The sequence below is a fragment of the Pan paniscus genome, chromosome 10 (genome assembly GCF_029289425.2).
Source record: "Pan paniscus chromosome 10, NHGRI_mPanPan1-v2.0_pri, whole genome shotgun sequence".
In the NCBI taxonomy this organism is placed as follows: domain Eukaryota; kingdom Metazoa; phylum Chordata; class Mammalia; order Primates; family Hominidae; genus Pan; species Pan paniscus.
The window spans coordinates 18,462,577-18,606,755 of record NC_073259.2 but is presented as its reverse complement, the minus strand read 5'-3'; the positions used below and the strand labels follow the sequence as shown (position 1 = coordinate 18,606,755).

General features: G+C 42.5%; 2 protein-coding genes and 1 pseudogene across 6 annotated transcripts; 2 read left to right on the top strand and 1 right to left on the bottom strand.

The window, feature by feature from the left end:
- The first annotated feature begins 40,517 nt into the window (after nt 1-40,517).
- Nucleotides 40,518-67,486, top strand: GSG1 (germ cell associated 1). 3 transcript variants are annotated; one of them, XM_034935406.3, is made up of 7 exons: nt 40,518-47,295; nt 59,913-60,228; nt 61,457-61,525; nt 61,824-61,991; nt 62,678-62,830; nt 63,473-63,584; nt 65,490-67,486. In XM_034935406.3, exons 1-7 carry the CDS (start codon nt 47,248-47,250, stop codon nt 65,830-65,832), a joined length of 1,209 nt encoding a protein of 402 aa, XP_034791297.1. In that variant the 5' UTR covers nt 40,518-47,247; the 3' UTR covers nt 65,833-67,486. The 3 variants fall into 3 exon arrangements, with proteins under 3 accessions (XP_034791297.1, XP_003816547.1, XP_003816544.1); XM_003816499.5 differs by having other exon boundaries at nt 61,824-61,995; XM_003816496.5 differs by having other exon boundaries at nt 40,520-47,295; nt 61,824-61,871.
- FAM234B (family with sequence similarity 234 member B) lies at nt 67,279-106,364 on the bottom strand. Of its 3 annotated transcripts, none has more exons than XM_003816495.5 (13): nt 106,046-106,364; nt 94,702-95,097; nt 92,099-92,197; nt 88,887-89,075; nt 87,675-87,805; nt 83,865-84,012; nt 83,356-83,497; nt 82,205-82,348; nt 81,941-82,022; nt 79,307-79,462; nt 74,587-74,704; nt 70,727-70,947; nt 67,279-70,111 (listed from the first exon to the last, which is right to left on the bottom strand). In XM_003816495.5, exons 1-13 carry the CDS (start codon nt 106,080-106,082, stop codon nt 70,106-70,108), a joined length of 1,869 nt encoding a protein of 622 aa, XP_003816543.1. In that variant the 5' UTR covers nt 106,083-106,364; the 3' UTR covers nt 67,279-70,105. The 3 variants fall into 3 exon arrangements, with proteins under 3 accessions (XP_003816543.1, XP_057155366.1, XP_057155367.1); XM_057299383.2 differs by lacking the exon at nt 106,046-106,364 and adding an exon at nt 105,569-105,984; XM_057299384.2 differs by lacking the exon at nt 106,046-106,364 and adding an exon at nt 105,578-105,984.
- A 22,385-nt stretch (nt 106,365-128,749) lies between these two features.
- Nucleotides 128,750-130,373, top strand: LOC117975287 (small ribosomal subunit protein eS26-like; annotated as a pseudogene).
- The last annotated feature ends 13,806 nt before the right edge of the window (nt 130,374-144,179 follow it).

Below are 144,179 nucleotides of genomic sequence, written 5' to 3'. Positions count from 1 at the left end.
TGTAGATGAGTTTGGAGAATATTGCCATTTTAACAACATTAAGTCTTCTGATCCATGAACATGGAATATCCATTTATTTAGATCTTGTTTAATTTCTTTCAACAATATTTTGTAGTTTTCAGAGTATAAGTTTTCCACTTTTTAAATTTCATTTCTATGTATTTTATTCATTTTGATACTACTGTAAAGGGAATTGATTTGATTGGATTTTCAGATTGTACATTGCAAGTATTTAGAAATACAATGGATTTTTGTATATTGATCTTGTATCCTGCAACCTTGTTGAGCTTATTTATTAGTTCTAATAGTTTTCTTTAGTGGATTCCTTAGGATTTTCTATATACAAGATCATTTCATCTGTGAACAGAGATGGTTTTATTTCTTTTCTTCCAATCTGGATGGCTTTTATTTCTTTCTCTTGCCCAATTGCCCTGGCTAGATCCCCTAATATGATGCTGAATAGAAGTGACAAAAGCAACATCCTTGTCTTATTTCTGAAATTCAGGGGAAAGCATCTAGTCTCACCATTAATACGATATTAGCTGTAGGCTTTTCACAGATACTCTTTGCCAGACTGAGGAAGCTCCCTTCTGTTCCTAGTTTGTTGAGTGTTTTTATCAGGGAAGTGTTTTGGATTTGTCAGATATTTTTTCTGCATCTACTGATATGACCGTGGGCTTTTGGTTTTCATTCTGTTGCTGTGCTGTATTATGTTCATTGACCCACCAACACCTTGACCATGACCTTATGGGACACACTGAGCCAGACCAAACAGCTAATCTGCTCCTGCATTCTCAATGCACAGAAACTGTGTGAGATAATAAATGCTGTTTCTTTCTTAATCTGATAAATTTTAAGGTAATTTTTATAAAGAATAGATTACAAAGATAGCATCATTATCATTGTTTTATACATGAAGCAACTGGCATTTGGAGTATTTACTTATCTCACAAACATGCTCTGGGTTAGAGTTGGTACTGGAAGTGGTTTGAACCAGATCTTCTGACTTAAATCATGAATTTTCCTCCACAAATTTCTATCTTTAGTGACTCAGCCAAGTTTACACAAATTTGATCTCTTTGATTGGCAGGCCCATCTCATATGTTGGACAGGTAGTTCACTGCACAGGGCAAGTGGCTGATGGGGCAAATGGTGACTGATACTGGCCCGTGCTACCTTTTCACATGTGCACAAAGGCATTGCATAAAGCCGGTTGGGTTGTTCCAATAAAATAACTAGAAAAAGTTTTGTATTTCTCTAGTTTCTAGTTTTACATGCCATCAACCAATATTAGTCAATGAGACTTGTCCCACCCAGAACAATTTTTAAATCCGTGACAAGATTCGTTCTCATTACCCTCTGTTCTTACCATCATCACCCACCCAAACCATGCCACCCACAGCCTCTTCCTCAGGATCTGGCTCTTAGGAAGGAGAAAAGTAGGGAAAATACTTCATGTGATTTGAGGGTCTTCTGTGTGCCAATACATAGCTGGACACCTTACACACTCAACTGTAATGTACAATTGTAACTATGTAATTTATCTCCATGAGTTTGACAGGCAAGTATTATTATCCCCATTTTACAGAAAGTAAACCCACTGAGAGCGGTCAAATAACTATCCAAGTCACACAGATGGTTAATGGTGGAAACAGCGTTAGAACACAGGTCCATTTGATTCCAAAAACAATCCTCTGCTCACCATATCTTGCTGTTTCATCTGACTAACAAATCCAAAGATGATGTCCCATGAGGAACATTGACGTTCCCATAGAGAACTACTGCCGAACAAACAACGCTTAAGACCAAAATAAATTTATCTCAAACGCTGGACTGTCAAGCCTTAAAATATGGGATGATTTTGGATGTTAAGAACTCTCAATACCCTTCAAAACATATCACATGAATGACCTCTTTGATTTAAGGGTAGCCCCACTGACCAGTCCCTATGGATACAAACCGACAGTCCACTTAAGTCCATGTCCTGGGTCTCAGAGAATGGTTTACTTTCTAACTCTGCAATGGAAGGAAAGACCTATTAATATAGTAAGGCAGATGTTCACTCATTCCTTCAGCCAATATTTATTTGAAGCTCACAAAAGCAACATCCTTGTCTTGTTTGTATCTGGTATGTGATAAGCCCAGAGGATAGAGGACACAGCACTAAACATGGCAGACATGTTCCCTGACCTCATGGAGCTCAGAAGATAATGAGCTCCTTAACTTGCCCTTACCCTCCTACACACCACACACACAGACACACACACACACACACACACACACACATACACACACACACACACATACACATGGCTACCCGAAGTGGGAAAGAAACTACTTACATAGCTATCATTAAAACCGCTATAGTAGAAGACTGAATTGATGGGGCACAGCTTGGGGGTTTAAAAGTATGAAGTAACTAAGAAAGTTAAAGCAATGCTTCCAGAAACTTCTCTCACCTTCTCAGGTGAACAACGAGTGCGCATTCACACAGATGCCTCTAAGCAGCTGCGCAGGGGCCAGAAGAAGAGGCTCAGACCATTGTTCTCCCCTCACCTCCAGGTCAAGAGACATACATGGCTAGGAGAAAGAGCACTGAGAAGAGCTGACCCTTAGGAAAACTTGGCTTTAAAATCAGGAATGTCCGCTTGTTATTGCCACAGTCTGACTAGGGAATCTCAGGAGGTGGCAGGGTTTGGGTTCATTTTAGAACAACATGTAGAAAGAATTGACGGGCCACCCACAACCTTATCTGAACCTGTAATGTCTACAAAATTGGGCAACAAAGTTTAAAGAAAGAGCTTTTTCCTTACAGGTTTTTGGTGCCAAGACCCCTTCTGGTCCAATTGTAACTAAGTAAATATAGAAGCCAAGAAAAATTAAATGGAATTTTTGGAACTTGATCCTGGGTGTGCTGCAAGCTGAGGACAGAAATATTTGGACTGTTGAAAGTGGGGTGTCGGCTTGTTTACTTTAGGGTCCTTCCCATCCTACAGAACTCTGGCCAGTGTTAGAGTCAGACTGGCTTCCAGGCTCCTTGGAAAGATCAAAGTTCAGAGTGATCTGTCCAAATACTTCTCCTTTTACAATGTATCATATGGAGAAAATTAGGTGACAGCCCCCTTTTAAGACAGAACCGCTTCAAAAACTCCATGTACCAGAAAAACTGGTTAGAAAAGTGGAATTTGAAACCATGTCAAAGAAACAGACGCACAAGTACTGATAAGGTAAGAGTGTGGGCAGTCTCGAGGGCTGCCGCAGAGGGCAAAAGAAAAGCAGTAAGCAGGGAGCTGGGCCTGCTTCTGCCTGCGGCCCGAGCAGCTCAGCTTTCACGCCTCATAAACTGGGATCTGAAAAAGCTTCAGTTTAGACAAAAAGGTCCTGATAGATGAGCTGGCTTAAATAGGTGATAGATAGATAGATAGATAGATAGATAGATAGATAGATAGATAGATAGATAGAATAGAGATCGATGATAGATTAAATAGATGATTGATAGATAACAGAATAGATATAGATCGACGATAGATTAAATAGATAATAGATAGATGATGATAGATCGATAGAAGATAGATAGATAGATAGATAGATAGATAGATAGATAGATAGATAGAAAGAAAGAAAGAATGAAGGTTGGAAGGTAAACCAAGACAGAGAGAGATAGGCAAAACATATACAACATGAGAAATCCTGGTGGGGTAGAAAGAATGCTGCCTTGGGAGTTAGGAGAAATGACTTCTGGCCTAGGCTGCCACTAGTTCTGATGTGATCATAACCTGTAAGTCTCTCTCTTTTTTTTTAAGTGCTCTCTAAGGACCTTTAATTCCAACATTAGTTGGCTCTCTGATTGCAAGGAAGCTCTACAAGATGCCTACAGTTGCCTTTAATGATCTTGGAACTTACTCTATAGTCTCCTCTTCATGGGAAAATGGAGTTTTATGGAGAGATCAACCTGGGAAGTGTTAGATCCTCTCTATGCTTGGAAGATCCTTGTAACCCATCACAGTGAGCAATTCAGAGAAGAAAATTTGCACACTCTACTCCAAAGAGGACTATCCTGTGCCCTGGGTCATTATAATCACCCCTAAAATGAGAATAATAAAAGCATGTTGTTATTGAGAACTCACAATGGGTCAGATATGGAGCCCAGCATTTTATACATATTAACCCGTTTAATTTCCACAACAGTCCTATGAAATTGGAACTAATATCAATCTCATTTTACAGGTTAGGAAACTAAGGCTCAAAGAGGTTAAGGGACTTGTCCAAAATCATGTTGCTGCTAATAGCAGAAGCCGACTTCAACATCAGTGCTTTTAACCACTATGCTGTTAAAAATGGAGACCAATATGAAGACCCTGTTGAGATGTGAAGACCCATCAGAGTAAAAGTAGTGAACTGCATTGTCTAGCACACAGTAGCTACTCAATAAAAACAGGAATCTAGAGGGATGCCTCAGAGAGAATTCAGAATAGGCTGGCCACACACTGAGTTATTAAGGAGCAGTGGCTTTTAGGGACAGAGGAGGAACATACTGAATAGCTCTCCAAAGCAATGATGAAACCAGGTCAATGACTACTGGCAGAGTGAGAGAAAGATAAACAAGCAGGTCCCAATAGACAGGCTGAGGGGCGCATGTCACAAGGGGAACTGCCAGAAATCCATACCACGTTCCAAGAGTCTGTCTGCATTGCTTAATGGTTCTAGGACTATGTGAATGGATCTTATATACTGCTGAATTCCTGGTATAAAGCTTTAAAAGGGTCAGTTCTGGGTCAAGTGAGCTGAGAGAAAGCTCTGCCTCCAACTTCTGAGGTCAGTTCTCCTTCATATTTGTGCCTGTTCCTCATGGAAGGGAAGAAGGAAAGAGATACCCGCTGACATTTCAATATTTTCCCCTAGAACATTTGACTAAGTCTCCCCCAGATTCCTCTTCCCTATGGACCTGTAGCCTTTGTATTCTAGCCCAGTATCTCCAGAATCCTAACCTTTCCTTCCACTCCTTTGTCCACATGGCTTGTTTCTTTTGAAAAACCTTCACATCTCCCTAAACAAGAATGGTTGCCCGCCAGCAACAAGGAAGCATTGCTGTCCCTCAAAAAGGGTCTGGAAAGGCTGGTCTATGGGACAGAAAGAAAATCTGTCCTGTGATGAAGACATGTGAGGGCAGACACCAACCAAGAGCCAAGGGCAGGCACACTGCCTCCCATGAGGAGGGAGGGGAGGGAGGAAAAAGGGAAGGAAGGGAGGGAGGGAGGGAGGGAGAAAGGGCAGGAAAGGAAGGAGGAAGGGAGGAAAGACACAGGGAGAGAGGAAAGGAGGGAGGGAGGTAGGGAAGGAAGGAACTTCCCTTCCCTGGGGAGGATTACCTTGATGGATAGTTACATCTGATATGAGGATTTGGAGACCTCAGACCATACTCAGGGCCTGCCAGTAGCCTTTGAAAAGTTTTTCTATAAAATGAGTCAATAATACATTCTATTAATGACCTTGATGGACATTCTGTGCTGTTTTGTTTTTTCAGCCCTAAGTCCCTTAAAAATGTTCTGCTGAGTGGTCCTGATATCCATCCCACTTTATCTCTCTCCACTCCCAAGGGGGATCCTCTACCTCAGTGAAGTCACCTTGTCTGATCTTATTACTGTCTTATCTCACTGTCTTTTGTTAGAATTATGTATCAGTCTGTCTCTCAAACTACAATATAAACCTAAAGACTAATGTACTAGATTTCCTATTTGTCCCTCCAGGTCCACTTTCCACCTTCTCCATCCTGCCCTTGGGAGGATGAACTCTTCCGTTCCCCACCAACCCACCTTGGGTCCCTTGCACCTGTGGCTGCTGGTGGGTGTGACCAATGGGAGGTGCAGATGAAAGACTGGAGGATAAGAAGAGAGTCCAGGTATTTATTCCCTCCTGCCAGGCTGTGCTTTAAGCAGTGGTTGTGTTCTTCTACTAAATGCCATAGCTCCTATCCCATGTCCCCTCTCCAACAGCCACAGTGCAGATCTGGTAGCCACTCCTTCCCTGTGCCCGTTCAGGCTGAGAGATGTAAGGATTTCCACGTTGTTAATCCCTGCATACTGCACCATCCCTTCCTGGTTCTCAGACTTAACCCACAGCTTTGTAAAGTGTCCACTCATTAAATCCCCTGTCATGTATTTATTCATTATGGATTATTCACTTAGTGTGAAGCTGACACCGTGCTAGGCACACGCCAGTTTCATGGTGGACATGAGCCCTGTGTCACTTCTCCCTCCTTCCTGCTAGGGCCCTGGAACCCCAGTCCCAGCCCTAGAGAGGCGCCTCCTACCCAATTCTTTTCCCTTTGCTAATTCTACTGAAGGTGATTGATATATCTTTGGGTTTAGGCTTAGAAATCTCTCTTACAATGTAAATATGGCTTGTAGAAGAAGTACATTCTTATTTTGCTCATTATGGAAGTGAATGAGCTTATCAAACTTGTTGGAAAGAGCGGGTAAATATAGCATATTTTGAGAGCCTGCCATTTACTTGCCATTATTGAAGTGTTACTGCTTCTGTGAATCCCTCAAGACAGTGCAGTAGATGTTGCTTTAGGTTCTGAAGAGGGAGGGGAAGCTTGGTCATGGCAGTACTAAGGAGGGCGCTGAGGGTGGTGAGTGCAAGGCTGTGCAGACAGGAGAGTAAGTGGAGGGGATTGTGCCCAAAGATAGGGAAAGACCCTGAAAGGAAACTGGATTCATTCACATATTTGTGCAGGGCTGGTCTGGCCCACCCACTTCCTTCCTCCTCCTCCTCCCTGCCTGCCATTACTTCTCTACATGAACCACTACTACTTCCTCCTCTTCTTTTCCTGCTGTTTTTACTCATATATGTACGGTTCAGGTTACACAGGAAGCCCATGCTCACTATTGCCTAAAAAAAGATGCCAGGTACCTCTTATGTAACATCCAAACACCAGAGGCTCTGGGAAAAAATTAAGGAATCTGAGAAAGTAATTCCATAAGAGCCCTGATATTTCTAGCTCTGCCTGGAATGAGTGAATGTCATGTGGATGGAACCCTAAGAGGTAGGATATCTCCATGTTATGTGCTCATGGAGGGCTACTGTGATCACAAATTGGGACAGCCTCTCCTTTCTCCAGTGTTTAGATTAGAGCCAGTAAGAATCAGATCGCAGAGATCATGCCTATGAGTATGGAGTATGGGGCTTAAGGACTCTAGAGGAGCCCCTGCCACCATGACATGATTCTCTGAGGCCCCTGGGCCTCATTGCCACCAGGGATGGGGGATAAGCAAGGGTATGTCAGTTCGCTGATCACAGGTACAGTGCTGTACTCTTGATAGTGGGATTTGTGGCAGAGGCTGCTAGTTGCCTACTGCAGTTTCTCTCTATTCTCATCATGGCAGCTGGAGAAATCACAATATTTCCCAGCCTCCACTAAGCTCTGGCCAATGTGCTATAAGCAGAAGCAACATGTGGTGCTTCCAGGAAATCTCTTTATAAGTCAGTTGTCAGATGCCATTTTTCCCCTCCTTCATTGTTCCTTCCTTCTTTCTCCTGCTTAGAATGTGGATGTGATGGCTGGAGTTTGAGCAGCCACCTCAGACTATTAGGTAGAAGCCACATGCAGAGGGTAAGGGTGTTAAGACTGAAATCTGAATCCCTGACAGTTTGTATGATCATATCAGCCCTGGACTGCTTATCTCTAGACCTCTTCTATTTAAAAAGAAAATAAATTTCTACTTTGTCTATAACACTATTATTTTGATTTCTTTGTTATATGTGACCTGATCTGATTCTAATTGATAAAAAAAATCTCTCCAGGCTTTAGGTAGGACACGTAAGTTATCTTAAATAAATTCTTGCTCAGAAATTCCACTGTCATTTCCTTAATTTTTTCCAGAGGTGTCTCAATATGGAAGTCACTTTCTCTTTCTTTCTAGGGTAGCGGAGGCAATATTTCCATGGTCCTTGAAGATGTGTATTTCATGGTCTAAATGACAAAGGAGAAAATGGAATATCATTCAAGTCCCTATCCTGGTTCAAGGGTTCCCTGGGGGCAGCTGTGCCACAGTGTAACTATTAAACAGAAACATAAGACCCACCTACATTTAGAACCAACCTAGAGATTAATAGTAATTTGATGTCTCCAGATTACTGGGTGATCCTTAGATAAAAGACGCTCAGGAAACAGAAACACATCCGTGTCTTCAGCTAGAAAACAACACTCAGCGAGTCAGAGCCCACACAACACAATTGCGTTGGAGAATGATAGATCTGGCCATTTCGGGAAGTAGTTGGCAGTGGAGGGAAGTGGCAAAGGAAGAGGAGAGAGGCTGGAGGGTGGGGCTGGCAGGGAGTGGACACAGTGTTCCTGACCACCCTTTCCTCCAGCTGTGCCCATCATGGGGTGTGCTTTTGGTCCCTGCATGGTCTCCAATGCCATCATCACTGCCCCCATCACTGCCCCAAACGTAAACTTCAGTTTATTCTCTGAACCAGCCATATTCTTCCAGAGCAACAAGCCTTCGTTCATGCTGTTCCCCATGTTTAGGAAGCTCTTAAACCTCCACCAGTGCAAATAATACCTCCCCTGCCTTCCAAAATTTCCTCAGGCAGAGTTAGACCACTTCTCCTCTACACTTCCAAAGCACTTTGTCTTCAAGTAAATTTCAATCTTTAGGGACAGCCAAGGGGCTGCATCATATGCATGCTTGAGTTGCATTAATTTAACTGTGCATGCTCAGTAAACAGAAAAGAAAAGAAAGAGATCTCTTTATTCCCCATCCTCTAAAAAATCAACCTTATACATCATTTTTATAAAAAACTTTTTAAAAGGAGGTTCTAGCTAAAAACAAAGGAAGCTATTTAGAATCGATTTACGGGATTTTTGAGGGAGGAGTTTTCTGGGCTGTTTGTCATCTCCTTTTCTGTGCTGACTTTGGACTAAGTCTGAACACGACGTGACTCCTCTGCACAGCATCCGGGGATGGCTTTTTGGAGTGCCTCCCTTTTCTCAGCTGTGAGCTTCGGAAGGGCAGGAACTGGTGATATTTACCTGGGGATCTTCTGGGCCTAGCACAGTGCCAAGCTCGCAATTAGTGTTCAAGAAATGTTTGTTGGAAGAAAAGTTGAATGATTCCAGTGTTTCCCACTGGCTGTACCATAGTCAGAATCTGAAGGAAGCTGTTTCACCCAGCGTACCTCTACCACAGCCTTTGCAAACTGTCATCCAACCCCATCTCTGAAGACACCTAACCCAAGCTACTCACTTTCCAAAGCGGCCCACGCCACTGCAGATATGTGCCATTGTCAGCAGACAGGAGCATGCAAGATGCCCATCACGGCGCCATGAGCACAAGAAGCTTAAGTGACTTCTGCTGCTGCTGCCACTACTGATGATGAGTCAGTAATGGAATCAGAAGCCTTATGTTCTGAATTAATTACACTGGCTTTGTGTCATCAGGGCTTGGGAAACTGTCAGGTATTAAGGGCCCATTCCATTCTCAGCCATGCTCCTGAGAAGTCAATCTTTCCAACCCCTCAGTTCTCCAGAGATCAGCCTTCTGAAATCCTCAGAATGGCTATGAACCTGGCAGTAATAATGCAGTGGAAGGGGAAAAAAACTGGCATCTGACAACTGTCTTATAAAGAGATTTCCTGGAAGTGCTACACATTACTTCTGCTTACAGCACATCGGCCAGAACTTAGTGGAGGCATCACCCATAATGGGAGACCAAGGAGAGATGAGGTCCTGCAGGTGGCATTCAAGAATGGCTAAGAAATTCGGCCTTTAACCTGAAAAAGACAAGAAACCATTAAGGGTCAGGTCTGCCTTTTAGAAAGGTCACTCTAGCTATAGTGGAGATAGTGGATTCATTGGGTTCAAACTACAGGCAAGAAGCCCAGAGAGAAGAGAGTTGTTATGGTCATGCACCAGAGGGCTGCCAGTCACTGAACCAAGTAACGGCAATGGGGGAAGCGAAGTAGGCCTGAAGGCCTATGATGAGAAGACTGGATGAGGGATTAGATGTGGGACCGGATGAGGGATTGATGTAGGAACAGATGAGGGATTAGATGTGGGACCGGATGAGGGATTGATGTAGGACCAGATGAGGGATTAGATGTGGGACCGGATGAGGGATTGGATGTAGGACGGGATGAGGGATTGGATGTAGAAGCAGATGAGGGATTGGATGTAGGACCAGATGAGGGATTGGATGTAGGGCCAGATGAGCGATTGGATGTAGGGCGGGATGAGGGATTAGATGTGGGACTGAATGAGGGATTGGATGTAGGACCAGAAGAGGGATTGGATGTAGAACAGGATGAGGGATTGGATATAGGACTGGATGAGGGATTGGATGTGGGACCGGATGAGAGATTGGATAAAGGACCAGATGAGAGATTGGATATAGGACCAGATGAGGGATTGGATGTAGGAGCAGATGAGGGATTGGATGTAGGAGCAGATGAGGGATTAGATGTGGGATCAGATTAGGAATTGGATGTAGGGCCGGATGAGGGATTGGATGTAGGGTTGGATGAGGGATTGAATGTAGGATCGGATGAGGGATTTGATGTAGGACGGGATGAGGGACTGGATGAGGGATTGGATGTAGGACCGGATGAGGGATTAGATGTAGGATCAGGGGAGGGATTGGATGTAGGATGGGATGAAGGATTGGATGTAGGATGGGATAAGGGATTGGATGTAGGACGGGATGAGGGATTGGACGTAGGACGGGATGAGGGATTGGATGTAGGACGGGATGAGGGACTGAATGTAGGACGGCACAGGGGCTGGGTGTAGGATGGGATGAGGGATTGGATGTAGGACGGGATGAGGGGTTGGGTGTAGGACGGGATGAGGGATTGGATGTGGGACCAGATGAGGGATTGGATGTAGGGTCGGATGAGGGATTGGATGCTGGACAGGATGAGGGATTGGATGTGGGACCGGGTGAGGGATTGGATGTAGGACTGGATGAGGGTTGGATGCAGGGTCAGATGAGGGGTTGGATGTAGGACTGGATAAGGGATTGGATGTAGGACGGGATAAGGGATTGGATGTGGGACAGGATGAGGGATTGGATGCTGGACAGGATGAGGAATTGGATGTAGGGTCGGATGAGGGATTGGATGTGGGACGGGATGAGGAATTGGATGCAGGATCGGATGAGGGATTAGATTTAGGACGGGATGAGGGATTGGATGCTAGACGGAATGAGGGATTGGATGTGGGACAGGATGAGGGATTAGATGTGGGACCGGATGAGGGATTGGATGCAGGACCAGATGAGGGATTGGATGTAGGACAGGATGAGGGATTCAATATAGGACCAGATGAAGGATTGGATATGAGCAGGTGAGGAGAAGGGGCCATCTAAGGGGACATCTGGGTTTCTGGCTTGGGTGACAAATGAGTGGTGGTGCCAATCACTGACAAGCAGCTCCATGGAGATGTTAATGCCCCATCCAGAGTATCCACCATTGGGATGAGAAGGGAAGAAGTCAGAGCCTTCCTTCCCTCCAGATCCAATTCTCCACCACAATCAGTTACATGAAGCCATTCTACTGCTGTCTGCAATCTAGCCCTTAGGCATCCTCAAAGTCCTGCAAGGGCCAAGGGTGACCCCAAAGAAGACAGGGCAAATATTGGGACAATCAAGGAGAAGCCCGGTTAGAGACAGAAGACAGAACTTGCCTGGAGTCCAACTGGCCAAGGGCCACACAACTCTGCAGCACTACTACTGCCTGTCTGAGAGTTTCTTTGTCCATTTACAAGAAATCATGGAGCTAAGGATGGATCCGTACAGTCCTCAGCCTAATGAATTTATAAAATACACACCAGGTGCCAGGTACTAGCTAGATAATAAGGGTTCCATGTTTAAAAAGCCCTGTCAATCCAGTGGGGGAGGTTGGCTCCTGCAAAAATCTATGGTTCAGCGTGCTGACTATGAGAGTACAAACCAACAGAAAGGCTCAGTGTCAAAGACCCTGAATGGAACAAGAAAGATAGAGACAGGAAGGATCAACCTACTAACTTTTCAGACTGAGAAAACATTGGTGCTTCTTGATAGCAACCCAGAAGAGAGGACCAAGAGGCCAGGGACAGCAACTTAGGAAACTAGGTAGAAATGGAAAGAAGGACTCAGCAATGGGAAACATAGCATGGAAACCTACTCCTGGCAAAGGCAGGGCTGTCTTTAAGAACCAGGGCCCAGAGGAGTCAGAGGCAGGAGATCTGAATATCACAGAACTTCAGAGAGAGGATGTGGACACCTAAACAGAAAGAAAGATGACAAAAGTAGCCAGCCATGGTGGTTCTCCTCTGCAATCCCAAAACTTTGGGAACCCGAGGCAAGAGGATCGCTTGAGGCCAGGAGTTCGAGACTAGCCTGGGCAACATAGTGAGACTCCATCTCATCTCTAAAAAAAAAGAAGAAGAAGAAGAAGAAAGAAAGATGAAAAAATACATGCCCCTGGCCATTTTGTGACTACAAGTGGGAAAAAGAGCATCTTCCTTGGGTGATATGGGTGATATTGGTAGAAGCAGACACCGTGAATGGTAGAAAGTGGGAAGCTGGAGTGATTGCAAAAAACTAAGTTAACCAGAACAGAGAAATAGAAGTGAGAAAAGACAAGAAGGTAGGTGGTGGTGAAGAAGAGGACTGAGAAGAAGACAGGTCAAGGAAACTGTCTGGTGGGCATTTACTAAATGAAGCTATGAGGCTGGCAATGATGATAACACCATTGGTGAGTTTGAGAGGAAAGCCAATATAGCCAGGGGTAGGTAAATGCTTACTCGTGTAAAAACATTTTCCATGGTGTGGTGGTTCATGCCTGTAATCTCAGCACTTTGGGAGGCCCAGGCAAAAGGATCACTTGAGGCCAGGAGTTCAAGACCAGGCCTGGCAACATAGTGAAACCATGTCTCTACCAAAAATTTAAAAAGTTAGCTGGGCATGGTGACCTGCACCTGTAGTCCCTGATCCTTGAGCCCAGGAGGTTGAGGCTGCAGTGAGCTATGATTGCATCATTGCACTCCAGCCTGGGTGACAGAGCAAGACCTCATCTCATTAAAAAAAAAAAAAAAAAAAAAAATCCATGGAGAAAAACTATGGTCCTCCTCATAGTATTTGCATTGGTGGTCTCACCAGCCACAGCTGGGAGGGCCTTGGGACCCTGTCTGGTGTGGCTCCTCCTAAGTTGTCCAGTCCAGTGGTGTTCAGGGGGTGTCTATTCCATAACAAGGAGCTTGAGCCAGAATGTAATCAATTAATAGCTTCCTTCATCTAGAACAGAAGTCAGCAAACTATACAGTCCCTTGTCCCCACCAGCAAAGCCCATCCAACCCACTAGGTATCTCCAACCTGTGCCAGTTTTTATTTTTATAAAAAGTTCCCAGGCATGGTGGCTCATGCCTGTAATCCCAGCACTTTGGGAGGCCAAGGTGGGTGGATCACCTGAGGTCAGGAGTTCGAGACCAGACTGGCCAACATAGTGAAACCCCATCTCTACTAAAAATATAAAAAATTAGCTGGGCGTGGTGGCACGCGCCTGTAATCCCAGCTACTTGAGAGGCTGAGGCAGAAGAATCACTTGAACCCGGGAGGCGGAGGTTGTAGTGAGCCGAGATCATGCCATTGCACTCCATCCTGGGCAAAAAAGAGCAATACTCCATCTAAAAAAAAAAAAAAAAGTTATATTGGCACACGGCCACACCTATTCGCTTATGCATTGTCTCTGGCAGCTTTGGCACCCCTAGAGAGCAACGTTGAGTCATTGTGACAGAGACTGTCCTGCAAAGCCTAAAATACTCACTCTCTGGCATTTTATGGAAAAAAATGCACCAATCTTTGGTCTAGAAAGCCTTATTCTAAAAAATCAATAGAATCTGAAAGTGTGCTTCCTGACATCATTGGTTTACATTTTGGTGCAAGCACCTTAACTGGTTGTAACTGGTAGCAGTTTGTGGCCCGGCTTCTGTGATGGACTTTGAGCAGTGCTGTCCATAGAGCAGTGGGGAAGGACAGCTACAGCTTACCTGTGGGTTCAAAGGTCAGGCTCCAAGGAGGCGAAGCCACCGTCCTTCCCTCCATAACAGACTGACGTCCTGGACACCATACTTAAAAGGTACTCAGAAGCTATAGAACGGAGGCCCTGCCTGCAGGTTATTTTGATGAGAGAAGCATGTATGTGTGTTATGCTTGTTTGTGTTCATTATAATTAGACTGCTCACTCCTCAGCGCAAAATTTGTTTAACCATCAACTTCTGAGTATACATTTCGTCACTAAAGGAAAATAAAATTATAACAGGAAACCACCAAACTCTTTACTACGAAAGGAAAAAACTATTTATTTTCATTCTACGGAAATTTTTGTGAAGTAGTGGATAATAATAATTTGGAGGTAATTTGTCCAATTTCTCCCAATTTTAGCATCTGATTAATTTCCTTGAGCTTTGCAAAATGTCCTAGGTCAGGATGGTGTTGTTTGCTTTATTTCTTGGGAGGTGTGTGTTTTAAATCAGGAATGGCAAGTCGTTTCAGAAATGCAGTTGGTTACATTATAAGAGGATAACAAAGAACTTACTTGATCTATCCATCCACCCATCCATCTGTCCATCCATCCATCCATCCATCCATCCATTCATTAGTGAACACTTACCTCATACCAGGAGCTGTGCTAGGTACTAAGGGTAAGTGATGAGAAAAATACACAGAAAAGGTTGTAGTGTGAGTAGGCTAGTGAGGAGAGGCCTCCTGCATGGCTGAACACTGGCTTGGGTCCTGATTCTGCTCTAAACTAGTTGTTCAACTCAGTCGTCTTTGGCCTGCTGGGCACACAGTGTTCCATGACACGGAGATGACCCTGCCAGAATGTGGTCACATTCGGACCGGATCCCTGGGCTGGCTCCGACTCATCTCACTGCCCTGACACCCCTGTGGTACTTGAGTCACTCCTCAGCCAGTCCGCAGGGAGGCGTGGGTGCCCGGAGGAGCTCTCCCACAGCCACACCTCCCCCAGCCTTCCAGAAAGTCCTCTCAAGGACTCTCCTGCATTCCAGCAACCAGCCCTTCCAGTTGGGCAGAAATTTCCTGCCCTGGCAATCAAGAGGCATTTTGTTTTGTTTTACTTTAAATGCACAGCACATCCCCAGGCAGCTCCACCCTCGGATCTAAGCCCATTAAATCTATTCCTTTTGGACCTTTATTTCTATGCATGAGAAAGGGAAACCGGGACAGAGGGCGGCGAGAGAACATAATGTAATAAGGGTCTCCCATAAACAGAGGAAAAGAAATTGGAAGGCCCCTTGCACCCCTTGTTCCGTGTCTTTGCTTTCTTCTCCCTTGAATATGTCACCTCCAATCACCAAAGGCTCTTGAGCTTGTGCCCAGCCTCCTCACCCCAGGGGCACTGGGCTGCATTAATTGAGCTGAAATATGTAAGGTCACAGGAGCTGGTAATAATTAAATACAGCAGACATCTGTGTCTTCAGACTAGAACATATATGTCTACTGCTCTTCATTTAAAACTAATAACAATGTCATGCTAATATAATTAATGCCTCATTTATTAGGTCTAGTGGGAAATAAGCTGTTCTACATAATTGATTCAGATTCTTGGAGCTTACAATTTGGGGAGTGAAGTCATTTAAACATTTTTAATTGTTATGGAAATCTTTCTAAATATATTATTCTCCGTTTTTCTAAAGTTTACTCAACATAATTTATTACCTTCTATTAGGGCAGGACCATGTCTGTCATTACATACCCAGTGCCAGGTACAGTATCCAGGCTTCCAATATATGTTTGTAAAAGAAATAATTACAACCTCTAATATTTAACTTCGATGAAGAAAAATAATGAACTCTTGGACTCATGAGTTCTGGAGAGCTGTTTGCCCTTACCTCAAATCATTACATTTTCTGCATTCTTATTTGTGCTTTTATAATTCTCCTGTCTCCTCCCTCATCATAAAACTGCTAACTTCTAGCTTCTGTTTCTAAAGTTTCCCCCTGCCCCATTAATGTGCTGGTTCTAATCCGCTGTAGATCATAATTAAGCTTACTAGGTCATGCCTGAAATAAAAGTGAATAGTGTTGAAGAGATACAGAATAGTTCGAAGATTTTTTGATGTCCATGTTGGCCACCCAAAGGCCTTTTTTGCATCCTGCTGGTTTCAGCTGTGTTTCAGATGGCTGTGTCTGCCATGTATGAATAATTGCCAAATAAGTCAAATATTACTGTAAGAACTGCAGAATAAATGCATAATAGACACCTTCTACATTGGTAGAACATCTCACCATATGTCATCCAGGAAAAAGATTGCCTCTAATTATAGAATCCAACATCTAAATTAACCAGTTCCTCCACCCTCGGGAGTCAAAGCCAACCAGGAATCCCAGTCCAGACAAGGGGGAGCCCCTGACACATCTAAAGGCTACAGTATTCCTCAAAAGTCCAGGGTAAACTTCTCCCAGTATTTGGTAAATCTTCCATTTGCTGTTGCTTTGGATCTGACAGTAATTCCCTCCCAGGTTCCAGGAGTCTCCAAATTTATCACCATAATCAATCTAGTAGGATTGAGTGTCCCACAGTCCAATGAAATTGTAAGAATCTCTCCTTTATGCAAAAAGGATGCAATAATATATTCTGTCAAGCCACAAAGAGTTCAACGAAGACAGCAATGGACTGGTCCAAAGTAGGGAGGGAAAAAGTAGAGAAATGAGATGGATTTAGAATTCGACCCACTGGTTCCCACCCTTGGTGTGGCCTCTAACACCACATTGGTTCCAATGCAAACTGGTTAAACCATGAATTTTCTTCCCCCTACTTGGTCTGGTTTAGGGTCAGAGAGTTCTTTGTTGGTTGGAGTCAGGCAGGGCAGGGCCAGAAGGCAGAACTCTTAAGCTTCACCCCGAGTCAGGAGCTGCCTCGCCAGATGACCTCAGACAGGTTGTCTGAGCTCTTGGGGGTTCCAATTCAATATCTGTTAAATAGCAATGAGTGTACCCCTCTGCTCATACCATGGTACAAGATTTTGTTAATTGGTATCTGGAAAAGCTTGTATCTTTGGATGAAAGGGTTTATAAGTTTTGAGCTCTGTTCTTAGCTGAGGTCTTTGTACACAGTTGGGTTTTATGGCAATGAGGCTTCTATAATTTCCCTTTGGAGAGTTAATTCTATGAGCCTAAGAGTGTCGTGGCAAATAGATGCATTTACAAACCTCTTCTATTTCCTTCTGACTGATTTTCCTTCTCATAGATGACCAACATAGACTCATTCAACTCTAAGAAAAATTCTTTGAATAATTTTAATTCTAAAAATATTTGGGGGCTGGGTGCAATGGCACATGCCTATAATCCTGACACTTTGGGAAGCTGAGACAGGTGGATTGCCTGAGCTCAGGAGTTTGAGACCAGTCTGGGCAACATGGTGAAACCCCGTCTCTACCAAAATACAAAAAATAAGCCAGGCATGGTGGCATGTACCTGTAGTTCCAGCTACTCGGGAGGCTGAGGCAGGAGAATTGTTTGAACCCAAGAGGCGGAGGTTGCAGTGAGCCAAGCTCGTGCCACTGCACTCCAGCCTGGGTGACAGAGAAAGACTTCATCTTAAAAAAAAAATGGATTAACTAAATTTTTCTAAATAAAATTGTGGATTAAACATAGTGGTAAATCTTGCTGGCTTAAAACATTTAATTTTGAATCATTTAGAAAAGATCATGTTTTTTAAAGTGAATAGATACCTTTTGACATTATCTTTTTTAACAACTTAATTGGGATATAATTGACATACAATAATATACACTGTTTAAATTATACAATTTGAACAATTCTGACATACGTAGACATCCATGCAACCATCAACATAGTCAAGATAATGAACATATCCACTACACCTAAAACTGTTGGTGCACTTTTGTTAGGGCTCACTGTCTCCCTTCCTCCATGGTTTGTATTTTCTAGAATTCTAGGGAAATAGAATCATGAAGCATGTGCTCTCTTTTGTCTGGCTTCCTTCTTTATTTTTTGGGGGGGGACAGAGTCTCTGTCACCCAGGCTGGAGTGCAGTGGCATGATCTCGGCTCACTGCAACTTCTCCCTCCCAAATTCAAGTGATTCTCCTGTCTCAGCCTCCCGCGAGTAGCTGGAATTACAAGCATGCACCACCATGCCCGGCTAATTTTTGTATTTTTAGTAGAGACAGGGTTTCACCATGTTGGCCAGGCTGGTCTCGAATTCCTGACCTCAAGTGATCCGCCCACCTCTGCCTCCCAAAGTGCTGGCATTACAATCATGAGCCACCGCGCCCGGCCAGGCTTCCTTCACTCAGTATAATTATTTTGAGATTCACTCATGTTGTTGGGTGTATCATAGTTCCTTCCTTTTTATTGCTGACCAAGATTCCATTATGCAGATATTCCACAATGGTATATCTATTCCCTTGTTGACGGACATTTAGGCTATTTCAGACACAGCTACTACACACACACAGCTGCTATGGACATTCATGTACTAGGCTCTATATGGATTTATCCTTTCATTTCTCTCAGGTAAATACTTAGAAGTGGAATGGCTGGGTCATATAGTACAGGAAGTCCTTGTTTAACGTCATTGATAGCTTCTTGGAAATTGTGACTTTAAGCAAAACAACATATAACAAAATCAGTTTGAACATAGGCTAATTGATATACACCAGAGTCAAATTCCTACAGCATATTTCTGATCACGAAAACATCACCAAACTTTTAAATAAAGACAAAAGCAATTACAATATTAAACACTCAAATAAAAGTGGACCTGGCATGGTGGCTCATGCCTGTAATCCCAACACTTTGGGAGGCCAAGGTGGACAGATGGCTTGAGTCCAGGAATTCGAGAACAGCCTGGGCAACATGGCAAAACACTGTCTCTACAAAAAATACAAAACAATTAGCTGGGTGTCGTGGCGCGTGCCTGTGGTCCCAGCTACTTGGGAGACTGAGGTGAGACAATCACTTGAGCTCGGGGAGTCGAGGTTGCAGTGAGCCACAATCATGCCACTGCACTGCAGCCTGAGCGACAGAGCAAGACCCTGTCTCAAAAAAATAAAATAAAATAAAAATGAGTTATGCATACATTTATGAAAGATTAACAAAAACAAGTAAGATAGTTATTTACCCAATTATTCCAGTTCAGTGTCATGGGTGGTCAGAGCCTCTCCCAGCCTCTCAGGGCACAAGGCAGGCAACCATCCTGGACAGGAGGCCATTGCATCACAGGGCACACTCACTCACACACACTCACACACACAATCAGAATGGACAAACTAGACACGCCAATTCACCTAACATGCACAGCTCCGGGGTGTGGAAGGAAACTGGAATACCTGGAGAAAATCCACACAGACAAGGGGAGAAGGAGTAAACTCCACACAGACAACAGCCCCAGCCAGGAAGCGATTATTTTTCCTCATCAGTATTATTACAAAACTACATTGAACGAAATGACATTATTCAAGGACCTGCTGTACAATATTCACTTTTTATTAGATCCTGAATAAATAGCGTATTGTAGAAAGCATGACACGTGTGAACCCTTATTTATAGTTCTTTGAACCCCTGCAAGTATTTATCATGGTAGTAAAACATTGACACTTTCTTCTTCTTTCCTTATGTTGTGTTAATAATAGAAAGAATTTGCTTTTGTGCTGTGCAGTGCGATTGACAAAAATTCTTTTGCATTCCTTTTAACACGTCATTATAAGTAATTTTTTCTTCTCTTTCTCTGGTTCACTCCAACTGATTGTCTGCTAAACAACACTAACATTTCCAAGACTGGATGAGATCATCTAGATGTGTTCTTGAAAGAACTATATATCCATATTTCTTTTGTTCCCTTGTTTCTCAAATGGCAACACTGACCCTAGACCATGCTCCCTTGCCAAAGGCTGCCTTGTCCCCTACCTCAAAAGTGAAACTGCAAAGTGTAGCCAGACCCTCCCTCTGACTGCTGTGCTCTTGGCTGCTGCTTTCTCTCTCTCTCCTTTCACATGTCCCCAGACTGATCAATCACTAATGCTGCAGTTGATATCTGACAAATTGCACACCTTGACTCCGACGCTTTCGCAGATAAGTCTTCACTAAAAAGATACAGAAACTGGTTTTTATATAATTCCCAAGCTCTGAATCACCTTATTATTCTGTCAAATAAAATTATGTGGGAGATATTGTTGAAGACAAAACTTGCGTTTTCACAGTTTTATGCAAAAAATAACTTCGTTCAATTGTTGCAGAAAAATTTAGTGAGACTTTTAGAATCTTCACGCCAAAATCTCATTTTCTCTCCATCCCCTCTGCACTGCTTTCTCCTACTTTCTTGCTGACTTTTCTTCCTCCACTCTTCCAACTTCTTCTAAATTTTGGAGAAAATCATCCATCAAAGACTACAGCAGATAAATCTAAAAAGAGTCTTTGGCTTTGGGACAACTGGTTTGTTATTGCAAAAGTTAGGTTTTATCACTCCCTACACAAAAATATAATTTAATATGGATTTTTAAAATTAAAAATATAACTACCAGAACACTGAAAAATTGAATTTTTAAAATAATATTGGGACGGGAGAAGTCATCCTAAGGGTGATGCAAGCTCTAGAATCCATAAAGAAAATTATTGACAGATTGACTATGTAAATTTTGCAGTTCTGTATGTGAAGGATATGATAACAAAGTTAAAAGGTAAGTGCCAGATTTGAAGAAAATACTTGCAATATAAATAAAAAGGGACAATTACTACCCTTAACATATATATATAAAGCCCCCTACATTGAATTAAACTTTAAGATTTGTGCATTTTACTGTATGTAAACATTACCATAAAAAATAAAAAGGACTGTAAACAAATATTGAATTATGTTATTGATAAGAATCTGAAATAGTATACTGATACCTGCAACTTATTCTGAAATGCATAAAAAGAAGGTGGATTGATAAATGAATAAAAGGATGGATAGGTGAAAAGCTATGTGATAAAAGTCAAACCAGCAAAATGTTATTTATAAATTCTTGGTGGTGGATACACGGGTGTTTACTATATATGCAATTCTTTTAATTTTTCTGTATGCTTAAAAATCATCATAAAGTCTTAGAAAAGAACCCCAAAAAATTAATAAGAAAATATGTACAATTCCTAAGAACAGTAAAAAAAAGCAAATGAACAGGCAATTTGAAATTAAAAAAAAAAAATAGACAGAAAGCAAGAGGCTCAATGTCACCTGGAATCAGCAAAAATATGTAAAGTTTTATAATATCCACAAAAATATATATGAGAAAAAATATATGTGTAAGGATATTTATTGCTTTACGGTTCGAAATAGAAAAAGGAAAGAGAGAATAGGAACGATGTCACCCCAACAACCCTCCCTGGGAGAATGGTTAGGTAAAGGTTATTATGCCCATGTTCCAGAACCCTCCACAGCAGCTAAAGAGGGAGATTATTCTGTATGTACTAACATGAAAGATCTCCAAGGTCTATTATTCAATGAAAAAATGAACATCACAGAATAAATTGTACACAATGACCATTTATGTGAAAGTAATAATAGAACCGAGTGTGTGTGCACAGGAAAAGAAAATGTCCCAAAGCGCACATATTCAATCCTTGAATTTGTCTCAGAAAAGAGTGAAATGGAGGGAGAGGAAGGAAGGCAGAAGGGACATTTAAGCTTCTGCTCTGTAGATTTCTATATTATTTGGACTTTTTACAGCAATCTTGCAATAGTTTGCTAACTTTTTTAATTATCTAAACTGACTCGAGATGCTAATAATGACTATTACCTAAATATCCCTAAAACACCCTGTGAAAATTGCAAAGTTCAGTCAAGAATCCACATTTTTCCTGCCTAACTTTGAAAGTCTCAAGCCTTGCAGACAAAACATCTGCTGATCTTTTACTGGATTTTTCTTTACTTTTCATTTGAATGTCTCAGCAGTCATGTCTATAAGTCAAATGGTCACAAGCCTATAAATCATGTGAAAATTCTTTCTTCTCCCAACTTCATTCCCTTAGGGCTTAAACCAACTCTGGATGCAAGGTCTGGTCTTAATAGAAGCCCCATTGAGAGAAAAGTGTTCTTAGATATAATGGAATGCATTCTGAGCTAGATGCCAGGGATTATATGGGGTCAAGAAGGGGAGAATTTTACAAAAACACTGCAAGCCAAAGGAAAGAGGGAGGCAGAGATGAGAAGAAAAAAACAGAAGGAAGGTCGCAGTAGAGGGAGGAGAAGAGAGCAAGGAAAGGGTTTTGACTTAAGTTTGCAAGATTCTGACCCGTGGAAGAATTCAGAAGGTATTTCACCACCTGAGCACACACATGCACACGCTCTTACAGCTCCATTCAGGAGATGAGACTTTGTGGGGGCAGACAGAATGGTAATTGTTCCTTCACAGTGAAGATTCTAGCTAAATGATAAGCAGAAATGGAAAAAGGAGTGGGAAGAGCTGAGTCGGGACACACTTTAGAAAATTATATGCAGGCGACAGACACGCTTCTTGCCCACGAAGACCCCCAGAGCAATTTATAAATGTATTTGCCCTGACTGGGGAGGAATTCGGCCTCTAATCACCCACCCCTTTTCTGGTGGGGAGGGATGGCTTACATCTGGGATCTATTAAAAACACCTGTGTCCAGGCCGGGCGTGGTGGCTCACGCCTGTAATCCCAGCACTTTGGGAGGCCAAGGTGGGTGGATCACCTGAGGTCAGCAGTTAGAGATCAGCCTGACCAACATGGTAAAACCCAGTCTCTACTAAAAATACAAAAATTAGCCAGGCATGGTGGCGCATGCCTGTAATCCCAGCTACTCAGGAGGCTGAGGCAGGAGAATCACTTAAACCTGGGAGGCAGAGGTTGCAGTGAGCCAAGATCGCACCACTGCACTCCAGCCTGGGTGACAGAGCAAGACTCCATAAGAAAAAAAAAAAAAAAAAGGCTGTGTCCAGGTAAGGATGTAATGGAAACAAGACCAGAAGACAGAGCACATTTCTCACTACTTCTGCTGAAGGAAAACTCACCCAGTGCTTTTCAGGGAAGCAGGGGTGCCCTGCTCACTTGGGTCCTCATTGTACACCTTTAGCTCACTCGACACACGTATACTACGACACACATTAGCTAGTGCCAGATACTATGCTTTGCTCTGGAAATGCAAAAATGAGTGGCATGTCCCTCCCTCTTCCCGAGAATGTTACAGTCTGATGGGTAAATATTTACAATATGATGGATATTTGTAAAAGGCACAGTAATGGCACAGAGTCAATAGTGATCAACTTCTGGAGACAGAAAGAGACAGTTCCAGTATCACAGAAGTTGAGTCCCAAGCTGTGCTTTAAAAATGAGTAGGAGCTCTTCCAATCTGGGGAGTAGAAAAAAATAAATTAAAAAAAGAAAGAAAGAAAAATGAGTAGGAGCTCAAGAGAATGAGAAAACAAGCCACAGACTGAAAGAAAATGTTTGCAAAAGACATATCTTATAAAGGACTGTCATCCAAAATGCAGGCCAGGCGTGGTGGTTCATGCGTGTAATCCCAGCACTTTGGGAGGCCGAGGCAGGTGGATCACCTGAGGTCAAGAGTTCAAGACCAGCCTGGCCAACAAGGTGAACCCTCATCTCCACTAAAAATACAAAAATTAGCTGGGCATGGTGGCAGGTGCCTACAATCCCAGCTACTCGAGAGGCTGAGGCAGGAGAATCACTTGAACCCAGGAGGCAGAGGTTGCAGTGAGCAGAGATTGTGCCATTGCACTCCAGCCTGGGTGACAGAGTGTATATACATATATATATATATATCTGTATATATATATGTATATATACAACTCTTCAAACTCAACCATTAAGAAAACAATTTGATTTTAAGATGGAGAAAAGATTTGAACAGACACCTCACCAAAGAAGATAGACAGATGGCAAATAAGCATATGACAAGGTGCTCAACATCATATGTCACTAGAGAATTGCAAATTAAAATAAGATACTACCATGCACTTATTATTTAATAGAATTGTCAAAATCCAGAACAGTGATGACATCGAGTGCTGACAAGAATGTGGAGCTAAAGAAACTCTCATTCATGGCTGGTGGAAATGCAAAACAGGACAACCACTTTGAAAGGCAGTTCAACGGTTTCTCAAAAAACAAAACATGCTCCTATCAAATGACTCAGCAACCACGTTCCTTGGTTGGTTTCAACCAAATGAGTTGAAAACTTATGTCCATGCCAAAACCTGCACACAGATGTTACGGCAGTTTTATTCATAATTGCGAAAACTTGGAAGCAACCAAAATGTCCTTCAGTTTTGTCCTTCAAAAACTGTTTTGCATTCAGACAATGGAATATTATTCAGGACTAAACAACAGTGAGCTATTAAGCCATGAAAATACATGGAGGAAACATAAATGCATGTTACTAAGTGAAAGAGGCTGCTCTGAAAAGGCTATGTACTATATGATTGCAACTACATGACATTTCAGAAAAGGCAAAACTATGGAGATAATAAAAAGATCAGTGGTTGCCAGGGGTTTGAGGGAGGGATGAAGAGATGAAGCACAGAGGATTTGTAGCACAGGGAAAGTACTCTGTCTCACTATAATAGTGGATACATGTCATTACACGTGTGCCTAAACCCATAGAATGTACTACACCAAGAGGGAGCCCTAATGTAAACTAGGGACTTGGGGTGATACTCATGTGTTAATGTATCAATCATAACAAATGTATCACTCTGGCTTGGGATGCTGATAATGAGGCTGGGGCAAGGGCTCAGAGGATATATCGGAACTCTGTGCTTTCTGCTCAATTTTGCTGTGAACCTAAAACTGCTCTAAAAACCAAAGTCTATTTTTTAAAATGAGTAGGAGGGCATCACTGACTACCACACATGCCAACGTGGGCTCAAATAAGGGCCCAGTAAAGTCAAGCCCTCTGTATTCCAGGTGAAGCACTCCCATAAACCAACACAACGATATATTTCTAAATATCATAATTCTATGGCAAGGCGCAGTGGCTCACGCCTGTAATACCAGCACTTTGGGAGGCCGAGGCGGGCTGATGATGAGGTCAGGAGTCCGAGACCAGCCTGAACAATATGGTGAAACCCCATCTCTACTAAAATTACAAAAATTAGCTCGGTGGGGTGGCACACGCCTCAGGAGGCTGAGGCAGGAGAATTGCTTGAACCTGGGAGGCGGAGGTTGCAGTGAGCCAAGATCGCACCACTGCACTCCAGCCTGGGTGACAGAGCAAGATTCCATCTCAAAAAAGAAAAATCATAATTCTATTTGAGGAGTTCACCAGGTAACCAAGGTTGGGGAAAGACAGATTATGAATGCAAAGCACTGAGCACAGAAAACGGTTATTGTTGTAAATCGCCAATGCATGGCAGCTGTTACTGTTACTCTCAGCCTCTTCCTCTTCATCATCATCATCAACAGCATTCCTAGAAAGTGGAACAACATGTCTAAGGCACAGAGACAGGAAATGCCATGAAGCTGTTGAAAGTGCACCGAGAATGCCCTGTTGATGGACACAGGAATTGTGATAGCAGCAGTAAGGAGACAGGCTAGGTCTTTCAAAACCATGATTAATCCCAAAGAAATGCAGGCTTTATCCTGTAGATAAAGAGGGCACCAGTGGATAGTCTTAAGCAAGGAAGCAATCAGCTCAGATTTGCATTTCTGAACAACTGGGGCAGGGGCCAGTCTGAGGGTGCTGCCATTGTCCAAAATAGGAATGAGGCTGCTCTGGACCAAGTAGCTGGGCTAAGGTCGGGGGAAGGAGGGTGAGCTGGTAGAACTCATAGACTTTAGAGACTGCTTAGATGTTGAAGTGAGGGAGGAGGAGAGAGAGATGTCTAGGGTGATGTCTTGGTTTCTGGTTTTAGTAAATGAGATGGTGGGGACATGAAGGGAGTCACCTGTTCGGACAGGGCAATAAGGTGAGGAGGAGGAAACAGGAAACAGCGGGTGAGTTCTCTGTCCATAAGACATTCCAGGGCTTCCTGGAACCATCAATGATCAACACAGGCAGCATTTATGAAGCCCTGCCACTCTGCTGAGCCTTCTGCTGCATTAGCTCATTTAATCCTTCCAACAACCATATAAAACAGATCTTGTTGTTGCTGTTGTTTTTATTCTTGTTTTACAGATAAGAAAACTGAGGCTTACAAACTTGCCAAAAGTCACACGGATAGTGGTGGGGGCAAAGATCGAAACCTATGCATATCTTCCTGCAAAGCCCACATGCTCCAAATTAATCCACTCTATTGACTCCTTGGACGGCCATCACCTCCTGCCCTTTCTCCTTTGTGTGAACTAGAAACATGTGGCCTTGTCTCCCTAACAGACCCAGACCCCACTTGGGTACACAGTTTGGTGAGGGAGCCCACTCTTCCCTCAGCTGGGGACACTTGGCAGGGTGCAACCTGCACCACTGTACACTGGACAGTGTGAACTGACCTGGGAACTAAATAAGCCACCATGACAAGGTAAGATTTTCATTTAAAAAATAAAAAGTAGAGCTAGGGTAAAAATTGAGCCATGAAGATATAAAAGAAGGTTGTATATTTGGTAAATTTGTCATGGAAACCTTTGGGACTCAGAAATTTGCTTTCCTTAGTAATGTAGAGCAATGGCAATTGCTACAGCTAATTAATGGCTGTGACTTTTAGGAGAGCAGTTTCCAAATACCAGTCCTTGGACCAAGTGGTCCATGATGAAGTGTCACTGCAAGATAAACTGAGAAGCATAAGGGCAATGCAATGCCTGTTTCTGTGCCGGTAGGTAGAATACATATTACATAAATATGTACCTATCAGTATAACCTTCCTCATTGCCTTTTTTGGGAAGAAATACTCTAAGAACTACTCCATTTTTAGTGTATTTTTTACATCCCAAGCAGCAACTCCAAAATTCTGGAACAACGAATTAAGGTTTGCAGTTAGCAAACCTTAATCAGTCATTTAACCAACATTCACTAAGCATCTACTCTCTGCCAGGCCCTGGGGGTGTCCCAGTGAACAACACCAACCAATTTCCACTCTTATAGAGATTCCCTAGTGGAAAAGGTGGGTACTGATGATGTCAGGAGAAGCGCAGTGAAGGAGGAGACCCAGGCATTAAGGGGGCAGATGACAGGCAACCTCACCTCACTGCTGGCATTTGGGAAGGCTTTTCTGGAAAAACAGCACTTACGCTGAGACCTTAAAAAATGACTGGGAATTGGCTGAGTGAAGTGGCCCTAAGTGGCAGCAAAGAGTAGAGCAGTTTTGAGGAACTGAAGGAAGGCGGTGAGGCTGAAGGGCTGGTAGGCTGGCTACATCCAGATAGTCCATAGCTAAGAGAGGACAGTGCCCCCACTACAGGGTAAGCCATAACCAAACACATCACCTGTGTCTCCAGAGGATGCTGCTGTCTGTCTGCTGGCAGCGAGTCAGCAACCAATAAATGTCTGACTGCACACGATCAAGCCCTTGATAAGTAATCAGTGTTCAGTGAGTAAGTTTCTGTCACCCCTGGCAAGGTTGAGCAAACAGGTCACTTAGCTGACTGCTCTGAGCTTCATTTCTTCTCATGTCTAAAATAAACAGGTTAGATTAAATATGCCGTAAGGGTCCTTCCAGGGCTAGCATTCCATCAGGATCAATCTATAACAGCTACCATTTATCGAGCATTTATAATTCGAAGTCACCATGCTAGATGTATCTGTTTTATGGACAATCTTCATAACAGCCCCATGGGGTAGGTATCATTACCACAGTTTTCTGCATGAGAAACTCTGAGACATAGAGTAAAAGTTCCAAGGTCACACCTCATAGGTAGCAGATCCAGGATTCAAACCCATCTCTACCCGATGCCCAAGCCACACTCTATCCACCAGTCCACACCACCATGAAGTCTCTTGTGATGTTCAATGATTCAGTCACTGAGTTCTATTTACATTCTTCACCCTGGCATTGGAAGTCTCTATTCTCCCATTCTTTACCCTGGGTCAGATCAGACTGGCTTCTTGGTTGGCCCAATACACTCATTTCTCTGCAGCACTTTGCTTTGCTGTCCACCCTTGAAGCACCCATCACCACCTCCCTCCCCTCATTGCAATGAAACCACATAAACAACTGGACAAATGACTGCTGGAAACTGAATGTTTGTGTCCCTCTAAAATCAATATGCTGAAATCCTAACCCCCAATATGATGGCAGTAGCAGGTCAGACCTTTAATAGGTGATTAGATCTTGAATGGGATTAGTGCCCTTACAAAAAAAAAAAAAACAGAGAGCTCCCTCACCCCTTCCACCATGTGGTGACACAGTGAGAAGACAGCTGTCTTTGAACCAGAAAGTAAGCTCTCCCCAGACACAAAATCTTCTAGCTCCTTGATCTTGGACTTCCCATCCTCCAGAACTGTGAGAAATAAATTTCTGCTGTTTATAAGCCACCCAGGCTATGGTATTCTTTTATTGCTGCCTGAGTGCATCAAGACAATGATCCAGCAACAAAATACATGGTACAGGGTGAGACAAGCACATGGGAGTAGATGTTATAGAAGAAGATACTTGAAATCCAACAGAACCTGTGGAGCAGTCTCAGGTCAGCAGAGGAAGTGACAGGATAAAGGTCTCGGTGGGTAGGTCAACATGGAGGAGCTCCTGCAAGCGTGACAAGTGGCCCACATACAGCAGCACATCTGGGATAGAAGACACAATGATCCAGGCATCATGCTGGCCAAGAGTGTCCTGGAACATGGCAGCTGAATTCTTGGGATTGTGGGACTAGGTCAAGGACAAGGCAGGCACTTCATCCTGGGGAACTAGGAAAGAAACACCGCAAAAGTGGAGTCCAGGATCAGGGCGTGGCCCCAAGGGACAAAGAAGGAACATAATCACTGACACGGGGCTACCCCACACGAGCCAGGCTAGCAACATAAAGGCCGTGTTGCTCAAATGCCAAAATTGCCCAAACAGGAAGAGAGGTGGTCCCAGAAATTGGGATAGATTGGAGTCTGATGATCTTGGACAGGGAGTCAGTGAGGTCATTAAATTTTCCTCGGCCTGCTTGGTTTCTAATCCTAACCCAGATGCTTGCTGCTAGCTTGGGAACATTGAGCAAGTTGTTAGGAGGGAATTCTCCATGGGTCTCTCACATTTTTCCATGTTTTGTGAGAAACGCATGGACTATCTTTTGTTCCAGATTACTTTTTCAAGGATGTTTGTATAGTAAGCAGCCTTGTAAGACAGAGTAGAATTTTCCTTTGGAACAGAAGTCAAGCAGACTTACTGTCCATTATAAAAGAGTTGGGAAGCCAGGCATGGTGGCTAACACCTATAATCCTAGCATTTTGGGAGGCCAAGGCAAGAGGATCACTTGAGGTCAGGAGTTACAGACCAGCCTAGGCAACATAGCAAAACCCCATCTCTACAATAATAAAAATAAGAAAGTTACAGGCATAGGGGTGCACACCTGTAGTCTTTGCTACTCAGGAGGCTGAGGTGGGAGGATTGCTTGAGCCTGGGAGGTAGAGGCTGCTGAGATCACACCACTGCACTCCAGCCTGGGCAATGGAGCAAGACCCCATCTCAAAAAAAAAAAAGAAAGAAAGAGAGAGAGAGAAAAGAAAGAAAGAAAGAAAGAAAGAAAGAAAGAAAGAAAGAAAGAAAGAAAGAAAGAAAGAAAGAAAGAAAGAAAAGAAAAGAAAAGAAAAGAAAAGAAAAGAAAAGAAAAGAAAAGAAAGGAAGGGCAAAAGAAAACAAGAGTTGGGTTCTGTAAGTTCTTAGAATGAACCCTATTTCCTGAGCAGTTGTCATCTGGTCAACTTTGCACAGTTACTCAACAAATTGTCTTCCCTCCTTCTGTCACCTTTCTCAGAGGGATTATAAAAAGAGCTCACTGTAAATGCTAATGTACTCCATTATAAGTAATTATTATTAATAATCCAAACCTTCTTCAAGGCCCTGCTCATCCCTTTGTCTTCATGGTGACCTTTTCAAATACCCCAGGACAGAGGTTAGTCACATCACTTATACATATTGTCAAAAAATTTTATGCTTGCTTCTTGAGTGTTATTTTTAGCTCTCTGACTTGATTATTCCTGCACGAGGGAGGCAGGGATCATATCTTTCACCTCTTCTGGATCAAGCATCTATGCTTAGCTTTATGGTGGGAACACACGAGATGGCAGTAAACACTTGTGTATGGACTGAGTCTCACACATCACCATTCTACATACTTATTTCCAGGGGAAGCTTAAGAAAAGTCAATAGGAAAGAATGTTAATCATTTTTACTCAGTTTACTGTCTCTATGATACAGGCTTTATATCCTGGAGAGAGGGCAGGCTGGTAAAAACTGTTTGTGGGATGATAAACCCATTGAACTTATCTGAAGCTGGTTTAGCAGTAAATGTGTTTGCAGGATATTTGCATCGAGTGTATTATTAAGCACAACTTAAGTATTTATGTATGCAAAGTCAACTGCAATAATTCATAATAGTTCTTTCCAGCAACTCATCATGTGGAACAGGCCATTTGCCCACCTACAGAAAACAGTCAGGGTCAAACCTCAGAAGCCACATCTTTGCCGCGTTCCTAGGATCCCTGAGCCACCAAGCATGTCATCTATTCCAAAAACATGTTAATGGAATTAAGGTCTAAGCTATTATGATCAGCAAGAAATAATTCTTGTGAGCAAAAGCAAAACTAAAGCAATAGGAACCAAAATCAGCTGACATTACAAATGGTTATTATGCCATTGCCTGCATTTTTACAGATTGGCGGTAATACAAGCCGTTTACTTCCTCCTCCAAGATGTTTGTCCTGCAAGGTGAGAGAGATGCCTTGGTTATGGCCTCATGGTCTAACAGCTATGATCCTCAGACATGTGGCTAACTAAGAGCTGAGAATGTTCTCCCAATGAGTTAGGCTAAAGATACTAAAGTGTTTCTACAGAGACACTAACACAGATCCAAAATGCCACTGCCAATGGTATGATAGTCCAGAATGTAAATAAATCTATCATTTCAGGAACCTGCAAACAAGAATTTGTAACCCCAAAAAGTACCCAAATGTGGAAGTATATCAATGCTAGAATCTGACAGCATTTCAGCGCTTTCATCCCCTGTGAGCAGAAAGAATAGAGGAGGCCTTACAGGGAATCTCCCTGCCCTCTTATCTCCTGTGTTCTGGTCTAAATGTATATTAATATGTGTATTACCCACTGTGTTCCTTAACTTGGATTTTCAAAAACACCACATCTCTCAGGTCACATTACGACCTGCAAAATTAATTGAACTCATGTATGTAACGCGTCTGATTCATTATAAGCATCCACTGAATGTTAATTCACTTCTCTTTTACATCTCCCTTAAGAAACTAGAAATGCGGGATAAGAATGTGCCACCAAACCCAAGACAGTGGTGACAGTGAGAGGCAACAGCCTCTCCATGCCTGCCAGCCATGCATTGAGCAGAGGACAAAAGGAACACCCATCGGTGCAGAGGACAAGGGCAGCAGGCAAGAGGAAAATCGAGTGGCATCTGTTGCCACTGGAAATGGAAATCATATATACGTGTGTGTGTGTGTTTGTGTGTGTGTGTGTATATATATAAACATGATTATATAGACATACATATATATATGTATTTCTTTTTTTGAGATGAAGTCTCACTCGGTTGCCCAGGCTGGAGTACAGTGCCACGATCTCGGCTCACTGTAACCTCTGCCTTCCGGGTTCAAGCAATTCTTCTACCTTAGCCTCCTGAGTAGCTGGGATTACAGGTGCCCACCACCATGCCCGGCTAATTTTTTTGTTTTTAGTAGAGACAGCATTTTGCCACGGTGGCCAGGCTGGTCTCGAACTCCTGACCTCAAGTGATCCACCCACCTCGGCCTCCCAAAGTGCTGGGATTACAGGCATGAGCCACCACACCCAGCCCAGGAATGTATGTCTTTAAAAGCCCGTGTGATGAGCAGATCTGCCCTCATCAATGAACCCTAATCCTTCAGATTGATAGGTTCAGGTTATCTCTAGCAGATGGCACACCCTATTGAGACTGTTCACATGGGTGATCAGGAAATAAAATTTTGCCATCACTTTCATTCACTAAAAATGAGGGATTTGCAATGCAACTGAGTGCTAGTGAATTAGACTGAGTCAGCCTTGGACAATTCACAGCTGTGCATGTGCCAACCTCCAAATGACCCACTATGTGGTCACTACAGTGCAATCAGCTGGCCCAACCACGCAGCCCAGAACTGAGGCTGGAGCAGATCTTTTGCACATCCTTGACTGATGAATGTTCCAGAGTTGATTAAAAATGAGAAACAATGGACTGATCTTTTCACAAGCCAACACATTACTGTTGCTGCTGTTTACACCTAAGAAGTGACACTCTAACCTGGGTCAAGTCAGAAATTAAGCACAGCTATGCCTAACAGCAGATATCAGATATGTTGAGTATAAATAGATCTGAGATCTTCAGATGAAAGGCCCATTTCTCTCTGCTGTTGGTGATGTTATTTTGTGGGGATCCAGTATGACTGCCCTCTCCCTCTTTTGTCTTGTACTTTCCACTTTGCCCCATCTGAGAAAACAGAGCTGGAGGGGACCTTCAGACCAAGCCTTTGTCTCTGGTTTGCCAAGGGAGAGGGGAAGAAGGAATGGAAAGGAGATTCTGGGTTCAACTGGTCACTGAAATTCAAAGATTACTTGGAATAAGCAAAACCTCTTAAAACTGCTTGAACGCTCCAGATAACGAGCATGTTTCATAATGGGCTGTATCATCGGGATGACTTGTTGTACCTGCCATGCAAATGTTAATGTTTTAATGAATGTTTTTGCTTCTTTTATTCGAGGGCCTTGGAATCTTTCAGGATGAAAGGCCTCAGGAGCCTGAAAGGCATTAATGACAGGCTTTAGGTGTTGTTCTCCTCCCCCAGAGACACCTGCAATCTAGAGGGCAGAAGGTGACTTTTCAGCCTGAAGCACTCATGCAAGGTGCAGTTTTTGCTGCTCTGGAAAATCTCCCCAAGAGTAACCAACAGCACCAAGAGAAAAGGAGGGCAGGGAGAATAATAACGATAATATTTACAGCATGGGTTGAGATGTACCATGTTGCCAAATGCTGTTCTCAGGACTTTTAATTTGATCCTGTACGATTTTACATCTCCCAAAGGAGGAAACTGAGGCACAAAGGAATGAAGTAACTTGCTCAAATTTAAACATTGTTTAAGTAGGACAAGACAGGATTTGTATCCAAGTAGCCTGATTCTGGAAATGAAGCTCTTGACATAGCAAAAGAGACACAGGTATTGAATCATATTCATTTCATAAAGCCCTTGAGCAACTCAGATGTGAATAAAGCCCCCATACTGCTGCCCTTGTTCCTCCCCCTAATTCTGGTCTTGTCATTGATAAGCGCCAATCCCATCTGCTGTGCCCAAGAAAGTATGTGAAAAGAAGCTCAAGGAAATGAGGGGGCTGAGCGTCTGCTCCCTGAGTCTAAGAAGCGGCTGTGTCAGGTCAGGCTGAGAGACACGAGAACTAGAGGCTGGAGGAAGCTGCACCGAGCTCTGGCCAGACTCTGTAAAACACAGACCAAAGGCAGCTCATGCAGAGGAGCAACCAGGCCAAGGAAAGGCCAGAAAACTACCCCAAATAAGGGACTGCTGAAGGACCTAGAGATGTTTAGCCTGAAGAAGAAAAGACGCAGGAGATGGGAGAGCTGTTCCCAAATAGCTCAGCTGTCCTCTTGGGAAGAGGGATGAGGCTTTCCCTGCCTGGGGATCCCAACGGGGAGAAGTCACACAAAGGCAAAGATGCTAATTTCAGGAAATGCTCAGAGATATTCAAAGACAAATGAAGTTCCTGATCTCAGTAAAGTATTTAAGTACCAGCTAGAAGCCCACTGGCATCCTCGTCAGTAACACACCTTTTCACTCTCAAATAGTCCTGGTTTGGGTCTCAATTACCGGTCACCAGAAAGAGGGTCCACAGCCCCTCAGCTCCCAAATAGCTTGTGTTGGCTTCACAACACTTCCAAGCTTGCAATTATTAAATTTGCATATACAAGATGTTTTGAGATAGCAATCTTTTTAAGGATTTGTAACTACATGGCTTATACTTTTTATCTACTTTTCATCATTTCCATTGTGATGATTGAACATATTCCTTCAAAGGTTTGCTCCATTTTCCTCTACCTATGAGCTGCATGCCAGCAGCGGAAACAAGCCCAGGAATGTTGTACGGAATGGAAAAGGCAGGAAAGCGCTGTTTGGCTTGGAATTCCGCGGCTGGGGCAGGCAGGGTGGAAGAGTGATACAGCTTTCTGAACAGGGTGTTCTTTGGGGCGTAGGGGACCTGATGAAGGGATCTAAGTTCAAAACAAATGGGCAGCAACAGCAGGAGGGGCGTGAGAAGGGCCCAGGCTGGTGTCCCTGTGGGCCAGGTAGGAAACAGTGTCCAGGAGACAGTTGTCCTTTCAGATTACAGCACTGTTCTGTTTTGCTAATTTATTTTTTGCATGCATCACATACCTCGTGGCTAAAATAGTAATTTTTTAGTTACAGCTTATAGGGAGGGAGGAATTAAGAGAAAAAGCAAGCAAAAAGAGAAAGAGAGAGAGGCTTGGAAGTGATCTCAGCAAAAGAAATCATCTAAGATGAAGTAATGCTGCCTCAATTAAAGGAGTAGAGCAAGGATCTTTCAAGTTTCTTTCTAGTTTATGATTCTTTGATTATTGCAAAGAGGAACTTCAGTCCAGTGCAGAGTGGGAGTCTCTCTTGCCCTGCTCAGCTGAAGGACTTTAAATCATCTCTCCTCTTTGAGCTTCAGGGTCCACATGTGCTCACATGAAATCTTTAGGATAGATATTTCCAAGGCCCCTACTTACTCTGAAGTTCAGTGACGCTGTGATTTAAGCTTAAAGGAGTTTGTGACTGCCCTGGAAACACCTTCCTCCAGGTAAAGCAATGAAATGGACAAAGTGGCAAGAAGGGAATTTGTTCATGAGCTGCCTGAAGAGTTTGTAAATATTAATAGGAACACACATGATGAGAAATGTAAGCAAGGAAGCCCCTAGACTTTTCCACGGGACCAGCCACCTCTGTCTTTCTCTGTGTCTTATAGTTACCAACAGGAGGGGCAAAAGCAAGCTCAGATGCCCGTTGTCTTTCGGAAATCTCCCAGAAAAATGAGGTGGTGGGTGTAATGTTGAGAGCTGATGGTGTCCCCTTCCCAAGGCACCTGAGGAGGCATGGATAGGAGACCTATCTGGCATCAGCAACTGACTTTGTCACTAGGCAAGTCAGGCTTAAAGCTCCATGGGCCAGGTGTACCAGTGGCTTATCATTCTTTCACCCCATACCATAAGTTAAAGTAGAGACACTCAAAGGAGAAATCTGGCAAAATGTGGAGTAGACAAGGGATGTGTCAGGGTAGAAATACTAGCAGAAGACCCAGAAAACACCAGGAGCCCTGATCCATTGGGGGCTGGTTACCTTCCCACAGGGAAATTCTGCTCTGGGGTCCTCAAAAGCACCCCACTCACAGCCAGCCATTTCCTAAATGCCGGCCAGTGCTCCCAGGGGCCCTGCGTGAAACAGTGGCTAGTCCATGTGAACACACGTGTGTTGGAATGGGGGAATATATTCATGCACATCTCCTTTACTTCTGAAGGACAGACAGGTTTGCATCTGTGCTGTTTGGGGACAATCGAAGCACAGTCCATGCACTGGAGAACTGGGGCCACCAAGGGGCTCAGCCCCCAGAGTGCTCTGTACAGCCATCCCTCCTAGAAGCCAAGGAAGCATGTAAAGCTTTGAACGCAGCTGATTGTCATCTCTGAGGAAGGAAGCCACCAATAAAGACCAAGGCCCTAGCTGATGACATCATAATAGTATCTTCCATGTGTATCATGCCTGACAGTGTGCATAGCTTGTCTGTATACTATCTCATCGGATGCTGATGACAACCCCGTGAAGTAAACGGAATTGATATTATCACTCCTGTTTTAAAAATAAAAAAACTGAAGCTCAAAGTGACCTAATGACATACTCAAGCTCCCACGGCTAGGGAGTGTCGAGGCATGGACTTCAGTGTCTAAATTAATGAAAGGCAGCACTTCAAAAGAGAACTAAAGGAGGCAGAACCAATCCTCTTTGCTTTATAGAATGTACTTTCATTCACGCCACTGTCGATGGAAGCCCTGGGGAGAGAGCCGCTCAAGCATTCCTTTGTAAGCGGCCCCGAATTCCTGGCAAATCATTAGGCTTTCGAGAGCCCGCTCCCTGTGTGCACCACATTCAGCTCCCCAGAATCACATTGGGTGGAAAAGTTAATAACAATCTCAGCTTTCCTCTGGCACCAATTAGTACTTAATATATTGAACACCCACACAGTCCTCACCAAGCCCTTCAGGGCTTTACGGCCACAGAGGAAATGCTGTCATTATGCTCAAGGAATTTACAGTCTCAAGAGGAAATAGAAGAAGAAGAATATGAAGTTAACAGGACATAAAATGCTTCACCAAATACCAGTACATGAAGTCTAAACATAGGTGTACTATGTCTCAACCAAGGAAAACTCATTAGAGTTTGGTCATACTCCTATGTCTGAAGCCAATCACTGGAACAAGCATACTCACCTTGCTTACTGTCATTAGTAAATCAAAACACACTTGCACAGATTCAGACGCATGCTTTAATTTCGCAAGCCTTGCATGTTCTACTACTACTACAACTAATATACTGTTTAATTCTTTTTCACCTTTTAATTCCTTTTATATAAACATATAAACTGTGAACATTAATAATAGTTTCCATTAATTAAATGTTTACTCTGTGCACATGTAAATGCTTTATAATTGTCATCTCATTAAATCCCCTCTAAGACTCTATGAAGTAGCTTTTATTATCTCCACTCTTTGCATATAGAAACTGAGGACTAAATGTATTCAAAATAGAGATTTTGAATAAACTTCCCCAAAGTCCTATAGCATAGAAGTGGAAAAGGCAGAATTTAAACCAAGATCAGTCTAAATCCAAAGCTCTTAAGAAGTTTATATTTCCTTATTTTAACCTTATGATGTCTTTATGCAGTAAGTAGGGAAGGTTGTATCAATTCACTTTTTAAAGGGGCAACACCCAAAGGTTCCACGACTTACCCAAGAGTTCTGCCACAAACTCTGCAACTCAGTTCTACTTACAATCCGTCCCATCATCTTTCTAAGGTAACAGCAACTACTTGCATTTAGAGGAAAAGCAAGAGTGTCATAACCAGCCTTGAGACTGAAATATAAACAGGAGTGAAATTTGTGCATTTTTTAATTGTTCTTTGCTTCATGGATAGTATCACATCCAAATGTTAAAAACTACCTTTTCCTCAATAGAGAATGCAGATGGTTTGGAATCTTCAAAGCCACGCTGCAAATGACCTACATTTGAGAAAAGTCCTGCCCTGGCCGCTTCTCAAAGCTGCATGATGCCAGAGGTGGTTGGATAATCGAGCAGACTCCCCTGAGCAATATCCAATTTAAAATAGCAGTTATGTCTGGGTCCCTGATGACTCAGCAGAGTCCAAACTCCATTGGAAATTCTCTCCATACATCCTGCCCACTCTCGGTTTGCCTCCATGGAGAGTCACCTTCTCTGAAACTCTGACATATTTGCTAATCACCATAGCAAGTTGGACAAAATGTGTATCTCGGCCATAGTACTCCCACTTGCATGAATCCCCATAAAAACTGTGGTCCTGCTGTAATTGATCAGAAAGTCGTATGTCACCATCAATAAAGCCACATCCTCAGGTTCCTCTTCAGTAAAATAATATTAATAGGACATACCTTATTGCATTATGGAGATTAAATGAGACAATAAGCAAAAAAGTCTATAGCATAGTACCTGGTACATTTTAAGTAGTCCATAAATATTAGCCAGTCAACATTATATTATTATTATTATGGATGAGGAGTTTAAGTCTGTTCAATTTCATTAAGGAGAGTATGACTAATCAGAAAATGCAATGGGATTTTTTTTTTTAAGTCTGAGTGGGATCCTTTCTCAGACTAACAATGCTTTAGCAAAGAAAAGGCAAGAGGTAGAATTATTCATATGGTCACTTTAGATCATGTTGTGGTCCGTAATACTGGAATGGATCAAGGAAAGCAGGTAAGGATGGGAACCACTTGCCTTTATCTATTAGAGGGAAGAGAGGTTTGCAGGAAGAAGTTGTGTTTTTCATACTTGTGCTCCTTTATGCACTATATCTTTATGTGTTCAATTTTTCTATGTCATAAATTAAAACAATAAGGCTCAGAGAGAACACACCTTCCTGAAAGTATGCGTATGAGTTACTAGTAGAAATGGAATTGAAGTAATTTCCATTTTACCACTGTATTACTTTTCTAAGTCTGCTGTAATAAATTACCACTAACTTCGTGGCTCAAAACAACAGAAATTTATTCTCTCAAAATTCTGGAGGCCAAGAGTCTAAAATCTGTTTCCTTGAGCCAAAATCAAGGTATCAGCAGAACTGCACTTTCTCTGGAGGCTCAGGAGCAAATCCTTCCTTGCCTCTTCTGACGTCGGATGGCTGCCAGCATTCCCTGGCCTGTGGCTGCATCCTCTGCCTCCACAGTCGTGTTGCCTGCTCCTCTTCAGTATGTGTCAAATCTCCCTCTGCCTCCCTCTCATAAGGATACATGTAATCATATTTAGGGCCCACCCTGATGATCCAGGATAGTCTCTATCTCAAAATCCTTAACTTAATCACATCTGCAAAGTCCTTTTTTGGCAAATAAGATAACAGTCACAGGATATGGATATCTTTTGGGTCAGGGGGTCGCAGGGAGTATTTTCAGCCTACCACAACCACTTTTTCTGCTAAACTCTTTATCCAGCTTTGCTTATACCACTTTCACCAGATCCAAAAAAAGGAGATCTTGGAAATACTGCTGATTAGACTACACTCCTTGATTTTCAAGGGGTTTTTCCCCCAGACCTCCAGACAAAAATTCTGATACTAGAACAATCTGAATTCATTCAATCCATTTCAGGTCAGCAAATGTTAACTGAGCATGCACCTGTGTTTCGGGCACTGTGGGAATTTCAGAGATAAGTAAGATATATTCTCTGCCCCCAGGAATGAACCAGGTGGAACTAGAAAAAACAGCGTTCCACTTCCCTATATGAAAAATAAGAGAGTAAACAAGAAATCAACAGCAATGAACACCTGGAAGCCACAGTGGGACCTGAGCCTATAGTCCCAAAAGGATCTAATGTCAGATGTTCCGGATGTATTCACATCTACCCCTAGAAAACAGTTGAGAACTGTATAGGGGGTCCCTAGATGCTTTTAATATTGTCTTGACATTGACATTTTTGAAGAATACAAATCCAACTTTTAAAAATGGAGTATTTACTCATTTTGAATTTGTATGATTTCTTGCGTTTAGACTCAGGTTATACAGTCACTGCCTGAATACTACATAAGTACATTGTGCCCTTCTCAGGAGACACACAATGGCCATCTGCCTCCTCAAGCTGAAGTCAATTTTAATTACCTGTTCAAGCTGTTATTCGATTTCTTGACTGTGTAAAGTGTTATCTGAGTTCCCTATTGTAGGGCTACTTTTTCCCTTACAACTAATAAGCAATCTGTGGGGAGACAGTTTAAGACCATGCAACTGGCCTGTTCCCCATTAAAATGTTCCTCTGTATTTAGCATCCATTGATGATCGTGTCTAAATTCATATTTAATAGAATAGGTGCAAAATTACGATCTTCCAACTTCAGCACACCCTCCATATTCACCAGTCACCTCCTTGCTTTGTACAGTAAGCAAGAGTCTTCTCTTCTCATTCATTTATGTATATATTTATCTGCCTATCTATTTATCATCCATATGGACTTACAAAGTCCTGTTTTTTTCCAGTGGCTTATAATTTAATACTGTGTTTAATTATTTTGGTGCTTAAATTGTACCAGATTTAGCCAGTAGGAATCCCTTCAGGGGGCTGGTGTGTCCCTGTGAAATGTCCCCATCATTTTTTCATAGGCATTTCTTTACTTTTTGGCATATCAAGATGTTCCAGGTTCATCTTCTACCTGCCCTATCCAGGCTCTGGAATTGGACATTTATTTGAGGAGCTCTAGTTCCTCTTAGTATTAGAGACCAAGATTTGAGTGCTAGTTTTTCATTGCTACTGGGGAATCTTTCTTTCTAAGTCCTTTTAGTAAATAAAACTAGAAAAAAATACTCATTTATTTACACATACGTATGCAAATATAATACACATATATACATAGACAAATATACATGCATACGTGTTTATGTGTACATGCATGTATGTACATGTGTGTATTTCATATATAAATATAAGAAATCATGACTTCATACTGACGCCCCTAATTCCAATCGAACCCATAGGTTCCTTCTTGCCTTCCTCCATTCCATATGTTGATGTTCCTTTCCCATAATGAGAACTCTGGCTCTCAACAGCATTTATTCATGTGCCCAATCCCACAATACATCCAAAATAGTTCCACAATTGTTTCACAACCTACCCCAAGATGAATAAGGTATATACACTAAAAATAGTTCAGCAGACCAAGAATGAGTAATTAAATAGAATCAATAATTTTAAAAAACTGACAACCACAAAAAGCCCTGAACCAGATGGATTCATAGCCAAATTCTACCAGACATACAAAGAAGAGCTGGTACCAATCCTACTGAGACTATTCCAAAATATCAAGGAGGGGGGACTCCCCACTAGCTCATTCTACAAAACCAGTATCATCCTGATACCCAAATCTGACAAAGACACAACAAAAAAAGAAAACTATAGACCAATATCCCTGATTAACATGGATACAAAAATCCTTGAAAAAATACTAGCAAACTGAATCCAGCAGTACATCAAAAAGTTAATTCATCACAATCAAGTGGGCTTTATTCCTGGGATGCAAGGATGGCTCAACATACGCAAATCAATAAATGCGATACACCACATAAACATACTTAAAAACAAAAAACATATGATATGATCATCTCGATAGATTCAGAAAAAGCATTTGATAAAATCCAGCATCCTTCATGATAAAAACCTTCAACAAACTAGGCATCAAAGGAACGTACCTCAAAATAATAACAGCCACTTAAAACAAACCTACAGCCAACATAATACTGAATGGGAAACCCCTAAGAATGGGAACAAGACAAGAATATCCACTCTCACCACTCATATTCAACACATTACCCAAAGTCCCAGTCAGAGCAATCAGGCAAGAGATTGCTGATAAATAATAAAAGGCATCCAACTAGGAAAAGAAGTTGTCAAACTATCTCTTTGCTGATAATATGAAACTATACCTACAAAACCTTAAAGATTCTACCAAAAAACTCCTAGTCTTGGTAAACTTCTGCAAAGCCTTAGGATATAAAATCAATGCACAGGCTGGGCGTGGTGACTCATGCCTGTAATCCCAACACTTTGGGAGGCTCAGGTGGGCAGATCACTTGAGGTCAGGAGTTCAAGACCAGCCTCGCCAACATGGTGAAACCCCGTATCTACTAAAAATACAAAAATGAGCCGGGCATGGTGGTGCATGCTTGTAATCCCAGCTACATGCAGGAGGCTAAGGCAGGAGAATAGCTTGAACCCAGGAGGCAGAGGTTGCAGTGAGCCGAGATCATGCCACTGCACTCCAGCCTGGGCGACAGAGCGAGACTCCATCTCAAAAAAAAAAAAAAAATCAACGCACAAAAATCAGTAACATTTCTATACACTGATAACATTCAAGTTGAGAACCAAATCAAGAAATCAAAAACACAATCCCATTTACAATAGCCATGCACACACACACACACACACACAAACCTAGGAACACATCCAACCAAGGAGGTGAAAGATCTCTACAAGGAGAATTATAGAACACTGCTAAAATAAATTATAGACAACATAAACAAATGGGAAAGCATGCAGTGCTCATGGATTGGAATAATCAATATCATTAAAATCACCATACTGCCTAAAGCAGACTACAGATTCAATTCCCTATCAAACTACAACATTAATTTTTTCAGAATTAGAAAAAAACTGTTTCAAACTTCACATGGAATTAAAAAGGGCCCAAATAGCCAAGGCAATCCTAAGCAAAAAGAATAAAGCCAGAGACATCATACTTCCCAACTTCAAACTATACTGCAAGGCTACAGTAACCAAAACAGCATGGTACCTGGTACAAAACATGAACACATAGCAATGGAACAGAATAGAGACCCCTGAAACCAAGGTACATACCTACGACCAACTGATCTTCAACAAAGTCAACAAAATTAAACAGTGGGGAAAGAATAACCTATTCAGTAAGTGGTGCTGGGAAACTGGCTAGCCATATGCGGAAGAATGAAACCAGACCCTATTTCTCACCATATACAAAAATTAACTCAAGATGGATTAAAGACTTAAATGTAAGACCTCGAGCTATAAAAATCCTAGAAAACCTAGGAAGTACTCTTCTAGACATTGGTCTAGGCAAAGAATTCATGGCTAAGTCCTCAAAATCAAACGCCACAGAAACAAAAATTGACAGTTGGGACCTAACTAAACTAAAGAGCTTCTGCACAGCAAAAGCAACTATCAACAGAGTAAACAGACAACCTACTTAAGGGGAGAAAATATTTGCAAACTATGCATCTGACAAACACCTAATATCCAGAATCTATAAGGAACTGAAACAAATCAACAAGAAAAAAAAACAAATAATTCCATTAAAAAGTGGGCAAAAGCATGAACAGACACTTCTAAAAGAAAACATACAAGCCACCAACCAACATATGAAAAAATTATCAAAATCACTAATTATCAGAGAGATGCAAATCAAAATCACAATGAGATACCATCTCACACCAATCAGAATGGCTATTACTAAAAAATCAAACAATAACAGATGTTAGCAAGGTTGTAGAGAAAAGAGAACGCCTATACACTGTTGCTGGGAATGCAAATTAGTTCAGCCCCTGTGGAAGGCAGTTTGAAAATTTCTCAAAGAACTAAAATTAGAAATACTATTCATCCCAGCAATCTCATTACTGGGTACACACTCAAAGGAAAATAAATCATTCTATCAAAAAGACACCTGCACTTGTATGTTTTTTGGGGTTTTGTATTATTTTGTTTTTTTTAAGGCCTTGCTCTGATACACAGGCTGGAATGTAGTGGCATGATCATAGCTCACTGCAGCCTCAAACTCTTGGGCTCAAGCCATCCTCCCTCAGCTTCTCATATAGCTGGGATTACAGGCACGGGCCACCACGCCCAGCTGACTTGAGGGGTTTGTTTATTTTTTTCAGAGAGAGGGTCTCACTTTTCTGCCCAGGCTGGTTTTGAACTCTTGGCTTCAAGCAATCCTCCTGCCTCAGCCTCCCAAAGTGCTAGGATTACAGGTGTGAGCCATCTCACTCAGCCTGTACTTGTGCGTTTATCACAGCACTATTCACAATAGCAAACATACAGAATCAACCCAGCTGCCCATCAATGGTGGGTTAGATTCCTAAAATGTGGTACATATACACCCTGGAATACTATTAATACACAGCCATAAACAAGAAGGAAATCATGTCCTTTGCAGCAACATGGATGCAGGTGGAGGCCATTATTCTAAGCAAGTTAATGCAGAAACAGAAAACCAAATACAGCATATTTATAAGTGGGAGCTAAACATTGGGTACACATGGACACAAAAATGGGAACAATAAACACTGGGAATTCTAAAGGGGGTTAGGGAGAGAGGGCAGCAGGTATTGAAAAACTATCTATCGGATGCCATGTTCACTTATGTTCACTACTTGAGTGATGAAATCATTAGCAGCCCAAACCTCAGCATCACACAGTATACTCATGTAACAAGCCTGCACATGTACCCACTGAATCTAAAATAAAATAAATTTTTTACAGTTATAAATAAATAAAAAGAGTTCAGGAGTTGTTTGCAATTCTCCCCCACTCAACTTTACCCAAGACTGACCGGTAGATAGTCAAGCACTGTATTCAAGAGTTCCTTGGATTTGTTCTTTCTTTTGTTTTTTCCCTTTCTGCGTGGTTATAGTATTTATCTGAAATACCACTGAGGTCACTTGTTTCCATTTGCTTTTGGTTTCAGGCTTTTCTTTTCCTTCTCAACTTGTTATAATTTTATTTTCAAACATGTGGAACATTAACATGCGCCCAAAAGTCAAAACTATATCATAAAAACTTCTCAGAGAAGTGTCACTCCTTCCAGAATCATTTCCATTCCCCACCTCCAGTAAACAACCAACTTTATTGTTTTCTGGTTTATCCTTCCTGAATTTCGTTTGGTAACAATAAGCAGATAGATGTACATTTTGTTTCCCCTCTTTTCTTTTTTACACAAAAGATAGTATACTATATATCCTCTTATGTACTTAGCATTCCATATCAGTTCATAGAAATCTCCCTTGTTTGCTTTGTTTTTTGTAGCTGCATAGTACCTCATTGTGTGTATGAACCATAATTAATTCCACCAATATCCTATTTAGGTAGTTTCCATATTTTACAATTACAAATATGTTGTAATGAATAGCTTCATGCCTATTGTTGGAGGTGTATCTTCAGGGTAAATTTCTAGAAGTAGGATTTCTGGGTGATGGGATGCACATGCAGTTGTGTTAGATATTGCCAAATTCACCAAAGGGGTACACCATTTGGGATTCCCACTAGCAATGAGTGAGAGCATCTGTTCCCCACAGCATCATCAACAGATTGCACTGTCAGACTTTATAATTTTGTCAGTCTGATGGATGAGAAGTGATATTTCATTCTAGTTTTAAATTGCCTTATGTTTACTATATGTGAAGTTGAACATTTTTTCGTATATTTAGGGTCATTCATATGTCTCTCTCTCTCTCTCTCTCTCTTTTTTTTTTTTTTTTTTTTTTTGAGGCAGTCTTGCTCTGTCACCCAGCATCGCCCAGGCTGGAGTTCAGTGGCAGGATTACGGCTCACTGCAGCCTCAACTTCCCGGGCTCAAGCAATCCTCCCACCTCGGTCTCCCAAGTAGCTGGGACTACAAGCGCTCACAACCTCGCCCAGCTAATTTTTGTACTTTTCATAGCAATAAGGTTTCACTGTGTTGCCCAGGCTGGTCTTGAACTCCTGGGCTCAAGTTATCCTCCTGCCTCGGCCTCCTGACATGCTGGGATTATGCATCCGGCCATAATCTCATTTTTAAAATTCAGATCTCTAGTCCATCTAGAGTTTATTCTTGTATATGATTTTTAAATAAATATAATTTATATTTTTCTAAATGGCTATCTAGTTTATCCCAACAACATTTCTTAAAAAAATCATCTGTGCCCCAGTGATTACAGATATCACCTTTGTCCTATACTGGAAGTCTATACATAGCTGTGTTTATCTCTAGACTTTCTGTTCTCTTCCATTGGCCTGTTTGTCTAGTCATGCACCAGTACCACATTGTTTTTTTTGGTTTTTTTGTTTTTTTTAATATACTTTAAGTTCTAGCGTACATGTGCACAACGTGCGGGTTTGTTACATATGTATACATGTGCCATGTTGTTTTAATCATAGAGGCTTTGTAGTATGCTTTATATCAATTAGGGCTGGCACCACCTCAGAGCTCTTCCTTTTCAGGGTTTTCCTAGCTAGTCTTGTGTATTTTTTTCCCATATAAACTTTAATATCAACTTGTGTTGGTCTTTTAAAATACTCATGGTTATTTGTATTAAATTTATAAATTAACTTATAACGGACATCTTGATAATTTAAGATGTGCCAAAAATAAGGCATGTTGTTCCATTGGTCAAGTTATTGGCACTTCGAGATCCGATGTTCTCTCTTAGATACTTCCTTAGGTAGTTTAGGTCATTAAATAAAATAATAAATATTTCTTGAGTAGCTACTATGCCCTTGGCACTATATTAAGCACGATAGAAGTAAAACACCAGATTCTGTCCTCAAGCAGCTTAGAATTTCACAAGAGAAACAGACTAACACACCAAAAGCAAAGCAGGCATGCTGTATGAGCACAGAGGAAATGGGGAGTAAGGAGGGCTAGAGCCACAAGGTAGTGAGACTGGAATCATGTGCCCTGAGGTTGTGTAAGATTTAGGCAGGGCAGCAAGGAGAAGGAAGGGATCCCAGTGAGGGGAACCCTGGCAAAAGCTCAGAGGAGGACTGAGTGTGACAGGTTTCACAGGGCAGAGGGCCCCATCCAGACTGTTAGCTGGAATCCTGGATGAGGCCCTCTTCCAGTCTCCGAGAGTTATGCCTCCATATTAACAGTCCCCAAACACTAATTATGTATTCATTAAAATGATGTTAGTGAATGTTTGCTGGGTTTCCAGATACTAGCCCTTTAGAATGGTAATTTCTGTACATTGTTACCTTTTCAGGGAATGGCCTTGAGTTGTGCCATCCAATACAGTAGCTACTTGCCATGTGTGGCTGTGGAGCCCTTATGATATGGATAGTGCAACTGAGCAACTGAATTTCTAATTTTATGTAATTTGAATTCACTAAATTTTAATTTTAAAATGAAAGTAGCATAAAATATTTTTCATTAAACCCAACTTTATTGTTTGGGGAGGGCTACATTTTAAACATAGTATTGTATAACATATGATTGCTGTATCACAGTATGTGTGTCCAATTTACTTTTTTTAATGTGGCTACTAGAAAATTTTAAATGACATATGCTGCCCACATTGCATTTTGCTTTGACAGCACTGGTCTAGAGTCTCACAACTCAGTGTGGTCTGGCTGGACTCACGTGAGAGCCATCCCAGACTCTGCACTTGACTAAGTCAGGATCTGCACTTGACTAAGTTCCCCAGGTGAATCTTATGCACAATAAGATAAGCACTGATCTGGACGACCTCAGAAGACATCCAGCCACTGGTAGGTACCCAGCATGACCCCCCCCAATCCTTACGGGAGGAGGCTGAGGGAGCAACAGGGAGACCCCTGACTGCCGTTGTGACATCACAGAACAAACCCCACGGGTCACCCAACCCCGCCCTGGCTGGTGTCTGGCCCTCAGGACATCCTCTCCAATCCACCACACACCACCTTACCCCTCTGCTGGCAAGAGGGGACCTGATTCATCCTCACGCTAAACACTCATTCTACCCAACTGATTGAGACAGAACAGAAGATAAACTGAAACTTCTCTGCCTTCCCGCTCCAAGAGTGAATGAGCGATCCCTCTCAACTGACTCAAAATGTTTGCCTCACCCAGGAGGTAGGTACAGTGATTTTGAAATCTCATGAACATCTCATACACATACCTTTACTGCTGGATTTGTAACACAGGTTACACTAACTCATCAATTTCATGTATTTCACATGGTCACAGTAAAGAGCTTGGAAATGCACTATAGGGTTCTACAAAATGGAATGAAAATGTGTCTCTCAGCCCAGTTTTCATAGATAAAACTGGTATGTCCATACCTTGGCCTATTACCTTTTCATCTTCCTTCATTAAAACTTCCATTTCTTCTTCCCTTGTCTCATCATCTTCCTTCTCCTTTCTGTTCCCAGGGCTCCCTATGCCTCTCCTTTTTTCCTTTCATCTGCATTATTCCTGTTGCCAAAATCTGGAGCCTGGTAAAGGCCCAGTAGTGGTGGCAACAATAGAGCTGTGTGTCACCCCAGTGAGCTGAAAGAGCAGACATCAAGCTCTATGCCAGAGAACAGTGGGGCATCCCCAAGGTCCTGCTGGAAGGCAGCTCTGATCTGGAACTGGGAAGGACAACACACAGTCAAGCTCTTTCTGGTCTCAGAGAATCCAGCAGAGTCTTCAGGGATCCTTCCAGACCAGGAAGACTCTCTCACTCTGCAGAGAAGTTGCGGCTTGTTTAGCATTTGACCTACATTCAGAAACGACCAGCCTCCCAACTTTCAGCTCTAAGGATTACTTAAAAAAACAAATGGTGTTCATTCTCAGATATCTTGCCTTTCTCAGGAGAGAAAAATGAAGCTTGCAATTAGCCAGCAAACTAGCACATACACAAACACACACACACGTACATACACTCCAACACAGGGAGCAATGTGGTATGTTGTTGACCAGCTGGAAGTTAGGATCTCAAAGGAAAGAACAGGATAACTTAAGAGGCACTTCTGGGACTGCAGAGCTGAGCTGGTGGTTCTGAAGAGCCATCGGAGTGTGGGTTCAGGCAGCTTCCCTAATTCAGAAGCAGCCCCAAGTGAATAGATGACAAAGAAGTGGATGTGAACATGACAGAAAAAGCCAGTCATGGCTTAGAATAAATTTTATTATTGTTCTTTATCAGTGGTTTTCCAGGAGAGACACAGAGGGAATATGGGAGCGTCTGGTTGCTAATATGTACCTGAGAAGTATAAAGTACACTTAATCCATTGCCTCAATCTACAGGAGGTCCCATAAATCTGGCCTGCAATCTGTACATTTTGTTAAAGGTGACTGTGCCTTGGCTTTTACTGAGCGGCAGCCTGGTGATGAGTCAGGCGAACAGTCCTCAAAGATTGCCAGTGTTGACTTTACCATTTACTAGCTTTGTGGCCTTGAGCAAGTCAAACCCTCCGAATCGGAACCCTCACTTGTAGAATGGGGATGCCACGTCTCTTTCAGGCTGGTTGTGAGGATTAAGGAAGATGTCTGAAGGGTCTAGCAAGGTGTCTGCTGGTAGCACAGGTGCACTTCCCCTTCGTTTCTGCTTAGAGGCACTCTTCTTCTACCTGTTTTCGATTTTCACAGAACTAAGAAGGACAACTCTTTGCCCTCATTTACCCCTGAGGGTAAATTTAACCCTCTGGGAGGTTAAGTAACTTGGCCAAAATCCTCAGTGCAGTCGTGCATTGGGTCGTAAATAGAACTCGGATCTGCTGAGGGGTCTGGGTGGAGAAGTCCCGCCCTGGGGTCCTCCCAATGAGACGCAGACATCCCCTTCCCTTAGAACGGGAGCCTGGGACCCATAGCTTTACCGGGCAGAGGCAGGGAAATGCCTGACTTTGGACTCCAGCAGCCCGACACATCCCGAGCCCTGGCCCACCGGCCTGGGTGTAAGGAATCCCTCCAACTACCCAGTCTCTCCGCCCTCCCGCGCAGCCTCGCCAGGCGGCAGAGGGGCCGCGCCTCAGGTGGCCTAGCGCCCCGGCCCAGCTCCGGGACACATGTGGCCCCGCCCTCCGCGGCTGGCCGGGTCCCTGGCCTGCCCTGGCAGTCCCCGCTCTCTGGGAGGGCCCCCGGGACACCGTTCTCAACCGACGGAGGAAGACCCAGAGGAAGAAACAGCCCGGGTACCCCCGCCCCACCCGGTCAGGAAGCCATGGGTGGTTGGCGGCCGTGGGGCGGGGCCTCGCAAACAATGCCAAACACGCCCGGCCTGTCGCCGCGGTAACGCGCCCCGTTGCTAGGCGACCGGGCGCCGTAGTAAACGGGAGAGACGGCGCGTTACTCATCAGGGTGGGAGGGCGCGCTCGGAAGTGGAGATGGCGCGGCCCAGGCACCCCCGAGAGGCCCCACCCGTTACGCCCCCGCCCCGCCCCGCGGTCCCCAAGAGCCCCCGGCCCCAGCCGGCCTGCTGGCGCCGTCACCCGCGCGTGAGCGATTGCCCCACAGGATGTGCAGATGTGGCTGCCCCTCTGATTCACTCCAGCTGCTTGGGGCCTGGAAGAAAGGCGGCTTCCTCTCCTGGAAATGACTGCATTAGCAAAAGTCCTCAAACAATTCCATTAAAAGACGGAAAGGGAAAGACGAGAACGAGGCCCCGAAACGCTTTTCCAGGGCCCTTCCCACTGAATTGAAGTGTTCCCAAAACTCGGGACCTACGTTAGGAAGACTAGAGTCATTTGATTGTGCGACCATTTGAGGTGATGTGGCCCCTTAAACGTGGTTACAGCTGAGAATAAATCCCGGAGCTAAGTGTCCTACAGTGATGTAGTCATTTTGAACACTAAGCACGGGCATTTTGGTGGCATTACTCTTCCCTTCCGGGCTGGGAAACAAATGTGAAAATGTCCCGTGTGAAGACCATCTTTGTCTTCATCAGTGAAAGAGTATAAGGTCAGGCACTGATGTAAACATTGCAGTTAGAGCAGCAAAAGCTCAGAAGTTTGGAGATACATCATCCAAAATGGCTCTAATCAGTAGGGGACCACCCAGCTTGGAAAAGGACATAACATTTCCAATCTGTCACTAGTTTTTGAGCAATCTGTTTGTCTCCTGATCTCTGTGCACTAAAGATAATATACTATTTCATGAGATCATCACTGTTTTCTGGGCTTTGCTCATTTAAAAGCAGGAATGTTTCCACAGGTGAGAGGAAATGGATTGGCAGAGAATCTGTTTGATGAAATTCTGGGTGTATCTGCCTGGAAAGGCTTAGGGTGTGCCTGTGGACCCAGGGCTTCCTTTGTAGCTTCTCGCTGCTCTTACATATGTGAATCCAGAAGTGTCCTGTTTCCTTTAGCAACAGAAGGCTGTTTGGACACACTTCTTTATTCACATCTTCATTCAGGATTTCTAATTGTATCCATAAGCCTTTTTGCATTACAAATCTCATTCATTCATTCATTCATTCATTCATTCATAGATGTTAAAACACTGCTAGGCTCTGAGGATCAACAATGAATAAAACATAGCTGCTACTATATCAAGCAACTTAAAGTCAAATGAGCATGACAGACAAGTAAGCCATGTGATGAGTTACACGAGAGAGGCACATGCTAGGACATGCAGAAGCAAAGAACAGGGCCAGGGGCATGCATGGTCATCAGACCGGCGATAGCCGAAACATTTACAACCCACTCCAGCCTTTGTCTACTGAGTAACAGAAGGGAGCTAATGGCGCGTGGGTCAGAAATCTAGCTCCTGGGAGGACAGAGATACTCCTGCCAGGGAGGGCAAACAAACCTTCCCGGGAAGATGCCAATATGGATGACATGAAGAAAAAACAAACAAACAAACAAAAAACACCGGATCCCTTAGCCCCAGGCCTTGGCATTAGAGAAGTGGTGTGGTATATAACCTGCTCTCCAGCTCAGCATTCACGCTTGTCATTTAATCACCTCTAACCTGCAGTGAACTCACAAAACAATAAATTGCATTCCCATTTACGAAGTATGTGTAGGTGCCCCAACACCACTGTTTTCTCTTGATGCACAGCCTAGTAAATGTGGTTTTGTCCAGTACAGGGAACAGTGACTGAGGACCTCAGCAAATATGGGTTAGTCCCCACTGTTGGCCTTGTGGTGTCATAAATGGTGAAGTGCATATATATTCCTGCGGAGGTCATCTTGGAATAGTCACAGTCCAACATGCCAGAGCTAAATACCATTTTTAGGTGTGGAATCTTCGTGTCTGTGCTGAGTCATGAGCTTCTGAGCCGAACCTAATTATATTTATGTCACATTGACTAGCAATTACTTCTTCTGTTCTAAGAGAGGAAAGGGAAGAAAAAAATATTAACATGCCCAAATTACAATGAAAGGAAGTGAGTGGGATGCTGGGCTCTGATGTTTGTGGCCAGGCAGAGAAACTCATGTTTTGTCAAAAAGAGGAAATTAGACGTTGTGGCCCAGGGTCCTTGGGGAGGGGGAGATCAAGACTGGTCACATTCAGCAGCCAGGCAGCCAAGTACACACACAAAATGCACAGCCTCCTAAGGGGTGGACCCAGGCTTTGTGGAGGCCTAAAATAATATAATTTTGGAGGCCCTCTTTAAGAAAAAGAGTACACAATTACAAGTGTAAATTAGGTAACAAGGTTTTAGAAGAGGTGGAGTGAGTAGGGGACATGGAAGCTGAAGTTTCATTAGCTTCACTCTAAATCCACCCCTGAGCCTCCTCATATAACACACTTAAGAGTCTGCCACTCCCATCCCCATTTCCCTGGAGAAGGCGAACTTCAGGCATTAAGGCACAGGGGGTGCGGTTTATGAGCAGAGGCAATAAAAACCAAAGACATCAGGCCGTGCCAAACAGTGACTCAAGCGGGCTATGAGAAGTGTCTGCAAGTATTTGAAGGGTGTAAGCACAGAGAGGGGAAAATAATTGTTCACTGTTCTGGGGTGGAAAGGGAATGAAGATACAATCAAGAAAAATGTGCACAAAACTCATCAGGAAACATTGGCTAACTGTATTTTCTGATACCGTGGAGTTGTATTTCCCATGGGAAGTATTTGAGGATCTACTGAGTCACTGAAGCTGGAACTGGCCGCACAAAAAAAAAAAAAAAAAAAAAGGGCTACAGGAAACAATCCTACAAGACTCCTATAGGGAGTGGCTGGATGCCCCAAAGTTCAGCCTGAGCCCTGAATTCCATAGAGCTGACACACGGCATTCTGTAGATTAGCAGGCAGGGAGGATGCCAAATTAAAAATAAATAAATAAAAGGATCCTATGGGGAGGAGCAGCCACCTCCACCCACATTTTGCCGACTGGTGGGGGAAGCACGTGACGGAAGCGGAAACGACGAGGAGATAGCGCCACCCAGCGTTGTGATGAAACTACTAGCCAGGAAACCAACCGCCAATGCAACCGTAAAAAAAAAAAAAACAAAGAACACAAAATTCCCGCTTCTCCTTCCAAAGGAGAGTGAGTTCTGTCACAACAAATAAAGGGTTGTTTGGGCGATGCAGAAAATGTACCTGAACATGGCACATGTTTATCAAATTTGCTTGTTAACATCAGTCTGAGGAGAGCAGACATTACAGGTGACAAAAGCAGGATCCGAAGCAACTCATTTGGCTAGAACGCGGACTAATTCAAACAATTAAGTTCAGAAGAACCTGCCTTTGATTCCCTAAACGAACTGCACAAATATAGAATGGGAAAAACATGACCTCATGGCTAGTCTGGAAGAGGGGGAGGAAGGGCCGGGGGGGATACAGAGGGTTTTATTAAATGTAAGCCCAAAATGAGTTGAACAGGTGCCATTTTACATGAATTCCCTGGGTATATATTAAGAACTTTCTAAAATTACCAATTCCTGGGCCTCACCCAGAACTACTATGAAATCTCAGGGTGGGTCCAGGAATCGGCATATTTTCCAAACTTCCAAAGATTGTTCTGATACTCCATCAGAACTGAGAACGACTGCTCTAAAATGAAAGTGAGACCTTTGAGGAAGTTACATTTCAGACAAATGCAGTAGTTATAATGGAATACAGAAAGTGTTGTGAGAAGGCCGGGTGCAGTGGCTCACACCTGTAATCCCAGCACTTTGGGAGGCCAAGGTGGGAGGATTGCTTGAGCCCAGGAGTTCGAGACCAGCCTGGACAACATACTGAGACCCTGTCTCTATTAAAATTTTTAAAAAAAATTAAGTGTTGCAAGAGAGATATAGTGTGACAAGGATCATGAGGAGGGAGCTGTCTGTCCTAGGGAGAAAAGAAACATTTTCAAAGAGTGGATGACTTTTTAGACTAATTTCGTTGAAAGGCAGGCAATTCACCAGGTAAAAAGAGATTGAAGGCAGTCCAGGCCGAAGGAAGAGCATCAGCAAAGGCTTGGAGGATGAAAGTCCATGCAGGGTTTAGGGACTCACAAACAGCGGCAGAATCTCTTTCAACATTGGTGTCCCAATTAATTTGCACTTTTTTTTTTTTTTAAGATGGAGTCTCGTTCTGTGGCCCAGGTTGGAGTGCAGTGGCACAATCTCGGCTCACTGCAACCTCCATCTCCCAGGTTCAAGAGATTCTCCTGCTCAGCCTCCCAAGTAGTTGGGATTACAGGTGCCTGCCACAATGCCTGGCTAATTTTTTTTGTATTTTTAAGTAGAGACAGGGTGTCACTATGTTGACCAAGCTGGTCTCGAACTCCTGACCTCAAGTGATCCACCTGCCTCGGCCTCCCAAAGTGCTGGGATTGCAGGCATGAACCATCACGCCCAGCTATTTGTACAATTTTGAGGAGAGAAAGAACAACTTGTACTTCTGGCTGACTGGTGGCAAGAAGATATGCAAACGACTCCTTACTGGTTTCTTAGATTACTTTTTCAGCGTTTTAGAAACTCTTTTTTGAAATATAAAATATTGTCATTCCTTTGCCTGAAGGTTGGGAGAGGAATGGTAAATAACCATGGCATTCCAGATCCTGGAATTCATTTATCTCCAATCCTATTCTGTCTGCATCTTTGCCATATCCCCAGCCAACATTCTCACTCAGCATTCCATGTGTAGAGGGAGATACTTAATAGTACTTATTCTTTTTTTTTTTTTTTTTGAGACGGAGTCTCGCTCTGTCACCCAGGCTGGAGTGCAGTGGCACAGTCTCGGCTCACTGCAAGCTCTGCCTTCCAGGTTCACACCATTCTCCTGCCTCAGCCTCCCGAGTAGCTGGGACTACAGGCACCCGCCACCACGCCCAGCTAATTTTTTTGTGTTTTTAGTAGAGACGGGATTTCAGCATGTTAGCCAGGATGGTCTCAATCTCCTGACCTTGTGATCCGCCCGCCTCGGCCTCCCAAAGTGCTGGGATTACAGGCGTGATCCACCGCGCCCGGCAATAGTACTTATTCTAATATTCTAACTGGAAGGTGGAGACCACCCATGGAACAAGGAAGCTATTTCCTGTTCATGGCTCCATGAGGCCCCGACATTGCAGAGAATAGAGTTTCTTCAAAGGGATGGGAAACCCTACTCGAGGGAAGGTAAACTTCTGCAGTGATGGTGACCTGCCATATCTTCATGTCTGCCATAAATCCAAGCCCAATCCATTCACACCAGTTACCTAGGGAATGGCAGGCAGTGGAAACTAAACCATCATTTACTTTTTAAAGAAAATTTCCTCTGCAAATTGCAGGTCCTTGCTTCTTTGTGCTTAATCCCAGATCCCCATTGGCAAGCTCTCTGGTGTAATCTCCCAGAACAGCTGGGCCCTGATTGCCTTGTCAATTATTAAATGCCCGTGTTCCCTGTAAGGCAGCATTTAATCATGAGGCACTCCAAAGAATATGAGATAGAAGGGGAGGGGTAGGAGGAGAGGGAGGAGGGTAGGAAGACAGTTTGCATTCTTGCAACATTAAACCAAAGGGACTTGGAGTGCAGATGGCATCCTTCGGTTCTTCCAGACAAGCTGCAAGACGCTGACCATGGCCAAGGTAACCGGCTTCCCCTCTTACTGCTCAAAGGATGCAGTCTACAGCTATTTTGTACCTGGCTCTTTTAAGAAGTGCACCTGCCTCATCGATCTGTTGTCCTTCCTAGCCTATGCTAATTCTGGGTTACTCTGTTAATATATGTTGATGTAAGGGTTACTGATTATACATTGGCGCCTACGCACTTCCTAATGATCTAAGGGCCCAAGTGTTAGAGAAACCACTCTGTCCCTTTTCTAGAGAGTAAACAGTCACCTTGGCATGGGATCTGTTGCATACACAAAGATAGAGTTGTTCTTATGGCCATTGCTTCTTCAGGATCACTTTATGGAAACCATTGCAAAATTAGATTTGTTCTTCCAATTCAAGAGGTATCCGGATCCTAGCAGGAAAAGGCATGTTTGGGGAAAGGAGTAAAGTATGTGACAAAGGGCATGGTACTATAGGTGTTGGAGATAATTCTTGAAAATTCTTGAATGAGATGATCATTCGATATCAAGAAGATGATTTTTGAATGAGGTTCCTTGTGTCTCTCCCTGGTGGACACTCCTTCTGGAAGGAACCTCTTTGAGCTTCAGTCCAAGCTCTTTTTTATTCTGTTTCTCAAATTGCCTCTTCCTTAAATTGGTTGTCACCTTGGTGCCACAAAGTGGGTGTATCTTAGTATGGGGTTCGTTATTCTTTCTTATTTCTGAATAACCCCGAGAATAACTTGCAAATATATATAACTTGAAGTGGATTGAATGTGGAGTAAAAATCTTGCAAGTATAACTTGAAATGGATTGAGTGTGGGGTTAAAATCTGACGTGATAATAGACAAATTTCCAAACCAGAATGAAAATGATTGTTGAAAAATGAATGCTGAGGTCACAAAAGTTAGAATTGCCTAAGTCTTTAGGTCAGTCTTTACACCAAATAGTTAGTGAAGATGTTTTACCTGGAAGTCCATTTCTTATTCAAGCAATGTAAGAATTATTAGAAAGGATGACTCACAGTAAGAGAATGATGACTAAAACCCATAGGATTTTCATAACTAAAACCAAGATGAAAACATTTTAGGAAAGGGGAACTGGGCAACACGTGACTTCAGTGTCTAGCAACAGAAAACCTTTCCTCCTCCCAGATGCTGCAGATTTTTTGTCCTTAGTCAAGGTCACCCAGAGTCTTGCAAGAACTGACAATTCTTGGCAGAGTTAATTTGTTGAGTGCCTTTAAAAGTAAAATCATATTAGCAGATTGCTTTTCAGAAGTTGTCTTTATCAAGTTTTACATATTGGTTTTACATACATATGATCTTTGTGTATTTCTTATTGCCATAAATAATAAGCACTTTGTGATATGCACTGTCTTAGTCCCTGGAAATTCTGAAGAACAAATTGTTTCATTTCTCAGGTAAAGTTCTCTCTTAAATGTAGAAACAGTAAGCTGGGTGTGATAAGGGAGGGAAATTTATGGACCTGTCCATTTAGCTATGGTTTTATTTATGGCTCTTAAGCTAAGCAGATTTAAGTGTGATTAATTCTGATATGAAGGATCCCCTGGAAAGCTCAAGAAGGTTTACTTTAAGAAGCGTCTGTCAGCAACTAACCATGGGCTTCTTTTCTGTTCAGTGTGCATTAATATAACTGTATAAACTGCTCTAACACAAAGTGAGAGACTTGCCAAATTACTTCTCTAAGTCCAATTAAATCTGGCTCCAAGCCACCACTCAGCAAAGTTGGCCGTCTAATACCAGTCATATTTTAGCTTCCCTCCTCTTCTCTTAGGCTGAAAATGACATGGAGAGTAGGGGCTCCTGCCAGAGCCATCTGGAGCTTCAGTTCTTTCGGCAGCCTCCCCTATGTCCCCACCGTGAGGCAGGCACTTCTGCACCAGGCTGGAAGACACGGCCCTCCAGGTTCCTCTCCACTGACCAAGGGCTTGGCTGCCGACACCCTACCCATGGCTCTGTGGACACCAAACCTGGTGTCCAGCCTACACAGGCACCACACAGCCACCTCGCATTTGAAACTCTATTGTCTCTGTGGCAGTGGATGGAAGCTGGGCCCGACTGCTACCTCTCCCAGAACCATAAGCCCCATCTCCTCTCCAAAGGTTTCAATAGCCCCACATCCCAGTAGGTTCACTGCCCTCTTTTATCCTCCAGGCCCCAAAGCATCCATCTGCTTCCCCCGGAGATTTCCAGTTTAATACTCATTGCTATGACTCCTTTCAGAGGAATCTGTAATGCAGGGAAAAGGACACCAATAGCTCACTTTGTTACAATAGCAAATGCTTCAGCAAGTCAGTGCTACTACCTGTCAGTGAAGACAAAGCCAAAAACGATTATCACAAAGAGCATTTGGAATGCTCCCAATTCTTTTTTCTAAACTTTTATATAAAGTTTAGACTTTACATAAAACTCTTCCAGAAGTTATCAATTGCCTTGTCAATTATTAATTATATAATTATATATTTATATGTATTAATATTATTTTACATAAAGTTAAAAGCTTATATAACCGGCCAGGCGTGGTGGCTTAACGCCTGTAAATCCCAGCACTTTGGGAGGCCAAGGCGGGCAGATCACCTAAGATCAGGAGTTTAAGACCAGCCTGGCCAATATGGTGAAACCCCGTCTCTACTAAAAATACAAAAAAAAATTAGCCAGGCATGGTGGCAGGCGCCTGTAATCCCAGCTACTCGGGAGGCTGAGGCAGGAGAATCTCTTGAACCCAGGAAGTGGAGGTTGCAGTGAGCCGAGATTGTGCCATTGCACTCCAGCCCGGGCAACAAGAGTGACACTCCGTCTCAATAAAAAAAAAAAGGAAAAGTTTATATATCCTCTGACTGAGGTTATTGCTATCTGATGCTTATTCAGAACACCCTCAATTTACGCAGCAGTTTAGTATTGAGTGTCTAATGTGTAAAATACTGTGCTAGTTGCTGTGGGAAAGATAAAAATCACAAAGACACGTTTTTGCTACCTAATGGCAGCTTGAAATCTTGGAGGGAAGATAAGACATGACCAAAAATAAATGTGAAAAGAGTACTATTAAGAAGGCACACACCACAGTCCTTGAAGCCCTTCCAAGCCTCACTTCCCATGGAAGGTGCTGGTTAGGGGACCTCCCTGAAGCAGTTGGGACTTGGGGTGAGCCTTAGAAGGGGCAGGACTTCAGTAGACAGGGCCTGGCCAGCAGTGGTATTAAATTTGCAGCAATCCACCTTCTCTGTCTCTCGCTCAATCTGCTGGTCCAAGAACTCCAGGTAGTGGCTGCTGGCAGATCCATCACTGCTACTCAGAATGATCCCCCTGCTGTTTGTTGGTGGGGTCATTATGGCACTCACCATAAAGGTACACACACACACATACATCCTCCCTAGGATTTGCCGGCTGGAGGCTATGTTGATTCCACTCTCACCATTTGAGGCAGAAATGGAAGATTTTAACATATTCACATCCAATTCATTCTGACTTCTGCATTCCTCATTCTAATTTGTCCTATCTGGTGGATCACCTTTATCCTACTTCTGTGTATTCCTGCATATCATGCCCAGAGGCCAGCCCCTGTCATTCAATCTATGCAAATCACCACTTTTCTGTAGTTGGATCTGTGTAAGGTTCAACTTAAAGATGCATCATCCCTGTGTTGTGTAAAAGCCAGGGGAAAACTTTCCCTTTGCCCTCCGAAGGTTCACTGAAAACCACTGATAAGAGGCAGATTAATAGGAGAAAAAACATTCAAGTTTATTTGATCGTAGTTTCACGTGACGTGGGAACCTTCAGAATGAAGCCACAAAGATGAAGGGAAAATTGTCTATTTTTATGCTTAGGTTCAACAAAGTATGGACAGTCACATAGAAATATGATTGGACATCAAGGCCATGATCTATTATTGTTATTTATTTTTTAGAGACAGATAGCCCTGTTGCCCAGACTGGAGTGCAGTGGCGTGATCATGGCTCACTGCAGCCTCAACCTCCTGGGCTCAGGTGATCCTCCCACCTCAGCCTCAAAAGTAGCTGGGACTACAGGCGCGCGCCACCGTGCCCGGCTAATTTTTTTATTTTCCGTAGAGACAGGGTCTCACTATGTTACCCAGGCTGGTCATGAATTCCTGAACTCAAGCGATCCTCCCACCTCTGGAAGGGATTACGGTGCTAGGATTACAGGCATGAGCCACTGCATCTGGCCTGATCTAATAATGTTAATAGATTGAGTGGGGAAACCCAGCAAGGGCTGCTTCTCCTTGGCCTCTCTGAGCGTGCATTTCTTCCTTCTGGGTGTGGGGCAGGACCCTCTCTGGAATGGGAGTCTTATGACCTACAGTCACACAAGCTAGGTCAGATAACTTCTTTAGGGCCAGTTTGGACATGGGAAGGCAGAGGGAAAGTTAGAGTAATATTTTTAGGTTTTATGGCTGGCTCTGGGGAAAGGGACTCTGGTTTCTACAACCCACCTTGAGGAAGAGGGATTCTAGTTTCTGTGGCTAGCCTTGGGAAAGAGTGGGACTGAGACAGGAGGACAGGAGAATGTCAGAGAGAGCTGCTTCTGAGGCCCCCATTTGGGCGTATGGTTTTCTGACACTCTCAAGAGTGCTTGCTGCAGACCACTCCTGAAGCGGGGCTTCCATGAGGCCCCTGGAGAAAACTGTCAGAGGCGGGTTGTGCCTATCTGCCTTGGAGGAGTATGGCTTGAGCGGAGGGAGCGCAGGGAAGGATGGCCACATCTCCGAGGCGGCTCTGAGTCAAGCTCCCCTGCTCCCTTCCCTTCCACTTGTGCTTGTCTATTACAGATGGAGCTCGCGAAGGCCTTCTCTGGCCAGCGGACACTCCTATCTGCCATCCTCAGCATGCTATCACTCAGCTTCTCCACAACATCCCTGCTCAGCAACTACTGGTTTGTGGGCACACAGAAGGTGCCCAAGCCCCTGTGCGAGAAAGGTCTGGCAGCCAAGTGCTTTGACATGCCAGTGTCCCTGGATGGAGATACCAACACATCCACCCAGGAGGTGGTACAATACAACTGGGAGACTGGGGATGACCGGTTCTCCTTCCGGAGCTTCCGGAGTGGCATGTGGCTATCCTGTGAGGAAACTGTGGAAGAACCAGGTAGCCTACATTCTGGGATATAAGAGCAATGGGGTCAGGGCGGGCAAGGGATCTAATGCAGGCATGGAAATCAGGTAGGCCCGCTTAGGGCTGGCGTTGCCCTGGAAGTGCAGCACTGCCCACACCCCAGTGGGCCTCACTCCCTTCTCCCAGCACAGAACCTTCCACCTCTGTCCAGTGTCCTTCTCTATAGGAGCCCCTTTTAATAAGGTTGAAAGTCCTCTGGATTTTCACTTCCTCCCTCTGTAGTAGACTTGTTGGTTCAAAATAGCATGTTAAAAACAGAATTAACCTTACAAGTTTCATTTAGACCTTTCACATTATGAGAATTTCTGGTCTAGGGAGCTAGAATTGTTGTTTAGAAACAAAACGAAGGGAGAGGAATATTGTAGGAAAGCCCTAGCTCTGCTCAACTGTGACCTCATACAAATAACTTCATTTCTTTTTTCTTTTGATATGGAGTTTCGCTCTTGTTGCCCAGGCTGGAGTGCAATGGTGTGATCTTGGCTCACCACAACCTCTGCCTCTCAGGTTCAAGCGATTCTATTGCCTCAGCCTCCCAAGTAGCTGGGATTACAGGCATGTGCCACCATACCCGGCTAATTTTGTATTTTTAGAGAGACAGGGTTTCTCCATGTTGGTCAGGCTGGTCTTGAACTCCCGACCTCAGGTGATCTGCCCACCTCGGCCTCCCAAAGTACTGAGATTACAGACATGAGCCACCATGCCCAGCCTATAACTTCGTTTCTATAGGTCTTGATTTGCTCATTTGTGAGATGAAAGCATCACAGCAGATCATCTTACAGCCTCTTCCTGGCCCCAGAGTATTTTCTCATTCTAAGTATTACCGCTACCATTTAAAAGTGGGGGAACCAAAGCCAGCCAGCCAGGGTAACTGATCATGTAAGAGAGCCCTCAAGGAGCTGAAGGCAGATCTGCCAGGTCTCCTGCCCCTCAGTGCACACTAGCAAAGCAGGCAGGTGCTGGTCGATGTGTGTTCCTCAGGTTTGGAGGAATGAGCTGAAGACACCTCCTCTTCCCTGCCCAAGAGCACTGAAAGGTGACTGTGGCCTGGGAAGAAAGCACCTGGTACTAAAGTTCTTCTAATGCCCAGAATCATGAACAATTTGATATCTGCTACTTCTCCCTATTTCAGCTAAAAGGGAGATGGAAGAGGAATTTTAAAAATGTGTGTATTTACATTTATATTTATTATTGTGCCACTTAGCACTGCTCCATCCCCAGTCCTGGAAACAATTTAGAGCGCTTCGGTCCAGTGGTACAGCGGCAGCAAAAGGTATTAGTTAACACTAAGATCATTAACTCTTCTGGACACGGGAAATGGGAACATTAAGCTATGTAGGTGCTCTCATGGAAACATCTTCTGCATTATCAGAGACTGAAGAGAGAAATTCACCTGGGCTGACTCTTGGCTGTGCCATTCATTCACCCAGGCATTCTTTCCTGCTTTCCTGCTCTATGCGGGGCAGGTGCTGTCAGAGCAGAGGGAGCAGTACCAGTTATGGGGTGGGGAAGGTTTTCATTCCAACCATCCCAGGGAGTAGCTCCATGACGTTGTACCTTGTATGTTTCAGGGGAGAGGTGCCGAAGTTTCATTGAACTTACACCACCAGCCGAGAGAGGTGAGAAAGGACTACTGGAATTTGCCACGTTGCAAGGCCCATGTCACCCCACTCTCCGATTTGGAGGGAAGCGGTTGATGGAGAAGGCTTCCCTCCCCTCCCCTCCCTTGGGGTTTTGTGGCAAGTATGTGTCTGATAAGGAATTTACAGTAGTTACCATTGACTTGGGCCTCTCCGGATCTAAACTGCACTGTGATCTCCCACTTTTCTCTTCTGAGCCCCACAAGGTGACACAAATTCCTCCTTGAGCTGACTTTCATTCATATGCAGGAATGCAAAAACAGAACAGCAGGGATAAATAAGATTCACAAATAGAAAACCACCAACAGTGCTAACCTACTCTTGTTGCCAAGTAACCATGTAGGAAGGCTTAGCTTTTTCCTCCTTTTTCTCCACTATTATTATTATTATTTGGTAAAATGAAAGGAAAAGAGTGAAGAAGGGAGGCAGGGAGGGAACCACCCCAAAATTAAATGAGGAAAAAGAGAGACAAAAAATGATAACTAGAGCAACATTATTTCCCTGCAGGATTTATGAAAATTCAATGATTTCTTCTCAAATCTCCCCAACAGTATTTACAGTCAGTCAAGCTTACTTGGGTATATATTGGTTATGGAGTGGGAGCTGTTAGTGACGTCAAAGGACTAGAAATGAAGTAATGTTCCTCCCTGGTTTCAACTGTGCCTCATTCTCCCCTTCTCAGATGCTGCTAGGGTCTTAACTCCTAATAGGCATCCTATGCTCACCGCTTGTTCAGTTTTTTAACTGTCAGGGTGAGCGCTCCCTCTTCCTCTGGTTTCTGGCAGAAATCCTATGGTTATCCCTGGCAACGCAGATCACCTACATCGGACTTCAATTCATCAGCTTCCTCCTGCTACTAATGGACTTGCTACTCACTGGGAACCCTGCCTGTGGGCTCAAACTGAGCGCCTTTGCTGCTGTTTCCTCTGTCCTGTCAGGTGAGTTGCTCCCGGAGTGAGAGAGGGTGGTTGGCCCTGGCCACTTTTGAAGCCCTAGCTGGAGGGCTTCAGTCTTTGCCCTGAAGGGGAGGAGCCCAAAGGCTCTTTAAAGAATGGAGGCAGGCATCTTTAATTTTAAAGTGAAGTAACATACAAAATTGTATATTGGATCACCGTGTACTTTACAAAATGATTTACCTCTAGGTTCCTTTATTTGCAAGCTTTCTCAATATGTAAAATCTATTGTTTGGGTTACTTTTCAGTTGTGACATACACACAGTTTTCAAGACCAGTCTCCATTGGATAAAGTGAAAGATGCACATATAAGATGAAGAATTAAGCCAACATTGGGGTGTGGGTGGGAAGGAGTAGGGGTGGTGTGCAGTGGCCTTGGGTGCAGCCTTGACTCAGACTTTTTCCATAGCTCTCAGCCTACAGTCTGGGGTCACCTATTGCAAAGATGTGTATTTAAGGAGAAGCCCCCATTGTGAATTAGTCTTCGGGAAATGTGGTGGCATAGGGTAATGGGCTACTCCAACAGAGGCTGCGCCTGACTGCAAGAAGGGTGATCCAAAATCGTACTCCTGGCAGATGGCATGAAAGCCTTTCTCTAAGGGCTCTGCCTTCCTGTTTCCTCCTTAGGTCTCCTGGGGATGGTGGCCCACATGATGTATTCACAAGTCTTCCAGGCGACTGCCAACTTGGGTCCGGAAGACTGGAGACCACATGTTTGGAATTATGGCTGGGCCTTCTAGTAAGTGCTGTCATCTCCTGAACCTTTGTAGCCCCAGCCAACCTTCACGAGATTTTCTGCCCTCAGCTAGATGCTTATTCGGTGAAGCCCTGCCTTCTCTTCATCCCTCATCCCAAGAACCTGTCAACCACACAGGGCTGCATCATCAGGACACATCCATTCTTCCCTGCCTTCTGAGGGAGTACAGGAAGGATTCCTCGAGTGTGTATTGGGAGGATGTTATTTTGTCCAGTTTTCCTGCTCATCAGCTGTGGCAGTTGCCTCTTTACCTGGTATATTTGTCACCCTGGGGAAACAAGACTGATTCTGTAGGCCTTATAGAAATGTGCTCTTTTTTTTTTTTTTTATGATTCAAGGTATTAGAGAACAGAGAAATAGAGAAATCGCTTTGAAATTTGGATTGAATTGCATTCTCTGTAAATGGCTTACTCCTCTCCTCTTTACTTCCTTCTATATCCATTTTTATTCTACTGAACCGTGTTGGAAATAAAACTTCACTACCCTAGGGTCATTCTCTAACCCTTAAAGAACTAAGGGGTCAGTCATTTTAGAGTTCTCTTAAAAAGAGAGCGACAGCAACCATCACAAAGCAACACATTCAAGTTAAATATTATCTTTGAGAGCTCTTACTTTCTCCCTTAAGGAGCACTCTTTATTCACAGCAAGTTGCCAACTTGTACTGATATTTACTGTCTAAGTGCTAAGTACTTTGAGAGCACTGAAAAGACACAGTGATGGGCTCAAGTTTCCATTCGGGGAAGGAAGCCTGCACGTCTGTTGTGAGGCCCTATCCCCTTTCCTGTGGTACAATCTGTGCTAATAATTTGGGAGTCTGAGTCTACTACACCAGCCAGGGCATCAGCTCAATGCAGCTCCCAGATCCAGCATTTCTCACCTTTTGTCTGTCTTCAGGCCATTCTTGGCATTAACGGCTGTGGAGCTCAGGCTAGGCAACGCCCATTAGTCAACTCCCAGAAGCACCCCAGACTGAACCTACTGCATTTGTCAGAGGCAGCAGATATGAACACACAGTGCCTGCATGTGACCTGGCTTTAACCATCACTTGGCCTCATGAAATCCCTCCCTAATCTCACAAAACTTCCTGTTTCCTGAGCTTCCCAGAACCACAGGGAGATTTAGGGATTTGACTTTCCAAGTTTTCAGGAATGTGTTTAATATGGTTGCCTAATGTCTTCTTTTCCTTTCTTGAATCCATCCACATTCTCTTAATCTCCAGCTCCTCTCCCATCCATTACAAACTCCCTTAAGCCAAAACCACACTGTTTCCATATGAAGCAAATTCCACTAGTACAACCTATAATACCTCCTGATTTGTAGTAAATGTTTTCCTGAATGACTTTCAGAGGCTCACCTTTGTGGACCCTAAGACTGCTAAGTTCAAAACAAAGGAAGATGGAAGAGGCATGATTCCTCCCAGCATCTGAGTGGGGGGACATCTTTGGCAGGGCATGTGTGTGTGTGCTGGGGTGGGAGAGGGAGGGTATGCAGTAGGTTATGTCCACTGCATACAGCTCAGCTTCAGGCCTGGGGAATCTTGGAGATTTTACAAGGGTCAATGCAGCTTGGGAAACAGGAGTCCAAATACGCACAGACATACACACACAATAGGCACACCAGATAGAAAAGGGCATGGCACCGGCAACTCATCAATTCAGTGAAAACAAATCCATTAAGCTCCTTGTCTGATACTAGGACTACATGAGTCATTCTCTTTTTAGAAACCAGTAAGTTCTCTTCCCACAGTTCTTTACCTGAAACATGGTGGAAAGTCCCTAAATCCCTACAAGGCAATAAGCTAGTCCACTAGTAGGAAGAGGTCATGGCATTTTTCTCTCAAGAAAGTCCTATTCTTACTGTCCAATCTTTTTGTGCATTTGTCCCTAGCATGGCCTGGCTCTCCTTCACCTGCTGCATGGCATCGGCTGTCACCACCTTCAACACGTACACCAGGATGGTGCTGGAGTTCAAGTGCAAGCATAGTAAGAGCTTCAAGGAAAACCCGAACTGCCTACCACATCACCATCAGTGTTTCCCTCGGCAGCTGTCAAGTGCAGCCCCCACCGCGGGTCCTTTGACCAGCTACCACCAGTATCATAATCAGCCCATCCACTCTGTCTCTGAGGGAGTCGACTTCTACTCCGAGCTGCGGAACAAGGGATTTCAACGAGGGGCCAGCCAGGAGCTGAAAGAAGCAGTTAGGTCATCTGTAGAGGAAGAGCAGTGTTAGGAGTTAAGAGGGTTTGGGGAGTAGGCTTGAGCCCTACCTTACACGTCTGCTGATTATCAACATGTGCTTAAGCCAATGTCCGTCTCTTGAGCATGGTTTTTAGAGGCTATGAATAAGGCTATGAATAAGGGTTATCTTTAAGTCCTAAGAGATTCCTGGGTGCCACTGCTCTCTTTTCCTCTACAGCTCCATCTTGTTTCACCCACCCCACATCTCACACATCCAGAATTCCCTTCTTTACTGATACTTTCTGTGCCAGGTTCTGGGCTAAACCATGGAGATAAAAAGAAGAGTAAAATACACTTCCCGACCTTAAGGGTCTGATACATCTAGTTATTGGTCTGGAAATTGGAGAAATGGAGGTGAACAAATTAACGGTAGTGTGACTGTGGCTCAACTTTCCATGGTACACGCGAATTGTTCTGGAAGTCACAGATGGGAAGACAGAAGCACCCCTGAGTGCTTTGTGATATAGCACAGAAGTCCTCCACACTGCCTGGGACAGTGTCCTGCATCCACACAGTAGGTACCCAGTAAAAGTGTTATTAAATATTGTCCCAGGAGCCCTTAGGAGAGTGGTTTAACATGAGAAGGCGCCAACAGCACACAGGGTCAGGGTCACTTCTAGAAATAGCCCACCAAGGCTATTCAGATTGGACTGTGGTTCCCTTCTGGACAGTCACGCCAGGGACTTCCCAGTGAACAAGGGGGCATAGGCTCCTCTCTGGATCCCACCTTTTCATCCCTTCTGAGAAATGTACCCTATTATTTCCTTCATAAAGAATGCCACCCATCCGATTCCTCAAGAATCTAGACCTAGACATACCATTTGACCCAGCCATCCCATTACTGGGTAGATACCCAAAGGATTACAAATCATGCTGCTATAAAGACACATGCACACATATGTTTATTGCGGCACTATTTATAATAGCAAAGACTTGGAACCAACCCAAATGTCCATCAGTGATAGACTGGATTAAGAAAATGTGGCACATATACACCATGGAATACTATGCAGCCATAAAAAAGGATGAGTTTATGCCCTTTGTAGGGACATGGATGAAGCTGGAAACCATCATTCTGAGCAAACTATCACAAGGATAGAAAACCAAACACTGCATATTCTCACTCACAGGTGGGAACTGAACAATAAAAACACTTGGACACAGGGTGGGGAACATCACACACCGGGCCTGTCATGGGGTGGGGGGAGGGAGGGAAGGATAGCATTAGGAGAAATACCTAATGTAAATGACGAGTTAATGGGTGCAGCACACCAACATGGCACATGTATACATATGTAACAAATCTGCACGTTGTGCACGTGTACCCTAGAACTTAAAAAAAAAAAAAGAATGCCACCCATCTACTTGCCCGTTCTCTTTTCCATATGGGGAAACAAACCATCATTGATGACTAAGATGAATGAGAATGGCACACAAGTGTATTCCTGTAGAGTATTTATTTATTTACTCTGTAACAGTTCACATTTTAAACAGTGCTTCCTGACAATATACCAGCTGGCTCTTCTTTAATAGGGCAATAAGGATAGCAATTCACATTCGGGGGATTAGTTTCACCATACCACACATTTGGGGGATGGCAAAAACAGGGTCTAAGGAAAAGGGAGGGTGTTTAAGGGAAAGAGGAGGGTAAGACCCTTGCATTTGTAGAAATCATCACTATTTCTTAGTAGTGGTCATATTGGCTTTGCCGGCAACCTCAGGATGGGATTAGAGAAAGAAAGGAGCATGTCCTATCTTAGACACCTGGGTGGGCGGCTGCCTGCAAGGAGAAGGAGGCTTAGGGACACATTTCACAAGAAACCAGCACCCACATTGGTCAGATGAAGCTTCCTCAATTTTCAGCCACCACTTACACCTTTCTGTACCGGCTGCAAGAGGAAGAAGAAAACTAAACTTACAATGTTGTTTGGCAAGGAGAGATTCAAACTTACCACAGTCAAAAGAATCTATGTTAAGTTAGTTTGCAAATACACCATGAAGAATTCAGGTACATTAAGTTTCTCTGGCTTCCTCTTATCTCTTTCTGGGATTTGCCCTGCATAAACACAGTCCTCTGCCCAAACAATCCCACCAAAACAGGTCCTCAGTAAACAACTTCATGTTTCACTCCTGCGCATAGTGGCTGGCTTCCCAGAAAGCCTTAACATAACAGAGAACCAGGTTATGCCCGGACAGCTCAGCCAGACCACAGGACCACCACCCGAGTTTTGGGTATTCAGCTGCCTATAAATTAATTCTTCAAATTCTATACTAAACCAAATTAGGTCACAGGCCCTTAAACTCAAGTAGATTCAAATCCCAGAAATTATCTGGAATCATTCCCATACTCTAGAAGTATCTTCTTATTCCTCCAAAGTCAAGCTGGACCCACAGATGACTTCCAAACTGTTGAAACAAAATTTGCCTTCAGGATCTTAAGGCAGAGGCACCCAGAAACCTGATAAGGCCAATCTACAGGCCAGGCAACATGCATGCTTGGATCTACTGCTACCAACCTCCTGTTAGGTCATAATGCCTGTCAGTGGGTAATTAACAGAGATCCCTTTAAATCTGGACTTCATAATTTTCTAGAATCCTTTTACTAACACAAGCTAAAAGATACAAGCCCAGCCGGGCATGGTGGCTCACGCCTGTAATCCCAGCACTTTGGGAGGCAGAAGCAGGTGGATTATCTGAGGTCAGGAGTTCGTGACCAGCCTGGCCAACATGGTGAAACCCCATCTCTACTAAAAATACAAAAAAAAAAAATTAGCCAGGCATGGTAGCGGGCACCTGTAGTCCCAGCTACTTGGGAGGCTAAGGCTGGAGAATCGCTTGAACCCAGGAGGCGAAGGTTGCCGAGCAGTGAGCCGAGATTGCACCATTGCACTCCAGCCTGGGTGACAAGAGCAAAACTCTGTCTCAAAAAAAATAAATAAATAAAAAAATACAAGCCCAGGTAAAGAGAGAACCTGAGGTGCACTCAGGGATGACCTATCAAGGTTATTCAAGAAGCAGTTTTCCATCCGCTAACATTGAATTTTCTGCTATATAAACAATGACCTAAAAGTTTAGAGGAGAACTTAATTGAAGTAGCAGATTTATACAGAAGAAGGGAGAAGTAAGCACTGGAGATAATTCTAAATAACTTAACCATTTATAAAAGTTATAGTATTTACAGAAGAATTTTCCCAAAATACAATGCTTCAAAGGCTCTACAGGAAAGGAGAGATGCAGGACAAAATGGTTGCATCCTGGACTCAAGTAGCAGAAGAAAAAGTCCAGAAACATATCCCTGAATAGAAGAGAAAACAGAGTGAGGGGAGCTAAGGAGGGTGCCCTATAGAAAAAGATGCAGAGAAGACATACAGCAGGATAAGGACATCAAAGGCTCCTGACTTCCAGTTCTCCTCTAAGTTGAAGACAGCATGCAAACATACACTTCTGATGTCGCCACAGAAAAAAGATCATGACTGGCAGAACCATCAGAGCCACATATAACACAACATGTGGACTTGGTCACAGATGGGTCACTGAGACTACATCCTCTTGCTCCCCTTGTGATAGGAATATAGTTATTCTTGTGGTCACTTAATAGACATGGATGGAAAATCAAAGGAAATAGGATATAAAACAAAAGAGATGAAAATGCTTGGATGGCTAACTCAGTCTTCCACTATAAATCTTTCTCACTCTGTCTACAATTTGGAAGTAGCCAAGGTACAGGTGGGAAAGAATAAGGAGAGAAATAAGTGGCCCTCAACATCACAGGTAGGGCATCTGGAAGTCTCAAAATGACCAAACAAACCAGATATATTTCAGAAGGACAAGAAACTGGATCCCTGAAGCTTAGGACATACCTGGAAAATAACTTCACCACAACACTAAAATATACACACACACAGCACAATGTACAACAAAATGTTTCCTAGTCATAGACTTCACTGGCTTTCCCAGCAAGACTTCATAAATTAGACATACCAAAAAAATTAAATACTTAAGAGATTCACATTTCCAAACGATCCACGCAGAGTTCCTAGAGGGGATTAATGCAGGGACTGAAAAGGTAGGTAAGACGCCCCAGCCAAATAGACCATGCTGCCGTCAAAGACTCCAGCATGCCTTCCCAAGCCTTTGCAACAATCAGGGAGGTGGTAAATGAGGACGAAGAAGTCTTCTCTCCATAGAACTGATTTTACAGTGACAGGAGAGTAGAGAGGGTATCCACTCTGTTCACTTCTTCTGCAACTGAAGATTCCATCAGATTAGATCTATGGAAAAAGAGTTATCAGTGACTTTATTGTTTTTCATGGTAGAGATGTTCAAAGAAAAGCAGGAAAACTAAAGGTCAGAATATTTCTCTATTTTCCTGTCCTTTTCTTTAGCTCCAATAGTCTGTAAACATTTCCTCCTTCCAGAAAGGCCCAGAAACTTTGTTATTTTCCATGATAAGCTTTTGAACTTTGCACTAGACTATAATATTTCTTGGGAGTGGGGATGGGGAGGGAACATTAGCATTTTGAGCAAGATGATTCTTTGTAGTATGTAACTGCCACAAGCCCTGCATGATGTTAGCATCACTAGCCCCAACCCAGAAAATACCAGTCGTAGCCACCCCTGTCAGTCACTGGGACAATAAAAACCACGACCCCACATTGTCAAATGTCCCCTAAGGAAGATGCTATTATTTCCAGCTAAAAACAACTGAGAATCATTTCTTCATGGTCAGAAGGCATCCATAGGAAACAGTGTTGGTCCAAAACAACTGTCTTGATACACAGTACTCGAGAAAGTTCCCCATTCTGCCTACTTTCTAAAGACAAAGCTGGAATTGGTAATATTTGTCCTAAACCCTCAAAAGGAACAATATTTCTGCAGCCACTCACCTCGTAGGGAGCTTCAACAAACTTTATCCTAGAGAGAAATCTTCGCAGCTCCCCACGGCCAATTTTGGGGGTGGACTCCTGTAGCTGAGCCATCTGGCCCTCCATTAGTGCCCACCGTAGACTAAGCTTGCTGACCACCAGGGCTGCTGGATGGCCTTCGGAGCTTGGCCCTGTTGTCCTGGTAACATAAAAGGCATCTTTCCAGAGGTCGTTAATTCCAACTGAGGAAGGACAAAAACAAGAGCAGTTAACATGGACACATACCGTCCACTAACAGGAGAGGAGTTTGGTTCAACAATACATTTATTTACTCATAAGTTCATACAGGAAATGTACTGAGCACTGAATAAACAGAAGGCAGTGAGCTAGCCCACGGGTGCAAAGAGGGGAAGGACTGGACGCCAGTAAAGCAGCACATTCTTCCTGGTCTTTGCACCTTTACTCCTCTGAAGCTATTTCCAAAAAAGCTCAACTCAGGAACTGAGAGAATGTGCCCCTTGTGGCAAGAATTCAGTAGAAAAGCAAGCCCGAAACACTAGGGAGCCTGAGAATTCCCAGACTGTCAGTGCGCAGTCACAGAGGCAATTTACCTTGCCAGTGTTTATTTTGCCTCATCTTTAAAATACAAGTTGTATAAGGTGTAAGGAAGGGATCCAGTTTCAGCTTTCTACATATGGCTAGCCAGTTTTCCCAGCACCATTTATTAAATAGGGAATCCTTTCCCCATTGCTTGTTTTTCTCAGGTTTGTCAAAGATCAGATAGTTGTAGGTATGCAGCATTATTTCTGAGGGCTCTGTTCTGTTCCATTGATCTATATCTCTGTTTTGGTACCAGTACCATGCTGTTTTGGTTACTGTGGCCTTGTAGTATAGTTTGAAGTCAGGTAGCGTGATGCCTCCAGCTTTGTTCTTTTGGCTTAGGATTGACTTGGTGATACGGGCTCTTTTTTGGTTCCATATGAACTTTAAAGTAGTTTTTTCCAATTCTGTGAAGAAAGTCATTGGTAGCTTGATGGGGATGGCATTGAATCTATAAATTACCTTGGACAGTATGGCCATTTTCACGATATTGATTCTTCCTACCCATGAGCATGGAATGTTCTTCCATTTGTTTGTATCCTCTTTTATTTCCTTGAGCAGTGGTTTGTAGTTCTCCTTGAAGAGGTCCTTCATGTCCCTTGTAAGTTGGATTCCTAGGTATTTTATTCTCTTTGAAGCAATTGTGAATGGGAGTTCACTCAGGATATGGCTCTCTGTTTGTCTGTTATTGGTGTATAAGAATGCTTGTGATTTTTGTACATTGATTTTGTATCCTGAGACTTTGCTGAAGTTGCTTATCAGCTTAAGGAGATTTTGGGCTGAGACGATGGGGTTTTCTAGATATACAATCATGTCATCTGCAAACATGGACAATTTGACTTCCTCTTTTCCTAATTGAATACCCTTTATTTCCTTCTCCTGCCTAATTGCCCTAGCCAGAACTTCCAACACTATGTTGAATAGGAGTGGTGAGAGAGGGCATCCCTGTCTTGTGCCAGTTTTCAAAGGGAATGCTTCCAGTTTTTGCCCATTCAGTACGATATTGGCTGTGGACTTAAACGTTAGACCTAAAACCATAAAAAACCTAGAAAGAAACCTAGGCATTACCATTCAGGACATAGGCATGGGCAAGGACTTCATGTCTAAAACACCAAAAGCAATGGCAACAAAAGCCAAAATTGACAAATGGGATCTAATTAAACTAAAGAGCTTCTGCACAGCAAAAGAAACTACCATCAGAGTGAACAGGCAACCTAAAAAATGGGAGAAAATTTTCGCAACCTACTCATCTGACAAAGGGCTAATATCCAGAATCTACAATGAACTCAAACAAATTTACAAGAAAAAAACAAACAACCCCATCCAAAAGTGGGCAAAGGACATGAACAGACACTTCTCAAAAGAAGACATTTATGCAGCCAAAAAACACATGAAAAAATGCTCACCATCACTGGCCATCAGAGAAATGCAAATCAAAACCACAATGAGATACCATCTCACACCAGTTAGAATGGCAATCATTAAAAAGTCAGGAAACAACAGGTGCTGGAGAAGTTGCGGAGAAATAGGAACACTTTTACATTGTTGGGACTGTAAACTAGTTCAACCATTGTGGAAGTCAGTGTGGCGATTCCTCAGGGATCTAGAACTAGAAATACCATTTGACCCAGCCATCCCATTACTGAGTATATACCCAAAAGACTATAAATCATGCTGCTATAAAGACACATGCACACGTATATTTATTGCGGCACTATTCACAATAGCAAAGACTTGGAACCAACCCAAATGTCCAACAATGATAGACTGGATTAAGAAAATGTGGCACATATACACCATGGAATACTATGCAGCCATAAAAAATGATGAGTTCATGTCCTTTGTAGGGACATGGATGAAATTGGAAATCATCATTCTCAGTAAACTATCGCAAGGACAAAAAACCAAACACCGCATGTTCTCACTCATAGGTGGGAATAGAACAATCAGAACACATGGACACAGGAAGGGGAACATCACACTCTGGGGACTGTTGTGGGGTGGGGGGAGGGATAGCATTAGGAGATATACCTAATGCTAAATGACGAGTTAATGGGTGCAGCACACCAGCATGGCACATGTATACATATGTAACTAACCTGCACATTGTGCACATGTACCCTAAAACTTAAAGTACAATAATAATAAAATTTTAAAAATAAATAAATAAATAAAATAAAATACAAGTTGTAATAAAAATGGTGTCAAGATTCTTAATTACCATTATTTGATGTTCACTGAGTATTTTATGCTACTGTTGAAAAAACAGCTCACTCAGATCTAATCACAGGATTTTCCAAGCGCATACCTCCCTGCCCCCATCCCCCAATCAGTGGACAGGTGTGCCTGCAAGTTCCAGGTAAGCTGTTCTTCCCCATGTATCCCAATAAATCAAGAAAACTACAAACACCAGTTGCAGCCCAAGGCCAATGAGTTTGTAAGTAGACAGCCAAGTCCATAAGTAGCAAGAGAATGTGGAAAGAAAGAAAGGAGATGTGGTCATCTGGTCCTCTCTCACTCCTGCACTCCCTGACCTCCCAACAGGAACAGCAGATTCCATGAGGGAAGGAATCGCTGAGGAGATCACCAGACAACCTAGACTAGCAGGCAGCAGAGGCTGCAATCCCAATGCTTTGGTTTCCTGAGTTGAGGGTCTCCCATATAGGATCCCATTTTATTTAGAGTGTTATTTAGACAGATATGTAAAGTAGAAGAACACTTCCAAAATGTTAATAGTGGTTATGAGTGGCCAGATTATGGCCAATTTTTCTTTCTTCCTTTGATTTTTCTTCTTTCTCCAATTTCTATGCAAGGTGCACAGTTATATTCAAAAAAAGGTTTTCTAAATCAATGCCCTGGCAAAACACATTCTATCTCCATCATGTCCTTCACAGTTAATTCCAAATCCTAATCTCTGAGTGGGTCAAGAAACTAGTCTTATTTGTAGTCCCAGCACCTGGCACAGTGCCTGGCATACAGCTGATGCTCATTAAATGTCTACTGAAGGAGTGGCTGGATGAATCATCACCTTACAGACCCTTTGGAATGGGACGCACTTTCACCTCCACATTCAGAGCATACGGATTCTCACCCTGTGAGCCCGGGGCTTCCACCCAGGGGAGCATTCCAGCAAAGAGGCACCAGGGACACCAGGGAAAGTGCCCTGCTGTCGTCTGAGAAGCACACATCCTTCCCTGGGTGGGGCAATGGTCTCATTACACACAGCCAACACATACTCTCCCACCATCTGTGTACAGACTCCCGCTGGCACTGGGACTCACCCTCTGAAGCCGTCACTGTGCCGGTGGTGTTGGCCAGATCCAGAAGGATGGAGGGGAACGCAGGATGCAGGAGGTAAAGGTGGTGAAGGCTGGGCGGCTCAGTTCCTAGGATGATATCCTGACAATAAGCCGCAAAAAGGAAGAGCAAAGGTAACTCTACATTCCCACACGTGACAGTCCTCAGGTGAAAAGGCAGAGTAGAAAATGGTGATTACTCATTCCTCTCAGATGCTAATGCCTGATCCTAACTACAAGAATGTGTTTGAAAGAAACTCCCCTGTATAAGAGACATATTTCAAAGAGCTCAAAATACTAATCACTAACTCTTTCAAACCACTATCTACAGCTGGAAAATGCTTTCTCCCTTGTAAGAAAAAAAAGGAAGGCAGGCCTGGCGCGGTGGCTCATGCCTGTAATGCCAGCACTTTAGGAGGCCGAGGTGGGCAGATGACCTGAGGTCAGGAGTTCGAGACCAGCCTGGCCAACATGGAGAAACCCTGTCTCTACTGAAAATACAAAAGAAAAAAAAAAGCTGGGCTTGGTGGTATGCCTGTAGCCCCAGCTACTCAGGAGGCTGAGGCAGGAGAATCACTTGAACCTGGGAGGCACAGGTTGCAGTGAGCCAAGATCGTGCCACTGCACTCCAGCCTGGGTGACAGAGAGAGACTCTGTCTCAAAAAATAAAAAAAAAAAAGAAAAGAAAAGAAAAGGCAATGTACAGGTCCCAAGAGAGGAATCTGACAAGATGTCCCAGTCTTCTGCCCATGGAAGTACTGGAATACTGGTTCATCCCTTGCAGCAGATGGGGCTTTGTGGAGATGTAATCTATTTATGAAAACACAGTGAGCCAAAGATATTTCCTTTCACTGGGTGTCAAAGCCAACTGTAAGCATCAGGCTAAAAATTACAAAAATCTTATCTGTTCCTGAAATGAGTGGAATGTTGACCAGACAGAGGCAAATCATCAATTATAAAACAAAAGTTCCAAGGCCTGAGTGTCAGTCTTCAAACTCTCTACAGCAGAAGAAATGCACAGTGGGACTATCTTTATCAGTATGACTTCTATGTGGGGATGGGACTTGAGACTTGGCAGGTACATGAGTGTGCAGCCATGCAGTTGTTAAAGCACAGAAGTACACCCATGTGAGTTAGTAAGTGGCTGCTCTCCAGAGCTTCCCAAGTGCCTCTCCTCCCCTGGGACTACCTTGGGCCTCCTGCAGTAGAGGAAATGGAAGCTCTGAGGGATGAATATTACCCCTGCTTCCATATCGCTGCATGGGAAGAAGTCCCCAAGTGAGGAGAAGTGTGAGCAGGAAGCTTGCAACCTCACTCTCAACACATCCCCACAAAGCAGAAGAGGGCATCTTCCACACACCTTTAGGATCCCAGGTATGAAAGGATAGATCTCTGGCTCAGCTAACATGAGAAGAAAACAGCCATACACCTTCCTCACTGCCTACAGAATGAAGCACAAATTCCTTAGCAGTCTTACACCATTTAACCAAAATATGCCTTTTCCAGACTGAGCTGCTATGACTCACCTGCCCACCCCATGCTGCACAAATGTCTGATCATCACCCTCAATCCATGCTTCACCTTACTCTGCCTAACCGCTGCCAATCTTATTTGCCTCTTAAGACTGTCTAACCATCCTCTCTACCCCATCTCTACACTTCTCATCCTTAGGTGCCCACCTTGAACGCCCCCTCTTTGAGGAAAAGCTCCCTTATTACCCTAGGCAAAATTAACATCTCCCTTCTTTTGTGCTTCCATGTAAACTTCTTACTTGTACCTCTATTAAAGCATTTGTAACATGGCTCTTTTTTTTGTAGTTATTTATAGAAGACTACACTTGAGACTTATCTTGCCCAATACCCTCATTTTATTATAGGAGGGGTCTTCAAAAAGTTCATGGAAATGCAGATTATGAAAAAACTATGCAAGGACTTCAAAATTTTTTTTGCACTAAAGGAAACTCATACTAACTTGTTATAACATGCCTGAACAGGAGCTAGTCTGAGGCACCAAGAAGGGTAAGATATCAGTTTGAAAACAGCCCCTATCAAAGTAACATGAATTCTGCCAAAAAGTTGAAGCAAGAACATGCATCAAATTTATGGTGAATTTTGGGTGGAAGAATGGTGAAATCATTGATGCTTTCTGAAAAATTTGTGATGACAATGCCCCAGAGAGATCAGCAGCTTAGACGCAGATAGCTCATTTTCACGAGGGACAAAATGATGTCGGAGATTAAACCCACAGTGGCAGACCACCTTCATCAATTTGTGAGGAAAAAATTAATCTTGTTCATGCCCTAACTGAAGAGAACCAATGATTAACAGCACAAACAATAGCCACCACTGAAGACACCTCAATTGGTTCAGTTTACGTAATTTGGTTGAAAAATTAAAGTTGAACGAAATTTCCACGGGATGGGTGGCAAAACTGTTGGCCCATATTAGCTGCAGACAACAGCAGGACTTTCAATGGAAATTTTAAACAAGTGGGATCAAGATCCTGGAAGCATTTCTTTGAAGATCTGTAGCAGGAGATGAAACATGGCTTTACCAGTGTGCTCCTGAAGGCAAAGCACAATGAAAGCAATGACTACAAGAGGTGGAAGTGGTCCAGTCCAAGAAAAAGTGGAAAGGTCAGCAGCAAAAGTCATGACAGTATTTTGGAGGGATGCCCAAGGCATTTTGCTTGTTGACCAGACACAGGCAAATCATCAATTATAAAACAAAAGTTCCAAGGCCTGAGTGTCAGTCTTCAAACTCTCTACAGCAGAAGAAATGCACATTATGTTGACGTTAGGGCTAAAGAATGATAACATTGGCCGGGTGCGGTGGCTCATGCCTGTAATCCCAACTCTTAGGGAAGCAGAGGCGGGATGACAGCTTGAGCCCAGGAGTTCGAGGCCTGCCTGGGCAATACAGCAAGACCCCGTTCTCCACAAAAAGGAAAAAAAAAAAAAGACAAAAAAAGAATGATAACATCTGCTTAAAATGAGAGTGTTTGAGAAAGCCAAAGCTTTAGCAGAAAAACACTGGGAAAGCTTCACCAGAGAGTTCTTCTCCACCACAACAATGTTCCTACTCATTCCTCTCATCAAACGAGCAATTTTGTGAGTTTCAATGGGAAATCATGAGGCATCCACCTTATGGTTCTGAGTTAGCTCCTTGTGACTTTCTTTAGTTTCCTAATCTTAAGAAATCTTTAAAGGGCTCTCATTTTTCTCAGTTTATAATGTAAAAAAAGACTGCACTGACATGATGAAACTCCCAGGACCCTCAGTTCTTTAGGGATGGACTAAACGGCTGGTATCAGTGCTTACAAACTGTCTTGAACTTGATGGAGCTTATGTTAAGAAATAAAGTTCTTTTTTTTGAGACAAAGTCTCGCACTGTCACCTGGGCTGGAGTGCAATGGCATGATCTCGGCTCACTGCAACCTCTGCCTCCCGGGTTCAAGCGATTCTCCTGCCTCAGCCTCCCAGATAGCTGGAATTACAGGTGCCCACCACCACACCTGGCTATTTTTTGTATTTTTAGTAGAGACGAGGTTTCACTACGTTGGCCAGGCTGGTATCAAACTCCTGACCTTGTGATTCTCCTGCCTCGGCCTCCCAAAGTGCTGGGATTACAGGCATGAGCCACTGCGCCCAGCCGATATTTTTTATTTTTATATTTTAATTACATTTTTCCATGAACTTTCTGAAGTCCCCTCATAGGCGGGGAGGAAGTTGAAATGTTAGGTAAATTGCCCACGGTCACACTGTTAGGCCATGTCAGAGTTAGAAATACAATCTAGATTTTAGGTAAATCTGATCCTCAAAATGAGTAAATACATTAGCATGTTCATTAACCATTAATGGATAAAGATAATGAGGTTCAGAGAAGTTGAGCGACTTGTTGACTGAGCCTGGTTGATGAATTCAGGATCCTGCCTCCATCAGGTTCCCCCCATTATCTGTGGACCATCTGTCTTCTCTAGAGGGCCAAGATTATTTTCAGTTTATCCTTAGTCCCTACAGAGATCACAGTGCCTGGCACACAGAAAGTGCTGAGTCAAGATGTGTTTCATTGAACTCAGGCAGGGCGGGTCTTACTAAAAACTCCCCAGTACCTAAAACAGGTGGCACCCTGCGTCACCAACCCCATGAAAATACTGCAGTGTAACATTTAAGACTTTCTAAAATCTGCCTTCTAGGTGTCAGACCTTCTTTCCCATAGTTCCTCAAATGACCTCTCAGTTTTATCTGGTCAATGTTCCTCTCCAACTGCTGGCCACCCTCCCCCATCCCCGTTCCTTCAGTCTCAGGGCATGTGCCTCAAAGCCCAGCCATACTCCTCCTTGAAATTCTCTCTGCCCACTTCAGACCAGTCATCATGATTTCTCTTCTTCAACAACCGTAGCATATGTGAATTATCTGTAAATTTGGATCTAGTATCTTGGGAGGACTTTTTATTCTTTATTCAGCCTCCCACTGTCAGTAGCCAGCAGTTAGGGGCTGTTGTCAGCTTGCACATTCTCTGCTAAAAGGCAAAGGTGTGGCTCAGGAGGACACAGCGTTCCTGCTTTTCTCCAGTGAGTGCTGACTTGTTTCTATTCCAACCCCTTGGAAAGTGATGGGTCAAATAACATCTCCAGAACACAGTCAGCCCTGCACAGCAGCTGCCATCTGACAAAGTAAAAAAGGGACCCTCCCAGGCTCACTCACGGAATTGGGAGATGCAGCTGACAGCCCTTCGGCCCAGAAGAGGAAGACAGACTTCTGGTCTGAAGTAACTGCTGAGGTGGCTGGCGTTTCTTTCATGTGACACGGAGCACGGTAACTCCAAACAACGGAGCCAGAGTCACCATCCACAACCATCATCTACAAAAGAGAAGACAGACAGTAAACATGGCCAGGCCTCAAAAAAGCAGCAGGCCCAGAAAATGCACACACAAAAATGCACAGGTATTCAAATAACACAAATATCAACACGCTGCGCTTTTAAGATGCAAGCAAACTGGGTGTTCCGAGAGCACGAATAATGGCTAAGGACCAGGCCCCAGGCTTCTGCAGCCCTTGTTCCCATTTAATAGATTTCAAGAACTGCAAAGTTCTCAAGTGGGAATGGGACATTCAAATCATGTAGTCCACCCCATTTTACAGGTGAGAAAAGGAGGATCTGAGAGACAGGAAGTGATGTGGACACGCGGATTGTCCACGTTTAGGACAGTCCTCAGAGAGACAGAGCAGCCACTCTGCAAATGCCAACAGCAGCACCTTATTCCCCACAACACAGCAGTCACTCAGAAAACAATGGCCCAGTGAACACTGTCCTGGGGCACGGTGTTCCCAGTTTTATGGATCTGACTCTTGGTGTCGTGGCATATGGACCTAGAGAAGTCTCAAATTTAAAGCAGTGCTGTTTAAACAGGCAAAAAAAATAATCCAAGAGGGAATTCATTGCTTAGCTGCATTTGTCAAAGGATAATGACAAAGGGGTTCAAATTCATAATCCTGGCATATGTCTGCTCTTCATCCTAAATGCCTCACAGATCTGGAGCCTCTCATTTACCAAAATCCCCAAGAAGTTCCCCAATTTCCTCCAGCCCAAGTGTCTTTACTCCCTCCTGCTCAGTGTCTCCACACTTCTGTAAGTGGAGGACCTAACCTCTTTGGACAACCGCTTGCCCTATTCTTCCAGGCTCCTGAGTCCTGCCTTTCTCTGCCTATGCTCAGACTCTGCATCACACAAGTTCCTGGAACCAACCCGGCACAGACAAAATCTTCTCAACCAGCAGAGAAAGAAAAACAGACAAGCACTTCAATAAAAACTTGTATCCACTCAAACACATATTTCATGTTTTATATATATATATATATATATATATATATATATCTTTTTTTTATTATTATAGTTTAACTTCATTTAACTGTCACAATAATCCTATGAAGGCAGGCAATATTATTACCCCTGTTTTATAAATGCAGAAACTGCAGCTAGGCAAGATTAGGTAATATGCCCAAGGTCTCCAATAAGTAATGGTGTCAGGATTAAAACCCAGGGCTGAAACTCAGCATCTCCACCTTCAACCTACTATACCTACTATACACCCTTCTTCCGTTATCCTGCCAGCACCAGTGTATCAGAAATTCCTTTGAATTATACGCAGGCACTGGCTTTTCCTATATAACACTGCTGGAAGTCTCTCCCTAACATGATGTTTTTATCAATGTATCTGTCCTCTGCCCATAACCAAATAGCCCTATGGCCTCCAACGCCTCCTCCAGATTCTGCAGCTGTGCTTTCGGGGCCCTCTGTAAGCCGACCTCATTCTCATCTCTCTGGTGGGAGTGCACCTCAGCCCACCCTTATCTATTCAGCAAACCTTTTCTCTGCTCTCATGATTCTGCACATACAACCCCTGACCAACATGAGGCATCTCTTGCCTCCCTGGCCCTCCAGCTCGCCTGCACTCCATCTGCTCCCTGTGTTCCCGGTGGACCCCTGTGCGAACCTCCACAACAGCACTTTCCACCGCATGGTAGAGCTATGTAGTGACTCTGTCTTCATTAATTTTGTGTCTCCAGCATTCAGCATAGAAGTTGGCACGCATTAGAGGTGATGATAAAGTGTTTGTTGAATTATTTTTCTCTCTCAGAGAACAATGTGCAATGTATAGAAATAGATATATATTTCACAGTGAAAATAAACCAAAATGCAAGGTCGATAATAAAAAAAAATTTTAACTCTGTAATTCTGCTGTAATGTTAAAGAAATGAAAGTCATCCATCCAATCATTATATTCTCACAATATGCAACTTCATGCAATATCAAAGATCTATTCAGTGTCCTTGGAACATGCTCTATCCTTTCTGTCTCTGGGCCTCTGCTCTTGGCACCCCTGACCTGGCATGTTTTCCTGTCTACATAAATACGATTCAGCTTTAAAAAGCCCTGCTAATATTTCCCTCCTTTATAAGGTCTTCCATAAAACCCCAGTCACCACAGACTTCTCTGAAATCTTAGGTATAGCTGTGTGTTAAAGCATTACATTTCTTTATACCTGTCTTTCCCCACCAAGAGATTTCAGAAGGCTCCCAATGCCTAACTGTAAGCTAGGGATCCAAAACAAGAAACTCCTACATAGGAAGGAGATTATCCTAGAAAGGCTTCCAGTGCTACAGATTTTAGCAATGAATTGTGAGTTTTCATTTTATCCACTCAGTGAGACTTTGAGTTCTTTGAAGGTAGAGATCATATTTTAGGTTCTTTTTATTCCCTGCTGTGCCTAACACAGGGTTAGACACAAAGTATATACTTTACATATGCTTTGATTGATCTGAGGCCCAAAGTTTTACCTTTTTCATCCCAACTCCATCCTGTATCTGCAGAAGGAAGTCTAATGTCTGATCATCAGTGAAATATCCAGGAGTAGGCTGGCTGCAAATAAGGACAAAGTAAGCAATCAATAGTGAACAAGAAAAACAGGAAAACTAAGAACTCTCCCTCCCTTCTCTTGCACTGGCCCCAGATATAAGAATTGCAAGCAATTGTCCTGGATAATTTTTAAACATGGGAAAGTGGATCAAAACAGCAAACACAAGAAGGAACACAATGCAAACCTGCGCAGGCCTTGAAGTCTCAATGCCCAGTAAGGTGTCAGATTTTGCCCCCGAAGCAGCACAAGGCTTTGTCTGGTTGTAATCAGAAGGTTGCTGCAGTTGGAATCTGGTGCCTTCACCATCTGGAGTAGTTCAACACCATCACTGGGTTAAATAAGACCCCAACGGTTAGTCTCTGGCTTGGATGAGATTTCTGAGCCATTTACTTTGGCTTTTTCTCTCAGTATACGTACACCTGTACACACTCTTGTATTCATGCCCCACCATTATCTCATCAAGTGGGATGTACTGTTGTTTCAGTTGAATCTCATTTTCTTGACCTTAGAAACCAAGGATCCCCAGAAAATTCCATACAAGTTCAAAAGGAACTCACAGGAAAAGTGCTACAGTGCAATATCTCTCACACTGGATACTCTGGGAAAGGCAACAGAGCCAAGGATAATCACAGGGAAGGCAGACAGAGATCTGGACAGGAGGCCAGAGGTTGCCAATGAGCTTGGGCAGCAGCCCATAGCATACATTTCACTGAATTAGTTCTTGCTCAGTGCCACTGGGACCATTCTACTTCATACCTGTCAAAGTCACCAAAACACCATGATACTGCCTAAGAAAATGCTAGAAAATGATTTGGAACTTCTGGTAGGAAAGAATGAAACAATTATTAGCCAGGCTTGGGGTTAAATGGGTAAAATCCCCTGCATGTGACAAACTACATGCTTCTAGTTAGGAAATAAATAAAAATAAAAAATAAGATTTCATGGACACTATCCTTGCTTCTGTCAAAATGATGCTTCAACTAAGAGAAAAATACAGAAAAGAGTAGGTCAGATCCTTCAGCACAGTTTCACAAACAGTTAGATAAGTCTATCTCCCTCCCTACTCTGACTCAGAGCCCTAAGTATCCTTCCTTGCATCCTACCTGAGGAGTGATCACATGTGGTCACCAACACATAGATATCAATGCATTATGTTACCAAGAGAAGAAAATTTCTAACTCACGTTAACCAGATCAGAAGATGGTAAATTAAGATAAGCACTGTTTCCCCTAAACCTCTACCCACATATTCACCAGCCCAACCAAACTTAGAGACTCAAAGGCATGTGAGTTCACAAGAGATCTCACTGTGACCAAGGACAGACGTCTGCCCTACCTGTAAACATCAATGAGCTCAGACAGGTTGATGGATCTTCGCTTTTCCCATTCTGGCTCTTCTATCTGCAGAGAAGGTGGTGAGCTGTCTCGATTTTCGGCCTGAACAAAAATGTCCCGCAGTGCGACAGCTTGTATATTTCCTAGCACCACAGAAGAACCAACACTGAGAAGTTGAATTTAACAGAACTGTCCCATGGTGAGGATCTGAGCAAGAGACACAGAGCCTGACCAGATGGGTCTAACAGAGCCCACCCAGACTGGACAACACGGAACAAGTGGGGAGGTGATTAAGTGGGTGCTGGACAAGAGTCTTCCCTTCAGAGGAGGCAGCAAGGGAAGGCAGAGTTAATAGCCTGTGATCGGTGGGGGACAGTAAGAGGCCCCTGCATTAGAAGGCTATGGGAAGGCTGGTGTCAGGAGTTCCTGAGCTTTCACCCTGTCTCACAAGGAAGGCCTCATCACAAATGCCAGTGGGGAACAGGAGCAAAAACTAGCCTTGCTTCTTACCAAAGCCAAACAGGATGTAGACAGCCCCGTTTGTGGTGATGTAAACCTGAGGACCAATCAGATTCCCAACTCCAACGATGTTGTACTTCACAGGTCGACCCACTGGATTTCCGGTCCGGCCAGACACCAGCAGAAAGCACAGATCTGGCTGAGGAAGTAAGAGAGGGGGGTGGAGTCAATAGAAGCCCTATCGTTTGCTAATGAAATGGCTTCTCCAGACAGTCACTGCCTCCTCATAAGCCACAGGCTCAGAAACACTCCCCCAAGTTGGAAAGCACAAAGCCAAACCTGCTTCGCTTTATTTCCCTGCAAGTAAGCAAGTGAAGCAAATGTCCCATTGCCTCACTAGAGCCAGGCAAAGGGCATCTTCAAAGCACCTCAGACAGCTTCTCTGAAGCAGAATTGTTGCTTGCTGAATAGTCTCCTGAGGCACAGAATTCTAGCCTACAGCTTAACATAGGATGGCTGGCCCCTGGGTCTTTACTTCAATACCAGAAATCCCCAGTAATATTTGGTTCCAGCTAGAGTTAATCGAGGCAGTGCTCTCCCATCAGAACACTAGATGTCTGGCCTGGACACCATCAACTTTATTCTCAAAGAGAGACCAGCAAACTTTTTCTGTGAAGGGTCAAATAGTATATATTTTAGGCTTTGCCAGCTAGATGACCTCTGTAGCAACTATTCTACTCTGCTGTTCTTGTGTGAAAGCAGTCATAAACAACACATAAATGAATGGGTGTGAGGATGTTCCAATAAAGCTCTATTTATAAAAACAAGTAGTGGGCCAAATTTAACCTACAAGCCACAGTTGCCAACTTCAGCTCTAGAGGATTTCTTTTGGGGTAGAGTCACCAGTTAAGAAATATGAGGATTTTACTGATATCTTGACTTCAGTAAAGCTTTTGACAAAGTTTATCATCATGAACTCTATGGACAAGATAAAGAAATGTGGTTTGCCATGTACCAGGAAAAGGTACTTATGGGATCAATACTAGCCTAGAGGGAGGTTTTTAGAGGAATGTCATAGCACTGTGCTATTGCCCCATTCCTATTAAACATTCTTATCAAAGACTTGAAAGAACAGAATTCAAGTTTATCACAAAGCTGAGAGGGATAGCTAATATGGCATATGACAAACTCAAAATTCAAAAAAACCTTAGGCTGGAAGATGAGTCAAAATCTGCCACAAAAAAATAAACTGGTCTATTAATAATTAATCATTAAAAGATATACGTACTTTAGCTGATTACAAACAGAAAGCAAATCTTAGAAAAAATATTATTATCTTTGGCTGCAAAAACAGAAATACAAAGTCTACATCAAAATAAGAAACAATTCCCTTAGGTTGATATATTAATTATACTACAAATAAAATGCTGTTTTTAGATATAAGTACCACATTTTAAAAGAGATTTGGACAAACTAGAATGCAAAGGGAAAGAAATCAAGAAAAAGAGGGGTTTGGACTTCCTGGTTGCATGAGGAACAGTACGAGAAATGGGGATATTTAGTCCTGAGTAGCAAGCTTAGAGGGACTAGGCTAATGGTTAAAGGGCTTTCCTATAGAAAGGGGATTAGACTCATTCACAGTAGCTCTATGGGAATGAAGCCGGAACAATGAGTGGAAGCTATGAGAAAGCAGATTTCTTTCTGCTTAGGACAGAATTTTCTGGAGCTGGCCCAAAAATGAAATGGACCGCCTCACAAATTAGTGTTATTCCCATCAGCCTGAGTGCGCCAAGAGAGTGGGGGTGCCAACATGTCTGTAATGCTGAACCAGAGATCATAGCATGGTGTGAGAAAGTTAACCAAATGGTCTTCAAGGTCCCTTCCCACTAACGTTCTAGACCTTATCAGTTCCTGTAATCAAAAACCAGGTCCAGTTCTCCAAGCCCACTTCACTCTAAACCCAGATCAATGAATGCAATCACTATAAGTCACAGACTTAGGTTTCCTTCCTTGTGAAGAGACAGTCTTCCATCTCAGGAGCTTATACAGGTTCCTGGGGTCCCTTGTTGCTGGCAGAGAGGTCAAAAGAGGTCAGTACAAGGATGAAGCTGCTGCGCTATATACCTAGTGCCTCTACAAGGTTTTCCTAGAACTGTCTACCACTTTTCAAGCAGAACTGAGACTATGCCCTAGCTGTACCCTATTGTGAAAACAAGTAAATTCTGTAGGGCAAGATGGGCAATACACTGAGTAGAGACCAACACAAAGGGCACAGAGTAAGAGTGGGCAAGAAGCCACTTCCTCCAGTGGAGACCTCCTTACTATGGAGGGTCCCCAAGGGCCTGAGCCACTATCCTGCCAACCACCACCAGCTAATAAGCGGCCAGACGGGATGGTTAGACCAAGATTTCTAAATTCAATCACGACATAAAAACTTGTTCAATGGCTTGCCGTGTCTCCCCATATGTTCCCTTCAAAGAATTGCTCCCTGATGGAAGTAATAATTCAAATTTTCCCTAGTCCCCAATCTCTTTATTCACAATGGCTAGGATAAAAAAGATTACATGAATAATTCCTGAATCCTTGGTTCGGGTCCACTTTGAGACCAACTGGCTAGCTGAAGAAAACGAACATAAAGTACCCTTAAAGCTTAAAACCCTTAAAACTAAGTAGGCTTCAGAAATTTTGCTCATTCTGGATCTTGCCTTTATCTTGCAAATGTGAGGGAGAGTTTAGTGTGCTAGAGCAGTGCTCCTCAAAACTCATGACTGATGGGGCACTCTTAAGTTTGGGGGACTCTTGGCAGAAAGCCACAAAATCTTAACAGATTTCATTCCATTCTACATAATTTCACCTCCAGAATTTACAACTCTACTCCATATATGCAATACAAAGATCACAACAGCAAACACAAGGTCTATTAAAATTAAAATAGGTTATCAAATGAGACAAAATTAGCCATATCCACATTTTTCCACAAACATTCTTTGCCGATTGTTTGACTCTTTTGTGCACAAGCATTTCCTTGGCAGACACACTAGGAAGTCTGAGAAAAAGTCTTAGAGAAACTTTGACAAAAGCTCTGAAAAACGCTTCCAGAATAAAAACTTAAAATTGAGATCATTCTGTTCATTAATTTATTCCTTCCTGTGATTTGGGGGAAAGACTACTCTTATTTTATCTGTGTACAGAGTAACCAGTACACTGAAGTTCCTGCAAATCATAATTTAGGACCATAATTCAAGGGCCACTGTCCTGAATCAAAGTCTGCCTTGTCACAGCCTAGATTACGACACTCCTTTCTTTGGTCATTGTTGTTATTATTGCTTGACTTAGATTTTTTCCTATGTATCTTTTATGAACTTTGTATCAGCCTGTTCTGTTGTTTTATAATTGACATAAAATGTACATATATATAATACAGTAAAACTAAAAATACATATACACAGTAAAAATTAGGCGCTACTCTAGGCACTTTAAATATGTTAGCTGTAATTTTCATAACAATGATGTAAGTGGATATAACATGCCTTTTTTACATATGAAGAAACCAGAGCTTGGACAGGCTTCACGGCTTACCCAAGGCCTCAAAGATATAAAGTGGTAGAGGTGGAATTCGCATACAGACCTAACTAACTCTAAAGCTCCACTACACCCCAGTCCATGGAGCCATGAGGCTGCCAGAGAAAATGGGTTCATAATGGTCAAGTATTCACTTAACCTCACAAAGAGAATTTACTTAAACCTAAACCCTTGTAAAAAGAACATTTCAAGCAGCATTTATAATGTAACACTAGGAGCTGAGACAACTAAAATAGAAGCATTCCCTATAAGAAACAAAAAACATAATAGAGATCATACCTGCAATTCCCCAATGGCCAGAACCACAAGGTCTCGAACACCGTCTTCATCCAAGTCTGGCAGTACCACAACTGGGGCAGCCAAGGTACCGTTGGACAAGTAGTTTGGGTTTAAAGTCCAAATGGCTTTCCCTGAGGAAGGACACATAGGCTGGTCACTATGACAACTTCTTGCCTTTGGAAAAGGCAGATGCCATGTTCCCAGGCCAGAAAAGAAAGATGCAATGGGCTGAACAACAGACAGCAACTCCTACCTACTTATTGCCTTTCATTTTTGTCTTACTGAGGAGGAGGGAGCAGGCAGTGTGATCCGAATCCTAAAGTATCTGGCAAACAAATCCATGCAATGATTTCTCACCTAGATTTTTTTAGATAAAATGGAGGTGCTAAATCCTTTCCAACAAAGAAGGGCTCACTTGCCTGGGGTGAGGGAACTGTCTGTTAGAGATTATAACAACTACTAAGGAACCCCCAGGGGCAGCCGACCAGACCACTCTGCTTCCTTCCCCCACACGGTCACATAAGTAAGCACCACAGCATCACAGGAAGTTTTCCAGATGGCTTCAGTTCTACAGTTAACTCAAATCCCAGTTTTTTTCACTCAGAAGCACCCCGCGACCAAACTCCAACCTCTAAACCTGGGAAGGATGTTATTTATTCCGCTCCACGTGAGCACACGGCCCAGCAGGACTAAGCCTATGGGCCGTATACTTAGGATTCTATAAGAGCCTTCAGGACATGTTATTCTTTTTCATTCCCTTTTGTCATGTATGTCTGAATGCAGTAAGAAGCTAAAAGGCCAGTCAACAAGCCTCAACAAACCTTTATTTCTTCACTGACGTTTTTTTTTAAGTAGTTAATGCCAAATTTACACATGGACCCCATGTATACCAAATATGAAGAATTAAAGTTCAGTCGTCTTTTGTACAAAGAACAGAGTTGGGAGACTATTTACACACCAAAGGCCTCAGGGTAGTTTCTGTTTGGGTAATTCAGTTCCAGCCCCATCCTATCACCAAACAGGTTGAACCATGGATCTGTTTACTCAATCTGCCCAAACCTTTTCTCTCATTTCTCTTAATAACCATATTCCAGATCAGTAAATCAGATATTCCACCATGTGAGAGTCAAAAGGTCCCCTACCCAACAGATTATTCTAATCCAAAAGTATGGCTCGTAGGAGCAAAGTTCTTTTGTGGTAAATGGTATTTACCTGACGTTGCATTGAATGCGCTGAGCATCTTGTGTGTCCCTGTCACAAGGCAGATGGTTTCAGCCAAGCTTCCTGGCATCAGCTCCAAACATGTGATATCTCGAGCCTCCTCAGGGAGAAGACTAGACCACAGTGTGCTGCCATTCATCCCCGAAAGGCATACAAGATTAGCAGCTGGCCTTGAGACACCTAAAAGCACACAAGAGAGATAAAAAAAGGAAAGCAGGCAGAGGAGATAAGAGGCAGAGATGAACAAGAGGCCAGAAAACTGCAAGTGGATGGTGGTAAGGCAGCAACCACACTTGTGTATTCAGCTCCCTCTCACACTTCTGGCAGCAAGATGTGAACACAGAGTGCCTGTCATCTTTGCTGAACACGCTTCTCATGTAAGACAAGAGCTGTGGCCTCCTCTACACTGTCGAATGCATCTCCACTTCTGCACCTTTCCCAACACTTCTCTTTACATGTCTGCCACCTCGGCCCCAACTAAATGGTGATATCCTTAAGGAGAAAGACTGTCTCACTAATCTCTGCACCTACAGCAACCGACTGTTTGCCTAATAAGAGACAGGAGCAAAATCAAGAATGCGAAAAAGTAGTTAAGAACAAAAAACCGGGAGGAAAAGATATGCTCGGAAACATGAGACTGATCCAGAACGTGTGCAGCGCGGGGAGCAAAATACCTGAATTCTAATCATCACTAATAAATGCTTCCTGAGAGCAGAAAAATATATTCTTTTTTGAAAAAATAAACTTGAAGATTACATATAGCAATGATGAGTGGGTCTTGCTAGTCTAGAGTTCTCTGGAATCAATTGATTTGGTCCCAGTCAGGAAAAAATATTTGGGAAGACCTAATACCTAGATCCAAGTACAGCTGGTAAGGGATTAGAGTAGCCATGTCCTTAGTAAATAAGCCTTTATGTCACTTAATTACTACATCAGACTCAGAACTTTCTCCCTTGTCAGTTTCACATTCACTCTCAGGATAGGGACACGTGACTCATTTCATACAGTTCCCACTTTCAGCAACAACTAATATGGATAAGGAAACAAAACTTTTAGAGCTTCCTTCAACCTATTCCTCAGCATGACTAATTAAATATACAACCTAAAAACAAATGACAAACAATGGCTGGCTGTTTCAGACCCTGTTGCCAGAAGATATATATGACAAACAGAGGTGGTATATGGTAACTTCCAGGCTTCTCAAAGGTGCTAGGATCCCTATCCTGTGCGATTCTTCCTACTGGAGGACCCTACTCCATCCTACAATGCTCTGACTCGTCTTTTCCCAGATGGTGATGGATTACCCCTTCCTGCTAGACCATGACTTCTCAAGGCCAAAGCCAGGCTCCTCTTGTTCGGCAGTCTGTGTGTAACCATCAGAACTCTAGAGAAGGTGCAGAGTGGCTGCCGCACAGTTAGTATCAACACACAGTTGCTGAATGAAGGAACAAGTGAATAGACAAAAAACTCAATCCTTCTGTGTCCAGTAGCACAAAGCTTTGTGGGTTATGGGCACAGCAGCTTGGCATGAGGGTCAAGGACATGAACTCCAGAGCCAGACTCCTTGGATCCGAATCCCCAGCTCTATCATTTACCAGCAGTAGGACTGGGCAAGTTCTTTAACCTCACAACGTCTCACCTTCCTCATGTGCAAAAGGGGGATAATAATGGGTCTACTTCACAGGACTGTGTGGAAGGATAAATTCCTTCATACGTTATGTGCTGACAATGGGGTATTAACACATAGAAAGCACCATATGTTCGCTATATCCTTATTTGTACAGTCTGTGGCCAAATCAGCCTGGTCCATATTGTGTCCAAACCCATGGCCTTGCCATTATGAGTCTTGGTATGAAGCAAACTACGTAAGATACCAAATGACTAAAAACATCTCTAAATCTAAGTAGATGGGGAAGATTTTTACTTCAGAAGTCACGGGCAGGAAAAGTGTAATCAAGTTTTGATTGCATGGAAATCTACTCCTAGGCTGGAGATGCTCTCTACAGCAGATCTCCACCCAGATTGCTTCCACATCTCACGTGGGCCTCAGAAAGCCACTCCTACTAATGTAAGAGATGTGGTTTAGAATTCTCTAAAACACACTTAGACATGTATTCCAAGGCCTAGACGACTTAAAAGCAGTCACTAGGGCATCCTCAGCATCAAACTAGGTCCCTGCATCAGCTCACAGGCTGCAGTTTGACTCCACTGTAGTGGAGGCTGCAGGATCAACCAAAAGCCTTGTGTACTTAGGCTGAAATCAGAACGCATTTTTTCTTTTTCTACAGCTGACATGTGTAAAAGCTGGGATCCCAGAAACAGCACCCTAAATGAGGGTAAGTTGTGGACGGTTTCTTAAGGAGACTATTCACAAAGATGTGGCCAGCATGTAGAAACACCACAAGTGATAGTGCAGACCCTCAGAACTGTTAGGCTCCCCAACAAAGACACAAGGAGAGGATGCAATTACTGGAATCCAGAAAAGGAAAGTCCTATAGGAGGGCCACCTTGAAACGAGCTGTGACCCAGGGTCAAGGCTGTAGCAGCCATCCTGCGGTGACCCCGGCAGGGAGGGAGCCAGGGGAGTGAATACCTCCCCGCACACTCTTACTCCCCTCCCATTCCTGAGCTGTGCTCCCCATTGAAAGGAGACCAGCAGGCAAGGAAGCCTGTTGATACCATCCATACAGCTCAGCTTCCCCATGCAGAGAGCAGGATGGACAGCAGGTCTACAAATGTAAACTGAAGGGGGAAAGGAAAACACCTGGCCAAGAGGTATTTGTGTAAAGATGTATAAGTCTATGAACAAAAGTTTTCTGCCAGGGATAGGAGGGTAGCATAAAGTCAATGTTCACTATAATCTAAGAGGCAATGGAAAACCATGAGAAAACCCAAGGAACCCGAGGACTAACACCGTTCATTGCAAAGTGTGTGGACAAGTCACTTCCTCTCTGCATCACAGTTTCTTCACTGGCCTGGTCACCACTAAAAATTCCTTCCAGCTCTAACTCCCTCTGATTTCTTAGACTGAGCTTTATTTATATGTGGAAGCTTTCTGATGAGGGTTTTCATGTATGCCAGAACCATGGTAACTTTCTGTTCACTGCAGATCATTCTCTGCAGTACCACTTGGGACACAGCTCTGATGTTTTCTCCTAGCTGACAGTGCCCCTGTAGCAGCCTTGAAAAAACATGTCTCTTACCTACTGCACTCCCGTTCCTTGACATCACAAAGGAGAGAAGCACATCACGCAGGCCATCTCCATTCACATCAGCCAATTCCAATGGAGACAGGTCCCCACCTGTTATACACATAAAAAACCAAAAAGGTCCTGAGCAAGTTACCACAAACCAGTTCTCTGTTGCCAGTAGTTCTATAAACACCAGGCAGACTCCAGTTCCTCGACTAGGTACAGTAGACACACCTCTCCCTACTCCCCCTGCTAAGTGCATGGAAAAGCCCTGGACACTGTATATAAAACAAACATAAGACAACTCTAAAAGGCAGAGAGAAGGAAGCAGACCAGCTAGGGACTGCAAGACCCAAGGAATGACAAGGTGATGAGTCCCCTGGGTTTTCTTTTGGCCTCATAATACCCAGATAGGCTGCTAGAAAAGCCAGCAACCCAGAAACACCACAGGTACAGACAAAAAAAGCCCCAGAAAAGGCTGGCTTCCCTAGCCAAAAGCCCAGGAAAGGTGCAGTCCAGCAAGACAGGAAAGTTTTAGAATAATAACTGCTCTACTCCAACCAAACAGATAAAATTATCGGCCCAGCTCCACCCACTCATATAGCAAAGGCTGAATGTGGAGCCTGGCTCCCACCCTCTCCTGGATGTAACAAGGTACCCCACCACCACCACCACTATCAGGGTCATGTCAGAGAAAGCCAGGTGGGGGCGAGGACTGTCATCCTCACCTAGCAGGACCAAAGGAGTTCCACCCCAACTAGCATCAACAAGGCAGCCCTCTCCCTCCTCTCCACGGGGGTGGTGTCAGCAGAGGCCTAGTGAGGAGTCTGGACTTCCATCCCCCCACCACCCAACAGTGTGGACTCAGAGGATGCCCACCAAATTTAGAGAGAATTCACACATTGCTAGTGGAAGTGTAAATTGGTACAACCATGTTGGAAAATAATTTAACATAAACTGCTAATAATGAACATGCACACACCCTATGGTATGATCCAGCAATTTTACTCCTTGGTTTATGCCTTAGATAAATTCTTATACACTGCAATAGGAAACATATACAAAAATGTTCTTAGCAGCATCATTTATTTATTTAAAAAAAAAAAGACTGGAAGCATTACTTAAAGGTTCATCAACAGAAAAATGGATAAATCATGGGATATTCATACCATGGAAAATCAGACAGTAGTGAAAATGAATAAACTCCAGGTATAATGCATCAATATAGATGAATCTCAATAAATTGTTTTCAAAAAATTAAGTGGCACAAAGAAGCAGGTCACAGGCTGGGTGCAGTGGCTCACAACTATAATCCCAGCACTTTGGGAGGCCGAGGTGGGTGGATCACCTGAGGTCAGGAGTTCAAGATCAGCCTGGCCAAAATGGCAAAACCCCGTCTCTACTGAAAATACAAAAATTAGCCAGGCATGGTGGCGAGCTCCTGCAATCCCAGCTACATGGGAGGCTAAGGCACAAAAATCACTTGAACCCGGGAGGTGAAGCCTGCAGTGAGCCAAGATCACGCCACTGCACCCCAGCCTGGGTGACAGAGCAAGACTCTGTCGCAAAAAAAAAAAAAAAAAGCAGTTCACAGAAGACTGCATAATTAAATTCATGTAAAATTTTAAAACCAGCAAAAGTAATGAATATACAGTTTAGGGGTACATGTTGACATGGTAAAACTTTACAGAAAAAGGAATAATCAACACAAAATTCAGGATAGCAGAGGCCTTTGCTGGGCAGAGGAGGATGTGGTCAGGAGGGACACCCAAGAGATTGTGAAGGTCTCAATGACATTCTATTTCTAAAGCTGGGTGGTAGACACACCAACAATTTGTTACCTTTAAACTGTATATAAATATATGTAAATGAAACTTGCCTTCAGAGAAACTAAAGATGAGAACACAGAACTCATCAGAAGCTAATTCAACTGGGATCAGAGAAGTGGCAGAGATAAACATTTCTAGATCAAGAGGATGCCAGGGGTCTGAGGATAGCTTAATCCAGTTCACAAGAGACAGGAATACTCAACACAGGTGAGACATAAGTCCCATTCCAGAGCAAGAGGTTTTAAAGAAGCCTGCTCCAAAAAGGAGACAGAATAGCTGGAATTACTCAGACAGCACCGCCCTAACCATGAGGAGCAAGAAAGAAAAGATAGCAACTATCTTTTACAGGAAATGAAATTATTTTATAATTTAAATTAGATCAGACCTCTATCATCAAAGAATGTCAAAGGGTTCTGCAAGAGCTCTATCCCTGGTGCAACCAGGCCTTGAACCTTGCTTTTCTCTGTAAATAGCCCTTCCTACAGCTTTGCATTCCCCTGATACAGTGCTGGCTCCACAGCAGGAATCCAGCAAACCAGCCCTGTCCTCTCTGGATCTAATAAAGACCAATGCCAACAGACACAACAGAGCAATGATTCCCAGGTTTTTGGAGGTGTTTGTTTTCTTTCAAATCTTAATCTCCTTGCCACCTCCACACAGCGGGGATGGCAGGGTGGGGAATGCCGCATGACACATATTAAGTTTTAAGATTTGGAGGAAAATTTAAATGTAATCAGACATAGCATGAAGTTTCACAGGATTAGGGCTGAAGATTCTGTGGCTCACCTCCCTGGGAGCCCAAGTGGCGGCTCCAGGTGCTGTGCAGATCTCTGGGAGGACAGGGGATCAGGAAAGCACACAGGAGCACCAGGATCATCGAGATCCCCAAAGTCAGCAGGAAGACAGACGTGCGCACATATGACACCAGGGAGGAGGCCGCCTTCTGTTCCAGGCCCCCAAGGGGTTCTGAGGGGTAGCCCTCCGTGGTGACTTCTGAAAGATGTGGCTTTGCAGCCTCTGCAATCTCAGCATCTGAGTCGGGTTCTGGCACTTCTCCCAAAGGACTCTTCCCATTTTTGACCCCTCCATTCTTCTGCAGGTTAAGCACCAGATCGTCTTCGCTCTCATCACTGTCAGCCTGGGTGAGTGGATCATACTCCCCTAGGTCTGGGCTCTTCTTCCCTGAAAATACAGAAAAACAGAGACTCAAGAGGAGCTGGGGAGAAGACACCCTCACCAAATATATGGCAACTGTAAATACCCAGAAGAACATGGAAAACTAAAACAAAAAAATCCAGGTTTACATCAAGTTTGAACCTTGGTGGCTATCTGTAAAACAGAAGCCAGTGAAGCAGGGGTTAGGAATGGAAGGAAAAACAAAAGCACAGTGCTCCAGGATCACGGCCTGCATGAGTTTAAGACAATGGAAAAGGAGGCAGAAGTTAGCAAATTTAAAATGTCTTTAGTTTAAAAAGAAAGCTCTCTTAATGTGTTTGAATCTCACTCAAGAAAAAGATCATGGCTCCACATCAACTCTCCATGTGCCTAATGTGCATATTGCCTCAGATTTTCTTAGATCTGTGACATCCTAATCTTTCCTAGTAAACTTTTAGAACAATTCTTCTCCATACACTGCTTCTCACAGCCCAATATCTGTGGCTTCCCAACTGTTTCTATGGAAACAACTTAGAAAGTTGAACACTGAATGTTCATCTGAAGATGTACTGAAATCTCACTTCTAAGAACCATCCTGTGATTTGAATGCCCTTTCAGTCTATCTTTTAGTAAACAGTGTTTACCCCAAAAACTGCTCTTCTCAGCAAGTATTCTGGGAGGGGAGGTGATCTAGCCAGTACACAGAGGTAGGGGACTTGTCTTGAAGGTGCTTTGCATGGCAAGCACTTTGTTTTTACTTAGCCTGCAGTGTTGATTTGGGATAGCTGAGAGAGAAATTGCAGAAGAGCCTAGGTACACCTCCTCCCAAGCCACCCACCCCTTGGCCTCACTGCCAATGACTGAATGATTTTATGCCTTTATTTCATGTTACCACCAAGTAACAACCAAGAAAATGTTTCTTTTGGGGAGACTTTATGTGGTAATCTATCACTAATGTAAACTCTATCGTTAAATCTTTTGTTCAGAAGAAATATAAAAAAGACCACATAACCCAGCTAATTAAAAAGGGGAAAAGAATAATTATTAATGCTAGCGTCTACCTCTGGGTCACTATGGCCTTGGTGATGTCATTTCATACATTATATCTCAGTTTGTTCAATTAATAAAATGAAAGAATAAAACACTATATGGAGACCAGATTGTTGTGGGAAGGCAGGGACCCCAAATGGAGGGACCAGCTGGAACCACAGCAGAAGAACATAAATTGTGAAGATTTCATGGACACTTATCAGTTCCCAAAATTAATACTTTTATAATTTCTTATGCCTGTCTTTACTGCAATCTCTGACCACAAATTGTGAAGATTTCATGGACATTTATCACTTCCCTATTAATACTCTTATAATATCTTATGCCTGTCTTTAATCTCTTAATCCTGTTATCTTCATAAGCTGAGAATGTACGTCACCTCAGGACCACTATTGTACAAATTGATTGTAAAATGTGTGTTTGAACAATATGAAATCAGTGCACCTTGAAAAAGAACAGAATAACAGCGATTTTCAGGGAACAAGGGAAGATAACCATTAGGTCTGACTGCCTGCGGGGTCGGGCAGAATAGAGCCATATTTTTCTTCTTGCAGAGAGCCTATAAACGGATGTGCAAGTAGGGAAGATATCCCTGAATTATTTTCCCAGCAAGGAATACCCTGGGGAAGGAATGCATTCCTAGGGGGAGGTCTACAAATGGTCGCTCTGGGAGTGTCTGCCTTATGTGGTTGAGATAAGGACTGAAATATGCCCTGGTCTCCTGCAGGTACCCTCAGGCTTACTAGGATTGGGAAATTCCAGCCTGGTAAATTTTGGTCAGACCGGTTCTCTGCTCTCCAACCCTGTTTTCTGTTAAGATGTTTATCAAGACAATACATGCACAGCGGGACACAGACCCTCATCAGTAATTCTAACTTTGCCTTTGCCTTGTGATCTTTATTGCCCTTTGAAGCATGTGATCTTTGTGACCTACTCCCTGTTCCTACACCCCCTCCCCTTTTAAAATCCCTAATAAAAACTTGCTGGTTTTGTGGCTCAGGGGACATCACAGACCTACCGATATGTGATGTTACCCCCGGAGGCCCAGCTATAAAATTCCTCTCTTTGTACTCTTTCTCTTTATTTCTCAGACCGGCCAACACTTAAGGAAAATAGAAAGAACCTACACTGAAATATTGGGGGCTGGTTCCCCCAATACCAGATGTTAGAAGTAAAACCTTTGATGTTTAAAGTTAGTATTTGGTACATTAAAAAAATCAATAAATTTTAGATTTTTTAAAATGAACATTCCACAGAATTATAACATTAAGTACTTTCAAAAAAAAATCCAAAGAAAATACTGAATAATCTGTCATCCTAATAACTAGAAATTATTTCTATTTATTTTTATTTTCAAAGCTATACACTTTGCCCAACAAATATCAGACTTGATTTTTAAGGGCACAAATTACAAGAAAATAAATCAATTATTAAAAACTTAATTCAAAATAGTACTTTCAGAATATGCCATGGGGTCAGTACAGGTTCCAGATAATCTCCTAAAATTTGTATTTCTACTCCATGAACCAAATTATTTGGTTAATTAGGGCACACCATTCCCTAACCATCCCAGATAACTCTACACATAATAATTTGCATACAGAGCCATGGGTTGTTAGAATAATATTAACTCTAATACTTTTTAAAGTGATTGTTTGTTCTTGTTTTGTTTTTTAGCTAAAATACACCTGACATGATAAACAAAATGTGATATGTACATACCATGGAATATTATTCAGGTCTAAAAAGGAAGGAACTTCTGACACTTGCTACAAAATGGATGAACGTTGAGGACATTATGCTAAATGAAATAAGCCACACACAAAAAGGCAATACTGTGTAATTCCACTTATATGAGTTATCTAGAGTAGTCACATTCACAGAAACAGAAAGTAGAATGGTTGTTGCCTAGGTCTGGAGGTGGAAGGAAAAGTTGTTACTGAGTAAGTATAGAGTTTCAGTTTTGCAAGATGAAAAAGTACTAGAGATTGGGTGCATATACAGTTAATACTGAACTGTATACTTAACATAGTTAAGATAGTAAATTTTATGGTGTATGTATTTTTTGACAATTTAAAATGTTTAAATATATATATATCTGAAAAACAGGAAAGCACACAGAGTTCTCAACTCTAGAGTTACTTGAGAAAGCACAGCAAGAGACCTTAAAGATCACATAATCTATCCCCACCCCTATCCCAAACTTACAACTAGCTACTTACAAAGACCTACCAACCAGTTACTTAGCAAACACCTGAATGTAACCTGTATTAGGGAATCCACTGGCCTCCAATCTAGAAACCAATTCTTTACACTGATTCAAGAATTTTTTTCTGGAAAGTTGCCAATTATCTGTCCTAGTTTTAATTTCTGGGATCCCTCTCTCACATGTAAGTCCTTCAAACACTCAAAGGTATCAATCATAAGAGACATATGATATGGTATTTAAGAGCTCAAGTCTTCACAATCAAACATCAAGCCAAATCCTGGCTATATCTCTTATGAACTACGTAATCTCAAATTTCTTAACTTTATTGAGCATCAATTTCCCTATTTATGAAGTGGAATAATTATTCTTTTTAGCTCATATGATTGTGATGAGAATCAAATAAGATAATATATGTCTGGTTCTTAGGGCCTGGCTTATAGTCACACAATAAATTTTAGCTTCTATTATTATCATTACCATCACTGGTGCTAGTATTGTATCTCCCAGTGCCCTCCCCCACTCTTCTCAGCTCCAACTTAAGCACCTCCACCTCTTTCAACCCATTACTTAAAGAAGCGTTGTTTCAGGTGTCCTCAACATCCTGGTCATTCTCCTCTGGACACAATGTGATATGTCTGTGCTTTTTAAAATATGGTTCTTGGAACTAGCTACAATCCCAGGCACAGTCTGACCAGAGAAAGGGAGGGCAGAGCTATTTCCTACCTACTCCAGATAGCAAACAACAATTCAATTTCTATAACGTAAGATCTTGAGAGCTTTCTTGGCATTCACATCACCTACTGATTCAATTAAAACTTCCAAGCATTTTGAACACATGCTTAAGCCACCCTATAATTGCGCAATTGGATTTTTAGCACCAAGTGAAAAATTTAGCATCGACATCAAATTCAATCTTGCTAGTCAGTCTCCACCTTGCAACAAACATATCAGGCTAAAACAGCACCTTTGTCAAAGTGAAATCATTAATAAAACACTTCCCAGCAAAACAGTTTAAAGGAAATTCATTTTTGTCATGCTATGTACTATCACAGGCAGGGAGGAAGAGAAGCATATGCTACAGGAATTTATAAAATCTGTAAGAAATTTATAAAAACAATTTGAAGCATTCTTTGAGAAAAAAGCTGCTGTCAGATTGGTCTGTTTAGCAAGATTACATGCTTCTAGTTAATGACGGCAAAAGTGGGCATTTCTGTCACACTGTCTTCCCTAAAACCAGGAAAACAAATACAGAAAAATAAAAATAGAACACAAAATAGGAAACAGCCACATTCCCAAACCACAATTTATGAACTAAATGCACTGAAACTTGTACTCAATTGAGAAAGCTCAGTAAGAGCAGGCAAATACATCTTGCAGATATATATTGCACATATATTGCAGATCTTCAGCAATGAGCAGAGTTCACAGAATTAATAATCATGACAACAATAAGATGATGATGATGATGACAACTGGAAGTGTATTGAGTGCCTACTGTCCCAGGCACTGATCCAAGCAATTTTGCATGTGTTAATTCATTTAATCCTCACATCAACCTTATATGGTAGATATTATTATTATTATTATTATCCCCCATTTTATCAACAAGAAAAATAAAATTAAAGAGGTAAAATGAATAAGATCACAGAACTAGCCAAAAGAAAAGCCAGGATTCAAACCCAGGCATCTGACTGCAGAGTCCATTTGTTGTTCTAACCAACAAGTTATACTACCTCCCTTGTTCCACAAATATAGCCAAACCAGTAATTGCTTGCTTGGAAAGACAAAGTCTGGGGTCACAGAAGCACCAATGAGCCCCATTCAACACCACAGAGTCAAATCGAAGTAGGACCGAATGAGGAAAAGTACAAGCTGACATCTTCACAAAAAGCACACTGTCAGGACGGCAGGTTAGAAAAGTAACTGGGCATAATCAGTCTGACTGGGCCCAGTCAGGAGACAGAAGCCAAACAGTAGTTCAAAGAGGACAAGTTTAACATAAAAAAAATTACTAAGCAATGACAGGAGAGTAAACATAAAGATGAGAAGAGAACTCTAAAAGGTCCCCTAGGACTGAGAGACAATATCCAAGGCAGGACAAACTTGATATTTAAAAGGGCTCAGACTCGCTTTCACAAATCAGTCAACAAAGGTGAATTTGGAGTTCAGGGGCAATAAATTGATAACTGGCACAACAAAGTCAGTGAAGGAAATGCCAAACCAGCAGCCTACAGTCCTGTGAAAAGCCTCCTCCTAGCCAGGATAGAGACATCCACACAGGAAGAGTGCTGGTGGGGAGCCAGCTGACTTAACAGGCCTGGATTACATTCTTGCTTCCAACGGCCCTAGATCACCCCTTTGGCAATAGCCAGGCTGTCAAACAACTGCCCCATTTAAATATAAGTAATAATCAGAAAGGAGCCATGTTTAGTACTCATTCCACAAGATACCACAAAGCTCTACAAATATTCAAGAAAGAAGTAACAACGAAACATAACAAACAATTAGCTGAAAAACAAATGCTGGACAAATCACACCACAAGATGGAAGAAATAATGAACATATACTTCCCCGTGGAGTCTGAGAAATTTAGGAAAATCGTCTTCTCTGAAATAAGCACTCAGGAAAACAATGGAAAAAATAACAAACCAGTTTTAGAAAAGAAATCCTTATTGGAATCAGCTAAAGGAACAGATATTGCTGAAAACAGAATCAGAGACATAAAAAGAAGAGACTAGTGAAAATCAAGCAAAATGTAATGGAAATAACTACAGCTGGCAGTTCTGAACACTTATCCTACACTCTTCCAAGCCCTTTTAATGTCTTATCTCAGGCCAGGGGTGCTGGATCACGTCTGTAATCCCAGCACTTTGGGAGGCCAAGGCAAGCAGATCACTTGAGGCCAGGACTTCAAGACCAGCCTGGCCAACATGGCGAGACCCTGTCTCTACTGAAAATACAAAAATTTGCCACATGTGGTGGCAGGCGCCTGCCTGTAACCCCAGCCACTCAGGAGGCTGAGGCATTAAAATTGCTTGAACCTGGGAGGCGGAGGTTAGAGTGAGTCAAGACCATGCCACTGCACTCCAGCCTGGGCGACAGAACAAGACTTTGTCTCAAAAAAAAATTCTTATCTCAGTAAATCTTCATAACAACTATGTGAGGTAGACACATTACGTCTTCACTTTCAAGATGAGGAAGCTGAGGCTTGGAAGTTTAAGTAATTAGCGGATGTGGTTTGGCTCTGTGTCCCCACCCAAATCTCAACTTGAATTGTACTTCCATAATTCCCATGTGTTGTGGGAGGGACCCAGTGGGAATCATGGGGGCAGTTTCTCCCGTACTGTTCTCATGGTAGTGAATAAGTCTCACGAGATCTGATGGTTTTACAAGGGGAAACCTGTTTCGCTTGGTTCTCATTCTCTCTCTTGCCGCCACCATGTAAGATGTGCCTTTTACCTTCCACCATGATTGTGAGGCCTCCCTAGGCACACAGAACTGTAAGACCATTAAACCTCTTTCTTTTATAAATTGCCTCGTCTCAAGTATGTCTTTATCAGCAGTGTGAAAACAGACTAATACATTGGCCCACAGATAAACAGCAAGTGATAGGTAACAATTCAAAACCAGTCTGGCTTCAAAGTCTGTACGGGCTACATATGATCCCATGGAAAAAAAAAATCAAGGCTTTAAAAAGACTAGAAACAATGTGATAGATACTGACAACAAAGGTGAGCCAATATATGCATGACCGAAGAGGATAACAGAAAAGAAAATGGAACCAAAAGCAGTATTTTAAAGAGTTGCCAAAAAAAACTTCCTACAATAAAGACCTAAAACTGCAGAGTAATGAGTACACAGAGTCCCAAGAAAAACTGATTCAGAAGAATCAATACTGAAATATATCCTAGTAAAGGCACATGACTTCAAGGACAAAGAAGGAATCCTATAAGCAGCCAGGCCAAAGGAAAAAGAATCAAGTCACTAATGACAGGAACAAAAATCAGGCAAAGATTTCTCCATAGTAATATACACTATTAAAAGATAGCGGAGCAATATCTAAAAAGTCCTCAGAGAAAGAACATGCAATTTGATGTCCAAGCATTCTGACCCAGCCATGACATCACCGAAATATAAAGACAAGCACACAAGCGCTCTGAGTTATCATATTCCTATGCTTTCTTTACATCACAGAAGACTAGGGGCCAGTTCTTGGCCAGCCTTTTGAGAGGAATAAATACTTTTATACTAATTTTTTTTTTCAGATAGTGCAAAAACAAACCTCCGCTTAAGGATTACAGACTGCAAGTTTTGATTAGAGAAGTCTTTAATAATATTTTTTCTATCTATTTACAGAAAGACAATAGGAGAGAGTGAAGTAAAAGAAGTCCACCAACTTGCCTTAAAAGAAGTCCACCAACTTGCCTTAAGTCCTACTCAGGCTGAGGAGCTAGGCATCAAATTCAGCTTCCAAGCTTAGGGCACTTAGCACTCACTCGCTTCCTTGTTACTTTCAGCCACCACCCAAATTTTTAATGAATGAAAGGTTTTCAAAGAATAAGGGAGAGGGCACTGATTTCATAACAAATCATTATAAATAAGCTTTCCACAGCTATTGCTTTTCCTCTTAGGAAGACTGAAGATGCTGCTTAAATATAATAGGATTCCCAAAATGGTAGAGAGGAAAACACAAATAGGAAAGTGATGCAACTATACCATACCCAAACGTTTTCAGGAAATATACTAAAACATACACTATTCTATAACATATACTATACTATAGTATACACTATACTGTGCATATACTGTACAATACACTCTACTGCAACTAAAGGTAAATAATTCATATCATGGGTTAGTTTAACCAAGGGCATATAAAGACTAAGTTACACAAACAAAATAAATCATAAAAAATCACTTTGCTCTGATATTCCCTCCAGTGTTTGACCTTCAAACTTTAAAATGGCCTAAGAAAAAAAATATATATATACTTAGGAGATAAGCTGTCCTACAGGCTTTCTGAATGTCATATTGGCCTTCTGCTACTAATTAACCTCATTTTATGCATGTGAGCCAAACATCTTTCCTTCCTGAGCTTAGCGAAACTGCTCTTTCATAACAAGACTGCTGAGATCTGTCAATAGCTCACTATTACATCAAGCCTTCCTTCAGGTATCACATTCATAAATGAGCACACTGCTGATGACAACAGCTAACACTTACTGACTAATTAACATATGCCAGAGGTTACTAGACCTCCTAAGTACATCCATCTCCTTTACTATTTCAGATAACCCTAGGAGGTAAATATGTAGTAGAATGTATGGCATAGAGTGAATGTTCCATAATAATGTTATTGTTACAGATGAGGAAACTAAAGCTTAAAGAGATTAAGTAACTAATTAGGTAAAGACTGGATTTGAACCCGAGCCTGTCTCATGCTCTCAGCCACCACTCCATCCTGACTTCCTCACACATGAAAACAGTGGGGATGTTGGGGCCAGACGCAGTGGCTCACGCCTGTAATCCCAGCACTTTGGGAGGCCAAGGCAGGCGATCACCTGAGGTGGGGAGTTCCAGACCAGCCTGACCAACATGGAGAAACCCTGTCTCTACTAAAAATACAAAATTAGCTGGGCATTGTGGTGCATGCCTGTAATCCCAGCTACTCGGGAGGCTGAGGCAGGAGAATCGCTTGAACCCAGGAGGCAGAGGTTGCGGTGAGCCGAGATCACACAATTGCACTCCAGCCTGGGCAAGAAGAGCAAAACTCCATCTCAAAAAAACAAACAAACAAAAAAACAAACAAACAAAGAAAACAGTGGGGATGTTAACTACAGGAACATAACACAGTAGCCCAAACAGGACAGCAGTCTCAGGACCCCAATTACAGGGGAGCCAAAAAGAGCTATATAAAAACAACTTGTACCTAATGCAAAAACTAAAAATAGTATTTTGGGTGGAGGGAAGAAGAAAGGGCAAGAAGGAGACAAGGAAAAACGCAAGTGAACATTTTCTTAAAACCCACATCACATGAAAGAACACATGCCTACTATATCTGGGCCTAAAAAAGCATCAAGCATACCTCAGGGCTCAGGGCCAAGCTGCCTGCCAAACAGACCCATGGACTGGGCTATGGGAACCCCAACCAGTTCCTACAACTAATACTCCAGGGAGTAATAACACCACAGCCTTGGGGCATAAGAACACAAAAGAACTCAAGAGTTGCTAAAGCAAGATTTTCATGCATTCTCTTTCTTAGAGAATAACAATGACCTACACTGAAATTTAAAAAAAGGACTCTAAAAGAAAAAAAAAAAAGAAATAAAGCTAAATGTCTGACATCTTATTACCCCTCTGGGAGGATATCATTCTACACTAAGGATATACAAAGTAAAAAAGTAAAAAATTAATCCTGCAGGTAAAGGGCCACGTCTCTCCTTTAATTCCAGTGTTATGCACACATTCCAAGGCAGATACTATCAGTGTTCCTTCCAATGTTCCAATGAGCCCATATTAAAAAAAATAATACTCTGTCTGAGGTCATGAAGTCTGGGGACAGAAATGCAAATTAATATCCAACCTAGCGTCATCCAAATGGCAAGGTTCGCTTCAGGGTAGCATACTGGAAGCTCCTTGAGAACAAGGACCCTGTAATCCCCCTGCAAGCTCAAACTAGCTATCCAACCAAAACCCAAATAGCCCTCTCTAGAGATAGCTATGAAAGCAACTGCTTTTCCCTCTAATACAAATTATCAGCAAATAAATGTTTATAGCTTAATGCTTAAAACTTACCTAGGTAGAGCCATCAATTTTTCTAAAGCCTAATCTTTAAAATTTACTTGGGTGGAATAAATATACTTTTATTTAAATATCAAGTTTCTAACAGTACAATCCTACTCTGGAGGTTTAGGAGGAAAAAAAAAAAAAAAAAAAGGAAAAAAAACTTGGAGCTGCTGCCCGAAGTACTGAATCAGCTCTGGAAGTTGTCATCACCCCTAATGCTGCCTTAAAGAAGATTCCATACATTATCTTCAACTTATAGGTGCCAAATCATTTCCCATGCTTAATCTCAGCAGCTGGAGACTGACCAAGTGGAATCAAAAGCTCAGGATTTAGAGTGAAAAGACCCCTGACGTTCAAGGCCGAGCTTTCCCAATACTTGTGAGACCTTGGACAATTCACTTAGCCAAATAACTCTCATTTTCTCTTCTGTAAACTAGGAAGGGACGTAAATACCTGTCCCACCTGCCTCATGGATGCGTCGTTGCTGCCGTTAGGTGGAGGGGATGATCCACAGAGGGCCACTCGCCGTCCCGCCGCCCCCGCCCAGGTCCAGCCAAGACAGAAGGCGCCGGAGTCCCTGCGGTGCCCGGTCCGCGGCGCTCGGGAAGGATGCTCCTCTCGCCAGCCTCCCCTCGGGACAGCGGCGACCGGCGTTCTGACACTCCCCGCCGTAACAACTGCTCGGCGCCCTCTCCCCGCGCGTCTCCGGGTTCGCCCCGCGCCCGAGACCCCTGTCCCGCTGGGCGCCCCTCTCGCCCTCTGGTGGCACAGAGACCCCAGCCCCCAGGGACTGCACCCTCCTCGGCACCGGGCGCCTGCAGCTGAGTCTGGGTTGAGGCCAGGGCCCGACCGGCCTCGCCCCCAGAGCCTCGCCTCCCCTTATTCCAACACCGGCGGGGACAGGGTGGTCGCAAGCATGCGACTCCTTACCCGGCAGCTTGAGCGCCCTGGACAGCACGGTCGCCATGGCGGAGGCCCCGGTGCGCGTGCGCGCGCCCGCGTTCTGCCGGGAAGTGTAGTTCCGAGCGGCGGTGCGTGGGGCTGGGACCGGGAAAGGTGGGACCCGCTTGCTGGGGACAGAGCCGAGGGAGGCCAAGCCAGAGTACACGCTCCGCAGGCTTTTCTCCCACCCTACCTATGCAGGTCACCTCACCACTCTGAGTCTCACTTGCCTTGTCAGTGAAATGGGGAGAAAATACCCCGTAAGCTTGCAGTGAAAATGATTCGAACGAGATATTTAAGGAGGTGTGGATTGTGCAATGTGCGTGGGCTTTGAAATCAGGCAGACTGGATTTGAGTCCTGCCTGAATCACTTACTAGCTGGGCCATCTTGGGCAAGTCCCTTGGGGCGTCTGAGCTGCCGCTGCTTTTTTTAAATTAAAGACATACTACCTACTTCACAAGCTTCCAATGAGAATTAAATGATACTACCTGTTTAAAACACACAGCACACAGTAGGCACCTAGTAAGAGTGTTTCTATTACGCTTCTTAGGTAGAAGTTGAAGTTTCCTGGAGCTCGAAACCTCATTTATTGCTCCCAGTTCTTTACAGGTGTCTACTCAGCACCCTACGCTGCAGCTTCTAGTTGAAGGGTGTAGAAGGAGGATCCGACTGTGTACATACATCCAATAGATGCAGCATCTCCAGCTCCTCAGATTTCAATGCTTGACCTTTAAGGCATCTGCACGCTCCCCGTAATCACCCCAGCTTTGCCCGAATGATTTTTGCGGAGAGCCCGATGCCCAGGAATTCCTCCTTCCTTGGCTCCCTGAGCTTTCCCCCACTTTGTCTTCCTTGTCCCTCTGGAAATCTCTTTCATCCCTCCATAACTTTTTTCCATTTTAACATAGGACCTGCAGCTTAGAATAGTATTTCTCAAATTTAATGTACTTTCTTTTCAATTAAAGAAAAAAATTCAAAGCAGCTGCCAAATGAATCAGGATCCTTACCTTTTACATAGAGAATACCTGTGTGTTCCTCTCTAGCTACCGAGTGGAATGTGAATACTTTTGCTGCCCAAACACCCACTGAGGTCACTGTGGAAAATGCAAACACCCAGGCCCTCTCTGACTTCTGAACTTGGCTTGCCTCAGGACCAGGCACAGTGGTGTAGAAGGAAGAACTGACTTGCTTCTTTCCCACACGCAGGTGATCAGCATTTTAGTGCAGGAATGCTAATACTATGTTATCTTAGAACTGGAACAGATCTTAGAGGCTATCTAGTCCCACTCTCCTTGTTTTGTTTAAGAGAAAGCTGAGAAATAGAAAGGTAATGTAACTTCTGAGTGTCACAACAAAAGCTCCAAGATACATTTCATTTGCAGGCTGCCTAATTCCCGTGAGAAACTGCAGACAGGACTATCCTGTGGGAGTAATCTGAGAGTCTCCAGCAATCAGTCTCACCTCCTTTCTTCCCATGGGAAAAAAAAATGTCATTGTCTCTGATAGAGCACAGGCTCTGGAGCCAGGAGCCAGGCCTCCCGAGATCAAATCCTGACTCTTATCATTTCCTAGATGCCAGGCAGAGGGTTAGTTGCTTAATTTCTCCCCACCTCAATTTTCTCATCTGCAAAATGGGGACAAAACAGTTCCTAGTTTATAGAGTTCTCCTGAGAATTAAATATATATGTAGAAAGCACTTACAACAGTGCCTGGCACTTAGTGTTTTCTAAGTATTCACTCTTCTTTTATCAATAATTTCTTAATGTTTTAACAATTTAAAATTTGTAACTTAATAACAAATAATACATTTCATAGTAATTTAATGGTTTACTAATGTATTTATTTATTAATTCTTTCAACATTCTACAATACCCAAAATTTCTACTGCTTGCCACTTCTCTGGAGGCATGATTAAAAAACATATTTTACATCTATGTAGGTCATCTAAAAGGAGCAACACTACAAGTCACAATGAGCCAGTAGTAGCTTGCCTGATATCAGTTTAACTAAATGGAACGCATTCCTGAAATATGAAGACTGAGAAAAATAACCTGTGAATGTGACAGGGATGTAGAAAAATGTTCATTTTAGTTGCAGAACAAGAACTTGAGTTTCTAGGAGAAAGTTTGCGTGGAAAGGAATAGCCAGGTCACACAGGATAGGAAGAAAGAAGAAAAATCTGTCTCCTTTTCTTAGTAAAAAGGTATATTCCGGGAGAGTACCTTCTTCTGTGATAAAATAAAGATGTATAATTTAAAGTTTTATTTAAAAACTTTGCCTCAGAACCAGGCACAGTGGCTTGTGCCTGCAATCCCAGCACTTTGAGAGGCTGAGGTGGGAAGACTGGAGTTGAGGAGTTGGAAGCTGCAGTGAACTGTGATTGAACCACTGTACTCCAACCTGGGCAACAGTATGAGACCCCTGTCTCAAAAACAAAACAAAACAAAACAAAACTTTGCTTCAAACTGTGTAGTTACCCGAAGTGCCCATGTACATGTACACACTTACATGTGTGCATATAAACATGTGTCAGTGTACACACATCCAATAGATGCAGCATCTCCAGCTCCTCAGATTTCAATGCTTGACCTTTAAGGCATCTGCACACTCCCCATAATCACCCCAGCTTTGCCCGAATGATTTTTGCAGGGAGGCCGATGCCCAGGAATTCCTCCTTCCTTGGCTCCCTGATCTTTCCTCCACTTTGTCTTCCTTGTCCCTCTGGAAATCTGTTTCATCCCTCCACAACTTTTTTCCGTTTTAACATAGGAACTGCAGCTTAGAATAGTATTTCTCAAATTTAATGTACTTTCTTTTCAATTAAAGAAAAAAATTCAAAGCAGCTGCCAAATGAATCAGGATCCTTACCTTTTACATAGAGAATACCTGTGAGTTCCTTTCTAGCTACCTAGTGGAATGTGAATACCTTTGTTGCCCAAACACCCACTGAGGTCACTGTGGAAAATGCAAACACCCAGGCCCTCTCTGACTTCTGAACTTGGCTTGCCTTCCTGACAAGTACAAGAGTGACCGGGGCGGGATGCCTATGAACAGCCTAACCTGCCTGGCGGCTGTGCCTGCTTGAAGAAATTACTTTTCTGAAAAATCACAACTGAAGTCAGAAAATCACCTTCTATTTTTCCTACATTGATCTACAGTGAGAATGTTCTTCCCCAACCTTCTCAAGTTCCCATAACTCATAGAGGGAACCCATATTGCTGGTTATTACCTTTGTAATACTCCAAGTACTGCTCAGAATCTCTAAGTGTCCTGCATGGGCTTATGATCAAATCTGACCATCTAATGCTTGCCTTTCCCTGGACAGTGTGGCCACTTCTGCTGGTCCTGACTATCCCCACTAGGTTTCACCACCTCCTCTTGGAACCAATGCCACTGTATCTACCAGCTGCCGCCTCCCTTCCTCCTTGGTTCCACTGCGCTGCCAGGCCCCTCAAAAACTGCCTCCTCTCAAAAACTGCTGCCTCTTCCTGTATCTCCCACTAAATGCCACCTCATATTTTAGTGCTCCTAAAATGTCAAAGCTGTGAGGGGCAAAGGAAACCAGGGAAGACTGCCTTTCTCTCCTTTTCATATTACACTTTATTAGGAAATTGCCAATGCTATGCTGCTACTCTGCAGTATTTTCATTAGACAGAGCTTCTATTTTTACTTAGCAGGTCAACCAGAGCAAGATAATTGCTGTAACAAACAACCTCAAGATTCCAATGATTTTAGAGTGTAAAAATTTATTTCTGCCTATGTCAGAGTCAAGGTGGGGGTGCAAGTAGACTGCACTGGGGCTCTATTCCTCCCAGCCATTCAGGGACCCAGGCCCTTCTGTCTCCAGCTGCTTCATCCTTAGGGCCTCAGAGGCCTCCACTGGATCGTTTGCATCCCAGATCATGCAGGAAGTTTTATGGGCCAGGCCTGGAGCTGGTGTATGTGAATTCTGCCCACATTTATTAGGCTAGAATTCAGACAGAGAGTATGTGTGCCAGGAAGGTATGAGCCCAGGAAGAAAAGGAGACGAGTTTGGGGAGCATCTAGCCAGTGTCTGCGACACTGGTCACCCCATGCCTTTGTAAATTACAGACCTGAGTTCTTGAGTTCTTGATGGTAGGAAAGGGTTCAGGCGCCGCTCTCCTTAGGATTGCCTTTCTCCTGTAGGGACTAAGGCTTTGTTCCTGAGCTGAGTTTCTTGTAATGACTTATGGGTCTAAGCTGAAGCTCTCCCAGGAGGCTCCTCACTCCCTCTGCAGAGAGATTTCTGGAAGCCATTCCTACATCTATCAGCAGAGGATGGACAAATCTGAACTCCACTGACTTATCTGAAGCTGAGGGTAGTACCCTCTGCTACACTGGTGCCAAAAAGGGTCAGGAAGCAGTAATTAGTATGAGATTCAAAAAGCAAAAAGAAAATGTCATAGCAAATAGCAGTGAGGGCAGTGAGATTGAGAAAAGCGAAAGAGGTGCACTGCAGAGGACATTTAGGAGTTAAATGCAGATGTCAAGGAGCCTGTGAAATCAGTCTTGCGTGAGGATCAGGAAGTTTGAAACGCATGTGTACCAGTGGCATATTCACTTCTCTTCACAGAGAACTGAACTCTGCCCAGGAGTTGCATGACTTGTCATGAAGACAAACAGGTTTATGTTCCCAGAATGTCCTTTGATAAAACACAAGGGCTCATCTCACTCAGATCATACAGACTTTTAGCCTATAAAACTTTCTAGAGTCTAGACTATAAAATGCTCTGTGGGCCCTGAAATTTAAACAAAGGCTTCTTCTTAACAAGCCTCTGGCTGGAACATATGTTTGAGAACAGTGTAATTAAGGACAGACACACCCAGGCCAAATGAGCTCTTGGTCCTCCCATCCCTCATTCTGGCATGTTCATGTCAACCGAAGGACCTGTAGTAGCAGTGTAGATGGTAACAGCCCCCATTCGCTGAGCACTCATCACCTATAAAAGAAGACAGTGTTTTGGAGTCTTGCCAGTCTTGATCAGCCCCTTCACTGCCTTCCAAAAGAAAATGCAATGGGCCAAGCATATTGTGACTTGGGGAGTTTTCCTGAAGATTCAAGGGGCCAGGGAAAGGGGTCAAGGCACGTAGCATTCCCCCCGACCCAAAAAGCTCTGTTAGATGCATCTCTTCTCCCAGGTCTCTGCTGTTGGCCGCATCACTTCATCTCCCCCACCACTAAGACCTCTTGGGTCAGTTCCACTCTCAGGCTTTCTCCTCCTCCCTTATTTCCTGCCTTCTGCGGCCGTTAGCTTCAACAGGAGGCTGTAGTCCCACCTCCATCCTATGGGCAGAACCTTTCCATGGAAGGTAAACTCAGATGGATAAAGCCATTTTCCCAAAGTGACACAATTCCCAAGGACTTGAAGAAGGATTTGAATGCAGGTTTTTCTGTCTTTTAATCACAAGCAGTGACGTCAGATACATGGCATGTGTGCTCCAATTTGTCTTTTCTTCTTCCAGGGCACATGTCACTCACCACACTCTGACAGTGGGCCCAGACATAGCTTCAGAATCCCTCACTCCGCTGTCCAGGGAGCCACTACCTATCAATTGGATTCAGCCCAAAAATTGAAAACTATTTGTAATCCCTGCCTCACTTATGGCATTGTAACCAAACTATAAACTCTTTTATAAAAGTACTTGATTCATGACAGATTTTAGTGCTGAATGTAGCTGATATTTGGCCAACATTTGTTCTCATTTGTTGGGAGTGCTAGCTGATTAGTCAGACATGTTCTGGTTAATCAGGACCTATGCAGTACTGTGTTTTTCTTTCCTTTTTTTTTTTTTTTTTTTTTTTTAATATATAACCAAGATTTTTTTTTTTTGAGACCAAGTCTTGTTCTGTAGTGTTTTTCATATTTAGATTACATCCCTGTTGAGTCTTCTCAGTTCTGCATGTCTAGCTCACTGGTTAAGTCCTAAGTAATCCTCTAAAAGTCAGTAAATCAGGTTACCACTGGCTACGTGACTGAAGTTCTAGAGTACTTCATTTTTCTGCACATCTTAAAGTATGTATTATAGGCAGCTGTGTGTTGTAATATGAATATATATACCATATTAAATTTGAATATCTGTCTAATATTAAATTTGAATATGTGTGTTATATTAAAACTCCCATACTAAATGTTGGGTTCTTAAAGAATGGAAGTGAAATTTTGTATCTTTTTAGCCCTACATAATGCATAGCATATGGCCCCAGATATGTATTGGATAAATGTGAATGTAAGAATAAATAGCCATCACATTATGAGAAAAGAATAAAATCAATTTAGAAAAAAAAAAGGGGGAGGACCTTATTTATTTTATTTATTTATTTATTTTGAGACAAGGTCTGGCTCTGTTGCCCAGGCTGGAGTGCGGTGGCACAATCTCAGCTCACTGCAACCTCTGCTTCCCAGGCTCTAGCAATCCTTCCCACTGCAGCCTCCTGAGTGCTGGGACTATAGGTATGCACCACCACACCCGGCTAATTTTTGTGTTTTTTGTAGAGATGGGGGTTTTGCCATGTTGCCCATGGTGGTCTTGAACTTGTGAGCTCAAGTGATCTGCCCGCCTTGGCCTCCCAAAGTGCTAGGATTACAAGTGTTAGCCACCTTGCCCAGCTGGACTTTATAATTAATAAAACTTTTTTCCTACACTCATATTCCCTGCTTTGGATAATGCAAATATTCTCATGTTCTTTCACCACTCTTCTCCATACCAATGTCATAGTCCAAGCAGCCATGCTGCATGACTTGGGGAAACGCCGTCCCTCTGCATGTGAATCTCAGCAGTGTGCACATGTTCCACATATGCCTCATGGCTATCACTTCTCCCCATCCCTCCTGTTAGGTGGACTCAGCATTTCTGGTAATTACCTCTGCCCATTTCATCTCTGCACATCTGTAAAGAATTATAAGGCCGGGTGCAGTGGCTCACGCCTGTAATCCCAGCACTTTGGGAGGCTGAGGCGGGCAGATTACCTGAGGTCAGGAGTTCAAGACCAGCCTGGCCAACATGGTGAAACCCCGTCTCTACTAAAAATACAAAATTAGCCAGGCATGGTGGCACACATCTGTAATCCCAGATACTCAGGAGGCTGAAGCAGGAGCATCACTTGAACCCAAGAAGAAGAAGTTGCAGTGAGCCGAGATCGCCCCATTGCACTCCAGCCTGGGCAAAAAGAGTGAAACTCCATCTCAAAACAAAACAAAACAAAAAAAGGAATGGTAACACAAAATAGGAAAAGTTGACACTTAGTATCAAGTTACTGCTCCTGGAGTCCACTGACTACAGCCTTCTCATGAGGCCATTCCTAGCCAATGCTTTCAAGCAGCTGGATATAAAAGAGTAAACAAATCCTGTAAGCTCCTTCAAAGGCCTTGCAATCTAGGGGAGAGACAGACATTAAGCAAGCAATAAATAAATATATCATTACAAAGTGTGGCAAGCACAATGAAGGAAAAGAACCTAGTACTGTGAGAAAGAATCACGGGGACATCATAGATTAGTTTGGGGAGTGAGGAAATGAATAACTCACTGAGAAACTGATACTTAAGCTGACGCCTGAAGAATGGGTAGAAGTTGTTCACATAAAGGCTGAAGAACAGGACGTGTAAAGGTCGAGTCAGAAAAAAGCTTGATTCAGCCGGGCACGGTGGCTCACGCTTGTAATCCCAGCACTTTGGAAGGCCGAAGCGGGTGGATCACTTGAGATCAGGAGTTTGAGACCAGCCTGGCCAACATGGTGAAACCCTGTGCCTACTAAAAATACAAAAAATTAGCCAGGCGTGGTGGCACATGCCTGTAATCCCAGCTACTCGAGAGGCTAAGGCGCAAGAATTGCTTGAACCTGGGAGGCGGAGGTTGCAGTGAGCCAAGACTCCACCACTGCACTCCAGCCTGGGTGACAGAGACTCCATCTCCAAAAAAAAAAAGAAAGAAAGACAAAAGCTTCGTCCTATGGAGGAAACCAGTGTGCCTGAGAATAGTTTCAATGTGAGAAGCAAGAGGCAGACAGGAACCTGATCATGCAGGTGCCTTGACACTGAAGGACTTTAATTAGCAAAGTTGATGTGATCCAACTGGCTGCTATGCAGGGAATAAACTGGAGGAGAACAAGAATGGAGACAGGAAGACCAGATAGTTACAAGCAAAAGGTCCTGGTGGTGGATTCAGTTACTCATGCTTTGTCTCCCAGACACACCGTGTGCACAAATTCTCACTTTTCACCTGCTTTCCTGTTCTGGCAAGAAAGAAAATATGGGTACTGTTTATTTTTCTCTTATTACACAAACTATTAAGACTAACAGAACTCCTGTTTCTTCTCCTGCGAGCCTGACTGCAAATGAGACAATCACCCATACCCACCCTGACACATTCCTGCCACCCCAACAGCTTGTCTTCCTGCAGCCTCCATCAGCTTTCACCTGGGGACTGAACCAAATCGTATAGACACTGAGGTTCCCTGGCTCTCTTCTCCCCTGAGAGATGCCAGGGCTATCTAGAACCATTGCGTTAGGTGACAGCCCAATACATAATATATGGAAATAAACTCCCTCTAAATTGAGCTATCATGAAGGGAAGGTAAACAGCCATCAGTTGAGATATACTATATAAAAGTAAATTATCAGTCAGCTGTGGTGGCTGACACCTATAATCCCAGCACTCTGAGAGGCTGAGATGGGAGGATCACTTGAGGCCAGAAGTTCAAGACCAGCCTGGAAAACATAGGGAGATTTCCCACTCTACAAAAAATTTAAAAATTAGCTGGGTGTGGTAGTACACACCTGTAGCCCCAGGCTGAGGCAGGAGAATTGATTGAGCCCAGGAGGTCAAGGCTGCAGTGAGCCATGATTGCACCACTGCACTCCAGCCTGGGCAATAGAGCAAGAACCTGTCTCAAAATAAATAATAAATAAATAGGCCAGGCACGATGGCTCACGCCTATAATCCCAGAACTTTGGGAGGCCGAGGCAGGTGGATCATTTGAGGTCAGGAGTTGGAGACCAGCCTGGCCAACGTGGTGAAACCCTGTCTCTACTAAAAATACAAAAATTAACTGGGCATGATGGTGGCACCTGTAATCCCAGCTACTTGGGAGGCTGAGATAGGAGAATTGCTTGAGTACGGGAGGTGAAGGTTGCAGTGAGCTGAGATCACGCCACTGCGCTCCAGCCTGGGTGACAGAGCAAGAATCCATCTCAAAAAATAATAAATAAATAAATATAAAAATAAATTCTCCCTAACACACAATCATGCTAAATACTATCCATAGTCTCACTCCTACAGAGTTAACACTTTCAGCTTTCTTTATTTGAAGCACATTGTTTAATGTAATTTTATGAATGATCTAAGAATTACTTCTTTTTTTTTTTTTTTTTTTTTTGAGACGAAGTCTCACTGTGTCACCCAGGCTGGAGTGCAGTGGCACGATTTCGGCTCACTGCAAGCTCCACCTTCCAGGTTCACGCCATTCTCCTGCCTCAGCCTCCCAAGTAGCTGGGACTACAGGCGCCCGCCACCACACCCAGCTAATTTTTTGTATTTTTTAGTAGAAACAGGATTTCACTGTGTTAGCCAGCATGGTCTCGATCTGCTGACCTTGTGATCCGTCTGCCTAGGCCTCCCAAAATCCTGGGATTACAGGCGTGAGCCATCACGCCCGGCCAAGAAATACTTCTTAAGTATTTTTCATTATAATCTTGCCTCCAAGATAATCTAATAAAACCTGATCATCTTTAACTTCTAGCAGCTTTCTGGGTTTGGAAGCAAGCGTGGTTTGTCAACCTGGGGTTTGATGTGAGGCTTAATTTCTCTCTAGGATGACATTTGAGGGTTTTTGTATTTGTTTTGTTTTGGTTGTTGTTGTTTTTTGTTTTTGAGATGGGGTTTAATTATGTTGCCCAGGCTGGAGTGCAGTGGCGGGATCACAGCTCACTGCAGCCTCGACCTTCCTGGCTCAAGCAATTCTTCCGCCTCAGCCTCCCAAGTAGCTGGGACTATAAGTGTGAGCCACCATGCCTGGCCCAGTTGAGGTTCTGAGAGGAATAATCACAATGGCAGAGCTAAAAGTGTGCATGTAACCACAAACTAGAGAGAGTTGTGAGACAAATAAATCTACTGTACCTTTGCCACCGCAAATAGTTTTATTTCTTCTTTTATGTTTTATTCCTTCCAAGAGTTTATCTTTAAGGAACTAAAGGCTCTGGAACTTTTTCAAGGACCTCTGTATGAAAAGCTACCTTTTACTTGTCCAGTTCATAAAATCTCACTCACTTCTATTTCTTCTTTCTTACCATAAATATTCTCCTTTTATATTTTAGTCTTCAAGATCTGGGAATTTTATTCTTTAATCAAATGATTAATTTTTGGTCTCTTACCCCAGCCTTAATGACCAAAGGAGGATTGTTTAGATTTTGCTGAAAGGTATTTCCTAACACAAATCATTTTCTTTCTCTGACTCAATTTTTAAAACCCTAGTTTTATTCTTCTCCTGAGAGATTTTGCATGAAGCTAATCTTTTTTCCACTTCCGCAATCTTAAAGAACAACACTGGTCTGATTTGAAGAGATATTTTGTGATAAATTTTCCCCCGTCATTTTTTAGGGGAATACTTATTCCCCAACCCTCAGATTCCCATGTGGAAGGGTTTTCACTAGAGTATCTTGTGAGTCTCCTGACTAGTGTTCAAAGTAAGGAAGCAGGTCATGCTTAGCATAGCTGCTTCCCCTTGAGACTCATTCACTGATTCATTTTTAAAATTACTTATCCAGGCTGAATGCAGTGGCTTACGCCTGTAATCCCAGCACTTTGGGAGGCCAAGGCAGGCAGATCACTTGAGCCAGGAGTTTGAGACCAGCCTGGCCAACGTGGTGAAACCCCATCCCGACTAAAAATACAAAAATTAGTCAGGCATGGTGGCGCGCCTATGATCCCAGCTATTCAGGAGGCTGAAGCAGAAGAATCGGTCAAACCCAGGAGGCAGAGGTTGTAGTAAGCACCACTGCACTCCAGCCTGGGCAACAGAGTGAGTGACACTCCATCTCTAAAATAAAATAATATAATATAAAAAATAAAATTATTTATTCAACAAATATTTGAGCAGTCATTACTGAAAGGCCCTATTCTAGATGCTGGGGATGTCAGACCAGACAAAACAGACAAAAGTCCTTGTCCACATCATGTATGTTTGTGGGAACTATGAGGTCAAGCAGAGAAGAGAAATAGTTAAGTAAAATATATGCTGTGTCAGATGGTGATAAGTATTACAGAAAAATAGAATAGAGAAGGGGAGATGCAATGTGGAAGTCGCAGGGAGTGGTGGGCAGATGTCCAATTTTAAATAGCATGGTTAGGGAAGGCTTCAGTAAGAGGATGATATTGGAAGAAAGATCTAATAGAGGCATCATGAATAAAAAGAACTTGGAGGCAGAAGCATACCTGTCCTGTTCGAAGACCAGCAAAAAGGCTGCCAGAAAGGATAGTTCTTCATTTTTTGGTTTTTTTTTTCTTTTTTTTTCTGAGACAGAGTCTCGCTCTGTTTTCCCATGCTGGAGTGTGGTGGTGCTGTCTCCGCTCACTGCAACCTCCAACTACCAGGCTCAAGCGATTCTCCTGCCTCAGTCTCCCGAGTCACTGGGATTACAGACACCCGTCACCACACCTGGCTAATTTTTGTATTTTTGTATTTTTAGTAGAGATGAGGTTTTACCACGTTGGCCTGGCTGGTCTCAAACTTCTGGCCTCAAGTGATCCACCCGCCTCGGCCTCCCGAAGTGCTGGGATTACAGGTGGGAGCCACCGCGCCCAGCCAGGAAAGGATGGTTCTACGGAGAGATTAGAGATTGGATGAGGTCAGATATGGCCAGAGTAGGAACAGATTCTGTAGACTTGGTAGGGAAAATAAAGACTTTGGCTTTTAGTCTAGATTAAATAGGGAGACTTTGAAAGCCTTGAGGCACAGAAGTGTTTATTTGACTTAGATTTTAAAAGTGTTCCTTGAGATCACTTTGCTGTTCTGAGAACAGACTGTGGGGGTACTGGCAGTGATGAATCACTTTTGACTATTACAATGACCCAAGCCAGAACTGATGGTGGTTTAGACTAGGGTAGTATCTTTGAGGGTGGGGGGAAGTGGTAGGATTCTTAACTTAATTTGAAGGTAGAGCCGGCAGGATTTGTTGAAGAACTGAATGTATGGCATGAGAGAAAAAGGTGTCAGGGACCGTAGTGAGTCTTTTGACGTAGCAACCAGAAGATTGGAGAAGGGGAAAACTGAGAGAGGAGTGGGATGGGAAGCAGACATCAGGGGTTGGTTTTGGATGTGTCAAATTCAACATCCAACTGGACATGCAAGTGGAAATGTTGACCAAGCAGTTGCATGTATGAGTCTTGGGAGTTCAGGGAGAAGTCCTAGGTGGAGATATAAATTTGGTAGTCATTTGGTAGATTTGATAGTAAATTTGGTAGCTAATGCACATAACCCATATTTAAAGTTGGGAAATGGAATAAGATCACAGAAAGCATGTGTGATGCAGGAGGGGAGGGGAGCGTGAACGCTGCAGCATTTCACCATTCACAGTTCAGGGAGAAGAGGAGGAACCAGCCAGAGAAAGCAGCAGGCATAGCCAGTACGGTCAGAGGATAACCAGGAGAGTTTGTTGTCCCTGAAACCAAGCAAAAAAAGTGTTTTTGGGAAAAGCATAGTCAATTATTTTAAATGCCACAGAGAGATCAAGGAAGAAAAGGCTAAAGAGTAACGTGCCTGCCTACAGAGAGCACATACTTTGTTCTACTCTGCTGTGGTTTAAGGGCCTGCAGTTGTCCTGCTGTGCTAGCCTGGGTACACCTCTCTAATTCAAAGAAAGAATTTGCAAGCCCCTTTTACAACAGATCTAAGCCATGTCATTCAGCGTAGCTTTCTTTCAATAGTGAAGCTGATATTTTATCTCCATCTGTCCATCTCTTCAGTCTATTCCCAGATCAATCAGAGCTATGCAGAGAAGATGGGTATTAATTTACTGAGTCCCCTGAACCTTCAGTAATCATAAGTATTCCTTTTATTTATCTCTGCTTAGTAGATGTGAAGTTTTGTTCTCTTATATAGTAGATTTTCCCAGTAGTATTATCTTATCTACTTCTTGCTCTACCTTAGAGATTCTCTCTAAGGCAACTTTCTTCTTCTCTAGTCAAGCTTTTAACATCTATTATGAGAGTCTTTGCAGATGTCCCTACGTAGGATTGGAGAGAGGCCCTAATCCATCCCTGTAGTGACTCTTTCTCCTTCTGGGAAGCAGATGGGATTAACAGACCATTACTAATTATTGTTCTTAAACAAGGCACTGCAAGATTTATAAACCTCTTCCCAAAAGCCAGGCTGCACATCTGACACAAAGAGGAAAACGTCGCCTTTTTTTTTTTTTTTAACAACTTCACCATGAGGAGTCCCTCTTTGCTGAGAAATTGTGCTTTGTATTTTTTCCTGTTTCTAAGAGGACAGGCATACATTTGTCCTTCGGTGAACCAAATGAAGTAGAGGATAAGATGTGATATCTCTGTAAGCCCATAGGATCTGCTTTGAACAAAGTAATATATTTGAAGTGAAAAGCAATCCTTCTTGAAATAGTCACGAGCTCGTGCCTGCAGACACTTAATTGCAAGGGGTCGGCAACCTGTCTTTCATCCATGTCCTGACGAAAAAAAACACACCACATGTGGGCCAAAGACCACCGGAAACTTCAAAAAGTCCTCTTCAGGCAGAGGACAGGAGCCACGAGGGTCATACCTGGTACTGTATGATGAGGATAAAGGTGATAAGAAATTCTCTAATGGCCTCTGTCCCTTCGTGTCTGAAATTTCTATCTCAAGATCAAAAGAACCAAGGTACAGCCTAGGTAAGAAAGGGCTCTTGTCCTAATTTTGGAAGAGCCTAAAAATGAAACCCAGGATAATTTCTTAGAGAGATGATATTGCCTGGAGTTACCTTTCCATGAAATTAGACATTTCATTTTCATTCTTTCTTTTACCCTGGAGTTAAAGACTTGTTTGGTTTTTTTTGGCTCTTTGTTTTGCCTTGTCAATACCTTAAAGATTTTTAAGTAGGATTCTTAGAGAGATTCACATGAAGCTATTTTCTTATTACCATCACAAATACTTTATTTTCATCCTACCCCCCATCACCCTCTGCCTCAAAAATCTAAGATTTTATTCTTTTATTCAGGAGATTGTGCATAAAGTTACTTATTTCAATGAAAAAAATATTTATTTCTGTATTTCTTTTTACGCCTTGGCCTGAAAATCATGAAACTCTGTTGTCTTATTCCAGAGATTTTATTTACCTAAAGCTACTCCCTCCTTCACTAATAGAGGTTGTAAGACAAATAGGTTTCTCATAAAGAACTTTCATGTGACCCAAACTTGTTCTTTAAGACTACAAATTTTTTTTCTCAGCCGTAAAAACTTACAATTGAGTTTTCTTATTGAGAAAATCTGTACACATCTTTTCTCTTTCACCTTGAAACGGGGGCTAAAATATTAGACAATGAAGAATTGTATTACCCTTTAGTTTCCTAGTACATAATTCTTTCCAAGTAGAATAACAATTTAACTTTCAATCTATCTTCCATTACATTATTACTCAGGTTTTAAAATATTCATCTCACTGGTGATCTATCATCTCTCCCAGTTTCTGGTACTCGAAAAACTACATGTTCTTCAGTTTTAATTTAAGTGAAGAAATGAAGGAGAAAATTTGGTAAACATTTAGTTTAAGATGGAATAAGAAACAAAAATCTTCTTTACTCCTAAATACAATGTATTTGCCAGAGGTATTGTTCACCTACCAACTTTAATTTCATGCCTTCCCAGTAAATCCAGAATGACAATTTCAGAGTGAAGAGCAAGCAGTACAGCCCTCACACAAAAGGGGCCCTAATTCTGAGCATTATGCCTCACAGAATGCCACGCTATGGGGTGTCTTCCTTGAAATCTAAGTCCCCTCCAGTAGCTGCAATGCCAATTGACTGAAGCATGCCCCTGCTATTCCCTGTTTCTCTCCTTGGGGAACCTGCCCCAACCACATGCTGGTGAATTTAGCTATGCATTTGAAACCAAACTGTTTCTATTGATGAGGCTCTGCTAGAAACACTTCCCCAGGTCTTCCCCCATCCCTACCATCTTCCCACCCCAAATAGCCATCCCACCTCACCCCTACCCAGGTCCCATTTCAGCCCTGCTGAAGGGGATTTGTGTGTGTGTGGTTGTTTCTTTTAATAACATTTGATCTCAATGTTGGAACGGATCTCAGAGGTCTGCAAATCTAATCCCCAGCGAGTAGCAACTGCTTCTTTAATCCTCAGTCATGTTATCTCTGCTGGGACATTCTCAGCTCCCCAGAGCTCAGGGCACGCGGCAGATAGCCACTGTTGTAGGGCTTGGAGACTACACCTGTGACTGCCTCCCAGGAGAACTGATGCTGTCTTCTGAAGCCAGAGGGAGCAAGGCCAAATCCCTGCTCCATACATCAACCCTGAAAATGCCTGAAATATTGATGCAGGGTTCTTAGGAAATTTTGCTTAAGGTTATTTTCTTCTTTTTATCAAAAATACAGCCTGGACAGCATGGCAAGACCCCATCTCTACAAAAGAAAAAAATTAGCCAGACGTGGTGGCACATGTCTGTGATCGTAGCTACTCAGGAGGCTGAGGTGTGAGAATTGCTTGAGCTGGGAGGTTGAGGCTGCAGTGAGCTATGATCACCCTCCTGCACTCCACCCTGAGCGACTCCAGCCTGAGCAAGACTCTGTCTCAAAACAAAAAAGAAATTCCACTTCCCTTTGCGTTAAGTACATGAAGTTTTGTCATTTTACTGCAAAAGGTTTTCCTTTGAGGCTAATATTTACTTCTGCAATCAAGCCTTACATTCCCTAGAGAGGTATTTCTTTATGGAGTTAATTCCTCCTGCCTCTCACAAATGTTTTCTCTCTCACTGCATGGGCTTTAGGTCTTTAAAGACCTTAGATATGGACTCTAAAAGCTGAGGAAATTTCCATTTCCACTAGTAGAGGCTTAAAGACCAAGAATGGCAATTTTCATTATTTTTCTATAGGTATTTTGTCATGAAAGAAATGGCTATTTTTAGCGAAGTGAATGTACTGGGGGTTACTTCAACCTATCTCACCACAGAACTCACTTCTTGTTTTTCTACATTGGTTGGCCTGAAAAACCTGAAGTGTGTTCTCATTTCTAAGAATGAAGCTATTTTCCTCATTACAAGGCCAACCTTAAATAACAGTAAACATTTTAAAGAAAGGATTTTTGCATGAAGTTTTTCTTCCTGTCTCATGTAATTGCTTTCAAATTCTCTTTTTAACCTTAATTTTAATCCTCCGTCTCTGTTCTCTTGTCGGATAAATTGTTGAATGTATTTTCTTCCACTCCCCAGTCTTAAAGACCAGGCATTCAGGAGTTTATTTGCTTCTGTTACGAATGTATTCCTTTTTACACCTTAGCCTTACAGATCTGTGGATTTCTTCTCTCTTTTAGTGAAAGTGCAAAAAATACAAACTGGCAACATAGAAAAGAATAGATACAACTGGGACCAATGACCAGATACTACTTTTTCAGATTACTTTTATAATGTTTTAATTTAAAAAGAGATAAAAAGATATGGTTCATTTTATTCTATTTTATTTTTATTTTATTATTTTATTTTATTTTTGAGACAGGGTCTTGCCCTGTGACCCAAGCTGGAGTGCAGTGGTACAATCTTGGCTCACTGCAACCTCCACCTCCCAGGCCCAAGCCTCCCACCTCCACCTCCAGGGTAGCTGGGACCACAGGCAGGTTTATTTTAATTTTCTCTTTTTGTGTGTATTTTTCAATGAAATAAAATATAATTTATTAATATATGTGCAAAATGAATTTCAGCTATTTCAAATAATAACATAGATCTAAATGTACTAATAATATATAAACATACCAATCATAAGTTTCAGATATATAGAGATGTAATTATCTCTCTACGTATATCTGAAATATGTACGCATTCAATATATGTGTGTATATGTAAAAATGTTAATTTGTGTTTTTAAAGTCTGGAAAGATAAATACTAAACTGTCAAGAGCAGTTATCTCTGGGAGGTATGCTGCCTTGCACCCATGAAGGGAAGGTTCTGCTATCATAGGGGAACTTTCACTTTTGACTCCTTTTTCATCTGTATTGGTAGATAATAAACATACTTCTTGTAAAAAATTGTTCAAAAGCCACCGGTACAAAAATAGAAAACAAAATACAGAGTATACTAAGGACATAGTCAATCAAGAGAAACTATATAAAAATGTAGATATTAATTTTCATCAGAAAACTTTTCTTAAGATCTATTTAAGTTGTATTAACTTCCAATTATGTCATCTAGTTTAATTTTATAAACTACCTCTCCTGTTTATTTTAATGTTCATCGTATTTAACTTTGTAGGTGTTTATGCTTGACTTTATAATATTAAAACATTTTCTCTACATAACTGTAGTGAATCATACAAGATTGAAGAGAAATAATCTGTGATGAACTTGGTATCTTTCCCCTTGTTTACCGTAGGCTGGGGAAATGTAGCTCTTGAGGAAATACTATACATGTTTACCCAAGGTAGAATTTCAGAAAGGTTTTAGAGTTAAAGCATGTCTTCACATGGAATACTTTTTGTTTCCTGGCAAGTAGTCAGTTCTTTATTTTCTTACCCAGTATGCAGTTCCCAGCTTTGCTGAATCCCTATTTTCCCCAGTCTGAGTCTAATCAGAATCAACCTCCTTGGAATAGTTTCACAGGACATTTGAAAGAAATGATAAATCAGTTTCCCCATCTTTTTTCTCTTAAAAAAATATTCTTTCCCCTTGTTTAATTTTTAAAATCTAATAGAACTTTGAGTTCCTGCAAAGATGGAAAACTGGCATGGGTTACTGGCTTCCTTCCCCAGAATCAAACAAGGAGAAGCTCAGAAGGAAACATAGATTCCAGGAACTAATTACATCAACAGTAAGAAACCCTGGGAGATGGAAGCTCTGCACCTGAAGGTGGGGGGGAAGAAGGGTTGACTGTAGCCCAGAAGAGAATACTGGCAGGGGACATAGGTTAGCGAGAACAAGATTGCATTTTCCTCTGCCCCTTTCCTACTCTGCTTGGAGACAGTGATTGCCTACCTGTTCACCATGGAAATCAGTGAAACAGGAGTCCAGGGGCTCAAAACAGGCAACCCAAATCTCCTACATTTAGGAGTTAATAAAATCAGGGGAGAAATGACCAGCCTAGAGCGTTTACTCTTCCATTCCTTCACCAAACTCCCCGGCTATTAACTTCCAAATTATATGTCTAGCCTGGACCTCACCCTTGAATTCTAGACTAGGGTATCCAAAACTTCCTATTTGTAGTTCTTCTTGCATGTCTAATAGACATCTCAAGCAAAATATGTCCACTAAATCTCTGGTATTTCCCCCAAAATTTGTTCCTTTTGCAGTCTTCAATATTGCAATGAGTGATAAATCTATTCTTCTAGTTAAGGACTCCGTTACTTTCCAAATCTGCTTGCACCATCTTCAATTTATATCTCAATAAATTCACAAAAAGGAGAATTGTGAAGCTCTAGAAAGGAATACAATCTCTAAGCATCATTACGAAGTGAATTCCATGAAGTATGATTAAGTGAAAAAAAGCAAGGTGCAGATTAAGGTTTATAGTATTCTACCTTTTACCTAAGAAAGGAAGGAATGCGAATATATCTATCTATATATATATATATAGATAGATTTTTTTTAATGGAAGAACAACAGGCTAGGTACAGTGACACATGCCTGTAATCCCAACATTTTGGGAGGCCGAGGTGGGAGGATTGCTTGAACCCAGGGGTTCAAGGTTACAGGGAGCTGTGATTGTGCCATTACACTCTATCCTGGGTGACAGAGCAAGACCCTGTCTCTACAAAAACAAACAAACAAAAAACTGGAAGAATAAATTAAACTGTAATGAAAAATGGAAGGAAAAAACAAGTTAGAAGGAATAGGGTTAGAAGTTAGTTAAACTTCTCTGAATATACTTTGTTTTAGAGCTTTTGACTTACAAACCACATAAATGGTTTACATAATTAAAAAATAAAATTAAATCAAGGTGGGAAAATATCCGTTCCTAAAAATTAGAAACAAAATAAATACTAAGTTGATGGTTTAACTATTAACATATAGAGAACGTGATATCCAATTAATTCAATAACTTCAAAACATTTTAATTTGACTGTACCCTCCTAGCGGGATATATTCTAAGGGAAAAATAGAATTGCAAAGAAATCTTAAATTGTATTCAGGGATCATACTGTTAATAACAATATTGATATAGTGAGTATGAAACTATTATACACACGTATATGATAGGGTATAGCAAATAAGTAATTTTGTAATGATGTTTGAAACAATTATATATACAAATAGAACAGGTTAAACTGTGTTAAATTAAGTTAAAGCTGCCTCCTTACATATTTTAAGTTTGACCTAAAGGTTTCTCCTTATATAGTGAACTGTAACCTAACTGGATATGTAAACAGACTGTAACCTATCACAGGTCGCCAACTGTTGAAACCATGTTCAAACAAGGCAAACACTGAGCTGTAACCAATCCAGTTGTTTCCGTACCTCACTTCTGTTTTCTGTCCACCACTTTCCTTTTTCTGTCCATAAATATTATCCAACCACATGACAGATCCACAGTTGCTCCAAATCTATTCTGGATCCAGGAGATGGGAATGCTGCCTGATTTGTGAATCCCTCTTTGCTCAATTAAACTGTTTAATATGTCTAAAATTTTTCTTTTAACAAGCAAATAAGTAATTATGTTAATTAGTAAGAGTAAAGAAGTGCAAATATAAAACCAAAGAAGGTAGGTAAAGAAAAACTGTAATATTTTATTTGAATTAGAAATATGAGTACTAACTCATGAGGTATTTCTCTTTTTCATTAAACAAAAACTTATTTCTAGCTCTGTCCAAGGAACAGGGCTTCATACATTGACCAACCCAACAGCAACGAGGACCTCTAGTGCCAGATCGTGATCTGTGAAGGGCTCCTTGGGAAAATGGATGATTTCATGTCTGGAGCAGGAATGAGCCTAGAAGACCTTGTCATACTAGAAAACAAGAAAGCTACTAAAGTCTGCTGGATTAATGTTAAAAGGTCACAGGAACCAATTTGAAGGCACTCACAATAGCCAAAATGGGACATTATCAATAAGAATAATGAGTACAACAGACAGACTTAAATATGTTAAAATCCATAAGTTCATAATGATACTTTTAAAAAAAGTCTCATTGATCATCTCTAAAGGATAAAAAAGAACCAAATGCTTTTTCCAAAAATGGAAATGTGAGAGTTATATCCCATGGGACAATCCTCGGCCAGCAACATATAGGAGTCAGCGGTAAATATTCCCTTCTTCCCCTTCAAGTAGATGATTCTTAAGTGCGCTGCACATGACTTCCCAGACGGTCCCTGACAAGGATTAATCTCCAGTTCTCCACAGTGCCATCCACTCAGTAAGGTGCTCTTAAGTTATCTTTCCCTCCTTTCCTGCTTCATTCTTCCCTCATTCTTCTTTGGAGAATCATTTTCCAAAATAATGACCATCACACAAGCCTTGTCTCAGGCTCAGCACTTTGAAGAAACCTAAGCTAAACAGTTGGTACTAGACGTAGCTCTACATAATGGAATACTAGTCAGCCTTGAAAACAGAACAAGGAAATCCTATCATTTGCAATAACATGGATGAACCTGGATGACATTTTGTTAAATGAAATAAGCCAGACCCAGAAAGACAAATACCACATGAACTCACTTATATGTGAAATCTAAAAAAATCAAACTCATTGAGGCAGAGAGTAGAATGGTGAGGGGTAGGTGGATCATTAAAGAGGATGTCAGTCAAAAGATATAAAATTTCCATTTCATAAGAGGAATAAGTTTAAGAGATCTATCACAGAATATAATGATGTTAGATGGTGATGGTGGAACACGATTATGGTTATAACAACATGTGGTGTACTTGAAAATTGCTAAGAGTAGATTTTATGTGTTCTTGCCACAAAAAATAAGTATATGAGATAAAACATATGTTAATTCACTTGGAACTTAATGTCCTGATAAGAACACTTGGAGTCAGTCCTAAAATGCTGTTGGGATGACTCCTCGAGGCTTGGATACAGTGTCAGTCTCCCGTGAGATAGAGATGCTGGAATTGCCTCAACAGAGTATTGAGAAAGGTGTCAACAAGTCCAGAAAAGTATAAATATTAAAATCCTTTGTGATGTGAATCAGAGAACCTACCACCTGACTAGGTCCCCCAGGAAGGCCCAAGTAATAACCGGTACAGAAAGTAATAACAGTGGTGGTGAAGCGCCAGCATCTTTTGAGGTCAGCCATAAGTGTCCCTCAGTACATCTGTATATCACATTTGAAAGAAAGAGATTTTGCAATGGAATTGTGCTATTATCAATGGGGATGATAAGATTCAAGAATAGCAGAGACCAGATGGTGGCGTCTAATCTTAAGAGTCAAGAGGAACATAATTACTGTAATACAGACCAAAGCTAGAGTGACAGTCAAGGTTTCTTGACCTACTAGGATCTGTGGCAATGGCTAATAAGAGCAATACAGAAGGGCAACCAATTAGACTACTGCTTGGTTTATATGACCACACAAAATTTGAAAACTAGTGAGCAAAAGGCTGATGTCAGTCACCAAATGGGTAATTACAATCCTTTGTTTCAGATCTTAGGCCAGTTCTCAGAACCAAAGCCTACTGATTGAAAAGGAAGTCTAACCTCCTTGATAAGGAATCCTGCAATGCCACTGCAAATACATACAATAAGCATGCTTGCATTCCCTCCCCAAAGGGACCTGCAGCCTTTTCCCAGATACACTAGGGAAAACGGAAATACCCAGATTTTTGAGGGCTATTAGACACACAGTCTTAGCTGATAATTCTGCCAGGGGGCCTGAAATGCCAGCATAGTCCCCAAGTTAGAGCAGAAGCTTATGAAAGCCAGGAGATATATGGAGTCCCAGTCCAAGTCTATTTCACATGGGCTACATAAACCTACCAGTGATGGTTAGGCCCCTGAGTGCATAATTGGGATGGTTATAATTAAAAACTGGAAAAGTCCTCAGATTTCTCTCTTGACCTGTTGAATAGAGTTATTATGGTAAAAATGGCCAAGTGGAAGCCTCTAAGCTCACCCATGTCTTCTCTTCCAGCCATGATGGTATATCAGAAGGAAAGCCACATCTTGGAAAGAATTACAGAAATTAGTGCCACCTTTAAAAAAGGAAAGGAGGCAGGGATAGTGGTCTCCATAACATTCCAGTTTAATTTGCTTTTCTGGCCCTGAAAGAAAGAAAAAGAAAAAAATTAACTGGCTGCTGGACTACTACTATGAACTTACAGAAATTGAACCGTTATTGTAGTCCCATACCCAGCTGCTATACCATTGCCATTGCAACCCAGATACATTGCAATAGGGTACATGTTACTGAAATAGACAACACAGCTCTGTATTGCTTGGTCTACATTATTGAGTTGGCAAGGGCGTTCTTTTCAATCCTCAGCAAGAAAGAGGGCCAAATGTTTTTCAGGTTTTTGCTTTTAATGTGAGATGAGCGGCAATACTCCTTTACAGTTTTGCCCCAGGGCTCTGTTAACTATCCTACTCTTTGGCATATTTCACCACGGAGCAGCACTTTCACCTGACCCAGAACTCAAAGAGCTGAAGGAGTCTCCAGTCTGTACCTCCAAGACGACAAAGAAAAGAAGGAACAATGGTCATGCCAAAATGGGCCATGGCCACATGCAGCTTATTTGCTGCACGAACTGTGCCCAATGCGTGCCCAAGGACAAGGCCATTAAGAAATTCGTCATTTGAAACATAGTGGAGGCTGCAACAGTCAGGGACATTTCTGAAATGAGCATCTTCGATGCCTATGTGCTTCCCAAGCTGTATGTGAAGCTGCATTACTGTGTGGGTTGTGCGATTCACAGCAAAGTAGTCAGGAATTGACCTCGCGAAGCCCATAATGACCAAACACCCCCACCCAGATTTAGACCTGCGGATGCTACCCCACGACCCCCACCAAGCCCATGTAAGGAGCTGTTTGTTGTTGCTGTTGTTGTTGTTGTTGTTGTTGTTGTTGTTGTTGTTGTTGAGACAGAGACTTGCTCTGTCACCCAGGCTGGGGAGCAGTGGCGCGATCTTGGCTCACTGCAAGCTCCGCCTCCCGGGTTGACGCCATTCTCCTGCCTCAGCCTCCCGAGTAGCTGGGACTACAGGCACCCGCCACCACGCCCGGCTAATTTTTTGTATTTTTAGTAGAGACAGGGTTTCACCGTGTTAGCCAGGATGGTCTCGATCTCCTGACCTCGTGATCTGCCCGCCTCGGCCTCCCAAAGTGCTGGGATTACAGGCATGAGCCACCACGCCCGGCCTAGGAGCTGCTTTCTTAAAGACTGAAGACAGACTATTCTCTGGAGAAAAATAAAATGGGAATTATACTTTAAAAAAAAAAAATGAGCTGAAGGAGCTAAGGATCCACGCCAACAAGGTAAATCAGCAGATCAGTGATAATGTGTCTGGGTTGCAATGGCAATTGATGCCCTACACTGTCCTTTAGAGCATTAAAGGTGACTGCTTCTTCATTTCCACACTTAAAATCTTGAACAAATTTCTTTTGTGGCCAGCTGCAACCTGGAACCACACAAGGAAGGAAATTCTGAGAATTGTTTGACTTTAGCTGGGTTAAAACAGCATACAACCATGACGTCAACTTTCTTGAGTACAGTGAAAATTATCTCAGACAGTAGTTTTCAAATTTTATTGTGCAAAAGATTCACCAGACATTCTGATTGTCTGTTGCTGTATAATAATCCTCCTTCACACGAATGCCATAAAACAGCCATTTTATTATACCTAAGGATTCTATGGGTCAAGAATTCCGACAAAGCGCAGTGAGGATAGCATGTCTCTGCTTCACAATGTCTGGGGGATGCCACTGGAAAGGTTTAAGCAGTTGGGGATGTCTCAAATGTCTGCGGATGAAGTCTTCTTCACTGACATGTCTGGTACCTGGGTTAGGATGACTCGAATGTTGGGCTTAACTGGGATTATCAACCAAGCTTTTTCATGTGGCCTCTCCATGTGGCTTAGGTGTTCTCACAGCATGGCAGCCTTCTTACATGATGGCCCAGGGCTCCAAGGGCAAGTGTACCGGCAAACAATGCAGTAGCTGCACGGCCTCTCTGACTTAACTCAAAAGTCATGCTCCGTCATTTCTGCCACCTTCTATTAGTTATATAAGTGAGTGGCTGAAGCAAGTCCAGATTCAAGGGGAAGTGGAAGTAGGACCCCACCTCTCAATGGAAAGAACATCAAAGAACTTGAGGTCATCTATCACACTGAAACCTTCAAAATGCAGATTCCATCTTTTCAATTAAATACGGTGGTATAAAAGCAGAATTTCTCTATTGCCTCTTAGAAAATTATCCAAAAATAGCAAGGAGAAGGAGAAACGCAAATACAAACATAATACTTAACAGTTAAAACCGTGAACCTCAAAGTATGCAAAAGAATGCCAAAAGTAGAGAAGATTAAGCAGGGATTCAAAAAAATTCAGAGAGGGAGCAATCACTCAGGATTGTACATCACAGAAAGAAGTGGCAAAGACATTTCACCAAGGTTAAAGGCATGCACTGAAGTACAAAATCAAAATCACTTGTTTGCACCAATGGGAGCTGGGATGCACAGGTTGATTTTTAAAAATTATGTAGGTTTAAAAGAAGAATCCCTTGATGCAGCCATATTCACTTCCTCCACATTCTCTTCCTCTTCTCCTCCTTCTCATCATCTGTCCATGGAGTATTAAGAAAAGAGACAATTTACATTGGGAACAGATTTTATCTGGTTGGGTGTGGGGAAGGCTAAATAAACTCCCATATAAACCTGAGAATTGTTTCTTAAAATTTCCATAGCTTGAAACACATTCTTGCCCCTTTTCCACATTGACTTACCATGAATCGCTGATACAGTAAACACTGTATTCATTTAAAACTAAGTATTCAAGGGCTGGGCACAGTGTCTCTTGCCTGTAATCCCAGCACTTTGGGAGGCAGAGGTGGGTGGATCACTTAAGGTCAGGAGTTCAAGACCAGCTTGGCCAACATGGTAAAACCCCATCTCTACTAAAAACACAACAATTAGCCAGGCGTGATGGTGCATGCCTGTAATTCCAGCTACTTGGGAGGCTGAGGAAGGAGAATCCCTTGAACCCAGGAGGCGGAGGTTGCAGTGAGCCGAGATCACAAAACTGCACTCCAGCCTGGGTGACAGAGCGAGATTCAGTCTCAAAAAAACAAAAAAAAAAAACACAAGTTTTCAAAATAGAACCAACACAGGAGCTGTCCAGAAATATAAGAGGAAAAAAAAATCAAGAAAAGGAACAGAAAAAGAATGGGCCAAAAAACACCAGAAAAAATATCCCTATAGAGCAGGTGAAAATTTAGGCCAAATATTTTGTCATGAATTATAAAAATTTAATGAAACAATTATCACTGTAGAACAAAACTAAAAAGCAGAAATACAAAAACTCAACAGAGCTCAGTTAGAAGCAGAAATAAAAATATCAGAGAAATGAAAAAAATGAGGGAAAGAATAGACTACGGAAACTGAAAAAGAAGGCAGGAATGAGAAAAGCAAGCAGAGCTGAACAAACATGGAAATAATAGAGTAAAATGTGAATGTTATGAAGCTCTACAGTGTATAATCAGCAAAAATTGAGTGGCAACCAAGAGGGAAGGGAGAAAGTAGTAAGTAATTTGATTTCTTCATCATTTAGAGTCAGAAGTAAAAAATATAACTTAAAAATGATAAATTAATAATAAAACCATAGTACATTTACTAGTTCAAAGGTAAACACTAGGAAGTGAGTAATGTGGCTAAAATCTAGCAGTAGAAGAGTATTATAGTTTGAATTGTGCTCCTCCAAAAAAGATGTTGAAATCCTAACCCCCAGAGCCTATGAATGTAGCCTTATTTAGAAATAGGGTCTTTCCAGATGATTAAGCGAAGATGAGGTTATTAGGGTGGGCCCTAATCCAGTGTGACTGCCCCCTTATTAAAAAAAAAAGTGGAAATTTGGACTCAGAGACAGCCACATACAGAGTGAAGACAATGTGAAGACACAGAGAGAATGCCATCTGCAAGCCAAGGAATACCTGAGACCACCAGAAGCTAGGAGAGTGACATGGAACAGGTCCTTCCCTCCCAGCCCTCAGGAGAAACTAACCCTGCTGACACTTTGATCTTGAACTTCTAGCCTCCAGAACTGTGAGATAATAATTTCTGTTGCTTAAACCACCCACATCTTGGTACTTTGTTACAGCACCCCTTAAAAACTAACACCAGGAGGGAGGTGGAAGAACAAAGATGCTAATTTTATTGCTGCTCATTGTAGGAAATTAATTGGCCTTATCTCAAGAAATGCAGGTGAATATGGTGTTATAAATAACATAATTATAAAGGAAACCATTTGCACAAAAATACAAATGCTTTAGTGTTGGCACAGGAAACAAAAAACAAAGAGGTTATACATTGCAAAAATAGAAAATATAACTTGAAATTTTATGACAAAAACCAAACATTTGTCTTGGAATTAATGTGAAATAGCTAAATACACTGTTTAAAAAATCTTCAAATTGGATTGCAAAGCAAAGCTCTGTTTTGGGCACACCTAAAAGAGATGTTCTATTGTCTATTGCTTTGTTCATTTAAAAACGAATCTTTAGTGGCGAGGTAGGGGCTGAGTCAAGAGGAGTATAACCCCTGAAGATAACTCCAGTACTATATTACCTTTGAATACACATTCTCATCCATCACAAATAAATTTGGAAACTTCTCTGGTAAAGATCATATGCATATGAATGCATCTCTGCACAAGAAAAGTGTGATTTCAGATGTACAGTGCTTTATACAGCATATAGGCAGAGGTGGAATTCTTTGTCCATAGTCAAATATGTGTGCTCAAAATTCAAAAAAATTAAAAATAAAAGGATAGCAAGAGTGTGTCTGAAAAGTCTAACTGTATAAAAGCTGGGGATATGATCTTAATATCAGAGTTAAGAGCAAAAAACATTAACAAGATTTTTAAAGCACTTTATAATGATAAAGGATGTAATGCATAATAAAGATATGAGTTACATGTATCTGTGCACCAAATCACATAGCATCAAAAAGTGATAAAAAACAAAAGTTTAGGCGATACAGGGAGAAGCAGGCAGTCTGGGACTCCTTAACCTCTTTTTCCACCCATGAAAGATAAGGTAGATTATTCCGTCCTCCACACATTTATCTCTAAAACCCTCCAGAGTTGCTTAAGATTACAACCTAAAGGGAGTATCTGCACTACATGTGAAATGGTATAGTGTTATTTGAAGATAGATTAGTCAAAAATTCATACTGAAACTAAGGAAAATACTTTAAAAAATTTTAAGAAATATAATTGATAAACTAAAAGAGCAGATAAAATAAAATCATACAAAATGCTCAGTTGAAACCAGAGAAGGCAGAAAGAGAAGCCTCTGGCAATAAATAGAAAATAGTTGCAAACAGTTGATATTCATCCAACTATATCAGTAACTATACCGATTAAAAGACAGAGACTGAGCACAGCGGCTAACGCCTGTAATTCCAGCACTTTGGGAGGGCAAAGTAGGCAGACTGCCTGAGCCCAGGAGTTCAAGACCACCTGGGCAACATGGCAAAACCCCATCTCTACAAAAAATAAACAAAATTAGCCAGGCATGGTGGCATGTGTCTGTAGTCTCAGCTTACTCAGGAGGCTGAGGTGAGAGGATCACTTTAGCCCAGGAGGTTAAGGCTGCAGTAAGCAGTGATCATGCCACTGTACTCCAGCACTCCAGTCTGGGTGACAGAGCAAGACCCTGTCTCAAAAAAAAAAAAAAAAAAAAAGACACTGTCAGAATGAATAAGGAAAGCAAGACTATATATTATCTACAAGAAAACCATTCTTATTATAAAGACAGATAGATTAAAAATAAAGGAATGGAAAAAGAAAGAAAGAGAGATAAAAATAGAGATGGATAAACTGTTCTAACACTAATCAAAACAATACTGGAGGAGCCATATTAATGTCAGACAAACAGACTTCAGAATGAGGAAAATTTTCTGGGATTGAGAGGCACTCTGTAATGACAAAGGGGTCAATTCTCCAAGAAGACATAACAATCCTAAATGTGCCCAAGTCCAAGCTGAATGGAGAAACAGACAAATCCACTATTTATAGTTAGAAACTTCAACAACTTTTTGTTAGTAATTGATAAATCAAGCAGGCAGAAAATCAGTAAGGATATAGTTGACCTGAGCAGCACTATCAATCACTTGATCTAATTAACATTATAGATTATTCCATTCAACAACAGCAGAATACACGTTATTCTTAAGCCCACACAGGACATTCATCAAGATAAACCACATTCTGGGCCATAAGACACACCTTAGCAAATTTAGAAGAATAGAAATCATACAAAGGAATTCATCAGACCACAGTGGGATTAAACTAGAAATCAGTAACAGAAAGATAGCTAGGAAATCCCCCTAATATTTGGAAATTAAACAACACACTTCTAACTAACACATGGGTCAAAGAATAAGGCTCAAGAGAAACTCAAAGATATTTTTGTTTTTTCATTTGTTTATTTTAAAAGGTATATTTTGATTATTTTAAAGCACTTTCTTATAGCCATTAATCAGAAAATATTATGAGCTGGGTTTGGTGGCTCATGCCTGTTATCCCAGCACTTTGGAAGGCTGAGGCGGGTGGATCACCCGAGGTCAGGAGTTCGAGACTAGCCTGGCCAACATGGTGAAACCCCGTCTCTACTAAAAATACAAAAAATTAGCCAGGTGTGGTGGCACGTGCCTGTAGTCCCAGCTACTCAGGAGGCTGAGACAGGAGAATCGCTTGAACCCAGGAGGTGAAGGCTGCAGTGAGCCGAGATCGCGCCACTGCACTCCAGCCTGGGTGAGACAGAGTGAGACTCCGTCTCAAAAGAAGAAAGAAAATATTATTACGAATACTCATAATTGCATGTTAAATTGGTAATTTTGTTGTGCATTTTATATATTTAAAATAAAATGCTTTCCAAATAGAGATTCTCCCAATAGGCATTACTATCTGAGCTCTTCCCTGGAATTCTCTCTCACCTTTCCCTGCTAACCTAAAACCTGTTCCATTTTCTTGGTTCACACCCTCCGTTGTTTCCACAACTTCGGCCTCACATTGCTCTCTGCATTTTTCTCTAAGCACAGGTAGTCAGCAAATATGTCAGTTTTTAAGTTATGCAGGCTCAACAACTTATCTTTTATGGGAAGTTTATAATATCTTGAACTAAATGAAAATGGAAATACAATTTATCAAAACTTGTGAGGTGCAGCAAAAACAGTGATTAAAGGGAAATTTAGTGCATGTGTTAGAAAAACAGAAAGATGTAAAACCAATAAGCTTCTACCTAAGAAACTAGAGCAAGAAAGACAATGGAGGAACAGAAGAAATAAAAATTACAACAGAAATCAATGAAGTTGAGCACAGAAAAACAATAGAGGGAATCAACAAAACCAAAGCCTGGTTCTTTGGAAAGAACAATAAAATTGATAAACCTTTACCCAAACTAACCAAGAAAAAAAGAGGAGACACAAATTACCAATGTCAGAAATAAAAGAAGGGTTATCACTACTGATCACACAGATATTAAAGGGAGAAAAGAAGAATACTATAAACAACTCTATGCCAATAAATTTGACAATTTAGATGAAATGGACCAATTCCTTGAAAGACACAAACTACCAAAATTCACACAAGGATAAATAATCTGAATAGCTTTAGCTCTATTAAATAAGTTGAATCAATAATTAATAGCCTTCCAAGAAAGAAATCTGAAGGCCCAGATGTTTTCACTGGTGAGTTTGCCAACCTATACTGAAAATAATTTAGCAATATCTATCAAAATTTTAAATGTACATATCCTTTGGCTCAGGAAAATTTTCTTCAGGTATATTTATACATGTGGGATATGATATATGTCAGAGGTTATTCATTGCAATATTGTTCCTATTATCAAAGGATTGAAAACAATGTGAACCTCCATTGATAGGCTCCTTGTTAAGTATTTACGGCACATCCATACATGAAAATCCATACCACTGGGAAAAACGTGAATCATTACTCATATATCACTATGGCATGATTTCCAAAATACATTGGCACATGACAACAAAAGAACAATTTACAGAAACCATAAGTATAGTACATTATCATTTGTGTAATGAGAAAGTAGAGAAAAAAATATATGCATGTATTTGTATGTCTATGCACAAAAAAACTCTGGAAAAATATATATGAAAGTAATATAACAAGGCATGCTTTTTGGCTGGGCGTGGTGGCTCCACCTGTAATCCCAGCACTTTGGGAGGCTGAGGCAGGTGGTTTCTTAAGGTCGAGAGTTTGAGACCAGCCTGGCCAACATGGTGAAACCCGTCTCTACCAAAAATACAAAAATTAGCTGGGTATGGTGGCATGCACCTGTAATCCCAGCTACTTGGGAGGCTAAGGCTCAAAAATCACTTGAACCCGGGAGGCGGAGGTTGCAGTGAGCCGAGATCGTGCCACTGCACTCCAGGCCTGAGTGGAGGAGTGTGACCCTGTCTCAAAAAAAAAAAACAAAAATGCAACAATGCATACTTCTAAGAAAGGGGAAAGGGTAGCTGAGAAACATAGTCTAGGAGAAAAATTCTTTATTTCATATCCTTTAGTATATTTTGAATTTTTGAAATCTATATTTTACTTAAAAAAATGAAAAATTTTAAAAGTTACCAGTTTCCCTGCTGACCCCTCCCAGAGATTCTGATTTGGGGCCAAGGAATCTGCATGATTAACAGGCTCTCCAAGTGATACAGCAGATGCAAGGAGCACACTGAGAAACACTGACCCACATCATAGGTCCACATGTGAGAGTAATATAAGAGAAGAATCACAAAGAATTGAGGATTTAGGAGGGAAAAAAGAAAATGTAAGGATGAAGAGAGCCAAAGACAACATCCAGGTGCTGATCCCAAGAGTGGGAAACTTACAGCATTGTCCTAAATAAGATGGAAGGGGAATTTTCCAAAATAAAGGACAATACACCCATTTAGATGTCATTGGAGACTGGTTCCTCTTACTGTTCTAGATACAATTTTAATGTGGATTATGTCATCAAAAAGAAATAGCTGACATTAGGCTGAGTGTGGTAGCTCACGTCTGTAATCCCAGCACTTTGGGAGGCTCAGGCGGGTCGATCACCTGAGGTCAGGAGTTCGAGACCAGCCTGGACAATATGATGAAACCCTGTCTCTACTAAAAATACAAAAATTAGCCAGGGGTGGTCGTGAGCACCTATAATCCCAGCTACTCAGGAGGCTGAGGCAGGAGAATCACTTGAACCCTGGGGGGCGGAAGCTACTTCACTCCAGCCTGGGCAAAAGAGCAAAACTCTGGCAAAAAAAAAAAAAAAGGAAAGAAATGGCCGACATTACAATTGTTTTGGACATGTCAACAAAGTTCCTCTCCTTTGATTCCTCTTTTTCTCTAAAATTGCTGATTATGATCAACCTCTAAGTTTCAAATAAGCATATCTTATACTTTTTTCCTCTTTGTGCTTTCTCTCTCTTTCTTCTCCCAACCTCTTTTAAACATATCTCCCTTCTTAAAAACTTGTACCTGTAGTAGGATGGAATGATAGACACTAATGCACCCACAGTCTCTCTAATAACTGGGTTCATGCTGCCGACCTTCCTCCTAGAGTCTTCTCCTATCGCACACCAACCCACCCCATCCCATCCCATTCATTCAACAAATATATATTGAGAGCTTATGTTTCTGACACTATTCTAGGTACTGAAGATAGAGTTGTGATCCAGAAGATCTCTCCTCTTATGACATGTACAGTTTAGTGGGAAGAAAAAGACAAAAAGGAAAAGAAGCATAGAAATGAATTAATTATTTTCAGATAATGATAAGCGCTCTAGGGAGAGGAGACACTTTAGGTTGGGGAGTCGAGGAAGCTCTCTCTGAAAAGGGGATTTGAGACCCGAATGATGAAAAGAAGCCATTCAAGTCAATTTCTGGAGAAGAAATTCTAAGCAAAGAAACAATGAATACCTACACCCTGATCTAGAACATACTTGTATTCTTAAGGAATACCAAGGAGATCAATGCAGCTACAGTATAGGAAACTAGGAGAAGGATACTTAATATATTAAGTTAAAGAAGTAGGCTGTGTGTGTGTGTGTGTGTGTGTGTGTCACAGCTTATCTCTACACCATTTGATAGTAGGTTGCATATATCATGTCCGCTTATCCCCTTAATACCCCTGTGTGTATTTCTTAAGAACAAGGATATTCTCTTACACAACCACAGTATAGTTATCAATGTCAGGAACTTTAATATTGATATAATACTTTTATCTAATCTACAGTCTGTATGCTAACTTAATCAATTTAATTCTACTAATGTTCTTTAGAGTATTTTTTCCTGGCACAGGGTCCAGCCCATAATCACAGATGACATTTACTTGTAGTGTCTCTCTAGTCTCGTTTAATTTGAATCAATTCTTTAGCCTTTTCTTGTCTTTTAAGACATTGACACTTTAAAAGAATATAGATTAGTAATTTTATGATATTGAAATAGTTGCTTCAATTTGGATTTTTCATCATTCTTCTCCTTTTTTAGGTGAAGGTTCACTTACAGAGCACTTACTATGTGCCAGGCCCTGTTCTAAGTGCTTTGCAATTATTCATCCTCATAACAAGCCTCTGAGGTACATATTATCATTATTTCCATTTTTCAGATGAGAGCCCTGAGGCAAAGAGAGAGTAAATAAGTTGCCCAAGGTCACCCGACTTGTAAGCAGGGATTTGAACCGAGGCAGCCTGGTTCTGGAGCCCTTGCCTGTAACCTTCTTCCGTCTCAGTAAACTCCAGCCACACTGGCCTCCTTGCTTTCTTCAACATGCCAGGTATTCTCCCACCTCAGGGCCTTTGCACGTGCCTTTCTGACTGACTTGAAAACTTCTCCCCTAGCTATCTTCTCAGTGATGCCCTCACTTTTTGGGGAGTCTCTGTTGAAATGTCACCACCCTATCTAAAGTGGCACACACTGACATACGTTGGCCTTCAACACACACCACCTGACCTATTACATATTTATGAATGTGTTTATTTACTGCCTGTCTCCCATGCCGAAATGTAAACTCCAGTAAAGCAGGGGTTTTCGTCTGTTTTGTTCACTGCTACAGTTTAGAACCCCGTAGACTACCTGGGAACTGGGTAGGTAGTAAATAAACAGTGGTGAATAAATTTAACACAAATCAGTAAATTTAAATCTATAAATTATTTATAAATTTAAACAAATCAGACATTTAGAAATGTTGAACATTAAAGAAGATGACTTTTCATTTTATAATTTAAAAAGAAAGATGAAAGGAAACAATTTCTTAGTGAGTAAATGTTGCTGGTACCCTATGTTCTGATGGGAGACAGAAGAAAAAGCACGCCACTGTGGGCAGGGAGTGCTTCAGGGTGGGCCCACCCTGAAGAGGGGAGCATGCCCACAGTCAGACACCCTGGGAGGAGCCCTGTCCTGGATGAGAAATGCTGGTGGAAGCACAGGCGACAAAAGCAAAATAGACAAATGGGATTATATCAAACTAAAAAGCTTCTGCAGGGCAAATAATTAACAGAGTGAAGAGACAGCCTACAAAAGAGGGGAAAATACTTGCAAACTATACATCTGATAAGGGGTTAATACCAAAAAATGTATAAAGAACTCAAATAACTCAATAGCAATACAACAAATAATCTTATTTTTAAAATATGGCTGAGCGCAGTCGCTCACGCCTAAAATCCCCGCACTTTGGGAGGCTAAGGTGGGCAGATCACTTGAGGCCCAGAGTTCGAGATCAGCCTGGCTAACATGGTGAAACCTGTCTGTACTCAAAATACAAAAATTAGCCAGGCATGGTGGCGCATGCCTGTAATCCCAGCTACTCAAGTGGCTGAGGCAGGAAAATCACTTGAACCCAGGAGGTGGAGGTTGCAGTGAGCCGAGATTGTGCCACTGCACTCCAGCCTGGGTGACACAGCGAGACTGTCTCAAAAAATGAAAATAAATAAAAAATTTTAAAAAATTTTAAAGGCAGGCCAGGCGCAGTAGCTCACGCCTGTAATCCCAGCATTTTGGGAGGCCAAGGCGGGCAGAACACCTGAGGTCAAGAGTTCGAGGCCAGCCTGGCCAATGTGGTGAAACCCTGTCTCTACTAAAAATACAAAAATTAGCCGGGCATGATGGTATGCACCTGTAATTCCAGATACTCGGAGGCTGAGGCAGGAGAATCACTTGAACCCGGGAGGCGGAAGTTACAGTGAACTGAGATCACACCACTGCACTCCAGCCTGGGCAACAGAGCGAGACTCAGTATTAAAAAAAAAAAAAATAGACAAAGGACCTGACCTGACTAGACATTTCTCGAAAGAAGACACAAATGGCCAACAAGTTTATGAAAAAGGCTCAACATCACTAATCATCAGAGCAATGCCAGTTAAAACCACAGTGAGATGTCACCTCCTACGTCATAGAAAGGTTATTATCAAAAAGACAAAAAAGACAACCAGTGTTGGCAAGGATGTGGAGAAAGGAACTCTTGCACACCGCTGGTGGGAATGTAAATTAGTACAGCATTAATTTCCATCCTTTGTGTATTTGGAAAATAGTATGGAGGTTCCTCATGGAATTAAAATTAGAACTACCATGTGATCCAACAATCCCACTTCTGGGTATACATTCGAAGAAAATGAAATCAGTGTTGAAGAGATATCAGCACATCCATGTTCATTGCAGCACTATTCATAGTACTTGACTTGAATCAAAGCTATTGGCTTTGCTTAATGAACAGTACTTCAAGTAGGCAAGATATGAAATCAACCTAAGTTCATCAACAGATGAATGGATAAAGAAAATGTAGTATATATACACAATGGAATCCTATTAAGCCATAAAAAAGTAAGAAAATCCTCTCATGTGCAACAACAGGGATGAAAATGGAGGATACTATGTCATGTGAAATAAGCCAGGCCCAGAAAAATAAATACTGCATGATCTCACTCATGTGGACACTAACTTGATGTCATAGAAGTAGAGAGTAGAACGGTGGTTAGCAGGGGCGGGGGCAGTTGGGAGGGGTGGGTATTGGGATCATGTTTGTTAAATGATACAAAATTTCATTTAGAAAGGAGAAGTTCAAGAGATCTATTGTACAACATGCACACTATAGTTATAACAAAATATTCTTGAAAACTGCTGAAAGAGTGGATGTTAAGCTTTCTCACCACAAAAATGATAACTATGAGGGAATGAATACATGAAGTAGCTAGATTTAGTCATCCACAATGTGTATATACTTCAAAACATCATGCTGTACATGATAAATATATACAATTTTGAATGTCACTTAAAAATAAAATATAGGAATGCAAAAATTTAAAAAGCTGACTGGGGGCCGGGCGCAGTGGCTCACGCCTGTAATCCCAGCACTTTGGGAGGCCGAGGCAGGCAGATCATGAGGCCAGGAGATCAAGATCATCCTGGCCAATGTGATGAAACCCCATCTCTACTAAAATACAAAAAATTAGCCATGCATGGTGGCATGCGCCTGTAATCCCAGCTACTCAGGGGGCTGAGGCAGGGGAATCGCTTGAACCTGGGAGGCGGAGGTTGCAGTGAGCCAAGATCACGCCACTGCACTCCAGCCTGGGTGACAGAGCCACACTCTGTCTCAAAAAAAAAAAAAGAAAAGAAAAAAAAGCTGACTGGGAAGGCAGACTTTGTGCAGGCTGCACAAAGGAGAGAGGGGGCAATGTGGAGGAAATACCCCTTCTCTGTGAGCCTTATACTCTCGGGCCAGGACTCAGAAGAGTCTCAGGTGCACCAGAAAATACTACTGCTAAACTGAGGCAGAAACACTAATTATTTAGCCACCATATGTAAAAATCTTAATGGAATAGATCCTCGTTACCTTGAGAATAAATTCCAGCCTACTTTATTACATGCAACTGTGTGTTGATGCCTTATTGCCAAATATTATTTGATTTGCCCATGTCTTACCTATAAGGAAAGAATGGTGGTAGCTGTTCTCTCCTGCTTCCTGTTCCATCATTCTCATAACCTATTTCACAGAGAAAATGAAAGCCTTCTGACAGGAGCTCCCACAACTTGCCACCTCCAACCTCCGTAAGTACATAGGCAGACACCCACCTTTTCCTCCCTCTCTCCTCCTATGATGGGAGAGATGTCTAACCACCCATGTTCTTATTCACATCTGATTTTGTTTTTTGTTTTTTGGGTTTTTTTTTTTAGACAGAGTCTTACTCTGTTGCCCAGGCTGGAGTGCAGTGATGCAATCTGGGCTCACTGCAACCTCCGCCTCCTGGGTTCAAGCAATTATCATGCCTCAGCCTCCTGAGTAGCTGGGATTACAGGAATGAGCCACCACACTGGACTAATTTTTGTATTTTCAGTACAGACGGGGTTTCGCCATGTTGGCCAGGCTGGTCTTGAACTCCCGACCTCAGGCAATCTGACTGCCTTGGCCTCCCAAAGTGCTGTGATTACAGGCATGAGCCACTGCGCCCGGCATCTAAAATATTTTTATTTCTTTCAGAGCTGCTATCTGTCATATGATGCTATACAAGGTTACAATTTGGTATCTTATTGCTACAAAGAGTCTGTGTTTTCAGCCTTAAGATTTAATGTTCATGCTGGTCAGTTGTGCCTGAATTCCAAAAGGAGGAAGGTATAATGAGGCATGATGGGACCCCCATTTCCCATCATGGCCTGAACTAGTTTTTCAGGTTTCTTTGGAATCCCATTGGCTGAGACGAGGGGTCCATTCAGTCGAGTGAGGGGCTTAGAATTTTTCTTTCAGTTTATACACACTCAACAGTATTCAATCATAATACCTAATAAATTGCAAAGGAAAATGTCTCACAGCATACCGAATTCTTCAGATAAAGAAAGACACCAAATAGCTGGGCGTGGTGACTCATGCCTATTATCCCAGCACTTTGGGAGGCTGAGGCGGGCAGATCACCTGAGGTCAGGAGTTCGAGACCAGCCTGGCCAACATGGTGAAACCCTGTCTCTACTAAAAATACAAAAATTAGCTGGGTGTGCGCCTGTAATCCCAGCTATTTGGGAGGCTGAGGCAGGAGAATCACTTGAACCTGGGAGGCGGAGGTTGCAGTAAGCCGAGATCGTGCCTGGGAGACAGAGCAAGATTCCATCTCAAAAAAAAAAAAAAAAAAAAGCAAGACACCAAATAATCTGGACTTTAAAATGATGCTTCCCCACAATGCTCTTGAAGCAGCAATGTTCAGCCCTTGGTAGCAGGACAAACTTGACCACTGGTGTGGGGAGAATCTAGCCCTTAACAGTGTATACAGTGCTTTTTATTGCCTGGACTCCTTTAATCCTCCCGACAGCACTGTGAGCTGGCATTATTACCCCAGTGTTGCAGATGTAGAAAGTGAGTTCTGAGGCCAGGTGCAGTGGCTCACACCTGTAACCCCAGCACTGTGGGAGGCCGAGGTGGGAAGATCACTTGAGCCCAGGAGTTTGAGACCAACATGGGCAACATAGCAAGACCCTGTCTCTAAATTTAAAAAAAGAAAGAAAGTGAGTTCTGCAGAGGTTAGGAAATTTGCAGAAGAAATATTCATTACACTGGTAGGACAGAGCCAGATTGGAATCCCCATCTTTTGACCCGATGTTTTCTGATTCCCAAATACTTCCGCTACTTGACCATACTGAGTAATAGAGCCCATTGCACTGTATCTAGTTTAGTAACTAAAATAGATGACTAGCTCTAATATCAAGAATGTTTTAAATCATTCCACACTTACTGAGTATCCTCTGTGTGTGGCTAGTGAG

Coding starts and splice junctions, on each gene's coding strand:
- FAM234B (XM_003816495.5), bottom strand. CDS start 106,082: ATGGCGACCGTGCTGTCCAGGGCGCTCAAGCTGCCGG. Junction 82,349..83,355: donor GAGCTCATTGATGTTTACAG/GTAGGGCAGACG, acceptor TATTTAACCCAG/TGATGGTGTTGAACTACTCC. Junction 82,023..82,204: donor AGACTTCAAGGCCTGCGCAG/GTTTGCATTGTG, acceptor CCTTATTTGCAG/CCAGCCTACTCCTGGATATT.
- GSG1 (XM_034935406.3), top strand. CDS start 47,248: ATGAGCGATCCCTCTCAACTGACTCAAAATGTTTGCCTCACCCAGGAG. Junction 47,296..59,912: donor ATGTTTGCCTCACCCAGGAG/GTAGGTACAGTG, acceptor TGTCTATTACAG/ATGGAGCTCGCGAAGGCCTT. Junction 63,585..65,489: donor AATTATGGCTGGGCCTTCTA/GTAAGTGCTGTC, acceptor ATTTGTCCCTAG/CATGGCCTGGCTCTCCTTCA.